This window comes from Salmo trutta, chromosome 14, assembly GCF_901001165.1.
Source record: "Salmo trutta chromosome 14, fSalTru1.1, whole genome shotgun sequence".
NCBI classification, from domain to species: domain Eukaryota; kingdom Metazoa; phylum Chordata; class Actinopteri; order Salmoniformes; family Salmonidae; genus Salmo; species Salmo trutta.
Window position 1 is genome coordinate 7,498,200 of NC_042970.1, and position 135,000 is coordinate 7,633,199.

Consider the following 135,000-nt stretch of genomic DNA (forward strand, 5'->3'; position numbering starts at 1 on the left):
GAGAGAGAGAGAGAGAGAGAGAGAGAGAGAGAGAGAGAGAGAGAGAGAGGTGTTGAATCAGCAGGTAGATCTGGAGAAGAGGAGAGAGAGACTTCTCATGCTTTGTTGATTTCAAAAAAGCTTTTTGACTCAATTTGGCATGAGATGAGGGTCTGCTATATAAAGTGATGAAATGCAGTGTTGGGGAAAAAACACATACAACATAAAATCCATGTACACATACACCAAGTGTGCGGTTAAAAACATACTGATTTATTTCCACATGGCCGTGGGTTGAGACAGGGATGCAGCTTGAGCCCCACCCTTTCAAAATATACTGTATATCAATGAATTAGCGAAGGCATTAGAACAATCTGCAGCACCTGGTCTCACCCTACTAGAATCTGAAGTCAAATGTCTACTGTTTGCTGATGATCTGGTGCTTCTGTCACCAACCATGGAGGGCCTACAGCAGCACCTAGATCTTCTGCACAGATTCTGTCAGACCTGGGCCCTGACAGTAAATCTCAGTAAGACAAAAATAATGGTGTTCCAAAAAAAGGTCCAGTTGTCAGGACCACAAATACAAATTCCATCTAGACACCATTGCCCTAGAACATACAAAAATATATACCTACCTCGGCAACACAGATAGGGAAAGGGGATAACTGGTAGGTAAGTTGCATGACTGAATAATATTCAACCGAAATATGTCTTTCGCATTTAATCCAACCCCTTTAAATCGGCGGGGGGGGCCACGTCATCAGAGCCCGGGGAGCAGTTGAGGTTGTTATTTCCACCTTGCCGCCTCAGGGATTCGAACCAGAGAACTTCCTGTTACAGTCCGAATGTTCTTAACCTCTAGGTTACCTGCCATCCCCCAGGTAACATCCACAAAGCTGTGAACGATCTGAGAGACAAGGCAAGAAGGGACTTCTATGTTATCAAAAGAAACATAAAATTCAACATCCCAATTAGGATCTGGCTAATAATACTTGAATCAGTTATAGAACCCATTGCCCTTTATGGTTGTGAGGTCTGCTCATCAACCAAGAATTCACAAAATGTGACAAACACCAAATTGAGACTGTCCATGGAGAATTCTGCAAAAACATCCTCCTTCGTGTACAATGTAAAACACCAAATAATTCATGCAAAGTAGAATTAGGAACGATACCCACTAATTATCAAAATCCAGAAAAGAAAAAAAAGAGCTGTTAAATTCTACAACCACCTAAAAGGAAGTGATTCCCAAACCTTAAATAACAAAGCCATCACCTACAGAGAGATGAACCTGGAGAAGAGTCCCCTAAGCAAGCTGATCCTGGGACTCTGTTCACAAACAGACCACACTTAGCCCCAGGACAGCAACTCAATTCATCAACAAAAATATAACTACTTGATACATAGGAAAGAATTAACAAAAAAAACCCAGAGCAAACAGGAATGCTATTTGGCCCTTAAACGGAGAGTACACAGCAGCAAATTACAGTACCTGACCAAAACTTAAGGAAAGCTTTGACTATGTACAGACTCAATGAGCATAGCCTTGCTATTGAGAAAGGTCGCCATAGGCAGACCTGCCTCTCAAGAGTAGACAGGCTATATGCAAACTGCCCACAAAATGAGATGGAAACTGAGCTGCACTTCCTAACCTCCTGCCAAATGTATGACCATATTAGAGACACATACAGTGACTTGCGAAAGTATTCACCCCTCTTGGAATTTTTCCTATTTTGTTGCCTTACAACCTGGAATTAAAATGGATTTTTGGGGGGTTTGTATTATTTGATTTACACAACATGCGTACCACTTTGAAGATGCGAAATATCTTTTATTGTAAAACAAGCAAGAAATAAGACAAAAAAACTGAAAACTTGAGTGTGTATAACTATTCACCCCCCAAAGTCAATACTTTGTAGAGCCACCTTTTGCAGCGCTGCAAGTCTCTTGGGGTATGTCTCTATAAGCTTGGCACATCTAGCCACTGGGATTTTTGCCCATTCTTCAAGAAAAAACTGCTCCAGCTACTTCAAGTTGGATGGGTTCTGCTGGTGTACAGCAATCTTTAAGTCATACGACAGATTCTCAATTGAATTGAGGTCTGGGCTTTGACTAGGCCATTCCAAGACATTTAAATATTTTCCCTTAAACCACTCGAGTGTTGCTTTAGCAGTATGCTTCGGGTCATTGTCCTGCTGGAAGGTGAACCTCCGTCCCAGTCTCAAATCTCTGGAAGACAAACAGGTTTCCCTCAATAATTTCCCTGTATTTAGCGTCATCCATCATTCCTTCAATTCTGACCAGTTTCCCAGTCCCTGCCGATGAAAAACATCCCCACAGCATGATGCTGCCACCACCATGCTTCACTGTGGGGATGGTTTTCTCGGGGTGATGAGAGGTGTTGGGTTTGTAACAGACATAGCGTTTTCTTGATGGCCAAAAAGCTCCAGTTTAGTTTCATCTGACCAGAGTACCTTCTTCCATATGTTTGGGGAGTCTCCCACATGCCTTTTGGCGAACACCAAACGTGTTTGCTTATTTTTTTCTTTAAGCAATTGCTTTTTTCTGGCAACTCTTCTGTAAAGCCCAGCTCTGTGGAGTGTACGGCTTAAAGTGGTCCTATGGACAGATACTCCAATCTCAGCTGTGGAGATTTGCAGTTCCTTCAGGGATACCGTTGGTCTCTTTGTATCCTCTCTGATTAATGCCCTCCTTGCCTGGTCCATGGGTTTTGGTGGGCGACCCTCTCTTGGCATGTTTGTTGTGGTGTCATATTCTTTACATTTTTTAATAATGGATTTAATGGTGCTCCGTGGGATGTTCAAAGTTTCAGATATTTTTTTAGAACCCAACCCTGGTCTGTACTTCTCCACAACTTTGTCCCTGACCTGTTTGGAGAGCTCCTTGGTCTTCATGGTGCCACTTGCTTAGTGGTGTTGCAGACTCTGGGGTCTTTCAGAACAGGTGTATATATACTGAGATCATGTGACAGATCATGTGACACTTATATTGCACACAGGTGGACTTTATGTAACTAATTATGTGACTTCTGAAGGTAATTGGTTGCACCAGATCTTATTTAGGGGCTTCATAGGAAAGGGGGTAAATACATATGCACGCACCATTTTTCCGTTTTTTTATTTATTGAAACAAGTAATTTTTTTCATTTCACTTCACCAATTTGGACTATTTTCTGTATGTCCATTACATGAAATCCAAATAAAATCCATTCAAATTACAGGTTGTAATGCAACTAACAAAGAAAACGCCAAGGGGTTCTCTGAATACAATAATTAGAAACATCCAATTGTGATTAACTCCCATATCTATATCTAGGTGAAATACCACACAATTCATTTGGAACTTGTGTGAGTGTAATGTTTACTGTTCATTTCTGATTGTTTATTTCAATTGTGTTTATTATCTATTTCACTTGCTTTGGCAATGTTAACATATGTTTCCCATGCCTATAAAGACCTTTGAATTGAATTGACTGACTGTACAGCTGAACCTGCAGGTACATCTGGAGGAGAGGAGAGAGAGAGAGGCAGACAGAGAGACAAAGAGAGGAAGGGGAGAAAGAGAGAGAGACAGAGAGATATAGAGACAGAGAAAGCAATATAGAAGGATAGAAAGAGAGAGATTAACAGGTTTTACTCTTATTTTACTGACACAGTTCATGCTGCAGTACTTTATGGGTGGTGTGTTTGTGTATGCGTGTGTGTTTATGTTATAGAGTGTGTGTGTTTATGTCAGAGTGTGTGTGTTTGTGTTTAACAGATGCTGCTGGTTGTTATTGATGTACCTGGAACATAGGACAGGATCACATCCTCCAAGCCAGGCATGAATAAATGATGATGTCAGCTCTGACTTTTAAAATGTTTATAGGGGTTTTCTGTGCAAAGAGGAAGTTCTCTTATACGGCTCTTCAGCAGCAGCACTGATATCGAATTAAGCAATTTTCTAGATTGAGAAATGCTTAATTACTTGGAATTGGTGTTGAGTATTGTAGAAAAGGCTTTCATTTTTCTTAGCCTTTTTAGTTAACTGACCATTTAATTGCAGGCACCTCAGAGCCGTAGAGATGTATATAGATTGCAAAGTAGCAGTCAAATCAAAGTTTATATGTCACGTGCGCTGAATACAGGTGTAGGTGTAGACCTTACAGTGAAAAGCTTACTTATAGGCTCTAACCAACAGTGCAAAAAAAGGTATTAGGTGAACAATAGGTAAGTAAAGAAATAAAAACAACTGTAAAAAGACAGTGAAAAATAACAGTAGCGAGGCTATATACAGTCCTTAATGGTGCTACCCATGTTATATAGCCTTTTGGGCACTAGAGACCTCTATAAATATCTATGCTCTGAGCACACCTGCAAGCAATTTCATTTGTTAAATACCCGAGTTCCTTTGTCTTTTAGTTGCTGTGCCAAACGATCCAGGCAGTGGTACAAACTCTCCAGCATTTATCAGTATATTTCAATAATCTATGTGTCTAATACTCAAACCACACAAGTCGATGTAAATTAAGAAGGACTATGTTTGATTGGAGGAAATAAACGGGAGTGCAGACTCTCTAAAACAGAACCTCAAGTCTCTCTCCTCCTTGTCCTCTAACCTGGACACCTGTGCCGGTAGCCCATCCTACCTAGCCCAGTGCATTTCAAAATAAGCAACCTGCCGTAACAAGTGTAGTTGTTGGGTCCCGTGTGGCTCAGTTGGTAGAGACATGGTGTTTGCAATGCCAGGGTTGTGGGTTCGATTCCCACGGGTGACCAGTACAGGGAGGGGGGAAAAAAAGAAATGTATGAAATGTATGCATTCACTACTGTAAGTCACTCTGGATAAGAGTGTCTGCTAAATGACTAAAATGTAAATGTAGTTACTCATGTTATATCTCCAGTAGGCTATTCTGCTGTTAGGCAAGAGCTGTTCAAGCCATATTACTGGAGAATATCCTGCAAACTTGTTTGAGTGGCCATTTTACCCCAGTGGTTTCTTTGCTCATCAGTAGAGTTGGTTCTAAGCCAGCGGTGTTAAACGCATTTGCCCTGGAGGCTGCATTCGGTCTTCATTCGGTCTGAAAATGTGTTATATTTTATTGTGGTTAAAATATGCAAAAAAAAAATTGTCCTTTATCAATAGTTTGGAGAGGTTTTGATGCTCCCTGACTGTCTAGCATTTAATTTCAATGATTATTAGAGAGTTGGACACAGTGAAGAAACTGTATGAATGCATTTCTACAAAGTTAATATTTGGTTTAAACAGTAGGTAGTATAAACCACACGTAAGATCTGAATCTGCTTCAAAAGTCCCAATACAACATCACACCTCACTACTCTATTTTTCCAGTTATCAGAATTCTAGAAAATGCTGAAGTCATGTCGGGAAAATGTAATATGGAGGACCCGGCAAGCCAGCCTTGTACCTATAAATGTCAAACTCCAACAGAAATATTTTCAAATGTATAACTTTGAATTAAACAAAATTGTTTGTGCGCATGACTACTGGTTTCAGTAAAATGTTCAGCCAACTAACAAGCAAATACTTTATGAGTTTATTGTTACAAATCAACTTGCAAGGTTGCTAGCCAACTAGCCTGCTAACGTTAGCCCTACTAGCCTGCTAACGTTAGCCCTACTAGCCTGCTAATGTTAGCCCTACTAGCCTGCTAAGGGAGAGTCAGCTAATCCAATTCGATATAGTGTGGTAAATCCACATTGAATTTACCCGGTTCATCTCCATCACTGCTGACATCAGCGATGTATCGGTAGGTCGGTAGGGAACAGAGGTTGCATCCTTCACATTCATGTTCGGCACAGCATCTGGTTTCAGTCGGAGTTTCATTCTGAATCCTTTCTTTCATTGGTTATACTAAGCCATCGAAGTCCTCCGTGTTGAAATGAGCACTGCATACAGTAAATGGGCTTGTGGTTCCTTCACACCAATCCACTCACTTCAACCGCACAAACCAGTCCCACTTCAAAGCAAGCCCATCCTTGTGGGTAACACTGCACTAGCTACGGACGACGGAAAACTACTACAACGCTCGCTCGCTCGACTACCACTACCAAACGTGCAGGAAAAGAGGAGATGCAGTTTTTCACATTAATTTCTATGGTTTCTTCTTCGTGGGTGTACATAAAAGCTCACTAATGCCAACACTTGTTCTTGAATGTAATTACATGCTAGCATGGCTAGTAGCTAACGTTAGCCAACTGGAGATACTCAGGTAGCACCAGTTCTCCTTATGACGTTGACAATAGTGCATTGTGGGTAGTTCCAAAGATATCCAAAAATGAGTTAATAAATATTTCAACCCCCCCCAAAAAAACATATATTATAGGTAACCATGACTACAACTAAGTTACTAAAGTCTTTTACCACACTACGTTGTTCATTTTATGATTAAAATCTCATGCTTCCTAACCTTTAACCTTTAAATCATTGGAAAGTATATTGAGCATCCCTTCACCTTTTTATCCCTCACTTCATGGAGGGCTGATATGCTCTGCGACTTCCTGAAATATTATGAGCTAGCACTTCTGGTGCCAGTAACTAAGATTATGAAGCACTCCAGGTGCCAGTAACTGTGGCATCAAAATCAGCAATATGCCCACGTTACGCTTGTTTTGACTCACTGATAAGTCTCTGTTTGAGGCATTTGATTCAGCACCTGAATCATACTTTTATGTAAACCTTATTTGAATATAGGTGCACATGTTAAGATCTTTTACAGTACTTTGATTGTAACCAGAACATTAGACTTGAAAGAAGTGTCCTTTGTATCAAACCTTTCATTAGAAGTGTTTTACTTGCTATATTGTATTTACTTTGCCACCATGGCCTTTTTATTGCATTTACCTCCCTTATCTCACCTCATTTGCTCACATTGTATATAGACTTATTTTTCTACTATATTATTGACTGTATGTTTGTTTTACTCCATGTGTAACTCTGTGTTGTTGTATGTTGTCGAACTGCTTTGCTTTTTCTTGGCCAGGTCGCAATTGTAAATGAGAACTTGTTCTCAACTTGCCTACCTGGTTAAATAAAGGTGAAATAAAAAAATAAAAAAATAAATAAATAGAAGAGGAGCCAAACATTTAAGTTTCTGTGGCCAGTGGGTAATATTGTATTGTCTTCTCACTGAGGCTCCAGTTTAATTCTGTCCTGATCCACCTGACTCTTCTGATACTCACCAGGTCCTAAACTGTATACATTATAGTCGCTGTGTCACCGTTCATTGCCAACACTGTCGAATGATTTCATACAACTCATGACGCTTCTATTATAGATCCAGTGACTCATAACCCCCCCCCCCCCCTGACTCCCCGAAGTCTATAGGACATTATCAATCAGTAGAAAGCATAGCAGAAAAGGTCAATTCTAGCCTGGCCCCTGGCCTCCCCTCCCCTCCCCTCCATCTCATGTAACACAGAGCAATATTGACTGACAAGAGGAAAGCTGATCCTAGCTTTTTGCATGGAAAGGAAGGAAGTGAAGGAAATACAAGGTATGCCTCAGTCTCACTCGGGGCCAAGAGCCTGGAGGATTGAGGTGGACCTCCAAGATTTATATAGGAGCAGCTTTCTACTGATTGGTAATGTCTTATATAGACTACAGAGAGACATTAGCCAAGATAAACTGAAGGAGCACCTTGTAATGCTAGTCAAGTGGAGGAGATGGTGTGTGTGTGTGTGTGTGTGTGTGTGTGTGTGTGTGTGTGTGTGTGTGTGTGTGTGTGTGTGTGTGTGTGTGTGTGTGTGTGTGTGTGTGTGTGTGTGTGTGTGTGTGTGTGTGTGTGTGTGGATGGTCTCGGCTTGGGGGATGGGGCTGCTGCTGGTGTTATGTGTGTGTGTGTTGTCTATTTATACTGGTATGAGATGGGGATCCTGTAATGGCAGCTCTTTGCTTGATGAAGAAAGACCCCTCCACTGTCCAATTTGCCTGAGTAGTATGTCGACCATTTAGCTTCTTTGTATAGGTACAAATGTCATCAACCATTGTCAGAGGTATCTACTGTATGTGTATGTAGTTTTGCCTGAGATGCTTTACAATACATATTGATTGCATTTACAATAGGGCTATGCAGCATGTAGGAGCTTGGCCTTTAGCTTGGTCTTCATAGTGACATCATCCAGTGTTCTATATTGGTCACATGGTCTTATATGAGAGCTCTGCTGCCTTGCAATATTTTCGTTTGCCTTCTCTCCATGTTAATTTGTAAACAAATTAAGCCTAGTACTGTACCAATTATTTAGTCGAGAACTATAGGCTTAATTTGTTCCTGGGATAACAGCCCTAAATCTCTCTGTCACGGTTGTCTAGGACCAGTGGAGATGTGGAATCAGGAGCAGGAGACAGAGGGCCGGAGCAACAGTGTTTTAATAATAATTGCAAACGCAATAGCCGTAGGGCACAGGGCGCGTGACGAAGTCCGCCAGGGGAAACACGCGTTCCCAAAATAAACACACTGGAAAAAAGCGCACGGGGCCCAGCCGGGCAATATAATGGACAATAACAGCGAAAAAACAGCTTACACTCGCAACTGTCCTGAGTGGACAATAAACAATCCCGCACGAGAACCCCAACTGAAAATACACACTAAATAACCCCCCACTAATGACAGACACAAAACAGGTGCTGGATAGACAGACAAAACCAAAAGACACAGAAACAACGATCGGTGGCAGCTAATAGGCCGGCGATGACGACCGCCGAGCGCCGCCCGACTGAGGAGGGGCGCCACCTTCGTTAGATACTGTGACACTCTCACTACCTTGGCAGCTTCTGTATGTGTCCCTAGTCATTTAAGTGTCCTCCCATATGGTAATCTGTCCCTGGTCATTTTTAAAGTGTCCTACACTCTTAGAAAAAATGGTTCCAAAAGGGTTCTTTGCGGAATGATAGGGTTCTACCAAGAACCATTTTGATCCGAAGAACTGTTTTTGGAAGACGAGGGTTCTTTGTAAGGCAAACGGTTCTATCTAGAACCTTTAAACATCCTAAGAACCGTTTTGAAAAGAAAGGTTTCTTTGATGTTTCTTTGGAAGGCAAGAAGAATTCTACATAGCCGAGGGGCAGACTGGGAAATAAAACTGTATATCACCGTGCCGAGGGGCAGACTGGGAAATAAAACTGTATATCACCGTGCCGAGGGGCAGACTGGGAAATAAAACTGTATATCACCGTGCCGAGGGGCAGACTGGGAAATAAAACTGTATATCACCGTGCCGAGGGGCAGACTGGGAAATAAAACTGTATATCACCGTGCCGAGGGGCAGACTGGGAAATAAAACTGTATATCACCGTGCCGAGGGGCAGACTGGGAAATAAAACTGTATATCACCGTGCCTCGAGTTGGATTTATTTTGTGATGAATATTATTCAAAAGCAGCTCTGAAGCTGAACAAATCCTACATGGGAATGAAGACAGGATTAACGTTATGCACTGTCCAAAGCTAATTATGCTAAATATGCAAAAGAATTGCACTAAAAGACACAAAAACAGCAGTTTTCTGCTTTCTATAACCAGTTAATTTTTTTGAGAAACAGAGAGTATTTACAGTAGGCTACAGCTGTCTCTCTCCCCGTCTCTACATCACATTTATGAATGTTTGAAAGGGCGCAGTACAAAACTCCTTCACACATTCCAAACAGATTGAACCATTTCTGAGAGCTAATTTGCATGAAAATGGTCAAATAAACCGCCTGCTTTAGAAGAGCAGCTGAAGAGTCGAAAATGAACCTGCCCCCTTTTCCTCCCTAAATCCATTCTTCTTCTTTTTTTCAAGCTCTCTCCTCTTCTACTTGTTAGACTTTCACATAGTAATTATTGTCCTTGGATCTAGCCAGGACCATTCAAGTACATGGCTGGTAAATGTCAGAGCTTTCCTATTGTAAGGTTTTGTTGTTTAGCTATTTGTGACGGATCAGAGAGGGAGGGAGTGGGGTATGTGTACTAGTGTTGTAAAGTTACAGACATGCACACTCATGCACGATGCATGAACGCACAGACACGCACACACACACACACACACGCACACACACACACACACACGCACGCACACACACACACACACACACACACACACACACACACACACACACACACACACACACACACACACACACACACACACACACACACACACACACACACACACACAATAAGCCAACACAAACTAATCAGCACACTAGTGTTTTTTTTTTCTTCCTCCCACACCATCCCCTCCTTGTCTTATTAACATCCTCCCACAGTCGAGCCAGTGCCCTGCCTAGTCTTGAATAAAGACTCAGTAGCGGGGTGAGAGCTTTCAGCGATATTACTCTGCAGCCCTCGCAGGCAGCCAGGGGGACAGACAGGCAGGTAGGGACAATCTGCAGAGTCAGGAAGAAATGAAACACCACTAGCTGCCATCTGATGGATGGGCAAAATTAATCAGCTGCTCTGTTTTTCTGTCTTTGAGTGAGTGAGTGAGTGTGTGTGTGAGAGAGAGAGTTTTGCTTATTCGGCAGTGAACAACACACACACATGCACACACTGAGTTCTTACCAGTTAGCAAACACTTCATATACAGTCGTATTGATTGAGGCTTAGATGTAAGAGCATGAGATGAATCCAGTCTCTCTCTCTCTCTCTCTCTCTCTCTCTCTCTCTCTCTCTCTCTCTCTCTCTGTCTCTCTGTCTCTCTGTCTCTCTCTGTCTCTCTCTTTCTCTCTGTCTCTCTGTCTCTCTCTCTCTCTAGGACTATTGACTAACGCATGATTCATGTCAAGACAGTAAGAGTTGTTTTCTCTCTGTTGTTTGAGTGATGAACAGCTCAGCTGGTGCTTCTCATCTCTTCTCCTCTCATCTACTCTCTCCCTATATTCCACTCTCCTCCACACCTTCCCCTGAAGCTGCAGATATTAATAAACCATGACAAGGCCCCCTACTCTGATAAAGACAATTTATTCAGGTCCTGTATGAGATTGGGATCTGAAAATGAGCTGAGATTGGAGAGGTGCCATTAAAGTAAAGGGAAGGGGAAATTACAATCTGGGGGGGGGGGGCATGTGTGTGTGTGTGTGTGTGTGTGTGTGTGTGTGTGTGTGTGTGTGTGTGTGTGTGTGTGTGTGTGTGTGTGTGTGTGTGTGTGTGTGTGTGTGTGTGTGTGTGTGTGTGTGTGTGAAGGGGAAATGTCAGGGATCCAGTGGTTGATGGAAGCAGCTTTCTGCCTGCTGTGTCTGTGGTATAAACACCTTGATTTATTATTGATGGTAAAGAAATAGTTGTCTAATATTATTATAAAATACAGCCTGAGATCTACATCTAACATCTGCTGTGTTTGTTGTGATGAGATGGCTGAAGGACAAACAGAACTGTTGTCCCAGGCTAAACCACATTAATGTAAACAAAACCATAGAGAATCTCTGCATGTAAAATACACACAAACACAGAGCATCCCATGTTTAGACTTGGGTATCTTGCCTTCCCTTGGATCTCAGGTGGAATGTATACAGGAGTAGTTGGTCAATGGTGAAGGTAGGCTCAGAGACATAAATAGTAGACCTAGATACTGTAGCTGGTGGCACTCCCAACCAATATAGCCAGGTTTCAAATCAAATTTTATTTGTCACATGCGCCGAGTACAACAGGTGTAAACAATTAAAAAATTTTTTTTTATCACAGGCCCCTGCCCCCGCAGGAGGTCTTTTGCTTTTTGGTAGGCGGTCATTGTAAATAAGAATTTGTTCTTAACTGACTTGCCTAGTTAAATAAAGGTTTAAATAAAAAGACCTTACAGTGAAATGCTGACTTACAAGCCCTTAACCAACAATGCAGTTCAAATAAATAGAGTTAAGAAAGAAAATATTTACTAAATAAACTAAAGTAAAAAAAAATCAAATCAATAAAAAAATGTTTTTACGTAACAATAAAGAGGCTATATACAGGGTGTTACGGTATAGAGTCAATATGGAGGCTATATACAGGGTGTTATGGTACAGAGTCAATGTGGAGACTATATACAGGGTGTTACGGTACAGAGTCAATGTGGAGGCTATATACAGGGTGTTACGGTACAGAGTCAATGTGGAGGCTATATACAGGGGGTACCGGTACAGAGTCAATGTGGAGGCTATATACAGGGTGGTACCGGTACCGAGTCAATGTCGAGGCTATATACAGGGTGTTACGGTACAGAGTCAATGTGGAGGCTATATACAGGGGGTACCGGTACAGAGTCAATGTGGAGGCTATATACAGGGGGTACCGGTACAGAGTCAATATGGAGGCTATATACAGGGTGTTATGGTACAGAGTCAATGTGGAGGCTATATACAGGGTGTTATGGTACAGAGTCAATGTGGAGACTATATACAGGGTGTTACAGTACAGAGTCAATGTGGAGGCTATATACAGGGGGTACCAGTACAGAGGCAATGTTTTTTATTTATTTATTTTACCGTTATTTTACCAGGTAAGTTGACTGAGAACACATTCTCATTTACAGCAACGACCTGGGGAATAGTTTCAGGGGAGAGGAGGGGGATGAATGAGCCAATTGTAAGCTGGGGATGATTAGACAGCCGTGATGGTATGAGTACCAGATTGGGAATTTAGCCAGGACACCGGGGTTAACACCCCTACTCTTACAATAAGTGCAATGGGATCTTTAATGACCTCAGAGAGTCAGGACACCCGTTTAACGTCCCATCCGAAAGACGGCACCCTACACAGGGCAGTGTCCCCAATCACTGCCCTGGGGCATTGGGATATTTTTTAGACCAGAGGAAAGAGTGCCTCCTACTGGCCCTCCAATACCACTTCCAGCAGCATCTGGTCCCCCATCCAGGGACTGACCAGGACCAACCCTGCTTAGCATCAGAAGCAAGCCAGCAGTTGGATGTGTGGAGGCTATATACAGGGGGTACCAGTACAGAGTCAATGTGGAGGCTATATACAGGGTGTTACGGTACAGAGTCAATGTGGAGGCTATATACAGGGGGGTACCGGTACAGAGTCAATGTGGAGGCTATATACAGGGGGTACCGGTACAGAGTCAATGTGGAGGCTATATACAGGGGGTACCGGTACAGAGTCAATGTGGAGGCTATATACAGGGGGTACCGGTACAGAGTCAATGTGGAGGCTATATACAGTGGGGGTACCGGTACAGAGTCAATGTGGAGGCTATATACAGGGGGTACCGGTACAGAGTCAATGTGGAGGCTATATACAGGGGTACCGGTACAGAGTCAATGTGGAGGCTATATACAGGGGTACCGGTACAGAGTCAATGTGCGGTGGTACAGGTTAGTCGAGGTAATTTGTAAAGTGACATAAATAGTAGACCTACATACAGATAATAAACAGCGAGTAGCAGCAGTGTAAAAACAAAGGGGGGGGGGGTTGATTAGTTGTTCAGCAGTCTTATGGCTTGGGGGTAGAAGCAAGGAGCCTTTTGGTCCTAGACTTGGCGCTCCGGTACCGCTTGCCGTGCGGTAGCAGAGAGAACAGCCTACCTCAAAGACTGGAGTCTTTGAGGTAGGGGGCAGATGTCTATGTAAACTGATGGCTTAAGCATGAAACACATTGAGACTCTCATTGCCGATAGACGGCCGATAGGTACTTATCACAGTGGGACGCCGTTCCTTCTCTTGCTAGAAAAAATGCGGTGCCTACTGTTTGCCGACCCGGTAGTGACGATCCTGCCGTTTCTACTTGTAGAATCACAATTCTTGTCAGTGGCCAACTACTTAACTTTGAGCCAATCAGAGAGCACGAAATCCCATGTGGTGGAGCCAACAGGATTGACAACAGAAAGGAAAAAAATTGCCAAATCTCATGAGCCAGTCACACTTCATATACAATGTAGGCTATCGGATGGTAGCTAGCTAAGTGTGCATACTCAATGCACACAACACTAAATTCTTCCTCCAAGCTAGCTAACCACTGTAGCTAGTACTGACATCATAATTGATGACATTATAATTAAATCACAATTCATTTCCATGAAACAGCTGCCTGTGTTAGCTGCCTAGTTAGTGCAAGCTAGCTAGCTAGCTAGCTATGTTGTGCTAGCTAGCGAATATGCTAACATTAACTAGCTAGCTAAACATTTAATTTGAGTGAATTAAATTGTTTCTTCGTCATCTTGCTAGGTAGTTATTTAGCTGTGGCCATATTCGCTAGTATCAACAGGTTTTTACTGTGTGAACACAAAATAGATTGACTGCCGACACCTCTGTTCAGAGGTGCTAACTACTGTCGGCAGGCAAACGTTTAACAGTCCTTCTCGCTGTGTCTGACCTACTACTTCTGTGGCCTTGAGGCTAGACAGCATCCGAAGGATATGAAGGCCTCCCAGGACTATTCTGCTTACTGAAGCGGAACAGAACAGGCAGACCAGATGGGACCAGGCTGTGTGATTAGAATGCTAGAACACCAGTCAGTCGCTTGGCAACATTTTTTTTTTATTCAGCATTTAAGTGTGAGAAATATACTGTGTGGACTGGGTGTAGATTAAGAAGCAGTTCGGCAGTCCCTTAGACCAGCTGTGTGTATGTATGACTGCATCATACTGTCTGTTGGATTGTTCCATTTCAGTTGTCTTATTCACGTTCTTTTATGCTTAGTTGTCAGTTTCACATGATTTTCTATTAGATCTAACACATCCATGTATCTTTATGCTTGGTATCATTTAAAAATATGAGCATGGTGTTTGCAACGCCAGGGTTGTGGGTTCGATTCCCACAGGGGGACCAGTACGGAGAAAAAATGTATGAAATGTACGCATTCACTACTGTAAGTCGCTCTGGATAAGAGCGTCTGCTAAATGACTAAAATGTAAATGTACATGTCTAACACATGTACACCTCGTGGATTCTGGAGGTAAGCTAGACATAGGGGCTCCTATTGGTGGAGAGAGGGTTGCAATGGTGGTTGTTGGATCTTTAGACGTGAGACCTTAGGGCCCCTACCCCCATGCCATAAGACATCTTAGTTGGAAATTGCCATTCAAATATTGATTTGCTGGGGGGGAGGACGACAGATGGTGAGCTGGGGACAATATGCTAGAGATGCCCTATGGTGGGGTTAGCTTGGAGAAGTTACCATTGTCCTCTGGAACATTTACAAGAGTTCAACAACACATTATGGGGAAAATATAGTTCTGCATTAGTTTCCACCTCAGCTATATTCTATTCTATTCTACAGTATTCTATTCTATTCTGCTATAAGGATCATAAATATTGTTGGAATCTGTTTGCTTTTCCACACTTTTGTTAATTTTAACCTTCAGCCATTTTTTCTGGCTACGTAATGTATTATATTATGTGATAATATAGAGGGCTGGTGAATTTACATACTGTCGTCCAGGGTTGCAGACGTTGTAATGATGGGATACTAAACGCAGATACCTTGGGTCTAGATAAGTCACTCTACTGTCATCTCAGCTGTTGTTCTCTCATCAGTAAAACTCTAGATACGTTGGGTCTAGGTGAATCATCCCAAGCATGAAAAAGTCCATTATAACTCAAGTTTACTCACTGGATAGTCATTCAATTTGAATTGTATTGCAGCTGTCTCTCTCTCTCTCTCTCTCTCTCTCTCTCTCTCTCTCTCTCTGTCTCTGTCTCTCTCTCTCTCTCTGTCTCTGTCTCTGTCTCTCTCTCTCTCTCTGTCTCTCTGTCTCTGTCTCTCTCTCTCTCTCTCTGTCTCTGTCTCTCTCTCTCTGTCTCTCTCTCTCTGTCTCTCTCTCTCTCTCTCTCTCTCTTTCTCTCTCTCTCTGTCTCTGTCTCTCTCTCTCTCTCTGTCTCTCTCTCTCTCTCTCTCTCTCTCTGTCTCTCTCTCTCTCTGTCTCTGTCTCTCTCTGTCTCTGTCTCTCTCTCTCTGTCTCTCTCTCTCTCTTTCTCTCTCTCTCTCTTTCTCTCTCTGTCTCTCTCTCTCTCTCTCTCTCTCTCTCTCTCTCTTTCTTCTTTCTCTCTGTTTCTTTCTCTCTCTCTGTTTCCCTCTCTGGTTCTCTCCCTCCATCCTTATTTTCTCCCCACCCCCACACTCTCTCTCTCTTCATGTCCTGTTCAGGGTGGGACTGAACAGTCCCTCTATAGTCATCTCAGCTGTTGTTCTCTCATCAGGAAAACAGAAAATAATCAGCTGGGAAAACACCTTTTTGTTGAAATCTGTTAGCAGAACCTCTTTGACACCCTGGACTGGTCTGTTGACACCCTGATAGGCTGGACTGGTCTGTTGGCTCTCTGATAGGCTGGACTGGTCTGTTGACTCACTGATAGGCTGGACTGGTCTGTTGGCTCTCTGATAGGCTGGACTGGTCTGTTGACTCCCTGATAGGCTGGACTGGTCTGTCGACTCCCTGATTGGCTGGACTGGTCTGTTGACTCACTGATAGGCTGGACTGGTCTGTTGACACCCTGATAGGCTGGACTGTTCTGTTGGCTCTCTGATAGGCTGGACTGGTCTGTTGACTCACTGACTGGTCTGTTGACTCCCTGATTGGCTGGACTGGTCTGTTGGCTCTCAGATTGTATGGACCGGTTTGTTGACTCCCTGATTGGCTGGACACACACACACACACACACACACACACACACACACACACACACACACACACACACACACAGTCTGTTCAAATTAGTTCCCCCTAGCCTTAATACTGATCCAAGGTCAGCTTTGCATTTTCCTCGTAATGGCTGAGGTTTGGATTTGGGGAGGGTTAGCTTATCCTAGATTCCTGCCAAAGGGAAACTTATACCCAGGGACAGTGTTTAGGTCTCAGTGTTGGGCAGCAGAGCGTCCAGTCAGGGTATCAGCAGGTCTGTAGACCATGCCTGGGTCTCAGACGGGGTCTTCATTTAATTAATGATTTATCTGTGCATCAAGTTGCGAACTCCATTCCTTATGGGATTTATTGTTAGATATATATTTTTTGTTCCTTTATTTAACTAGGCAAGTCAGTCAGGAACACATTTTTATTTACAATGACGACCTACACCGGCCAAGCCCGAACGACGCTGTGCCAATTGTGCGCCGCCCTATGGGACTCCCAATCACGGCCGGTTGTGATACAGCCTGTAATCGAACCACGGTGTCTGTAGTGACGCCTCTAGCACTGCGATGCAGCGCCTTAGACGTCTGCGCCACTCGGGAGCCCCTGACACATGTTGATGTACAGTAATACAATTCATCAGAATATTACTCCCACACTCGTTTTCTTCCCCCTCTGAACTTTTTCCTCACAAGTTTCTTTGTGAATAAGCTGATAAGCTGTCTTTCTGGTTTGATTACACGCTGTCTGCAGCCTGTGCACCCCTTGTATGTCTAAACAATAGGAACAGAAGATGTGTGTGTCTCTCTCTCGTATCCTATCTCTTAGTCCCATAGGTGTTCAGTGTGACAATGACAATAGGAGTTGGCATGACACCCCAAACAGATCTGGGGCCAGGCTAGAGGCAATATGTGTCATATAGCAGCAGCCACTAAAATAGACATATGAGAAGCCCTCTGTCTGAGTCACACAAGGATTGGCAGTGACAGAGGAGCTAAGGCCAGAGAGGGGAAAAGAGAGAGGGGAAAAGAGAGAGGGGAAAAGAGAGAGAGAGAGAAGAGAGAGAGAAGAGAGAGAGAGAGAGAGAGAGAGAGAGAGAGAGAGAGAGAATGAGGGGAATTGGGGTGACAGAAGGGTGTTGTTTTGTCTCAATAATAGGACATTTATCTTTAGTAGTCATATCAGTCAATAATAGGACATGTATCTTTAATAGTCCTATCAATCTATAATAGGACATGTATCTTTAATAGTCCTATCAGTCAATAATAGGACATGTATCTTTAATAGTCCTATCAGTCAATAATAGGACATGTAACTTTAATAGTCCTATCAGTCAATAATGGGACATGTATCTTTAATAGTCCTATCAGTCAATAATAGGACATGTATCTTTAATAGTCCTATCAGTCAATAATAGGACATGTATCTTTAATAGTCCTATCAGTCAATAATAGGACATGTATCTTTAATAGTCCTATCAGTCAATAATAGGACATGTATCTTTAATAGTCCTATCAGTCAATAATAGGACATGTATCTTTAATAGTCCTATCAGTCAATAATGGGACATGTATCTTTAATAGTCCTATCAGTCAATAATAGGACATGTATCTTTAATAGTCCTATCAGTCAATAATAGGACATGTATCTTTAATAGTCCTATCAGTCAATAATAGGACATGTATCTTTAATAGTCCTATCAGTCAATAATGGGACATGTATCTTAATAGTCCTATCAGTCAATAATAGGACATGTAGCTTTAATAGTCCTATCAGTCAATAATAGGACATGGATCTTTAATAGTCCTATCAGTCAATAATGGGACATGTATCTTTAATAGTCCTATCAGTCAATAATAGGACATGTATCTTTAATAGTCCTATCAGTCAATAATAGGACATGTATCTTTAATAGTCCTATCAGTCAATAATAGGACATGTATCTTTAATAGTCCTATCAGTCAATAATAGGACATGTATCTTTAATAGTCCTATCAGTCAATAATAGGACATGTATCTTTAATAGTCCTATCAGTCAATAATAGGACATGTATCTTTAATAGTCCTATCAGTCAATAATGGGACATGTAGCTTTAATAGTCCTATCAGTCAATAATAGGACATGTATCTTTAATAGTCCTATCAGTCAATAATAGGACATGTATCTTTAATAGTCCTATCAGTCAATAATAGGACATGGATCTTTAATAGTCCTATCAGTCAATAATAGGACATGTATCTTTAATAGTCCTATCAGTCAATAATAGGACATGTATCTTTAATAATCCTATCAGTCAATAATAGGACATGGATCTTTAATAGTCCTATCAGTAAATCAGTAACTGGAAACGCAGATGGATGAAGATAAACTGCTTGTTGTTACGGTAACAATAACCTCCGTTTTGATGTGGATTTTCCTCTTTTCTATATCTCAGAATTGAATCGAAATGATCTTTAGGTCGCAGAATAATATTTCTTGTTTATTAAGGAATATCCTAGTGGATTATTTGCAGATCTCTATAAGATGCATGAACTAACTGGTTATAGTGAGTTCCTTCATTACACAGTGACAGAAGTTCACAGATAGTTCAAATAGGTCATAGACGTCAGGGCCCTTATTCATAAAGCAGCTCTTAGAACGAGTGCTGCTCTGGGATCAGTTTCGCCTTTTAGATAATAAGGAAGTAGATTACATGGATGGGGGGGGAGGGGGGGGCTATCTGATCCTAGATCTGCACTCCTACTAACAGCTACTGTATCTCTCTGGAGACAATAGGCTATCATCCTCTTGTCGTCAGAAAGTATCCCGGCATCATTACGCATTTTCAATGTGATTAATGCCTTATTTTGGGGGGGAGGGGGTATTGTAGCCAATAGCAGTCTTGGAGGGAATGTTAGCCTCACATTGTGGTAACGTTTGTAGCTCTCCGAATGAGACTGTGAATGAACTGTCATACTACATGTCTAATACAGGCCACAGTGATGACTGTTTGGCTCGTTTTGGCAGGCCACGGATTCAGCGGTATGTGTGTAGTATTCTGTGGTGCTGGCGGCTCCGTGGGGGCATTCCAACAGACTCTGTCACGTTCACACTCAACACACAGATATTCCATCTAGCCAGGAGGGGGGAGGAGTGGGGGAGGAGCGGGGGAGGGGGGGGGAGGAAGGTTGAGGTGGTGTGGGCATCTCCCCTCCGTGTCAGATCATGTATTACCTTTTTACACCGCCTGATATAGAGGTACTACCTTTTTACACCGCCTGATATAGAGGTACTACCTTTTTACACCGCCTGATATAGAGGTACTACCTTTTTACACCGCCTGATATAGAGGTACTACCTTTTTACACCACCTGATATAGAGGTACTACCTTTTTACACCGCCTGATATAGAGGTACTACCTTTTTACACCGCCTGATATAGAGGTACTACCTTTTTACACCGCCTGATATAGAGGTATTACCTTTTTACACCGCCTGATATAGAGGTACTACCTTTTTACACCGCCTGATATAGAGGTACTACCTTTTTACACCGCCTGATATAGAGGTACTACCTTTTTACACCGCCTGATATAGAGGTATTACCTTTTTACACCGCCTGATATAGAGGTACTACCTTTTTACACCGCCTGATATAGAGGTATTACCTTTTTACACCGCCTGATATAGAGGTACTACCTTTTTACACCGCCTGATATAGAGGTATTACCTTTTTACACCGCCTGATATAGAGGTACTACCTTTTTACACCGCCTGATATTGAGGTCCTGGAAGGCAGGAAGACCCAGTTAATACTACAGCCACGCAGGCTAAGCGGTACCAGTGCATCAAGTCTGACACCAACAGGCTCCTCCTAAACAGATACTATCCCCAAGCCATAAGACTGCTAAATAGCAAACTAAATAGGAAAACAAAATGGCTACACGGACTATCTGAGTTGACCGTTGTATTTTTATTTGTTTTGTTGTACTGACTTTAAGCACAGGACTCTACACACTCACGCACACACACACACACACACACACACACACACACACACACACACACACACACACACACACACACACACACACAAACACACATAGCTACTGACCCTGGAACTGACCCTGTATATAGCTACTGACCCTGGAACTGACCCTGTGTATAGCTACTGACCCTGGAACTGTCCCTGGAACTGACCCTGAAACTGTCCCTGTATATAGCTACTGACCCTGGAACTGACCCTGTATATAGCTACTGACCCTGGAACTGACCTTGTATATAGCTACTGTCCCTGGAACTGACCCTGTATATAGCTACTGACCCTGGAACTGACCCTGTATATAGCTACTGACCCTGGAACTGACTCTGTATATAGCTACTGACCCTGGAACTGTCCCTGTATATAGCTACTGACCCTGTATATAGCTACTGACCCTGGAACTGTCCCTGTATATAGCTACTGACCCTGGAACTGTCTCTGTATATAGCTACTGACCCTGGAACTGACCCTGTATATAGCTACTGATCCTGGAACTGTCCCTGGAACTGACCCTGAAACTAACCCTGTATATAGCTACTGACCCTGGAACTGTCCCTGTATATAGCTACTAACCCTGTATATAGCTACTGACCCTGGAACTGTCCCTGTATATAGCTACTGACCCTGGAACAGACCCTGTATATAACTACTGACCCTGGAACTGACTCTGTATATAACTACTGACCCTGGAACTGACCCTGTATATAGCTACTGACCCTGGAACTGACCCTGTATATAGCTACTGACCCTGTATATAGCTACTGACCCTGTAAATAACTACTGACCCTGGAACTGTCCCTGTGTATAGCTACTGACCCTGGAACTGTCCCTGTATATAGCTACTGACCCTGGAACTGACCCTGTATATAACTACTGACCCTGGAACTGTCCCTGTATATAGCTACTGATCCTGTATATAGCTACTGTCCCTGGAACTGTCCCTGTATATAACTACTGACCCTGTATATAGCTACTGACCCTGGAACTGTCCCTGTATATAGCTACTGACCCTGGAACTGTCCCTGTATATAGCTACTGACCCTGGAACTGTCCCTGTATATAGCTACTGACGCTGGAACTGTCTCTGTATATAGCTACTGACCCTGGAACTGTCTCTGTATATAGCTACTGACCCTGGAACTGACCCTGTATATAGCTACTGTCCCTGGAACTGACCCTGTATATAGCTACTGACCCTGGAACTGTCCCTGTATATAGCTACTGACCCTGTATATAGCTGGACCCTGTGTATAGCTACTGACCCTGGAACTGTCTCTGTATATAGCTACTGACCCTGGAACTGTCCCTGTATATAGCTACTGACCCTGTATATAGCTACTGACCCTGGAACTGTCCCTGTATATAGCTACTGACCCTGGAACTGTCTCTGTATATAGCTACTGACCCTGGAACTGTCTCTGTATATAGCTACTGACCCTGGAACTGTCTCTGTGTATAGCTACTGACCCTGGAACTGACCCTGTATATAGCTACTGACCCTGGAACTGTCTCTGTATATAGCTACTGACCCTGGAACTGTCTCTGTGTATAGCTACTGACCCTGGAACTGACCCTGTATATAGCTACTGACCCTGGAACTGTCTCTGTATATAGCTACTGACTTTCTTAGGTTTTTCTTACTTCTTTTTTCAATTTCTTGTGTTTTTGTTCTACCTTATGTTATTTTATAGTACTATATTGATATTGATTACTGCATTGTTTGGATAAGAGCTTGCTAGAAATGGATTTCACTGTACTTGTGCACGTGACATTAAAACTTGAAAAATATAATAAAATCAAGTCAAATCAAATGACATTTTATTGTTCACATACACATATTTAGCAGATGTTATTGCGGGTTAGGCGAAATGCTTGTGTTCCTAGCTCCAACAGTGCAGTAGTATCTAACAATTCACAACAATACACACAAGTCTAAAAGTAAAAGAATGGAATGAAGAAATATATAAATATTAGGACAAGCAATGTCAGAGTGGCATTGACTAAAATACAGTGGAATAGAATATAGTATATATGAGATGAGTAAAGCAGTATGTAAACATTATTAAAGTGACCAGTGATTCCATGTCTATGTATATGGGGCAGCAGCCGCTAATGTGCAGGGTTGAGTAACCGAGTGGTAGCTAGTGATGGCTATTTAACACTCTGATGGCCTTGAGATAGAAACAGCTTTTCAGTCTCCCTGTCCCAATTTTGATGCACCTGTACAGACCTCGCCTTCTGGACGATAGCGGGGGTGAACAGGCAGCGGCTCGGGTGGTTGATGTCATTGATGATCTTTTTGGCCTTCCTGTGACATTGGGTGCTGTAGGTGTCCTGGAGGGAAAGCAGTGTGCCCTGGTGATGCGTTGGGCAGACCGTACCACCCTCTGGAGAGCCTGCGGTTGTGGGCGGTGCAGTTGCTGTACCAGGTGGTGATACAGCCCGGCAGGATGCTCTCAATTGTGCATCTGTAAAGGTTTGTGAGGGTCTTAGGGGCCAAGCTGAATTTCTTCAAGCCTCCTGAGGTTGAAGAGGCTCTCTTGCGCCGCCTTCATCACACTGTCTGTGTGGGTGGACCATTTCAGATCGTCAGTGATGTGTACGCTGAGGAACTTGAAGCTTTCCACCTTCTCCACTGCGGTCCCGTCAATGCGGATAGGGGTATGCTCCCTCTGCCTTCTCCTGAAGTCCACGATCAGCTCCTTTGATTTGCTGATGTTGAGTGAGAGGTTATTTTCCTAGCACAACCCCGTCAGGGCCCTCACCTCCTCCCTGTAGGCTGTCTCGTTATTGTTGGTAATCTAGCCGACTATGGTTGTGTCGTCTGCAAACTTGATGATTGAGTTGGAGTTGTGTGTCATGGTTGAACAGGGAGAACAGGAGGGGGCTGAGCACACACCCTTGTGGGGCCCCTGTGTTGAGGATCAAATAAAAGAAAATGTTATTAGTCACATGCGCCGAATACAACAGGTGTAGACCTTACGGTGAAATGCTTACTTACAAGCCCTTAACCACCAATGCAGTTAAAAAAATATGAATAAGAATAAGAAATAAAAGTAACAAGTAGTTAAAGAGCAGCAGTAAAATAACAATAGCGAGACTATATACAGGGGGTACTGGTGCAGAGTCAATGTGGAGGTTATATACAGGGGGGTACCGGTACAGAGTAAATGTGGAGGCTATATACAGGGGGTACCGGTACAGAGTCAATGTGGAGGCTATATACAGGGGGTACCGGTACAGGGTCAATGTGGAGGCTATATACAGGGGGTACCGGTACAGAGTCAATGTGGAGGCTATATACAGGGGGGTACGGTACAGAGTAAATGTGGAGGCTATATACAGGGGGTACCGGTACAGAGTCAATGTGGAGGCTATATACAGGGGGTACCGGTACAGGGTCAATGTGGAGGCTATATACAGGGGGGTACCGGTACAGAGTCAATGTGGAGGCTATATACAGGGGGGGTACCGGTACAGAGTCAATGTGGAGGCTATATACAGGGGGGTACCGGTACAGAGTCAATGTGGAGGCTATATACAGGGGGGTACCGGTACAGAGTCAATGTGGAGGCTATATACAGGGGGTACCGGTACAGAGTCAGTGTGGAGACTATATACAGGGGGGTACCGGTACAGAGTCAATGTGCGGGGGCACCGGTTAGTTAGGGTAATTGAGGTAATATGTACATGTATGTGGATTTATTAAAGTGAATATGCATAGACAATAACAGAGAGTAGCAGCGGCGTAAAAGAGAGGGGGGGGCAATGCAAATAGTCTGGGTAGTCATTTGATTAGATGTTCAGGAGTCTTATGGCTTGGGGGTAGAAGCTGTTTAGAAGCCTCTTGGACCTAGACTTGGCGCTCCGGTACCGCTTGCCGTGCGGTAGCAGAGAGAACAGTCTATGACTAGGGTGGCTGGAGTCTTTGACAATTTTTAGGGCCTTCCTTTGACACCGCCTGGAATAGAGGTCCTGGATGGCAGGAAGCTTGGCCCCAGTGATGTACTGGGCCGTACGCACTACCCTCTGTAATGCCTTGCGGTCGGAGGCCGAGCAGTTGCCATACCAGGCAGTGATGCAACCAGTCAGGATGCTCTTGATGGTGCAGCTGTAGAACCTTTTGAGGATCTAAGGACCCATGCAAAATCTTTTCAGTCTCCTGAGGTGGAATAGGTCTTGGCGTGCCCTCTTCACGACTGTCTTAGTGTGCTTGGAACATGTTAGTTTGTTGGTGATGTGGACACCAAGGAACTTGAAGCTCTCAACCTGCTCCACTATAGCCCCGTCGATGAGAATGGGTGCGTGCTCGGTCCTCCTTTTCCTGTAGTCCACAATCATCTCCTTTGTCTTGATCACGTTGAGAGAGAGGTTGTTGTCCTGGCACCACATGGCCAGGTCTCTGACCTCCTCCCTATAGGCTGTCTCGTTGTTGTCTGTGATCAGGCCTACCAATGTTGTGTTACCGGCAAACTTAATGATGGTGCAGTCATGAGGGAACAGGGAGTACAGGAGGGGACTGAGCACTCACCCCTGAAGGGCCCCTGTGTTGAGGATCAACGTGGCGGATGTGTTGTTACCTACCCTTACCACCTGGGGGCGGCCCGTCAGGAAGTCCAGGACCCAGTTGCACAGGGCGGGGCTCAGACCCAGGGCCCGAGCTTGATGATGAGCTTGGAGGGTGCTATGGTGTTGAAGGCTGAGCTATAGTCAATGAACAGCATTCTTACATTGGTATTCCTCTTGTCCAGATGGGAAAGGGCAATGTTTAGTGCAACGGCGATTGCATCGTCTGTGGATCTATTGGGGGGTAAGCAAATGGAACTGAGTCTAGGGTGTCAGGTAAGGTAGATGTGATATGATCCTTAACTAGCCTCTCAAAGCACTTCATGATGACAGAAGTGAGTGGTAGGGGTCAATAGTCATTTAGTTCAGTTACCTTTGCTTTCTTGAGTACAGGAACAGTGGTGGACATCTTGAAGCAAGTGGGGACAACAGACTGTGATAGGGAGAGATTGAATATGTCCGTAAACACTCCAGCCAGCTGCTGGAGTGTTGCTCTGAGGACGCGGCTAGGGATGGCATCTGGGCCGGCAGCCTTGCGAGGGTTAACACTCTTAAATGTCTTACTCACGTCGGCCATGGAGAACGAGAGCCCACAGTCCTTGGGAGCTGGCCGCGTCGATGGCATTGTGTTATTGTCATGTCCCGACCAGCAGATGGAGCTGTTGTAGTAGTTTTGGGGTCAGGACGTGGCAGTCTTGTGTGTGTGAATGTTCTGTGTTGGTTTTGTGACTCCTGATCAGGAACAGCTGGGGATCGTTGTTCCTGATTGGGAGTCATATATGTAGGAGTATGTTTGTCACCTGGTTTTGTGGGTAGTTGTTTTTGCACTGCGTTTGTGAGCCTGCAAAACTGTTCGTGTCGTGAGTACTGTCTATTATTTTGTTTTTCCTGTGGATGCCCTTTCGTTTTACCATTAAAAGCATGAGTATCCACAAACCTGCTGCGCCTTGGTCCTATTCTCTCCCATACGACATTTTCTGTGAGGAGTACGACATTTTCTGTGACAGTTATCCTCAAAGCGGGCGAAGAAGGTATTTAGCTTGTCCGGGAGCAAGACGTTGGTGTCTGCGACGTAGATGGTTTTCCCTTTGTAATATATGCCATTTAACAAACGCTTTAATCCAAAGTCAAGCGTGCATACATTTTACATTTATTATTTCTGTACGCCCCCAGAATCGTGGCTGAACAAGGACATGGTAAACATAAATCTAACTGTTTTTCCTATACATCGGCAGGACAGAACTGCAACATCGGGGAAGCTCAGGGGAGGGGATGTGTGTCTATTTCTTAACAACAGCTGGTGCACAATCTCTAATATTAAGGAAGTCTCGAGGTTCTGCTCGCCTGAGTTAAAATACCTCATAATAAGCTGTAGACCTATAACCTAGGCTATCAAGAGAGTTGTTTTAGTTTATATTTTTAGCTGTTTTAGCTATTTACCACCACAAACGGATGCTGGCGCTAAGACCGCACTTAACGAGCTGTATAGGGCCATAAGCAAACAAGAAAATGCTCACCCAGAGGTGGCGCTCCTAGTGGCCAGTGACTTTAATGCAGGGAAACTGAACTCCGTTTTACTTCATTTCTACCAGCAAGTCACCTATGCAGCTAGAGGTGAAAAACACTCAAGATCAACTTTACACACATGAGTCACATACACAAAGCTCTACCTCACCCTCCTTTTGGCAAATCGGATCAGAACTCTATGATTCCTGCTTACAAGGAAAAACTCAAACAGGATGTACCAGTGACGCGCTCAATACGGAAATGGTCCTATGAAACGAATGCTAAGCTACAGGATTGTTTTGCTAGCACAGACTGGAATATGTTCCGGGATTCATCCGATGGCATTAAGGAGTTTACGACATCAGTCACCGGCTTCATTAATGAGTGCAACGACAACATCGTTCCCGCAGTGACTGTACGTACATATCCCAACCAGAAGCCATGGATTACAGGAAATATCCGCACTGAGCTAAAGGCTAGAGCTGCCGCTTTCAAGGAGTGGGACACTAATCCGGAAGCCTATAAGAAATTTTGCTACACCCTCCGACGAACCATCGAACAGGGAAGGAGTCAATACAGGACAGAGATTGAATCCGACTACACAAGTTCTGACGCTCATCGGAAGTGGCAGGGCTTGCAAACTATCACGGATTACAAATGGAAACCCAGGAGCGAACTGTCCAGTGACGCGAGCCTACCAGATGAGCTAAATACCTTCTATTCTCACATTGAGTCTAACAACACTGAACCATACATGAGAGCACCAGCTGCTCTGGACGACTGTGTGATCACGCTCTCCGTTGCCGATGTGGGTAAGACCTTTAAACAGGTTAACATTTTAATATTTTTATTTATTTAACCTTTATTTAACTAGGCAAGTCAGTTAAGAACAAATTCTTATTTACTACGACAGCCTACCAAAAGGCCTCCTGCGGGGCTGGGATTAAAAATAAAAAATAAAATATAGGATTAAATACACATCACGACAAGAGAGACACCACAACACTATATAAAGAGAGACCTAAGACAACAACATAGCAAGGCAGCAACACATGACATCACAGCACGATAGCAACACAACATGACAATAACATGGTAGCAACACAACATGGCAGCAGCACAAACGTGGTACAAACATTGTTGGGCACAGACAACAGCACAACAATACATTACGTGAAGCAGCCACAATTGTCAGTAAGAGTGTCCATGATTGAGTATTTGAATGAAGAGTTGGCGATAAAACAGTCCAGTTTGAGTGTTTCTTGCAGCTCGTTACAGTCTTCAGCTGCAGTGAACTGAAAAGAATGTGCTTTGGGGATCTATAACAGAATGTGACAGGCAGAACGGTTGTTGTATGTGGAGGATGAGGACTGCAGTAGGTATCTGTAATACCTACATGTTTCAAGCAGACCTTCATAGTTCCTGTGCCCAAGAATGCCAAGGTAACCTATCTAAATTACTATTGCCCCGTAGCACTCATCTGTAGCCATGAAATGCTTTGAAAGGCTGATCATGGCTCACATCAACACCATCATCCCACTGCAATTCACATTTCACCCCAACAGATCCACAGATGAGGCAATCTCTATTGCACTTCACACTGCCCTTTCTCACCTGGACAAAAGGAACACCTATGTGAGAATGCTTTTCATTGATTACAGCTCAGTGATCAACACCATAGTACCCGCTGAACTTATCACTAGGCTAAGGATTCTGGGATTAAACACCTCCCTCTGCAACTAGATCCTGGACTTCCTGACGACCTCCCCCAAATGGTGAGGGTAGGCAACAACACATCCGCCATGCTGACCCTCAACACGGTGGACCCTCAGGGGTGCGTGCTTAGTCCCCTCCTGTACTCCCCGTTCACCCATAATTTCGTGGCCGCGCTCGACTCCTACACCATCATTAAGTTTGCAGACGACTGGCTGCGTCACCGCTTGGTATGGCAACTGCTTGGCATCCGACCACAAGGTGCTAAGTACGGCTCAGTACAGTACATGGGGCCGAGCTCCCTGCCATCCAGGACCTGTATACCAGGCGGTGTCAGAGGAAGGTCATAAACATTTTCAAAGACTCCAGCGACCCAAGTCATAGACTGTTGTCTCTGCTACTGCACAACAAGCATTATTGATGCACCAAGTCTGGAACCAACAGGACCCTGAACAGCTTCTAACCCCAAGCCATAAGGCGCTAAATAGATAGTTTGGGTAGCTATTGGTTAGCTATTTAACTAGCTGCATTGACCCTTTTTGCATGAACTCTTTTGACTCATCACATGTGCTGTTGTTACTGTTTATTGTCTATCCTGTTGCCTAGTCACTTTATCCCTACCTATTCTGTAAGTACATATCTACCTCAATTACCTCGTACCCCTGCACATGGACTCGGTACTGGTACCCAGTGTATATAGCCAAGTTATCATCGACTTGGTACTGGTACCCCGTGTATATAGCCAAGTTATCGTTACTCACTGCGTATTTAGTATATATAAGGTTCAGAGTCCTTATTTTTCTATTTTTCAACTATTTCTCTTTTTCTCTCTGCGCTGTTGGGAAGGGCCCATAAGTAAGCATTTCACTGTTAGTCTACACCTGAAGCGTATGACAAATACAATTTTGATTTGATCTGATCTATGGGAGTTCCACAAGGATCTATTTTCGGACCAACCCTATTCTCTGTGTATATTAACAATGTCGCGCATGCTACTGGTGACTCCCCCATCCACCTTTATGTCAACGACACAACTGGCCCCTCTCTGACCACCCTACAACATAGCCTTCACCGATTCCTCAATACCCCCGGGCCCCCAAAAAAGAGAAAGCTCTTTAACTGGAACCTACGTTAACTTGTCTACTCTCCTAACATTCTCACCCTCACCGGGTCGGAGCTAGAGCATGTCGACATGTACCTTGGTACATGGCTGGACTGATCTCATTCCATACCCACCTTCAGTCTAAAGTTAAATCCAGAATTGGTTTACTGTACCTCAACAAAAGTATCCCTCACCCACTCTGCCAAGCACACCCTTGCAAAAATGACCATCCTGTCAATCCTGGACTATGGCGATGTAGTTTACAGGCTTGCCCACCTAAACCTCCCTCAATAACTAAATGTAATTTATTACACATTCACTTTTTTTTACCAGTGCCACCTTTTAACACTCATCACTGTGACCTTCACACTCCTTCAAAAACATACTAACTGAACTGCTATCTGATCCATCTAACTACTGTTTATTAAGTCTGCTTTGTTGACTTGGACTTTTACACTATAACCCTCTGGTAATATTTCTTATTGTTGTATATTTGATGAACTTTTCCTCCATATAGCGTGTTTTAAACATTTTTAGTGGTATTGTGTGTTGTCCGGTTTTCTGTTGCAATATTATGCCTCTTGGCAAGGTCATCATTGTAAATGAGAATTGGTTCTCAATTGTCTTATCTGGTTAAATAAAGGTTAAAATAACACTAAGATGTTGAAAAGCAACAGCTGTTACTGTCTGACTGACTGGGGACCTGGTTGGGTGGTAGTCTGTCTGTCTGTCTGTCTGTCTGTCTGTCTGTCTGTCTGTCTGTCTGTCTGTCTGTCTGTCTGTCTGTCTGTCTGTCTGTCTGTCTGTCTGTCTGTCTGTCTGTCTGTCTGTCTGTCTGTCTGTCTGCCTGCCTGCCTGCCTGCCTGCCTGCCTGCCTGCCTGCCTGCCTGCCTGCCTGCCTGCCTGCCTGCCTGCCTGCCTGTAGAGGCCACAGGGTGAAGAGAGAGGGTGAGGAGGGGTGAGAAAAGAGGAGAGAGGTGTACAGCTGTCTTATCTACCCCTCCTCCTTCTTGACCTCCTCCATCCTTCCATTCCTCCACCCTCCTCCCCTCCACCCCTCCACCCTTCCATCCCTCCATAAACCAACTGTTACCCTGTAATCAGGTTGGATAAACCAACTGTTACCCTGTAGTCAGGTTGGATAAACCAACTGTTACCCTGTAATCAGGTTGGATAAACCAACTGTTACCCTGTAGTCAGGTTGGATAAACCAACTGTTACTCTGTAGTCAGGTTGGACAAACCAACTGTTACCCTGTAGTCAGGTTGGATAAATCAACTGTTACCCTGTAGCTGTAGTCAGGTTGGATAAACCAACTGTTACTCTGTAGTCAGGTTGGATAAATCAACTGTTACCCTGTAGTCAGGTTGGATAAACCAACTGTTACCCTGTAATCAGGTTGGATAAACCAACTGTTACCCTGTAGTCAGGTTGGATATACCAACTGTTACCCTGTAATCAGGTTGGATATACCAACTGTTAACCTGTAGTCAGGTTGGATAAACCAACTGTTACCCTGTAGTCAGGTTGGATAAACCAACTGTTACTCTGTAATGAGGTTGGATAAACCAACTGTTACCCTGCATAGAGTTCTGTACAGATTTCTGTACTGGACCATCTAACACATGACTGCAATGGTGTGACTTTGCTCCGAGACATGACTGTAGCCCTCTATAAACACCATAGGAGTCTATACAGCCATGTCTCAGGGGAAGGAGTGACTGGTCACCAAGTGGGTCTGTTAGTCATTGCATTAATTAACCAACCCCTCATTTGCTGTCATAGGTACCAGAGAAGTTTTCTCAAGCACAAACAGACCTGTGTTAGTCTTGGTTCACACAGAGAGACTGATTGTGATATCTCAGTTGTAGATTAGTATCCCAGTACCGTATTCCATACCTACTGTCCCCCAGTTGTAGTGTGGTGCAGATGACTTACAGAGCCCTACTGCCCGCCCTGCTCACCCTCACGCCTCAACCCTCAGGCCTCACCCCTCAGGCCTCACCCCTCAGGCCTCACCGCTCAGGCCTCACCCCTTAGGCCTCACCCCTCAGGCCTCACCCCTCAGGCCTCTGTCTGTTGGTCTGGTTTCTTTAGTGCTATCAGCTAACCCATATTTATAGCCAGGAGGTTCAGCAGACAGTTGGGAAAGCTGTAATATACGCATGCTGCTTGCACATATCAATATCAGACAGACAGTGCTTGAGGTTATTCGTGTGCTTTCCATCCCAAACTAACACATTGGTCCAGTAGGCATGAAACAGGAGACAGTGTTTTGAAACTTCCAATAAAAACTGTCATTTTTTTACTTAAAGAATGTTTCTCTTGTGTGCTAATTTTCTTTGCTCCATCTCTCGCTCTCTCTCTCGCTCCCTCTCTCTTTACACTTTCTCTTTCTCTCCCCATCCATCGGTCTCTATCTCTCCCTCTCTGTCTCCACCTCTTTCACTGCGTTTCTCTATGCCTTGCTTCCGTGCCTGTGTCATGTCATGGCTGAGAGACTAGAGGAAAAGGGTTGTTTGGGTGGAATGTGGTTCAACGGTGAGTTTTTAAATAGCCCCCTTGCCTGGACCAGCCAGTCCCTATAAGGCCAGAGCCATGACCCCAAATTATCAGCACCCACCATGGTACTGAAAATAAAGACCTTTTTCTGGGTCCGCAACAGTTACAAAAATAGGAGAGGGAGAGATAGAGAGAGTCATGACATTACGCAGTAGTGTCAGTGTTAGGATCTACCTCATAGTAATACACTGATAGGCTGCTGTACAGTAGCTCTGCATGTTGGTGAATAGTGACCTCACCCCGAAATAAACTGAGGTTGTTGTTGGAAACAACATGTCAAACACAGAACATCTAAAATATCTCAGTAGGGTGTTTCCTGTTTCCTGACCATGTGACCTGACCATGCAGGAACAACTCCAGGGGCCGTATTTATAAAGTGTCTCAGAGTATGAGTGCAGTTCTCCTCTCTGTCCATACAATCTTATTCGGTATAATCTAAGTGGCAAAACTGATCATAGATCAACTACTCTGTGATGCTTTGTGAATAGGGGCCCAGGTCCCAATAAAAGCCCATAACTACGTTATTGTGCCCTGAGTGTTTCCTGGTCAGGTGATATGGCCAGGAAACACTCCTGGGCCTATAGCCATGTTCCCAGTCAAATCTAAATCCCAGATTGTGTCACATATACTAAATTGCACTCACTGTTGGAAGTTCCTTTGTGTGAAAGTGTTTACAAAACAATGGCATGAACCAAGAACCAAATCTTGCATGGGCTGGCCAGCTACTAGATAGTTTGTGTCTGGGTCAGTCATGAGACTATGCTCCCAGTAAAGATCTGTCTTCCAGTAAGGATCTGATATGTTGTGTCTTCCAGTAAAGATCTGTTGTGTTGTGTCTCCTAGTAAAGATCTGATATGTTGTTATCTTCCAGTAAAGATCTGTCTTCCAGTAAAGATCTGATATGTTGTAATCTTCCAGTAAAGATCTGTCTTCCAGTAAGGATCTGATATGTTGTGTCTCCAGGTAAAGATCTGATGTGTTGTGTCTCCCAGTAAAGATCTGATATGTTGTTATCTTCCAGTAAAGATCTGTCTTCCAGTAAGGATCTGATATGTTGTTATCTTCCAGTAAAGATCTGATATGTTGTTATATTCCAGTAAAGATCTGTCTTCCAGTAAGGATCTGTTGTGTTGTGTCTTCCAGTAAAGATCTGTTGTGTTGTGTCTCCTAGTAAAGATCTGTCTTCCAGTAAAGATCTGATATGTTGTTAACTTCCAGTAAAGATCTGTCTTCCAGTAAGGATCTGATGTGTTCTGTCTCCTAGTAAAGATCTGTCTTCCAGTAAAGATCTGATATGTTGTGTCTTCCAGTAAAGATCTGATATGTTGTATCTTCCAGTAAAGATCTGTCTTCCAGTAAAGATCTGTTGTGTTGTGTCTTCCAGTAATGATCTGTCTTCCAGTAAAGATCTGATATGTTGTGTCTTCCAGTAATGATCTGTTGTGTTGTGTCTTCCAGTAAAGATCTGTTGTGTTGTGTCTCCTAGTAAAGATCTGTCTTCCAGTAAAGATCTGATATGTTGTTAACTTCCAGTAAAGATCTGTCTTCCAGTAAAGATCTGTTGTGTTGTGTCTTCCAGTAAAGATCTGATATGTTGTGTCTTCCAGTAATAATCTGTTGTGTTGTTATCTTCCAGTAAAGATCTGTTGTGTTGTATCTTCCAGTAAAGATCTGTCTTCCAGTAAAGATCTGATATGTTGTTATCTTCCAGTAAAGATCTGTCTCCAGTAAAGATCTGATATGTTGTGTCTTCCAGTAATAATCTGTTGTGTTGTTATCTTCCAGTAAAGATCTGATATGTTGTAATCTTCCAGTAAAGATCTGTCTTCCAGTAAAGATCTGATGTGTTGTGTCTTCCAGTAATGATCCCTTGTGTTGTGTCTTCCAGGATACTGGTGGGAGCTCCCCGGGACAGAGGACTGGGCTTCATGCGGAGACAGCGTACTGGCGCCCTGTACCGCTGTCCAATCACAGGCGAGGAGTTTGACTGCGAGCGAGTGGACATCGATGGAGATGTAAACCTTGACAGGGAGAGCAAGGACAACCAGTGGCTAGGAGTGACAGTCAAGAGCCAGGGGATTGGAGGAAAGGTGGTGGTAAGGAAAGGAAAAACTCCTGGTACTAAGCATGCCTGTAGTGGCCTGGGGCCTGGTCCCAGATCAGTTTGTGTTCCTAGGGTTATTGCCATGGCACCATAGGAGTTGGCAAGACCACACAACCATATCTGGAACCAGGCTATGTCTGTATGGTAGTTAGTAGACCAGGCTATGTCTGTATGGTAGTTAGTAGACCAGACTATGTCTGTATGGTAGTTAGTAGACCAGACTATGTCTGTATGGTAGTTAGTAGACCAGACTATGTCTGTATGGTAGTTAGTAGACCAGACTATGTCTGTATGGTAGTTAGTAGACCAGACTATGTCTGTACTGTAGTTAGTAGACCAGACTATGTCTGTATGGTAGTTAGTAGACCAGACTATGTCTGTATGGTAGTTAGTAGACCAGACTATGTCTGTATGGTAGTTAGTAGACCAGACTATGTCTGTATGGTAGTTAGTAGACCAGACTATGTCTGTATGGTAGTTAGTAGACCAGACTATGTCTGTATGGTAGTTAGTAGACCAGGGCCCAATGCTGAGAATGTACAGCTACTGATCCTGTCCCTCTCCAGACCAGGGCCCACCTGTACTGTAGTGTAGTAGACTGTCTCTACCAGTTACTTACAGTAGCCAGACTCTCCAGACGTGCCCACAAACAGATCTGAGACCAGGCTATGTCTGTAGTAGACTGTCTCTACCAGTTACTTACAGTAACCAGACTCTCCAGACGTGCCCACAAACAGATCTGAGACCAGGCTATGTCTGTAGTAGACTGTCTCTACCAGTTACTTACAGTAGCCAGACTCTCCAGACGTGCCCACAAACAGATCTGAGACCAGGCTATGTCTGTAGTAGACTGTCTCTACCAGTTACTTACAGTAGCCAGACTCTCCAGACGTGCCCACAAACAGATCTGAGACCAGGCTATGTCTGTAGTAGACTGTCTCTACCAGTTACTTACAGTAACCAGACTCTCCAGACGTGCCCACAAACAGATCTGAGATCAGGCGATGTCTGTAGTAGACTGTCTCTACCAGTTACTTACAGTAGCCAGACTCTCCAGACGTGCCCACAAACAGATCTGAGACCAGGCTATGTCTGTAGTAGACTGTCTCTACCAGTTACTTACAGTAGCCAGACTCTCCAGACGTGCCCACAAACAGATCTGAGATCAGGCGATGTCTGTAGTAGACTGTCTCTACCAGTTACTTACAGTAACCAGATTCTCCAGACGTGCCCACAAACAGATCTGAGATCAGGCGATGTCTGTAGTAGACTGTCTCTACCAGTTACTTACAGTAGCCAGACTCTCCAGACGTGCCCACAAACAGATCTGAGACCAGGCGATGTCTGTAGTAGACTGTCTCTACCAGTTACTTACAGTAGCCAGACTCTCCAGACGTGCCCACAAACAGATCTGAGACCAGGCTATGTCTGTAGTAGACTGTCTCTACCAGTTACTTACAGTAACCAGACTCTCCAGACGTGCCCACAAACAGATCTGAGACCAGGCGATGTCTGTAGTAGACTGTCTCTACCAGTTACTTACAGTAGCCAGACTCTCCAGACGTGCCCACAAACAGATCTGAGACCAGGCTATGTCTGTAGTAGACTGTCTCTACCAGTTACTTACAGTAACCAGACTCTCCAGACGTGCCCACAAACAGATCTGAGATCAGGCTATGTCTGTAGTAGACTGTCTCTACCAGTTACTTACAGTAGCCAGACTCTCCAGACGTGCCCACAAACAGATCTGAGACCAGGCTATGTCTGTAGTAGACTGTCTCTACCAGTTACTTACAGTAGCCAGACTCTCCAGACGTGCCCACAAACAGATCTGAGACCAGACTATGTCTGTACTTTGCTACCAAGCAAAAAGGCAGTAACTGCTCATAGCGTGGAACTGAGAAAAATGGCTTTTATTTACCTTGGTTTCAATGTAACTTTATGCAGTTACTGCTAACATGACCCCCATTTTCTCCAAAACACAATACAATAGAGGCAGGATACTTGTCCACGTGATTAAGCATGTATTTAATGTAGTAAAAATTATATTAACTCATCTTAGACCAAATTAGCAGTTAATGTCTTTTTTTTGCTTGTTAGGGCAATGTAGTAGACTGTCTCTTCCAGTGACTGATATGGTACTACCCCTAACCCTCTACAGACCTGTGCCCACCTGTATGAGCTGCGTCAGCGCGTGGGCCTGCCGTCTGAGACTCGGGACCCTATCGGTCGTTGCTATGTCCTGAGTGAGGACCTGACAGAGAGGGATGATTTGGATGGAGGGGAGTGGAAGTTCTGTGAGGGACGACCTCAGGGACACGAGCAGTTTGGTTTCTGTCAGCAGGGCCTGTCTGCCGCCTTCACACCAGACAATAACTTCATCATGTTCGGCGCTCCAGGATCGTATAACTGGAAAGGTACGGTGACGTTACAAACCTGTATAAAGGTTAAATAGTGGGGACTGACACCTGTGCCTTGCAAAATGATAGTTCACACCAAAAAAAATCGAAGCTTGTTGTCAGAGGTGTTTTCGACCTGAACTGTGGTGTAATAAAAGAGAGAATATAGTTAGGAAGAGAAAACCAACCTCACCAATAGACCCCTGATCACTAAATGGATCAGTCAGTATAACATACGATACAGTGATTCATAACTCATATTGATCACTGATGTCTCATAATGACAGTTCCATCAATCAGTATAACATACGATACAGTGATTCATAATTCATATTGATCACTGATGTCTCATAATGACAGTTCCATCAATCAGTATAACATACGATACAGTGATCCATAATTCATATTGATCACTGACGTCTCATAATGACAGTTCCATCAATCAGCCCAATAACTAACTGCTGGGAATCAATTACTTTGATCTGTCAGTATAACTACTAAGGCCAATCAGTATATTGGTGGCATTATCTAGCTGGGCTCACGCTCAGAGAAACAGGTCAAACAGCAGATCATTAGAAATAACCATATTTTAAAAAATACCCAAAAGTCATAATTCAGTTTTTCATAAAATGGTATTTCTATCCTTGGACAAATCATTGATTTATAAAGCTAACCAATATACTGATTGGCCTTAGTAGTCATACTGATGGATCAAAATAATTGATTCCCAGCAGTTAGTTATTGGGCTGATCATTATGAGACATCAGTGATCAATATGAATTATGGATCACTGTATCATATGTTATACAGGCCTTAGGTGGAGTAACGATTACATGATATGGTACTTGACATTAGCATTGTGTAACCCCAGAGATGACTGTATCCAGTGGATATCTGTGTGTTTATGTGAGGGAGTTGTCTCTCTCTTTGTGTGTGTGGTGGGTGCTTGACTGTGTGTGTGTGTGTGTGTGTGTGTGTGTGTGTGTGTGTGTGTGTGTGTGTGTGTGTGTATGGGGGAGGGGGGGTGCTTGTCTGTGCATGTGTGTTGTGTGTGTACGCATGTCTGTCTGTCTGTCTGTCTGTCTGTCTGTCTGTCTGTCTGTCTGTCTGTCTGTCTGTCTGTCTGTCTGTCTGTCTGTCTGTCTGTCTGTCTGTCTGTCTGTCTGTGTTTCTGTCTGTCTCTGTGTTTCTGTCTGTCTGTCTGTCTGTCTGTCTGTCTGTCTGTCTGTCTGTCTGTCTGTCTGTCTGTCTGTCTGTCTGTCTGTCTGTGTCCTATAACTCTGTTCTTTCCAGGAGAGATGCGTGTCCAGCTGCTCAACCAGACACTGTTGGATCTTGGTTTCTATGACGACGGGCCTTATGAGGTGGCGGATGAGAAACAGCTGAACGCTCAGCTGATCCCAGTTCCCTACCATAGTTACCTGGGTAGGATCGTCCCTGCCCTCTGCTGCTCCTCTCACATTGCTGCTAGCCTGCTGTCCTGTCTCACTGGAGATCACTGGGCACAGAACAGGAAAGGAGAGAGGGCCAGGGAAGACTGACGGCACACTGTACCCAAAATAAATACCTGTCCGTAGGGGCCCTCCCTGACCTGTCCGTAGGGCCCCTGCCTGACCTGTCCGTAGGGGCCCTCCCTGACCTGTCCGTAAGGCCCCTCCCTGACCTGTCCGTAGAGGCCCTCCCTGACCTGTCTGTAGGGCCCCTTCCTGACCTGTCTGTAGGGGCCATCCCTGACCTGTCCGTAGGACCCCTGCCTGATCTGTCCGTAGGGCCCATCCCTGACCTGTCCTTAGGGGCCCTCCCTGACCTGTCCGTAGAGCCCCTTCCTGACCTGTCCGTAGGGGCCATCCCTGACCTGTCCGTAGGGGCACTCCCAGACCTGTCCGTAGGGCCCCTCCCTGACCTGTCCGTAGGGGCCATCCCTGACCTGTCCGTAGGGCCCATCCCTGACCTGTCCGTAGGGCCCATCCCTGACCTGTCCTTAGGGCCCATCCCTGACCTGTCTGTAGGGGCCATCCCTGACCTGTCCGTAGGGCCCATCCCGGACCTGTCCTTAGGGGCTATCCATGACCTGTCCTTAGGGGCCCTCCCTGACCTGTCCGTAAAGCCCCTCCCTGTCCTGTCCGTAGAGCACCTTCCTGACCTGTCCTTAGGGGCCCTCCCTGACCTGTCTGTAGGGCCCCTTCCTGACCTGTCTGTAGAGCACCTTCCTGACCTGTCCTTAGGGGCTCTCCCTGACCTGTTCATAGGGGCTCTCCCTGACCTGTCCTTAGGGGCCATCCCTGACCTGTCCTTAGGGGCCATCCCTGACCTGTCCTTAGGGCCCATCCCTGACCTGTCTGTAGGGGCCATCCCTGACCTGTCCTTAGGGGCTCTCCCTGACCTGTCCGTAGGGGCCATCCCTGACCTGTCCGTAGGGGCCATCCCTGACCTGTCCTTAGGGGCCATCCTTGATCTGTCCGTAGGGGCCATCCCTGACGTGTCCGTAGGGACCATCCCTGACCTGTCCTTAGGGCCCATCCCTGACCTGTCCATAGGGGCCCTTCCTGACCTGTCTGTAGGGGCTCTCCCTGACCTGTCCTTAGGGCCCATCCCTGACCTGTCCTTAGGGCCCATCCCTGACCTGTCCATAGGGGCCCTTCCTGACCTGTCTGTAGGGGCTCTCCCTGACCTGTCCTTAGGGCCCATCCCTGACCTGTCCGTAGGGGCCATCCCTGACCTGTCCTTAGGCAGCTCCACTACACCTCAATATTCTGAATGCTTTACCACATGAAGTAGCTACGCATGAATGGGCCAATCATGGGTGAGAAATACGACAATAGAATAACACTCAAGACAATTGGAATATTATTATCTCACAGTCATCAGGGCCTGTTATAGACTGGTCCCATATCAGCTTATCCTTTAGCGAACTACTCTGCTGTCATGCCAATGCCATACAGTACGTGAGAAGTTGGCTAAAAGCACAAACAGATCTAATTCTGGGTCCAGTGTGAGTCAGTCTTGTCGTCCTTCTGTTGCGTACCAGTGGTTTACCCACATACCACTGCAATACCAGGAAGAAGAACACACACACACACAATCACAGCACAGTTCTTTCTCACCTGCACTCTCTCTCTCCATCTCCCTCTCTCTCTTTGTCACCCTGTTCCACCTCACCACCTCTCCTCCACTCCTCCACTCCCCCCCTCTCCTTCCTCTTCCTCTCTCCCGGGCCTCAGGGCTCTTGTTCATGGCTAGTCCTGATGAAGATGCGCTGGTGTACAAAACTCTGGAGCCACACTCCAACTGGCCCATGTTTGAGGACGTAGCTCAAAATAGCTACTTAGGTTTGTAGCTGGGAGTGAAACACACTGTAGATTTACCCTGACTCTCCCGTCTACCCTTAACACACTGTAGATTTACCCTGACTCTCCCATCTACCCTTAACACACTGTAGATTTACCCTGACTCTCCTGTCTACCCTTAACACACTGTAGATTTACCCTGACTCTCCCATCTACCCTTAACACACTGTAGATTTACCCTGACTCTCCCATCTACCCTTAACCCCTGTGTTGGATTACCCTGACTCTCCCATCTACCCTCAACCCCCTGTGTTGGATTACCCTGACTCTCCCATCTACCCTTACCCCCTGTGTTGGTTTACCCTGACTCTCCCATCTACCCTTAACCCCTGTGTTGGATTACCCTGACTCTCCCATCTACCCTTAACCCCTGTGTTGGTTTGCCCTGACTCTCCCATCTACCCTTACCCCCTGTGTTGGTTTGCCTTGACTCTCCCATCTACCCTTAACCCCTGTGTTGGATTACCCTGACTCTCCCTTACCCCCTGTGTTGGTTTACCCTGACTCTCCCTTATCCCCTGTGTTGGTTTACCCTGACTCTCCCATCTACCCTTACCCCCTGTGTTGGTTTGCCTTGACTCTCCCATCTACCCTTAACCCCTGTGTTGAATTACCCTGACTCTCCCATCTACCCTTAACCCCTGTGTTGGTTTACCCTGACTCTCCCTTATCCCCTGTGTTGGTTTACCCTGACTCTCCCATCTACCCTTACCCCCTGTGTTGGTTTGCCCTGACTCTCCCATCTACCCTTACCCCCTGTGTTGGTTTGCCTTGACTCTCCCATCTACCCTTAACCCCTGTGTTGAATTAATCTGACTCTCCCATCTACCCTCAACCCCTGTGTTGGTTTACCCTGACTCTCCCATCTACCCTTAACCCCCTGTGTTGGTTTACCCTGACTCTCCCATCTACCCTTAACCCCTGTGTTGAATTACCCTGACTCTCCCATCTACCCTTACCCCCTGTGTTGGTTTACCCTGACTCTCCCATCTACCCTTAACCCCTGTGTTGTTTGTGTGCTCGCTGCTAGCCCTTCTCTACTGTAAAACCTGGGTATAATCTATGTATATTTGACCCCTTTCTGGTCTGCATTTCTCTCTGTGTTACAGTCTGTCAGTCTGTATGGTGTAGTGGTCTGTAAAGCCTGTCAGTTTGTCAGTCTGTATGGTGTAGTGGTCTGTAAAGCCTGTCAGTCTGTCAGTCTGTATAGTGTAGTGGACTGGAGCTGTCCAGGGTTCCTTGGTGGTGGTTCTATGCAGTGGCGGTTCTATGCAGTGGTGGTTCTATGCAGTGGTGGTTCTATGCAGTGGTGGTTCTATGCAGTGGTGGTTCTATGCAGTGGTGGTTCTAGCTTGTATGGCTCCGTGGGCAAAACCCCACTCTTCGGCGGGGGGTTCGCACCATTCTCCACTAACTGTAATTTCTATTCAGACATTTGGAACAACACAAATAAATAATCATAACATTTAAAACAATATAAATATATACAAAAATAAGACTCATAAATATTTTTAAAAAAGTAACAAAGTCAAATAGAAACAAATTTGTGTTTATTTGGCACTCAAGCATCAATTCATTACCCATCCCCCAACACTGTCAACCAAGAGTCAAGACACCTTGGTGGTGTGCAGACTGGTTTTATAATATTCTTAATGATTTCACACAAACCAGAAGAAAATGCAACAATATGTCTGTGAAACTATATATTCACAGTATTATGAATGAATTGTGGTTTATTTGGTAGCATTTCATAGTGTGACTGATTTTACCAATTGCATTAGTACTTTACAAAGTTAGAGGTGCGTTATTTGATAGATTCCCCTGCTCTCCAGACCTCGGGCTTCCAGTGGGGAGACCTGAGGTCAACCTACCCCGCCCATCCCGTACTTCTGAGTGGGAGACCTTCCCAGGCCTGCCTACCACACAAACTAGAATCAGGGCGCCCACTCCAACAAGGTTAATTGACCCACAGTCCCACACGGTGACATGATATCATTGACGTGAAGCGCAAATGAGCGATAGAAAACCGATCGTGCAAATGTCACCATTCCAATTTTTTTTTTGTGCGGGCGCCCCGTGCCACCCTGGGCGGCTGCCCATGTCGCCTAAACATAAATCCACCACTGGTTCTATGGCTACATTATTACCTACATTTAGTAGATACAAGTAACTTTTCTAAGTAAATAAAGGTTTTTCGATATGAAAGAAGTAAGCAAAGCAGAGTTTAGAAAGACAAATCTCCCAGTGAACAAAGTGTTCTGAGATCACCATGTTAATGTATCACCATGTAATACAGTTCCTATAGTAACGGTGTTCCAGTGAAGGTCATAGGAACAGAGCCTTCAGAGGGTCTTCATTTGAAGGTGTAGTTTAAACTCAGCAGTCCTTGTATACGTAGATACTGGCTCATTCCCTTTTTAGATGGCTAATGGACTCTAACCAATAACGTTCTGTCCGGCGGATCGATTGTTCCCATAGGATCGATTGTTCCCATCAAACCTGTAAATCTCTTTATTCACATCCTCCTCCTCTATACAAACCAACGAGACTATGTCCCATATGGAATCCTATTGCCTATATATAGCAGTACTTTTTACCAGAGTGTTATGGACCCTTGTCAAACGTATTGCACTATATAAGGACTAGGGTTCCATTAGAGAAGCCTTATCCCTTCTCCATAATGATCACTCCTCCTCCACTTCCTTAATGCCCATTATAACCTTTGACCCCTCACATCTAACTGGCCGCATGCCTCCATCGATCCTGATCCTCTAACCAAATGACATAATGACTGGACATACATATGGAGCTATGCACGCTTACTAAGAGACAGTAGTGTTATTACTGGTTATTTATAGACAGACAGTAGTGTTATTACTGGTTCTTTATAGACAGACAGTAGTGTTATTACTGGTTATTTATAGACAGACAGACAGTAGTGTTATTACTGGTTATTTATAGACAGACAGTAGTGTTATTACTGGTTATTTATAGACATACAGACAGTAGTGTTATTACTGGTTATTTATAGACAGACACTAGTGTTATTACTGGTTATTTATAGACAGACACTAGTGTTATTACTGGTTATTTATAGACAGACAGTAGTGATATTACTGGTTATTTATAGACAGACAGTAGTGTTATTACTGGTTATTTATAGACGGACAGCAGTGTTATTACTGGTTATTTATAGACGGACAGTAGTGTTATTACTGGTTATTTATAGACAGACAGTAGTGTTATTACTGGTTATTTATAGACAGACAGTAGTGTTATTACTGGCTATTTATAGACAGACAGTAGTGTTATTACTGGTTATTTATAGACAGACAGTAGTGTTATTACTGGTTATTTATAGACAGACAGTAGTGTTATTACTGGTTATTTATAGACAGACACTAGTGTTATTACTGGTTATTTATAGACAGACAGTAGTGTTATTACTGGTTATTTATAGACAGACAGTAGTGTTATTACTGGTTATTTATAGACGGACAGTAGTGTTATTACTGGTTATTTATAGACAGACAGTAGTGTTATTACTGGTTATTTATAGACGGACAGTAGTGTTATTACTGGTTATTTATAGACAGACAGTAGTGTTATTACTGGTTATTTATAGACAGACAGTAGTGTTATTACTGGTTATTTATAGACAGACAGTAGTGTTATTACTGGTTATTTATAGACAGACAGTAGTGTTATTACTGGTTATTTATAGACAGACACTAGTGTTATTACTGGTTATTTATAGACAGACAGTAGTGTTATTACTGGTTATTTATAGACAGACAGTAGTGTTATTACTGGTTATTTATAGACAGACAGTAGTGTTATTACTGGTTATTTATAGACGGACAGTAGTGTTATTACTGGTTATTTATAGACAGACAGTAGTGTTATTACTGGTTATTTATAGACGGACAGTAGTGTTATTACTGGTTATTTATAGACAGTAGTGTTATTACTGGTTATTTATAGACAGTAGTGTTATTACTGGTTATTTATAGACAGTAGTGTTATTACTGGTTATTTATAGACAGTAGTGATATTACTGGTTATTTATAGACAGACAGACAGTAGTGTTATTACTGGTTATTTATAGACAGACAGACAGTAGTGTTATTACTGGTTATTTATAGACAGATAGTAGTGTTATTACTGGTTATTTATAGACAGACAGTAGTGTTATTACTGGTTATTTATAGACAGTAGTGTTATTACTGGTTATTTATAGACAGTAGTGTTATTACTGGTTATTTATAGACAGTAGTGATATTACTAGTTCTGGACTTAGAAGCATATGCTTAACGGAGAGTCTCTTGAAAATACTTCTTAGTCCTGGACTGGCCTTCATAATATGTGTTTGGGAAACTGGCCCCTAGTCTCTCGACTGAGTGATTGATATTATTCAGTGAGTAGCCAGCAGCAGCAGTTTTGCACTGTGTTTCTCCTAAGATCGTAGCCACTAAATCAGATTATCGTTGGATAGGGAGCCCAGCCCAGTCAACTGCTCAGTCAGGCCCAGTTTTTCCACAGTTCCTGCCAATATAAATACAGCCAATGAAAAGTGAAATGTCAGTTTTCGAGATTTAAAAAAATATATCTGACACACATGATGTTCCTTTAAAAGAAAACCCCACATTGAAAACTACTGATAAAATATGCAATCAGATAATGTAAGTAAAGCAGCAACAATATATAGTTAGATCCATTCAGATTTCAGCTTTCAGTTGATTCTAGGGCTATGTAGCTTTTTTTTTATTGTATTTTTAACACATAGTCTCTAACCTAACATAAGCTTTAAAACCGTGAGGCTTGACACTTTTTTTCACAGCTGCACAACACAACTGTGTTTGATGTCTTTCCTCAGGGGCCACATTCCCCAACCCGTTGGACCCCAGTTTTTTCGCTTTTAAAAACATAACAGGACAAAGCCTCGGTTCCCTTTTATAGCTTTTACATAGAAGATTGGACTTCAGAGTCAAAGAAAGAGCGAATCAGACTGCTGCGTGAAAGGGAAACTGTGTGGTAAATCCTTCACTAAAAGCCTGATTAAAAAGCCTTACTGGAGTTGTGATATGACTTCTGTGGTATTTATGCCTTTTTTTACTGGTTCACAATTCAAACCGTATTATTCCACACACCTGTCTCCCTGGAGCTGCTCAGTATTTGTCTGTTTGTCTACGAGATGCTTTAGTCTGTCTTTGTGTCTGTTTTGAAAATGTCACTAGCTGTCACATCGTTTTATTTCTCTGTCGTTGTTTCCAAGGATTTGATGGCTAGTAATGTTTTCAGACACAGCCGCTGTCTCTGTGTTTGTTTTTGAGCGTCTCCCTGCATGTTGAACCTGGACTAACGCAGGTCACTGCCAAACCTTTCCTCTCTTCTCCCTCTCACACCACCGCATGTTGAACTGGAACATAGTAAATAAATAAACATGTTTAGTGTGTTTGCCTGTTTTACTTTTTTTTTTTTATTATTTGATTTATATCTGATATTTTTTCACACAGCTTGTTGAAACAAAGTTACATTTTCACACCACATGCACGTTCAATTCCCTCTTCTTTCTCTATTTCAGTATTTCAGTATTTCATTATTTCACTGTACCTGATTTGTATGCAGACACACCCCTCACATTCCTGAGGGAGTAAATCCCGCTGAAGTAGAAGCAAGATGAACGCTAGACTGCTCTGTTTACTTGCTTCCTGAGCAGCAACATCTGCTGCATCATAGTAACACAAGAGATCTGCAAAGACCTCATGTTTCTCTTCCTACCACACACATGGGCCTAGTCTTCCTACCACACACATGGGCCTAGTCTTCCTACCACACACATGGGCCTAGTCTTCCTACCACACACATGGGCCTAGTCGTCCTACCACACACATGGGCCTAGTCTTTATCTCTGTATGTAGGAGAAGATAAACACAGACAGACAGACACACACACACCGCTCTCACTGACAGGGAGGAGGGCAGCTCGTCCCTCCCTTCACTACAAACTGAGGGACATTACACTCATCATGTGTTTTCCATTAAATCAATAGCCACTTAGGCTACATTTTATTGCAACAAGGATGAGAGAACACTAAAGGAGATGAGCTTAGAGAGAGTCTATGGTCTATATACAGTACACACGCACACACACACACACACACACATACACATACACATACACACACATACACACACACACACACACACACACACACACACACACACACACACACACACACACACACACACACACAGTCTACTTCTAATAACTGTTATCCCATGATGCCTTGCTCCAGGTTTCTCGGTGGACTCTGCTAACGACATAATGAGCCATGGGAGCTGACCTTCGTGGCAGGGGCGCCGCGAGCCAATCACACGGGAGCGGTGGTGCTACTGCGTAAAGACAACGTGTACCGCCTGGTGCCACAGCACATTCTGTGGGGAGAGGAGCTGGGTTCTTCCTTTGGGTACTCTGTGGCCACGGCTGATCTCAACAGTGATGGGTGAGAGTCACATCTGCTGCATGTCTACTGCTACTATTGATAGCAGTGTACAGGAACTGCATACACATGGCCTTCCCTGTAGCTCAGTTGGTAGAGCATGGTGTTTGCAACACCAGGGTTGTGGGTTCGATTCCCACGGGGGGCCAGCACAGAAAAAAATGTATGAAATTGTATGAAATGTATGCATTCACTACTGTAAGTCGCTCTGGATAAGAGTGTCTGCTAAATGACTAAAATGTAAAAAATGTAAATGTACACAGATAGTCTGTAGGCACGGTAACCATGGCTCAACAGTGATGGGTAAGTAAAGGTTGCAAAACCCAGGATAAAAAAATACGGTATATTCACATTTATTGTAGCTTAGACCCTATTTTATATTATCTAAGGCTTTTGTGTTGTGCCGGCCATCTTGAATACAGGGTGGGTGTCATGTTTTGGCTGATAAATGTACCAAATGGTACCAGAAATCAGATCATCTTTACTTGAATGGGAATACCTACTGGTCACACACACTGATCGAATCAACGTTGTTCTTTCCCCTAACCCTACCACCCGTCCCCTATTTGGAGTAAACTAATGGACAATAACACTTAGGCGCTTACTTCCAGCTTATACATACTATATACATTTTACGGACACAGTATATTTTACATTAGTTATCTTCTAGCATTCAGCTTCCCTCAACCTCAACCCCTCCCATCTATGTCTGATCACCATCCAATTTAAACACCATCCTGAACACCATCCAGTTTAAACACCATCCAATTTAAACACCATCCTGAACACCATCCAGTTTAAACACCATCCAGTTTAAACACCATCCAGTTTAAACACCATCCAGAACACCATCCAGTTTAAACACCATCCAATTTAAACACCATCCAGTTGAAACACCATCCAATTTAAACACCATCCTGAACACCATCTAGTTTAAACACCATCCAGTTTAAACACCATCCTGAACACCATAGAGTTTAAACACCATCCTGAACACCATCTAGTTTAAACACCATCCAGTTTAAACACCATCCAGAACACCATCCAGAACACCATCCATTTTAAAACCCATCCAGGACACCATCCAGTTTAAACACCATCCAGATAAAACACCATCCAGAACACCATCCAAAACACCATCCATTTTAAACACCATCCAGAAAACCATCCAGTTTAAACACCATCCAGTTTAAACACCATCCAGAACACCATCCAATTTAAACACCATCCAGTTTAAACACCATCCAGAACACCATCCAATTTAAACACCATCCAGTTTAAACACCATCTGGAACACCATCCAGTTTAAACACCATCCAGTTTAAACACCATCCATAACACCATCCAGTTTAAACACCATCCAGAACACCATCCAGTTTAAACACCATCCAGAACACCATCCAATTTAAACACCATCCAGAAAACCATCCAGTTTAAACACCATCCAGAACACCATCCAGTTTAAACACCATTCGGAACACCATCCAGTTTAAACACCATCCGGAACACCATCCAGTTTACATTTTTCTATTAGACATATCTTTTTTCAACTGTGCTGTGATGTTTCACAAAATGTTATTTCAGTTCAATTTACATTTAAATGGTGTACCAGCTAAATTGCAGTGTTCTGACTATAGGTCCATTCTATCCATTCTATATCTATGATTGAAATGACACCCACCTTGCATTAAAGAACATGTTGTGTCCCTCTCAACCGATGGTGGAACCACAAAACAAAAAACCTTAGATGATGTGAAATAGGTTATAAGCAACAACATCAGCGAATATGAAAATATAGGAGTTTAGACGTTTTTAGATAATTTATGTTAAAGGTTTAAAAATAACATAATTTCTTTATTTTAAGAAATAATACAATAGTTTGACAACCCTGTTCGTAAGCTTTTAAATGATATCAAACTCAACCTTTCATCTTTTCAAGTGATGAACATGTCTCATGGTATGTTGGGGTATGCAAAATGACTAAATGTTTTAGCATTCAGGTCTAAAAAGTAACTTTCTGACCAAACATGTTTGGAAAGTTTTGTTAAAATGGAAAGGAATGCTGTCAAGAAAGTGATTGAATTCAAATAATTTGTAAAACTTCAAACTCCCTGTCCTCTCTCTCAGCTGGACAGACCTGATAGTGGGAGCGCCCAACTATTTTGACAGGAAGACAGAGATCGGAGGTGCTGTGTACATCTTCCTCAACCGATTCGGTAACTGGGAGTACGCTCAGCCAATCAGGCTCAACGGAACTCATGACTCCATGTTTGGACTGACCGTCAACAACGTGGGAGACCTGGACCGGGACGGATATGATGGTGAGGACTGACTCGGTCAAGTTCAACTTTATTTAAAGTGCATTCATTTACAATCGACAGAGGGGACTGAGAAACTGTTCAAACATACAGTACCAGTCAAAAGTTTGGACACACCTGCTCATTCAAGGGGTTTTCTTTATATTTACAATTTTCTACATTATAGAATAATGTGTGCGAAGCTGTCATCATGGCAAAGGGTGGCTACTTTGAAGAATCTCAAAAATAAAACATATTTCGATGTCACGGTTGTCGTAAGGAGAAGCGGACCAAAGTGCAGCATGTGTGTCGTTGCACATTTTATGTACACTGTGAAACTACGCCATACACAAATAAACTGAATGACAAAAAAAAAAAAAAAAAACCTGACACAGAGGTGAACCATACACTGACTCAAAGATAATCTCCCACAAACCAAGGTGGACAAAACCCCTACTTAAGTATGATCTCCAATTAGAGACAACGAGGACCAGCTGCCTCTAATTGGAGATCATCCTAAACAAAACCAACATAGAAATACAAAACTAGAACATGAACATAGAAATAGAAAACATAGAAAAACACCCCCTGTCACGCCCTGACCTACTCTACCATAGAAAATAACATCTTACTATGGTCAGGACGTGACATTTGATTTGTTTAACACTTTGTTTTGCTTACTACATGATTCCATATGTGTTATTTCATAGTTTTGATGTCTTCACTATTATTCTACAATGTGGAAAATAGTCAAAAAATAAAGAAAAACCCTTGAATGGGAAGGTGTGCGCAATCTTTTGACCGGTACTGTATTATCTGTGTCCCAAAAGGCACCCTATTCCCTATGTAGTGCACTAATTTTGACCAGAGCCCTATGGTCCCTGGAGCCCTATGGACCCTGGAGCCCTATAATACCTGGAGTCCTATGGTCCCTGGAGCCCTATGGTCCCTGGAGCACTATGGACCCTGGAGCCCTATAATACCTGGAGTCCTATGGTACCTGGAGTCCTTTGGTACCTGGAGTCCTATGTGGAGCCCTATGTGGAGCCCTATGTGGAGCCCTATGTGGAGCCCTATGTGGAGCCCTATGGTCCCTGGAGCCCTATGGTCCCTGGAGCCCTATGGTCCCTGGAGCCTTATGGTCTCTGGAGCCCTATGGACCCTGGAGCCCTATGGACCCTGGAGCCCTATGGTCCCTGGAGCCCTATGGACCCTGGAGCCCTATGGACCCTGGAGCCCTATGGTCCCTGGAGCCCTATGGACCCTGGAGCCCTATGGACCCTGGAGCCCTATGGACCCTGGAGCCCTATGGTCCCTGGAGCCCTATGGTCTCTGGAGCCCTATGGTCCCTGGAGCCCTATGGTCCCTGGAGTCCTATGGTCCCTGGTCAAAAGTCATGCGCTATATAGAAAATAGTGTATAATTTCAGACATCTTTTAAAATGCATTTATTTATTTAACCTTTATTTAACTATATAGCGATTGTTGAAACATCAACTCTCCTTATAGAAATCATAAATCCTGCATACTGCCGTTGCCAGTAAAGGAAGCCAGAACGGCCCACAGGGGCTGGATTCAGGAGTTTATATCTAATGTATGTCAATCTGTGTATCTGTCCAGACATCGCTGTGGGGGCTCCGTTTGATGGAGATGGCAAAGTGTTCATCTACCGAGGCTCGTCTTCAGGCATCGACACCAAGCCTGCACAGGTGAGAATTTTAATTCATACGAAAAGCTATATTGTCCACCCCATTTACCCTCTCCGATAATTTACATTAGTTTATACTCTACCCTCTCAGATTCTGGACGGAGTGAACGAGGGGGTGAAACGGTTTGGCTACTCCATCTCAGGCGGCCTGGACATCGATGGGAACTTGTACCCTGACCTGGCAGTAGGTTCTCTCGGTGATAAGATGGTTCTGTACAGGTCTCACCCGGTCATTCATGTGATCCGGGACGTGTTCATTGAACCTCAGCAGTATATTGACTTGGAGCAACACAACTGCAAGGGGAGAGACGGAGTGTGGTAGGTTGCATTCACTTTTCTTCTTGTGTGTTCATATAGCCTGGTTGCCAGTCTTCTTTTCACCTTCTGCTAACCGTGAAGGAGTTAGTGAAAGCAGAAAAAGACTGGCAACCAGGCTATATTGTTTCTGCTGTTGAGAATTGAAACAGGCCTCTGTCAACTCTGTTGTTTTCTGTCATTAGTGTGGAGGTCAAAGTGTGCTTCAGCTATACTGCATATCCAGAATCATACTCACCAGACATCAGTAAGTTACACCTCTGTTTAGAAACACTTCTTTTTTTCTTTGTTGAATGATATTTGTTACTCCAGTCACTCTGTGCTTCAAATGAACTGAGCTGTTTCCTGGTGTGCTGACATTTCCCCTCCCTCTGTCCCTCCCGTGTAGCTCTGGTCCTAGTCTTCGAGGCTGACACCGAGCGCAGGAAGCTGGGCCTGCCCCACCGTGTTCGCTTCCTGGGTCGGAGTGCACAGGAGGCAGAGTACACACACACTGATGAGGTGGAGCTGAAGGGCCAACGCCATCTCGCCTGCCGGAGTGCCACCTTCCAACTACACGTAAGGGCTGACAGTCGAGAACTGATGCTTGTTGTTATTGTGTTTGTTGTTGTGTTGTTGTTGTGTTGTTGTTGTGTTTGGTGTGTTTTTGTGGTGTTGTGGTTGATGTTGTTGTTGTTTTGTGTTGTTGGTGTTGTTGTGTTGTTTTGTGTTGTTGTTGTTGTTTTGTGTTGTTGGTGTTGTTGTGTTGTTGTTGTTGTTGTTGTTTTGTGTTGTTGGTGTTGTTGTGTTGTTGGTGTTGTTGTGTTGTTGTTTTGTGTTGGCGTTGTTGTTGGTGTTGTTGTTGTGTTTGGTGTGTTGTTGTTGGTGTTGGTGTTGTTGTTGTTTTGTGTTGGTGTTGTTGTTGGTGTTGTTGGTGTTGTTGTTGTGTTTGGTGTGTTGTTGTTGGTGTTGGTGTTGTTGTTGTTTTGTGTTGGTGTTGTTGTTGGTGTTGTTGTGTTGTTGTTGTTGTTGTTTTGTGTTGGCGTTGTTGTTTTGTGTTGGCGTTGTTGTTGTTGTTTTGTGTTGGCGTTGTGTTGTTGTTGTTGGTGTTGTTGTTGGTGTTGTTGTGTTGTTGTTGTTGTTGTTTTGTGTTGTCGTTGTGTTGTTGTTGTTGGTGTTGTTGTTGGTGTTGTTGTGTTGTTGTTGTTGTTGTTTTGTGTTGGCGTTGTGTTGTTGTTGTTGGTGTTGTTGTTGGTGTTGTTGTGTTGTTGGCGTTGTTGTTTTGTGTTGGCGTTGTTGTTGGTGTTGGTGTTGGTGTTGGTGTTGTTGTTGTTTTGTGTTGTTGTTGGAGTTGGTGGTGTTGTTGTTTTGTGTTGTTGTTGGTGTTGGTGTTGGTGTTGTTGTTGTTGATGTTGTTGTTGTTGGTGTTGTTGGTGTTGGTGTTGGTGTTATTGTTTTGTGTTGTTGTTGTTGTCAAAGCTCTGTTGTTTTAGATGTTGTATAGTGTTCCAACCCTGGGAAGAAATAGAGTTTCAGATGTGCTTTATTTTGCTTATCTGTCAGAACTGATGAAAAGAATAGCACACTGAAAAGTTCAATAAATCCTGAATGAAAATAAACATTATTTAAACCCAGGTCCGCTATAGTCATAAACTCCAAATATAATTTGTAGATAGATGCCAATTGACTTCCATATAATGTAATCTCATTGAAAAAAAATGGTTGAATCATTCTTTCCGGTGCAGGAGAATATCCGTGACAAGCTGCGTCCCATCACCCTGACCATCACCCACACTATCAAACCCCCCATGTTCTCCTCAGACACTAACCCAGAGGAACAACACACACTGCCTCCCGTACTGGGTGTTACCCCCTCCAACACCCTGCACTCTGAGGTCAGTTCCACACCAACAAGATCAACTTTCATCAGTCCTATAGTGACTATTTAAAAAAAATAAAAAATAAAATAATGTCTTTGCCTTTATCTCAAGTCTGTCTGATATGTTGCAGGTGAATTTCCTGAGGGAAGGCTGTGGTGATGATAATATCTGTCAGAGCAACCTGAAGTTGACGTACCAGTTTGGAACCCGATTTATAACCTCTGACCTCTTCACCCCTCTGCCAAAGTTAGTAGGAATACGCATTTATATATTCCCTAATCCCCCTCTCATATCCAGGCACGCACCATGTCTATTTCTATGGGTACAAACACTGTCCAGACTGTTCACACCCTTCTTGTTGGTGGAGAGAATTTTGTTGATGTAAAGTTTATTTCCTGCAATTCTACACATTGTGCCATGTCTAATGTGTATTCATGTAAAAAATGACAACAATATCTATCGACTAGTTAATCTGAACATGACTGACCAGTTATCCATAGTTCTCTATAGAGGAACTGATGATGTACTACCCAATGACTGACATGACAAGAGGAACTGATGATGTACTACACAATGACTGACATGACTGATGATGTACTACACAATGACTGACATGACAAGAGGAACTGATGATGTACTACCCAATGACTGACATGACAAGAGGAACTGATGATGTCCCCTAAATGTCATCTACTAAAAGTCACCTTGTTCTTTCTACTATTACAACTTTCAAGAGTTAATTTAAAGCCGTACTGAGTTGCTTTAAAAAGTTTATTTTTGGGGGAGAACCGCTGTTCTCTTCTTCTCTTCCTCTGTGTATTTAATAATGAACGAGGGGTTTGTGGTATATGGCCAATAAACCACAGCTAAGGGCTGTTCTAACGTACGACGCAACACGTAGTGCCTGGATACAGCCCTTAGCCGTGGTATATTGGCCATATACCACAAACCCCTGAGGTGCCTTATTGCTATTATAAACTGTTTACCAATGTAATTAGAGCAGTAAAAATAAGTGTTTGTTATACCCAGGATTCAGGGCTTGAACCACCCGGTTTATAAATGTGTTTATCCTCCTCCTTCCTGAGATCTGGCACTGTGTCATTCCACCATTTTGTTTCATTCTTCTGTTCCTTCATATCTATTTCCTCATTCTCTTCTCATATCCAGAGATGATGAGGAGGTGTCAGTTTTCTCTCTGTCTGACCAGAGGTCCGTGGTGTTGGAGGTGACCGTCACCAACATGCCCTCTGACTCTCTGTACCCTGAGAAGGACGGTGACGATGCCCATGCTGCCCAGCTAGTGGTCACCCTGCCAGACACCCTGTCCTACTCTGGCTTCAGGGGACAACAGGTACACTACATTGTTCTGTAGTCTGTATAAAACTGAACTCCTTGTTAAGGGGTGTTGAGCTGAAGACAACTTGTAGAAGTAGAGCCCACACACACATACGGTACCTTTTAAAAAGCCAGTTAGTACAACACAACGATCCAAGAGTGTCACGTCCTGGCCAGTATAAGGATTAATTGTAATTGTAGTTTGGTCAGGACGTGGCAGAGGGTATTTGGTTTATGTGGTTCGGGGTGGTGGTTTTTCTAAAAAGGGCATTTGATTTATGTATTCCTGGGTTTTTGGGCACTGTTCCTTGTTTATGTAATTCTATGTTTAGTCTAGGTAATCTGTTTCTATGTTGAGTAAATTGGGGTGGACTTCCAATTGAAGGCAGCTGTGTGGTGTTGTCTTTGATTGGAAGTCCTATATTAGTTGGGTGTGTTTGTCTGTGTATTTGTGGGAGATTGTTTCTTGTTTTGCCGAGTGAGCCTTTCAAGACTGTTTCGTTGTTCGTAAGTTCGTTTCGTTTTGTTGTTTTGGTGTGTTCATTCTGAGTTAATAAATGTCAAGATGAGCGTACACATACCTGCTGCGTTTTGGTCCTCCATTTCCAACGACAACCGTGACAAAGTGTGGATCTAACCCTGTGACCCGGCCAGGAATAACCCTGACTAACTTTGGTCACGTAATACTCAGGGCCCTATGTATGGTCACATCAGTAGAGGAGTTAACTGGCTACTGTCTACCATCCATCCTGGGTTTACTGGCTACGGTCTCCCATCCATCCTGAGTTTACTGGCTACGGTCTCCCATCCATCCTGAGTTAACTGGCTACGGTCTCTCATCCATCCTGAGTTAACTGGCTACGGTCTCTCATCCATCCTGAGTTAACTGGCTACGGTCTCCCATCCATCCATCTTGAGTTAACTGGCTACGGTCTCCCATCCATCCATCTTGAGTTAACTGGCTACGGTCTCCCATCCATCCATCTTGAGTTAACTGGCTACGGTCTCCCATCCATCCTGAGTTAACTGGCTGCTGTCTCCCATCCATCCTGAGTTAACTGGCTGCTGTCTCCCATCCATCCTGAGTTAACTGGCTACTGTCTCCCATCCATCCTGAGGTAATGGAACTCTGTTGTTTCCTGTGTGTAGGTGGTGTGTCAGGCCAATCAGAATGGCTCTCAGGCAGAGTGTGAGCTGGGAAACCCCCTGAAGAGAGATTCTATCCTGACGTTCTACATCATCCTCAGCACCACTGCTATCACCATAGAGACCACGGAACTCACTGTCAACCTCCTGCTGGCTACGTAAGTCTTCGCTGGGCAACTACTTGAAGTTTAGGTCCTGAATGAGCCAGTATCACAGGACCCAAATGAACCTAGACCTGGCCTTAAATAATGCTCAATTGATAATCTGAAAGTGCTTCTTGGTCCTGAGCTTAAACCTAAGTGTCTACATGTGTCTCTCCTCAGCAGTTGGTCCATTTAACTCAGTGTTAGTTTCCTCCTGGTGTCTGTGATGTAATGTGTCCTCACTGTGTGTGTGGGGTTGTCTCCTCCTCAGTATCAGTGAACAGCCAGACCTGGCCCAAGTCACAGCCATGGCTAAAGTCGTCATAGAGCTCCCTCTGGCTGTCAGCGGGTAAGTACTGAATTCTAGGTTATCACTAAGGATTTGTCCCTGTGCTTCTCTAGTGCATCACTTCTCTCTCTCTCTCTCTCTCTCGCTTTTCCTCCCTCCCTTCCTCCCTCATTTCCTTGAAATCATCACTAATCCAACATGACTGGATAAGGGAAAGCAGAAGGGGAAAAAAACGTGGAAAAAAATAAATGTCCCAGGAAAAAAGGATAGGAAAGATGGAAAACTTTCCAGAGGTATTTGAACAGGGCCAAGTTCTATGATTCAGTACTCTATGTCAATCTGCCACAGTAAACAATGGTACTATTAACCCACTAACCCTCTGTCCATTAACCCACAAACCCTCTGTCCATTAACCCGCAAGCCCTCTGTCCACTAACCCACTAACCCTCTGTCCATTAACCCACAAACCCTCTGTCCACTAACCCACTAACCCTCTGTCCATTAACCCACTAACCCTCTGTCCATTAACCCACTAACCCTCTGTCAATTAACCCACAAACCATCTGTCCATTAACCCACAAACCCTCTGTCCACTAACCCACTAACCCTCTGTCCATTAACCCACAAACCCTCTGTCCATTAACCCACTAACCCTCTGTCCATTAACTAACTAACCCTCTGTCCATTAACCCACTAACCCTCTGTCCATTAACCCATTAACCCTCTGTCCATTAGCCCACTAACCCTCTGTCCATTAACCCACAAACCCTCTGTCCACTAACCCACTAACCCTCTGTCCATTAACCCACTAACCCTCTGTCCATTAACCCACTAACCCTCTGTCCATTAACCCACTAACCCTCTGTCCATTAACCCACAAACCCTCTGTCCACTAACCCACTAACCCTCTGTCCATTAACCCACTAACCCTCTGTCCATTAACCCACTAACCCTCTGTCCATTAACCCACAAACCCTCTGTCCATTAACCCACTAACCCTCTGTCCATTAACCCACTAACCCTCTGTCCATTAACCCACTAACCCTCTGTCCATTAACCCACTAACCCTCTGTCCATTAACCCACTAAACCCTCTGTCCATTAACCCACAAACCCTCTGTCCATTAACCCATAACCCTCTGTCCATTAACCCATTAACCCTCTGTCCATTAACCCACAAACCCTCTGTCCATTAACCAACTAACCCTCTGTCCATTAACCCACTAACCCTCTGTCCATTAACCCATTAACCCTCTGTCCACTAACCCACTAACCCTCTGTCCATTAACCCATTAACCCACTAACCCTAACCCTCTGTCCATTAACCCATTAACCCACTAACCCTCTGTCCATTAACCCACTAACCCTCTGTCCATTAACCCACTAACCCTCTGTCCATTAACCCACTAACCCTCTGCCCATTAACCAACTAACCCTCTGTCCATTAACCCACTAACCCTCTGTCCATTAACCCATTAACCCTCTGTCCACTAACCCACTAACCCTCTGTCCATTAACCCATTAACCCACTAACCCTAACCCTCTGTCCATTAACCCATTAACCCACTAACCCTCTGTCCATTAACCCACTAACCCTCTGTCCATTAACCCACTAACCCTCTGTCCACTAACCCACTAACCCTCTGTCCATTAACCCACAAACCCTCTGTCCATTAACCCACTAACCCTCTGTCCATTAACTCACTAACCCTCTGTCCATTAACCCACTAACCCTCTGTCAATTAACCCATTAACCCTCTGTCCATTAGCCCACTAACCCTCTGTCCATTAACCCACAAACCCTCTGTCCACTAACCCACTAACCCTCTGTCCATTAACCCACTAACCCTCTGTCCATTAACCCACTAACCCTCTGTCCATTAACCCACTAACCCTCTGTCCATTAACCCACAAACCCTCTTTCCACTAACCCACTAACCCTCTGTCCATTAACCCACTAACCCTCTGTCCATTAACCCACTAACCCTCTGTCCATTAACCCACAAACCCTCTGTCCATTAACCCACTAACCCTCTGTCCATTAACCCACAAACCCTCTGTCCATTAACCCACTAACCCTCTGTCCATTAACCAACTAACCCTCTGTCCATTAACCCACAAACCCTCTGTCCATTAACCCACAAACCCTCTGTCCATTAACCCATTAACCCTCTGTCCATTAACCCACAAACCCTCTGTCCATTAACCAACTAACCCTCTGTCCATTAACCCACTAACCCACTAACCCTCTGTCCATTAACCCACTAACCCTCTGTCCATTAACCCACAAACCCTCTGTCCATTAACCCATTAACCCTCTGTCCATTAACCCACTAACCCTCTGTCCATTAACCTACTAACCCTCTGTCCATTAACCCACTAACCCTCTGTCCATTAACCCTAACCCTCTGTCCATTAACCCACTAACCCTCTGTCCATTAACCCACTAACCCTCTGTCCATTAACCCTAACCCTCTGTCCATTAACCCACTAACCCTCTGTCGATTAACCCACTAACCCTCTGTCCATTAACCCATTAACCCTAACCCTCTGTCCATTAACCCACTAACCCTCTGTCCATTAACCCACTAACCCTCTGTCCATTAACCCACTAACCCTCTGTGCATTAACCCACTAACCCTCTGTCCATTAACCCTAACCCTCTGTCCATTAACCCACTAACCCTCTGTCCATTAACCCATTAACCCTAACCCTCTGTCCATTAAGCCACTAACCCTCTGTCCATTAACCCACTAACCCTCTGTCCATTAACCCACTAACCCTCTGTCCATTAACCCACTAACCCTCTGTCCATTAACCCATTAACCCTCTGTCCATTAACCCATTAACCCTCTGTCCATTAACCCACTAACCCTCTGTCCATTAACCCACTAACCCTCTGTCCATTAACCCACTAACCCTCTGTCCATTAACCCACTAACCCTCTGTCCATTAACCCACTAACCCTCTGTCCATTAACCCATTAACCCTCTGTCCATTAACCCACAAACCCTCTGTCCATTAACCCACAAACCCTCTGTCCATTAACCCATTAACCCTCTGTCCATTAACCCACTAACCCTCTGTCCATTAAGCCACTAACCCTCTGTCCATTAACCCACGAAACCTCTGTCCATTAACCCACTAACCCTCTGTCCATTAACCCACTAACCCTCTGTCCATTAACGCATTTACCCTGTGTCCATTAACCCACAAACCCTCTGTCCATTAACCCACAAACCCTCTGTCCACTAACCCACTAACCGTCTGTCCACTAACCCACTAACCCTCTGTCCACTAACCCACTTACCCTCTGTCCATTAACCCACTAACCCTAACCCTCTGTCCATTAACCCACTAACCCGCTGTCCATTAACCCACTAATCCTCTGTCCATTAACCCACTAACCCTAACCCTCTGTCCATTAACCCACTAACCCGCTGTTCATTAACCCACTAACCCTCTGTCCATTAACCCACTAACCCTCTGTCCATTAACCCACTAACCCTCTGTCCATTAACCCACTAACCCTCTGTCCATTAACCCACTAACCCTCTGTCCACTAACCCACTTACCCTCTGTCCACTAACCCACTAACCCTAACCCTCTGTCCATTAACCCACTAACCCTCTGTCCATTAACCCACAAACCCTCTGTCCATTGACCCACTAACCCTCTGTCCATTAACCCACTAACCCTCTGTCCATTAACCCACTAACCCTCTGTCCATTAACCCACTAAACCTCTGTCTATTAACCCACTAACCCTCTGTCCATTAACCCACTAACCCTCTGTCCATTAACCCACTAACCCTCTGTCCATTAACCCACTAACCCTCTGTCCATTAACCCACTAACCCTCTGTCCATTAACCCACTAACCCTCTGTCCATTAACCCACTAACCCTCTGTCCACTAACCCACTAACCCTCTGTCCACTAACCCACTAACCCTAACCCTCTGTCCATTAACCCACTAACCCTCTGTCCATTAACCCACAAACCCTCTGTCCATTAACCCACTAACCCTCTGTCCATTAACCCACTAACCCTCTGTCCATTGACCCACTAACCCTCTGTCCATTAACCCACTAAACCTCTGTCTATTAACCCACTAACCCTCTGTCCATTAACCCACTAACCCTCTGTCCATTAACCCACTAACCCTCTGTCCACTAACCCACTAACCCTCTGTCCATTAACCCACTAACCCTCTGTCCATTAACCCACTAACCCTCTGTCCATTAACCCACTAACCCTCTGTCCATTAACCCTCTGTCCATTAACCCTCTGTCCATTAACCCACTAACCCTCTGTCCATTAACCCACTAACCCTAACCCTCTGTCCATTAACCCACTAACCCTCTGTCCATTAACCCACTAACCCTCTGTCCATTAACCCACTAACCTTTTCTGCTTTTTTCCATATTATGTCTATCTGTGATATTCTACCCAGGAAAGGGCTGAAAATAGCCCATATTAATATATGTAGCCTTAGAAATAAGGTTCATGAAATCAATAACTTGCTAACATCAGATAAAATCCATATATTAGCCATTTCGGAGACTCACTTAGATAATTCATTTGATGATACATCAGTAGCAGTACAAGTATAAAACACTTGTAGAAGAGACAGAAATGCTTATGGCGGAGGTGTTGCTGTATATATTCAGAGCCACATCCCTGTAATGCTTAGAGAAGATCTTATGTCAAGTGTTATTGAAGTGTTGTGGTTGCAGTTTCACTTGGCACATATAATGCCTTTTCTCTTGAGGTGTTGCTATAGGCCACCAAGTGCTGACAGTCAGTATCTAAATAATATGTGTGAAATGCTTGATAGTGTATGTGATGTAAACGGAGAGGTTTACTTTCTTGGGGACCTGAATATTGACTGGTTTTCATCAAGCTGTCCGCTCAAGAGGAAGCTTCTCACTGTAACCAATGCCTGTAATCTGGTTCAGGGTTATTAATCAACCTACCAGGGTGTTTACAAACACTACAGGAACAAGATCATCCACATGTATCGATCACATTTCTACTAATACTGTAGAACTTTGTTCTAAAGCTGTATCCGTACCCATTGGATACAGTGATCACAATATAGTGGCTATATGCAGGAAAGCCAAAGTTCTAACAGCTGGGCCTAAAATAGTGTATAAGAGATCATACAAAATATTTTGCTGTGACTCATATGTAGATGATGTTAAAAATATTTGTTGATCTGATGTGATTAATAAGGAGCATCCAGACGCTGCACTTGATGAATTTATGAAATTGATTCTTCCAATTATTGATAAACATGATCTTATTAAGAATCTGACTGTTAGAACTGTTAAGGCTCCAGGGATTGATGAGGAATTGAAAAACTGTATGGTTGAAAGAGATGGGGCAAAAGGAGTGGCTAATAAGTCTGGCTGCTCATCTGACTGGCTGACTTACTGCAAATTGAGAAATTATGTGACTACACTCAACAAAAAGAAGAAACTTCATAATGAATCCAAAATTAAATCTAGAATCGGCTTCCTATTATCACAGCAAAGCCTCCTTCACTCATGCTGCCAAACATACCCTCGTAAAACTGACTACCCTGCCGATCCTTGACTTTGGCGATGTCATTTACAAAATAGCCTCCAACACTCTACTCAGCAAATTGGATGCAGTCTATCACAGAGCCATCCGTTTTGTCACCAAAGCCCCATATACTACCCACCATTGCGACCTGTATGCTCTCGTTGGCTTTTCCTCGATACATATTCGTCTCCAAACCCACTGGCGACGAATCCTCCAGGTCATCTATAAGTCTTTGCTAGGTAAAGCTCTGCTTTATCTCAGCTCACTGGTCACCATAGCAGCACCCACCCGTAGCACGCGCTCCAGCAGGTATATTTAGGTGAAATAAAATAAATAAAAAATAAAAATGAAGCCAAGATCAATGATGTATAGAATGATGTAAAAAAAACTTGAGTACTTAAAATAAATTATGGGCAGAAAGATAAATTCAACTCAATCTTTCATCGAATCCGATGGCTTATTCATCACAAACCCATTTGATGTTGCCAATTATTTGAATGGTTATTTTATTGGCAGGAAATGCCCAGAACAAACAGTGAGAAATTATATTCATGCATAAAAAACAAATAATGAAAGAAAAGCAGTGCAAGTTTGAATTTTGTAAAGTTAGTGTGGGAGAGGTGGGAAAATGATTGTTAACGATCAGTAATGACAAACCGCTGGCATTGACAACTTAGATGGAAAGCTACTGAGGATGGTAGCTGACTCTATAGCCACTCATATCTGTCATATATTTAATCTGAGCCTAGAGGAAAGTCTTTGTCCTCAGGCCTGGAGGGAAGCCAAAGTAATTCCGTTACCCAAGCGTGGTAAAATGGCCTTTACTGGTTCGAACAGCAGATCTATAAACTTGCTGTCAGCTCTTAACAAACTGTTGGAAAAAATGGTGTTTGAACAAATACAATGCTATTTCTCTGTAAACAAATAAACAACAGACTTTCAGCATGCTTATAGAGAAGGGCACTCAACATGTACTGCACTGACACAAATGACTGATGATTGGTTGAAAGAAATTGATAATAATAAGATTGTGGGAGCAGTACTGTTAGATTTCAGTGCAGCCTTTGATATTATTGACCATCCTGTTGTTGAAAAAACGTAAGTTTCACATTGCCTGACTTTTCAACCTCTGCTATATCGTGGATTCAGAGCTATCTATCTAATAGAACTATAAGGGTTTTCTTTAATGGAAGCGTCTCTAATGTCAAACATGAAAAGTGTGGTGTACCACAGGGCAGCTCTCTAAGCCCTCTACTCTTTTCTATTTTTATCAATGACCTGCCACTGGCATTAATACATCTTCTTCGGGATTGGTGTCCCTTCCACGGGACGGTTGAGCTAATGTAGGCTAATGCGATTAGCTTGAGGTTGTAAGTAACAAGAACATTTCCCAGGACATAGACATATCTGATATTGGCAGAAGGTTTACATTCTTGTAAATATAACAGCACTGTCCAATTTACAGTAGCTATTACAGTGAAAAAATACCATGCTATTGTTTGAGGAGAGTGCACAATTTTGAACATGAAAAGTTATTGATAAACAAATGAAGCACATTTGGGCAGTCTTGGTACCAAATTTTGAACAGAAATGCAATGGTTTATTGGATCAGTCTAAAACTTTGCACATACACTGATGCCATCTAGTGGCCAAAATCTAAATTGCACCTGGGCTGAAATAATACATTTTGGCCTTTCTCTTGCATTTGAAAGATGATGGTACAAAAAAAGACTAAAGAACGGTCGTTTTTTTCTTTGTATTATCTTTTACCAGATCTATTGTGTTATATTCCACTACATTTCTTTCACATTTCCATAAATTGCAAAGTGTTGCCTTTCAAATAGTACCAAGAAAATGCATATCATTGCTTCAGGGCCAGTGCTACAGGCAGTTAGATTTGGGTATGTCCTTTTCGTCAAAAATTGAAAAAAAGAGGCTAATCCTTAAAACGAAACAAAGCATGTGTGTCCATGTATGCTGATGATTCAACCATATACGCATCAGCAACCACAGCTAATGAAGTCACTGAAACCCTTAACAAAGAGTTTGAGTCTGTTTTGGAATGGGTGGCCAGTAATAAACTGGTCCTGAACATCTCTAAAACTAAGAGCGTTTTGTATTTGGTACAAATGGTTCCTTAAGTGCTAGACCTCAGCTGAATCTGGTAATGAATGGTGTGGCTGTTGAACAAGTTGAGGAGACTAAATTACTTGGTGTCACCTGTCGTGTCTTTGGCATCATTAAACTGAAGAATTATTTGTAGTTTATCAAATCAATTCTCTGTAATTATTATTACGTGATTAACTAATCAGGTAGATGTAATTAACTAGGAAGTCGGGGCACCAAGGAAAATATTCAGATTATAAAGTTATAATTTTCCTAATATATCTTTCAGATATTTTAATATCTGATCAATTAGTCTTCTCATTAATGAATTATTCTTTACCTCACGTTAGTCTCATTCCAAACGTCGTAAATTGTTGGTTATCTGCACGAACCCAGTCTTCACTATGAGTCATCCATACGTCAATTGTCTTAAATCATTTATTTACTAACTAAATAATCACAGAAATGCACAAACAAACAGTAGATATAGTTACAAGGAAATGATAGCGGAGTTTCTCTAGTGGGTTAAACCGGTATCGCGGCTTGGTGGACAAAAGGGAAGTGGGGGTCGACTAAGATAAAAGACACTACATAGTTGATAATTATAACCATTGAAATGCTAATCCTTTGCACATGAACGCTCACTCATTCGGGAATAATTGCAATCAATATATATATTTACGCTCATTGTGTCTTCTTGATCTCTGTTGGAAAGTTCGTTGGTTAGAATGGATAGTTCAGAGTAACATTCAGCAATGTCGTTATAGAATAGATGTTTTGGCGGTTGTCGGTCTTCGCGTTCAATGATACCGAATTCCTAGCTGCAGACTAGTAATTAGTATCAAAGATTTGTTCTTATTCTGTCGGTTCGATAGTCTGAGTTAACCACGTGGTATGGTTAAGAATTCAGCAATGGGCTCAAACCTTAGCCCTCTCGTAATTGAGGTAAGCTTGGTCTCTACTCAAACCTTAGCCCTCTCGTAATTGAGGTAAGCTTGGTCTCGACTCAAACCTTAGCCCTCTCATAATTGAGGTAAGCTTGGTCTCTACTCAAACCTTAGCCCTCTCGTAATTGAGGTAAGCTTGGTCTCTACTCAAACCTTAGCCCTCTCGTAATTGAGGTAAGCTTGGTCTCTACTCAAACCTTAGCCCTCTCGTAATTGAGAGAAGCATGGTCTGAAGTGGGAAAAACCAGGTGGGGGTTTTATTCGGAACATAGAAAAGGGCTGTCCCATGATGCCAGGTCATGTCTGCAACTTCATGACATACCTTAGATTGTAAACTGTCGTGGTGAATTCATATAGATTCAATGGTTGTAAAGATGGGGAGAGGTCTGGCCGTAATAAAGAGAGGCTCTGCTTTTTTGACACCACAGTCCAAAAAGAAAGTTCTGTAGGCTCCAGTTTTGTCTAATCTTGATTATTGTCCAGTCGTGTGGTCCAGTGCATCAAGGAAAGACCTAGTTAAGCTGCAGCTGGCCCAGAACCGAGTGGCACGTTTTGCTCTTAATTGTAATCAGAGGCCTGATATAAATACTATGCATGCCATTCTCTCTTGGTTAAGAGTTGAGGAGTGACTGACTGCATCACTTCTTCTTTTTATAAGAAACATTCATGTGTTGAAAATCCCAAATTGTTTGCATAGTCAACTTACACACAGCTCTGACACACACACTTATCCCACCAGACATGCCACCAGGGGTCTTTTCACAGTCCCCAAATCCAGAACAAATTCAAGAAAACGTACAGTATTATATAGAGCCCTTGTTATATGGAACTTCCTTCCATCTCATATTGCTCAAATAAACAGTAAACCTGGTTTCAAAAAACAGATAAAGCAACACCTCGTGGCACAATGCCTCACCCCTATTTGACCTAGATAGTTTGTGTGTATGCATTGATATGTAGGCTATGTGTGCCTTTAAAAAAAATGGATGTAGTTCTGTTTTTTGTATAATGATGTATTCTGTATTATGTCATTCTGTTTAATGTTTCATGTTTTGTGTGGAACCCCAGGAAGAGTAGATGTTGCTTTCGCAACAGCTAATGGGGATCCTAATAAAATACCAAATACCAAACCCACTAACCCTCTGTCCATTAACCCACTAACCCTAACCCACTAACTCTAACCCTCTGTCCATTAACCCCAACCCTCTGTCCGGTAACCCACTAACCCTCTGTCCATTAACCCACTAACCCTAACCCTGTGTCTGTTTCTGTGTTGATTAAGGGTGGCCCGGCCACACCAGCTGTTCTTCAGTGGGGCTGTGAAGGGAGAGAGCGCTATGGAGACTCTGGACGACGTGGGCAGCGCTCTGGAGTTTGAGTTTACGGTGATATTGATTGATTGATCGTTTACTTTTATTTGACAATTAAAACTAGTCAACAGAAAATATTACATGAATCGTTCCACCAATTCGGTGCCTTTTGAGAAGTGTAACTTGGTAAAAACAACATTTGATTTGACCTAATTTTAACATTATGTTGTAAAGGGGACGTTCAACTGAATAAAAAACATGTTTTCCCATTTCAAGATGTTAAAATAAAAAATTACTATAGTTTCTAGCCTGTCTATCTATGGGTAACATGGTTGACATGTTATACTCAACCAGCTCAGATTTCTACCACAAAACACCAGAAAATGACCAAAAAGAGTAGAACCATCTCACCTGCTTTTACACTATGATTTAACTATTAGATGTTCAATGTCATGTCAAAATGCTCAATATTTGAACTTTAGTAAGCCTTTATTCTGATTTTTTAATAGTCTATGTGGTCTATTTTAATGCCAAGGGCACTTCAATAACATGCTTTTAAAATGAAACATTGGTTCACAATTTATACTTAAAATATCAAAGAGAAGCTAAAGGCACTCTTTTTGTGGAACAACCCAGATACATTGATGGCCACTTTTAGAAATAAGTGTTGTAATTCATGCTTTCAAATGTTATCATATGGGATAAAATCCACAACATGCTTGATGTACAATATGTGTTATTTTTATCCAAAATAAAATTACATTCAATATTGAAGACAATAAAGCCAGAGGGCTCATTTCCATTGAGTTCCTCTATTTCCTATTTTTGAGAACAAGAGACGGCATAGCATGACACTGTAGCATAGCATCTTTGTATTGCTGTGAACAAGAGAAAAAACTTGGGCCCTAACTGACCCTTTGCTAAGCCCCGTCCCATCATTTTTTTGCAACCAATTGCAGCGCTCCAATGGATAGTAACTATCGTCAAGTCTAGAAGGGTGTAATTGCGGCCAGCAATTCGGGGCGTTCCTGCATGTGGGCATTCCTGCATCTGCAGGAACCCCTCTTTCTATTGGTCCATTTTTAAGCTAGGACTCCGGTACAAAGGCAGGAGGCGGGGGCGCTCCAGTACAGTAGGTGGCGCTAATGCACCATAACGTTAGATGCCAACCACCGATAAACCCCACAGAGAAAAAGAAGAGGCTAAAACAGTTTCTTTCGTCTCTGCCTGTCAGGCACCGGTTTCCTGCAGTTCTGTTTACCATGACGAGTGCAGGAATTTGGCAGGTGGGAGCGAAGGACACTGCGTGCTAGCTGGGACCCTGGTAGACAGGCGGGAGGCGACACGGTAGCTAACTAGCTAGGACACCCGTAGACAGGCGGGAAGTGGGGGCGCGACACGGTAGCTAACTACAGTGAGGGAAAAAAGTATTTGATCCCCTGCTGATTTTGTACGTTTGCCCACTGACAAAGAAATGATCAGTCTATAATTTTAATGCTAGGTTTATTTGAACAGTGAGAGACAGAATAACAACAACAAAAATCCAGAAAAACGCACATCAAAAAAGTTATACATTGATTTGCATTTTAATGAGGGAAATAAGTATTTGACCCCCTCTCAATCAGAAAGATTTCTGGCTCCCAAGTGTCTTTTATACAGGTAACGAGCTGAGATTAGGAGCACACTCTTAAAGGGAGTGCTCCTAATCTCAGTTTGTTACCTGTATAAAAGACACCTGTCCACAGAAGCAATCAATGAATCAGATTCCAAACTCTCCACCATGGCCAAGACCAAATAGCTCTCCAAGGATGTCAGGGACAAGATTGTAGACCTACACAAGGCTGGAATGGGCTACAAGACCATCGCCAAGCAGCTTGGTGAGAAGGTGACAACAGTTGGTGCGATTATTCGCAAATGGAAGAAACACAAAAGATCTGTCAATCTCCCTCAGCCTAGGGCTCCATGCAAGATCTCACCTCGTGGAGTTGCAATGATCATGAGAACGGTGAGGAATCAGCCAAGAACTACACGGGAGGATCTTGTCAATGATCTCAAGGCAGCTGGGACCTTAGTCACCAAGAAAACAATTGGTAACTATGCCGTGAAGGACTGAAATCCTGCAGTGCCCGCAAGGTCCCCCTGCTCAAGAAAGCACATATACATGCCCGTCTGAAGTTTGCCAATGAACATCTGAATGATTCAGGGGACAACTGGGTGAAAGTGTTGTGGTCAGATGAGACCAAAATGGAGCTCTTTGGCATCAACTCAACTCACTGTGTTTGGAGGAGGAGGAATGCTGCCTATGACCCCAAGAACACCATCCCCACAGTCAAACATGGAGGTGGAAACATTATGCTTTGGGGGTGTTTTTCTGCTAAGGGGACAGGACGGGGCCATGTACCGTCAAATCTTGGGTGATAACCTCCTTTCCTCAGCCAGGGCATTGAAAATGGGTCGTGATTGGGTATTCCAGCATGACAATGACCCAAAACACACGGCCAAGGCAACAAAGGAGTGGCTCAAGAAGAAGCACATTAAGGTCCTGGAGTGGCCTAGCCAGTCTCCGGACCTTAATCCCATAGAAAATCTGTGGAGGGAGCTGAAGGTTCGAGGGAGCTGAACATCTGCCTCGAATCCTTAATGACTTGGAGAAGATCTGCAAAGGAGTGGGACAAAATCCCTCCTGAGATGTGTGCAAACCTGGTGGCCATCTATAAGAAATGTCTGAACGTCTGTGATTGCCAACAAGGGTTTTGCCACCAAGTACTAAGTCATGTTTTGCAGAGAGGTCAAATACTTATTTCCCTCATTAAAATGCAAATCAATTTATAACATTTTTGACATGCGTTTTTCTGGATTTTTTTGTTGTTATTCTGTCTCTCACTGTTCAAATAAACCTACCATTAAAATGATAGACTGATAATTTCTTTGTCAGTGGGCAAACGTACAAAATCAGCAGGGGATCAAATACTTTTTTCCCTCACTGTAGCTAGGAGACCGGTAGACAGGCGGGAGGCGGGAGGCGGAGGGCGACACGGTAACTAACTAGCTAGGACACCGGTTGATCGGCTGGAGGCAGGGGATGACACAGTAGTTAACTAGCTAGGACACCGGTAGACAGGCGGGAGGTGACACTGCAGCTAATTGGCTAGGACACTGGTAGACAGGTGGGAGGTGACACTGCAGCTAATTGGCTAGGACACTGGTAGACAGGCGGGAGGCGGGAGGCGGGGGGGAGGGGGACACGGTAGCTAACTAGCTAGGACAACAGTAGATAGGTAGGAGGTGGGGGGCAGGAAAGCCCAGAATTGCGGGCCGCATCTCACACTTGGATGAGTCCGACACGTTGGACAAGCTCACAAATAAATCACATGAAAGCCAGTGAGGGCTATGGGAAAAACAGAAAGTATGTATTGTATTGTTTAAATGGTAAAATGATTTAACAACGCACCAGGAATATTTGCTACTGTGATTCCTGAAATGCAGAGCATGTAGATGGAGTACTTCTCAAATCCGAAAATAGACTTTTGTTAGATTGCTTGCTAGCTCAGCTGGTTAGTTAGCTCTCAGTCTCATTGACCACCACACGTTACAAGTGTTAGCTAGCTAGCCACTTAATACTTATTTTCTTGGTGACAGTTAATTATCAAATCAAATGTATTTATATAGCCCTTCTTACATCAGCTGATATCTCAAAGTGCTGTACAGAAACCCAGCCTAAAACCCCAAACAGCAAGCAATGCAGGTGTAGAAGCACGGTGGCTAGGAAAAGCTCCCTAGAAAGGCCAGAACCTAGGAAGAAACCTAGAGAGGAACCAGGCTATGAGGGATGGCCAGTCATCTTCTGGCTGTGCCGGGTGGAGATTATAACAGCACATGGCCAAGATGTTCAAATGTTCATAAATGACCAGCATGGTCAGATAATAATATTCACAGTTGTTGAGGGTGCAACAAGTCAGCACCTCAGGAGTAAATGTCAGTTGGCTTTTCATAGCCAATCATTCAGAGTATCTCTACTGCTCCTGCTGTCTCTGGAGAGTTGAAAAAAGCAGGTCTGGGACAATTATACATTACAAACATAATTTTATCAGCTTCCCGTGAAGCGATTGTAATGACAGTTCACCACAACATACCCAATAGTTTTCCGATTAGTAAAGGGGTAGTTTTGAAACGCAGTTTGAGATCAATTTGAGGGTATTTTGCCAATGGTTGAATGGGGAATTGGGCTTCCTGTCACGTCGGCATAAAGGGTCGGGAGACAGACGCAGGAATGCGTAATAAGGGTTTTTAATTTACCCAAATTACAGTGTGCCGTATAAAGGCACGGGGACGAAGACCAAACAAACACTATACAAAACACGGTAGAAACCCAAACAAAAGATCGAGGAGTACCTTGAATAAATAACACAAACGCACAATGATTAACACACGGGACGAGACCCGTAATCACCTGCGCGATCCACAAGGGCACGAAAGCCAAAACAGCACAATTACTATCACACACCAACGGACATTGTAACAATAATCAACAGCCCAATGGAAACCAAAGGGCACACTTCTACAAGTACTAATCAGTGGGAATAGGGGACAGTTGTGCGTAATGAAAGTTACGGAGGGATCCGTGACACTTCCCAGGAAAATGTTGTCTGATGTTGCAAAACAGTTACCAAGGCGGCGAGGATTAGCAAAGGCTCAATTGTTAGCATATTTCAAATGATAATTTGTTTCGATCATAAACATTTTATATTGACTGTGTTTCATTCAACTAATAAATTAATCCTCCATGTTTTGATTAGGTGACCAACACTGGGCCGTCCCTGCAGACTCTAGGCTCTGCCTTCCTCAACATAATGTGGCCTCATGAGCTGTCCAATGGGAAGTGGCTCCTGTACCCCACCGCTTTTCACTTCCAGGGCCATCCAGAAACCCACTGTAGACCCCACACCTCCCTCAACCCACGGAAGTTCTCCCACAGCTCTCCTTCTGAAGACCAGCCACAGGCTACAGTACGTGTACTAGTACAGGAAAATACCTTTCTTTCTCTTTGCCAACAATGAATTAGTCAATATCAATAGTAAAATAGTAATCTATAAAGTAAAGTAGAACAAAAACATAGAAATAAGAAGAACACGAGAAAGTAAATAACAGACTGACCAGGTGAATCCAGGTGATGATGATCCTTTATTGATGTCACCTTTTAAATCCACTTCAATCAGTGTAGATGAAGTGGAGGAGACAGGTTAAAGAAACGTTTTTAAGTCTTGAAACAATTGAGACATGGATTGCGTGTGTGTGTATTTAAGTGGCTGCTGCATTCATATAGATGATGTCACCATATTCTAGGACCAATAGAAACCTCGACTGAATAATATGCTTTCTACTATCAGGCGAGAGGCAGGACCGATTTCTATAGAAGAAGACCATTTTTATTAGGCCATAAGTAGCAAATAGAAGTTCAAAACTTGTAATGTCCGCAAGAACTTAAGTTGATAAAAAGATCTAACACAACATTAGGTGATAATATATGGATTATTATGGATTTATAAACTACAGTTGAAGTCGGAAGTTTACATACGCTTAGATTGGAGTCATTAAAACTCGTTTTTCAACCACTCCACAAATGTCTTGTTAACAAACTATAGTTTTGGCAAGTCGGTTAGGACATCTACTTTGTGCGTGACACAAGTCATTTTTCCAACAATTGTTTACAGACAGATAATTTCACTTCTAATTCACTTTATCACAATTCCAGTGGGTCAAAAGTTTACATACACTAAGTTGACTGGCCATTCCCTGTGGCTCAGTTGGTAGAGCATGGTGTTTGCCACGCCAGCTTGGTGTGTGCAACGCCAGGGTTGTGGGTTTGATTCCCACGGGGGGCCAGTACAAAAAAAAAAAAAGTGGTATGAAAATGTATGCATTCACTACTGTAAGTCGCTCTGGATAAGAGTGTCTGCTAAATGACTAAAATGTAAATGTTGACTGTGCCTTTAAACACCTTGGAAAATTCAAAAAAATGATGTCATGGCTTTAGAAGCTTCTGATAGGCTAATTGACATCATTTGAGTCAATTAGAGGTTTACCTGTGGATGTATTTCAAGGCCTACTTTCAAACTCAGTACATCTTTGCTTGACATCATGGGAAAATCTAAAGAAATCAGCTGACATCAAAAAAACAATTGTAGACCTCCACAAGTCTGGTTCATCCTTGGGAGCAATTTCCAAACGCCTGAAGGTACCATGTTCATCTGTACAAACAATAGTATGCAAGTATAAACACCATGGGACCACGCAGCCCTCAGGAAGGAGATGCGTTCTGCCTCCTAGAGATGAATGTACTTTGGTATGAAAAGTGCAAATCAATCCCAGCTGCTGGAGGAAACAGGTACAAAAGTATCTATATCCACAGTAAAACGAGTCCTATACCGCTCAGCAAGGAAGAAGACACTGCTCCAAAACCGGCATAAAAAACAGACTACAGTTTGCAAATGCACATGGGGACAAAGATTGTACTTTTTGGAGAAATGTCCTCTGGTCTGATGAAACAAAAATATAACTGTTTGGCCATAATGACCATCGTTATGTTTGGAGGAAAAAGGAGAAGCCTTGCAAGCTGAAGAACACCATCCCAACCGTGAAGCATGGGGGTGGCAGCATCAAGTTGTGGGGGTGCTTTGCTGCAGGAGGGACTGGCGCACTTCACAAAATAGATGGCATCATGAGGGAGGGAAGTTATGTGGATATGTTGAATCAACATCTAAAGACATCAGTCAGGAAGTTAAAGCTTGGTCACAAATGTGTCTTCCAAATGGACAATGACCCCAAGCATACTTCCAAAGTATGCTACCAAACACTAATTGAGTGTATGTAAACTTCTGACCCACTGGGAATGTGATGAAAGAAATAAAAGCTGAAATAAATCATTCTCTCTACTATTACTCTGACATTTCACATTCTTAAAATAAAATATCCTAACTGACCTAAAACAGGGAATTTTTACTAGGATTAAATGTCAGGATTTGTGAAAAACTGAGTTTAAATATTATTTGGCGAAGGTTTTATGTAAACTTCCTACTGCAACTGTATAATGGGGTGGTCATTTTGGACCTGGAACACAGAATGAATTAACATGAAACGAAAACAACAGGAGAGTTGAATTTTTTTTTTTAAAGCTGCAATATGTAACTTTTTTGGTGACCTGACCAAATTCACGTAGATTTGTGAGTTATAGATCTGTCATTCTCATTGAAAGCTAGTCTAAGAAGCAGTAGATCTGTTCTATGTGCAATATTTCTATGCTTCCTGTGCTTAAGTTTAGTTTTTGCTTCTTTTACTTTCAGTTTTGTACTCCAGCTTCAAACCGCTGAAAATACAATATTTTTGGTTATTGAAATTATATTTCACAGTGGTTTAGATGGTACAATGATTCTCTATGCTATTCTTGCTTGTTTTGCCACATAAACTGAAATTAGGTGAAGTACTAGAATTTTAGCAACTAGGAAATGGCGGAGCGATTTCATCATATTGCATCTTTAAGTGCCTTTGAAATGGGGATGGTAGTAGTTGCCAGGCACACGGGTTTGAAGGTGTCAAGAACTGCAACGCTGCTGGGTTTTTCCCATGTGTATCAAGAATGGTCCACCACCCAAAGGACATCCAGCCAACTTGACACAACTGTAGGAAACATTGGAGTCAACATGGGCCAGCATCCCTGTGGAATGCTTTCGACACCTTCTAGAGTCCATGCCCGGACGAATTAAGTCTATTATGAGGGAAAAAGGGGGTGCAACACAATATTAGGAAGGTGTTTGACTCTAACTCGATGTTCCTAATGTTTTGTACACTCAGCGTACGATAAACAGAGCAGCAGCAGCAGCATATATGCCGATTGTATGTGAGTGTGTGATTGTATGTGAGTGTGTTTGCCTTCCCTGTAGCTCAGTTGGTAGAGCATGGTGTTTGCAACACCAGGGTTGTGGTTTCGCTTCCCATGGGGGGCCAGCACAAAAAAAAAAAAAAAATGTATGATATGTATGAAATGTATGCATTCACTACTGTAAGTCGCTCTGGATAAGAGCGTCTGCTAAATGACTAAAATGTAAGTGTGTGTGTGTGTGTGTAGAGTCCTGTGAGTGTGTGTATGAAACCTAACCTGTTGAGTTAGAGTCAAAATAAAAGAGTCTATGCAGATGGTCCATGTAGCCATTTTGTTAGCTATTTCGCAGTCTTGTAGCTTCAGGATAGAAACTGTAGCCATTTTGTTAGCTATTTCGCAGTCTTGTAGCTTCAGGAAACTGTAGCCATTTTGTTAGCCTGTTGATATTTTAATTGTTTAATTGAAGCAAATGTATTCCACACACCCCGTGATTGAATAATTTTTTAAAAGGTGCAATCTATAGCTTTTATTTCCTGCAGGGTAGCATTTTTCGTCATGAATCTTGCTCTGGAGGCAGCTCAGCAGTGTTCACTACATGGCACAGCCACAAAGTCATAGCATCAGATTTGAAACCTAACCTTAACCTTAAACACACTGCTAACCTTAATGCCTAACCCTAACCCTAACCTTAACCACACTGCTAACCCTAATGCCTAACCTTAACCCTAAACACACTGCTAACCGTAATGCCTAACCTTAACCTTAAACACACTGCTAACCCTAATGCCTAACCCTAACCTTAACCACACTGCTAACCCTAATGCCTAACCTTAACCCTAAACACACTGCTAACCCTAATGCCTAACCCTAACCTTAAATGAAAACCAAAAACCCTATTTTTGTTTTCATGAATTTTTACAATATAGTGCAAAAAAACGGAGTAAAAACGCAAACGGACAACTAGAAAAAAGCTCAAACCAAGTTTATTCACCCACTGGGTCATACAGCTGCAACGACAGGGCATGATTACACAAGCGTATATATTTATAACCTTCTAGTGGGCGTGGTCAACGCTGTACACATCTAGACAACCAATACGTCTCTGTTGCTAGGCAGGAATTGAATTGTTTCCTCTCACTGGTGTAGTCACAGCCCTGTCTGTATACTAAAACCTTTAGTGGGCGTGGGAGTGTATGTGTGAGATAGTGCTGCAGTAGGAGAGACGTTGTGGTGGGCCTCTCTGGCCCCTTTCCCAGACGTTTCTGCTCACTTCATCTGTTGATTTGACCTGGAGACGCATTCCTCACTCCTCCATAGTTCCGCAGACGGCCTGCCTTGTCAGAGACAAAAAAAAATGCATTTTACCTCTCTCTTCAGAAATATGAAATAGAATTTGAAGTTTCTACTCTCAGTAATTTTCCATATTTCTAGTCCCATCTAACCTTCATTGACCCCAACACATGCATTCCTTATACATGTAATGTAATTCATGAGTTTTAGTGTGGTAACTTGAATCAGTACATTTCAAGCTAGAGTCTAACAATAGCAAGTGTTTTCTTTGCAGCTGGCTTATCTAAGGAGAAATCTCTCAGTTCTGACCCCAGGACAAGACTCGTGATAATAAACGTCTTCTGTTTCCTGTCCCCGTGAACAGCTCAGGAGGAAGGGACGATCCCACCCGGAAGAGGAGGGGCATGTGATGACCAAGGGCAGTCTGGGTAGGACCACGCCCGCTGTGGCTGCCTCCGAGAGACGGAAATCACTCAAACTGGTGAGAGAGGGAGGGATGGAGAGGAGGGAGGGAGAGGGGGGAGAGAGAGAAGGAGGGGAGAGAGAGAGAGGGGTAGAAGGTGGGGTATAGGGGGGAGAGAGGGAGAGGGGGAGGGAGGGAGGGGAGAGTGGGTGAGAGGGGAGAGTGAGGGTGGGATAGGGAGAGCGGGATAGGGGGAGAGAGGGGGGAGGGGAGAGTGAGAGGGGAGAGTGAGAGGGGAGAGAGAGAGGAGAAGAAGAGAGAGAGAGAGAGAGAGAGAGGAGAGAGAGAGAGAGAGAGAGAAGAAGAGAGAAGAGAGAGAGAGAGAGAGATGAAGAGGAGAGAGAGAGAGAGAGAGAGAGAGAGAGAGAGAGAGAGGAGAGAGAGAGAGAGAGAGAGAGAGGGGGATATGGGGAGGGAGGGGAGAGTGAGAGGGGAGAGAGAGAGAGAGAGAGGGGGGGGGATAGGGGAGAGCGGGAGAATGGGAGGGAGGGAGAGAGAGAGAGAGAGAGAGAGAGAGAGAGAGAGAGAGAGAGAGAGGTTGTAAACCAAACGTCAGATTCAGTTGAACCTGCACTGTAGAAATAAGCTCCAAACCCTAAGAGACCTGCAAGCAATGCACAGCATCCTTACTGCTAGTTTGATTGGGAAGGGAAGGGAAAGGGATACCTAGTCAGTTGTACAACTGAATGCATTCAACTGAAATGTGTCTTCTGAATTTAACCCAACCCCATCTGAATCAGAGATTGAATACCGACCCCTGCTATTCTCATCACTTGTCCCACCCCCCGTCCCCCGTCTGTCTGTAGGACTGTCTTCTGGGTTCAGCGCGTTGCATCCTGTTCCAGTGTCCTCTCCACAGCTTCTCTGGCTCTGCTGTCCTCAACATCCAGGGACGTTTGTGGAACAGCACCTTCCTGGAGGTAAAACACCACATCACCTATCACATTGTGTTAATAAAGACTACGGTTCCCATAATGCAATGCATTACACGCCGGCATGTTGATACAATTGTATGGCCTTTTATGGCCACACACCTATGTACTTTTCTAGCTGAATCATCTGGTTATTAAAAGAAAAGACATGTTTTGTCATACCCGTGGCATATGGTTTGATGTACCACGGCTGTCAGCCAATCAGCTTTCAGGGCTCAAACCACCCACTCAATATCTCAACTCCCATACTGGAATCCCCTCAACATCTCAATGCTCCCTTACTGGAAACCCCTCAACATCTCAATGCTCCCATACTGGAAAAGCCTCAACATCTCAATGCTCCCATACTGGAAACCCCTCAACATCTCAATGCTCCCATACTGGAAAAGCCTCAACATCTCAATGCTCCCATACTGGAAAAGCCTCAACATCTCAATTCTCCCATACTGGAAACCCCTCAACATCTCAATGCTCCCATACTGGAATCCCCTGAACATCTCAATGCTCCCATACTGGAAACCCCTGAACATCTCAATGCTCCCATACTGGAAACCCCTGAACATCTCAATGCTCCCATACTGGAAACCCCTCAACATCTCAATGCTCCCATACTGGAAATCCCTCAACATCTCAATGCTCCCATACTGGAAACCCTTGAACATCTCAATGCTCCCATACTGGAAAAGCCTCAACATCTCAATGCTCCCATACTGGAAAAGCCTCAACATCTCAATGCTCCCTTACTGGAAAAGCCTCAACATCTCAATGCTCCCTTACTGGAAAAGCCTCAACATCTCAATGCTCCCATACTGGAAAAGCCTCAACATCTCAATGCTCCCATACTGGAAAAGCCTCAACATCTCAATGCTCCCTTACTGGAAAAGCCTCAACATCTCAATGCTCCCTTACTGGAAAAGCCTCAACATCTCAATGCTCCCATACTGGAAAAGCCTCAACATCTCAATGCTCCCATACTGGAAAAGCCTCAACATCTCAATGCTCCCTTACTGGAAAAGCCTCAACATCTCAATGCTCCCTTACTGGAAAAGCCTCAACATCTCAATGCTCCCATACTGGAAAAGCCTCACCATCTCAATTCTCCCATATTAGAATCCCCTCAACATCTCAACGCTCCCCTGAACTTAATGCAAGTCTATTATAATAGTAGCATTTGTATTGATTAAACAGTTATTGTGAAAGGGCATTATGAAGAATTGAGAGCGATCACGGACTGTAACTACAAAGGCAACACGAGGGCTGCAGCAGAACGGGGGGGGGGGAACACTTTGCATTGTACTTTACCTATGTATAAATCAACATTAGCCATCATTGTCCAACTTCTTTGTCATGTATTAGTAAGGAAACAATGAGCATGATTCATAGTAATTGACTAAAGCACAGTGTCTCAAAGTGGGGATCCAGTGAGTTTACATGGTGTAATACAATACAATATTATTAATGTACATATTATGTTCTTAATTGTGGGCAACATGGGCCTAATTCTTGTATCTTGTGTTGTTCTTGCCTAGTTGTAGTCCACTTTTTACATAAATGCACTGTATAAATGCATTGTAATTTAAATCTAGAATCCTTCGTTGCTACATCAAGTTTTGGTATGGAATACCATGATATATACCCGTTGATTGTTGAAGAATTTAACTTAGAAATGCTTCATGACCTTAGTTCAACTATCACACTCCATGAGATCACAAAATATAAACTTGTTTTACTCCAATGTTTGTAAACAATGTGAATGTAAACAAACACTGTATAGCCTCAACACGTGGTACATCTATACTATATCATGGATGGTCAGTCCTTGCATCCATAACGCTGGCTGTGAATCTGAGAGTAGTTACATTTCTCCAGGCCCATCTCTCAGCTTTTTATCAAAACAGAGGCAGGGTGTCCACTTTGTTATTGACTCTAGCTTTAAGCTTTTTTTTTTACCCCTGACAAAATGTGTAGAATTGCAGAAAATGTTCTCTCTGACGCCAAGAAGTGGGCCTTTAAAATGTTCCTTCCCAGGGCCCGAGACTTGGTTTATCTAGCCATGCACTGCCAGTCTGTGTGAACCTTCTTATATGCTATTTTTTTTATATATAAGATAATATTTATCCCCATCGAGTTATGAGGGGGTCGCTGAGGAATTTACTCTTCCCTTGTCTCGTACTTCTCATCTCTTTCTCTCTCTTCTCTCTTCTCTCTCTCTTCTTCTCTCTTCTCTCTCTCTTCTCTCTTCTTCTCTCTTCTTCTCTCTTCTTCTCTCTTCTTCTCTGTCTCTCTTCGTCAGGAGTTCCCATCAGTCAGTGCTTTGGAGCTGCTGGTTAGAGCCAACATCACAGTCAAGTCTAGCATCAAACACCTGGTGCTGAGGGATGCTGCCGCACAGGTAACACACACACACACACACACACACACACACACACACACACACACACACACACACACACACACACACACACAGACACACACAGACACACACACACACTTAACTATTCACATGCATAACTAGGGCCAGACTTTTCCTGACCAAGACGCTGGGCTTTAACTACTAGTGATACATACACGGTAAAGACAAGACACTTCACAATAAAACACTCATTGCTTTATATTACTGTGTTTTCCCTGTAGATCCCAGTGATGATTTACCCAGAGGTTGGTCTGACTGCCCAGTACTGGATCCCCTGGTGGTGGATTCTCATAGCCATCCTGGTTGGTATCCTGGTGTTGTCCCTGATGGTCTGCATCCTCTGGAAGGTACCAGCAACTTTAATAGTATAACCTAGACTAAACAGCTCTATTACTGTGCCTTACATATCTATATAATCACAGGTGGAAAAAGTACTCAATTATCATACTTGAGTAAAAGTAAAGATACCTTAATAGCAAACGACTCAACTTTAATAGTATAACCTAGACTAAACACATTTTAGTCATTTAGCAGACGCTCTTATCCAGAGCGACTTACAGTAGTGAGTGCATACACTTCATAAAAAAAATTCTCCATACTGGTCCCCCGTGGGAATCGAACCCACAACCCTGGCGTTGCAAACACCATGCTCTACCAACTGAGCCACACGGGACACCTCTATTACTGTGCCTTACATGTCTATATAATCACAGGTGGAAAAAGTAATGAATTATCATACTTGAGTAAAAGTAAAGATACCTTAATAGAAAATGACTCAAGTAAAAGTGAAAGTCAGCCAAGTAAAATACTACTTGAGTAAAAGTCTAAAAGTATCTGGTTTTAAATGTACTGAAGTACAGTGGTGGACAAATTTCTACATTTTCATACTTGAGTGAAAGTACAAAGTAAAAGTATGCTTACTATACATCAAATTCCTGATATTAAGCAAACAAGACAATACGATTTCCTTATTATTGTTATTTTTTGACGGCCAGAGGTATACTCCACCACTCAGACATCATTTACAAACTAAGCATTTGTGTTTAGTGATTCTGCCAGATCAGAGGCAGTAGGGATGACCAGGGATGTTCTCTTGATAAGTGTGTGAATTGGAACCTTTTCCTGTACCTGCTAAGCATTCAAATTGTAACGAGTACTTTTGGGTGTCAAGGAAAATGTACATTATTTTCTTTAGGAATGTAGTGAAGTAAAATTAAAAGTTGTCAAAAATATAAATAGTAAAGTAAAGTACAGATACCCCAAAAAATGATTTAAGTAGTACTTTAATAAAGTATTTTTACTTAAGTACTTTACACAACTGTATATAATCCTGGTTGGTATCCTGGTGCTGGTTCTGCTGGTCTGCCCACTCTGAAATGTACCAACACACATCATATATGACTATACCTACTGTAGTTACTGTACCTATATTATCCTGGATGCCCCAGGGCAGTGATTGGGGACATTGCCCTGTGTAGGGTGCAGTCTTTCGGATGGAACGTTAAACAAGTGTCATGACTCTCTGTGGTCACTAAAGAACCCATGGCACTAATCATAAGAGTAGGGGTGTTAACGCCGATGTCTTGGCTAAATGCCAAAACTGGCCTTCATACCATCATGGACACCTAATCATCCCCAGCTTACAATTGGCTCATTTATTCCCTCCTCCTCTCCCTTGAAACTATTCCCCAGGTCAATGCTGTAAATCAGAATGAGTTCTCAGCAGGTGTTGGAAGCGTTTCAGGGAACAGAACCAGAAACTGAAAAAAAACATTTTCAGAGGAATGGAAACCGAACAGGGAACAGAAGTTATCTCTCCTGCTCTGGAACAGAACCGTTATTTTCACATCTTTAAAACCGGTTAATAACAGTATTTTTTATTCCCAAAAAAGCTGTGATCTTCAGATCTTTGTTCTATTCTCCTCACCTCTCTGAGATAAGTCAGTTATTTACCTATTCCATCTCTCCTCTCTCCATCTCTAGTCCATCTCTCCTCTCCCCATCTCTTTTACTCTGTACTTCTTTTCACCTCCCTCCCTCCACTACATCTCTGTTGTAACTTCTACTCCTCCCCCTCCTCCTCCTCCTCCTTCTTCTCCTCCCCCCTCTCCTCCTTCTCCTTCTCATCCCCCCTCTCCTCCTTCTCCTCCTCCTCCTCCTCTTCCACCCTCTCCTCAGTGTGGGTTCTTCAAGCGTACGGAGCGTCACCCCCAGTACGAGACAGAATACTACCACGCCCACATGCACATTCAGCCCTCTGAGGTGGAGAAGCAGGCATCAGACCAATAGGTTCCTGCTTTCCCCTCCCCTCTCCCCCAAGCGGTAAAAACCACGCACCCTGGCCTGTCTCATACTGGCATGCCCTGGTCTCTCACGCCCTGCAGTTCCTTTTAGACACTGATCCAGGTTCAGTTTTGCGTTGCCTCCTCTAATTGTTAAGGTTAGGTGTTTAGGGGATGGGTAGCTGATCCTAGATCTGTGCCTGACGGACAGAGACCTGTTGTGCTGCGTGCTGTGGCTCTGCCTGCCGTGTGATCTTTGACCTTAAATTCTGTACCTGAAACAAGTTCATTCTGGCAAAAGAAAAATTGTGTTCATGTTGCTAATAATTCTGGTTCTATTCATTAACATTATCATTCCATCTGGTCCCACACTTGATAACAATGTTAGAATGCCAGAATGAATATGTGTTCTCTGTTGTTCGTTTGTGTTTCTGATAAAATGGGGGACGCTGCAAGAGTGTGGTGGCTGTGGGTGAAATGACAACGTGCGGCAGCACAATTGTAATGTTTTGTAAGGCACTGTTGTGTTTTCTTTGCTTGTGTGTGTCACCTGTTTTACTGATGTTTCACAAGTCATTTGGACATTTTGGTTTGTGTGTCACCTGTTTTACTGACGTTTCTCAAGTCATTTGGACATTTTGGTTTGTGTGTCACCTGTTTTACTGACATTTCTCAAGTCATTTGGACATTTTGGTTTGTGTGGCACATGCACAATCAAAAGCAAAAAATCTCCTTCAGGTTACTCAGCGGCATCAGCAATGTGCATTTTTTCAAACGCTCTCTCCCCCCCCCCCCCCCCTCTCTCTCTCCCACAGTGTGGTTTCTTCCGTCGGGTCCAGTATGAAGACAAAGTGCCTCAGTACCATGCGGTGAAGATTCCCCATCAGGACCTGCCCCAGTTCCACGAGAGCCAGCAGAAGGCAGAGATCCTCCAGAAGAAAGAGTGGGCCACACACTGGAGCGATGGAACCTCCTGATCGACAGCTACAACAACAACAACAAGGAATTGAATAAATAACAAACCTCCAGTTCAACCCATATGGCACTCACTAACTCTGCGGAGTAATACGTGTGTGCACACAGACTGACCGTGTCACAACAGTGTGAGGCTACGTCCTGCTTCTTCACCCTTCTTCTGAAGTGGACTTATTAATGCTGACTACTCTCTCTCCTACGTATTTATATGGACATTGATGCTAACTTTCTACATTGTCTCTACAGTCCAGCATTTTGGATTTGAGATCAAATGTTCCATATGAGGTGACGTTACATAATGTAATCTTTGACTTGAGGGTATTATTCATACATATCTGATTTACCATTTAGAAATGAAAGCACTTTATAGATCTAGTCCCCCCATTTATAGCGTCAAATTTAGTATTTGGTCCCATATTCCTGGCACACAATAACTACATCAAGCTTGTGACTCTACAAATGTGTTGGCTGCATTAGATGGTTCTAAATACTTCTACATGAATGTGGATAACCATGAATCATGAAAGACGATGAGTGAGAAAGTTACAGAGGGTCAAAGATCTTGCCCCCAAGACATGCTAACCTCCCTTGTTATTGGTCATGTTGAGAGGTTAGCATGCTTTGCTGTAGCTTCTATAACTTTCTCACTCATTATTATTCATAATTCATTTATGATTTTTCTTAATCATGGTATTATCAGAATTGATTTAGAACTGTTCACTAACATCTTATCTACTCACTTAGATGGAAGATCACTCCAATCATCATTCACCATTCAGTTCCTATTGGGCAAAACCCAAAACCCAAGCAAAACAAACTAAGACTGATTCCAAGAAGTTTATAGAGTCACAAGCTTGACGTAGTCATTGCATTCTAGAAATATGGGAGCAAATACTCAACTTTTGACTACTTTAGGACACTATAAGTAAAAATGTGTCCAAATACTTAAATCAGATATGAAAATACCCTATAAAAAAAAAGGTGGCATTCTGTACTGTCACCTCATATGAACAATTGATCTCAAATCCGAAATGATGAAGTATAGAGCCAAATGTAAAAATGTTGCATCACTGTCCACATACATACACTACATAGTGTACATCAATATGGCATGAAAGTCCCGCCTACTTCCTGGATCATGTCCCACACGGTTTTTGAAGTGCCGTCAAATATCATCAAATTCATGAGAACATGTAATTTAAAGATGCACAATGCAGAAATTGCTCTGCCATTTCCTGGTTGCTAAAATTCTAATACTTTGCCAGCTTTTCACACTCTTGGCATTCTCTCAACCAGTTTCACCTGGAATGGTTTTCCAACAGTCTTGAAGGAGTTCCCACATATGCTGAGCACTTGTTTGCTGCTTTTCCTTCATTCTGCGGTCCGACTCTTCCCAAACCAACTAAATTGGGTTGAGGTTGGGTGATTGTGGAGGCCAGGTCATCTGATGCAGCACTACATCACTCTCATTTTTGGTCAAATAGCCCTTACACAGCCTGGAGGTGTGTTGGGTCATTGTCCTGTTGAAAAACAAATTATAGTTTCACTAAGCGCAAACCAGATGGGATGGCATATCGCTGCAGAATGCTGTGGTAGCCATGCTGGTTAAGAGAGCCTTGAATTCTAAATAAATCACTGACAGAGTCACCAGCAAGCACACCTACACCATCACACCTCCTCCATGCTTCACGGTGGGAACCCCACATGCGGAGATCATCCGTTCACCTACTCTTTGTCTCACAAAGACACGGTGGTTGGAACCAAAAATTTAACAGTTGGACTCATCCAACCAAAGGGCAGATTTCCACCAGTCTAATGTCCATTGCTCTTCTTATTGATGTCCTTTAGTAGTGGTTTCTTTGCAGCAATTTGACCATAAAGACCTGATTCCTGCAGTCTCCTCTGAACAGTTGATGTTGAAATGTGTCTGTTACTTGAACTCAGTGAAGCATTTATTTGGGCTGCAATTTCTGAGGCTGGTAACTCGAATTAAGTTATTCTCTGCAGCAGAGGTAACTCTGGGTCTTCCTTTCCTGTGGCGATCCTCATGAGAGCCAGTTTCATCATAATGCTTGATGGTTTTTGCGACTGCACTGAAGAAACTTGAAAGGTTCTTGAACTTTTCCGAATTGACTGACCTTCATATCTTAAAATAATGATGGACTGTCATTTATCTTTGCTTATTTGAGCTGTTGTTGCCATAACCTCTCTAGGGAAGGTGGGACGAAATCGTCCCACACTATTCAACAGCCAGTGAAAAATCAGAGTGCCAAATTTAAAACCACAAAATGTCATAATTCAAAGTTCTCAAACATAGGACTATTTTACACCATTTTATTGATACACTTCTCCTGAATCGAACCACGTTGTCTGATTTCCAAAAGGCTTTACAGCAAAAGCAAAACATTAGATTATGTTAGGAGAGTACAGAGACACAAAAAAACACACAGCCATTTCCAAGCAACTAACATGCATCACAAATACCCAAAACACAGCTAAATGCAGCACTAACCTTTGACGATCTTCATCAGATGACACTCCTAGGACATCATGTTACACAATACATGCATTTTTTGTTCAATCAACTTCATATTTATATCTAAAAACAGCATTTTACATCGGCGCGTGACGTTCAGAAAATATTTTGCCTCCAATACGTCCGGTGAATCAGCGCTACAATTTACAGAAATACTCGTCATAAACGTTGATAAAATATTAAACTGTCATTCAAAGAGTTATAGATGAACATCTCCTTTATGCTAACGCTGTGAAAGATTTCAAAATAACTTTACTGGGAAAGCACACTTTGCAATAATCTGAGTACTGCGCTCAGAAAAATACACTAGGCAATACAGATAGCCGCCATTTTGGAGTCATCTAAAATCATAAATTGCATTAGAAATATTCCCTTACCTTTGATGATCTTCATCAGAAGGCACTTCCAGGAATCCCAGGTCCACAATAAATGTTGTTCTGTTCCATAATTTATATCCAAATAGCTCCTTGTTGTTCGCGTATTCAGTTCAGCTACTCCAAATGTAGGAAGCGCGCCGAAAAGAAAAGTAAAAAATAAAATCTATTTAAGTTCGTTCAAACATGTCAAACGTTGTAAAGCATCAATCTTTAGGGCCTTTTGAACATGAAACTTCAGTAATATTCCAACCGAATGGTTCCTGTGTCTTGAAAAACGTTTTGGAACACAGGTCCTTTCTCACATGAACGCACGCCAATGAACTGATGGGTCTACAACTTCCCAGCCTTCTTGTTTGGTCTCTGTTCATCATAGACGCCTCAAACAACTTTCTAAAGACTGTTGACATCTAGTGGAAGCCTTAGGAACTGCGAAATTAACCCTAACTCACTGTGTGTTCCATTGGCAATGAGTTGAAAGGACTACAAGCACCAGAATTCTCACTTCCTGGTTAGATTCTTCTCAGATTTTTGCCTGCTATATGAGTTCTGTTATACTCACAGACATCATTCAAACAGTTTTAGAAACTTCAGAGTGTTTTCTATCCAAATATACTAATAATATGCATATTCAAGTTCCTGGGCCCGAGTAGTAGGCCGTTTAATTTGGGTACGTTTTTCATCCGGCCGTGAAAATACTGCCCCCTACCCTAGAGAGGATAATATGGACTTGGTCTTTTACCAAATAAGGATATCTTCTGTATACCCCCCCCCCCCCCCCCCCCCCCACACACACACACCTTGTCACAGCACAACTGATTGGCTCAGTTGGAAAGACATTTCACTAATGAACTTTTAAGGCACACCTGTTAATTTAAATACATTCCGGGTGACTACCTCATGAAGCTGGTTGAGAAAATGCCAAGAGTGTGCAAAGCTGTCATCAAGGCAAAGAGTGGCTACTTTGAAGAATTTCAAATATAAAATATATTTTGATTTGTTTAACACTTTTTTTGTTACTACATGATTCCATATGTGTTATTTCATCGTTTTGATGTCTTCACTATTATTCTACAATGTAGAAAATAGTAAAAATAAAGAAAAACCCTTGAATGAGTAGGTGTGTCCAAACTTTTGACTGCATTTTCCATATCCAAAAATATTGTTTTCAGCTGTTTAAAGCTGGTGTGCAAAAATGAAACATAAGAACAGGATGCATAGAAATCACACACATAGAAAATGCTAGACATGCTTTCAATGAGAATGACAGATCTATAACTCACAATTCTATGTGAATTTGTTCAGGTCACCCAAAAAGTTACATATTGCAGCTTTTGGATATATGTACCATTATATTCGTATTTGTGGATTCATCTACCTGATGCCTTTCAAGAAGGTTTTCGATTACGTTTTATTTTTCCTAATCGAAAACGATAGAAGGCATTGGGAAGCGTGTGCAGATCCCCTTACTACACTCTTAGATGCTGTCTAGAATCTAAAAGGGTTCTTTGGCTGTCCTCATAGGACAGGGCTCTCCAACCGTTCCTAGAGAGCTACCCACCTGTAGGTTCACGCCAACCCCTACTGTAACTAACCTGATTCAGCTTATCAACCAGCTAATTATTAGAATCAGGTGAGCAAAAACCTACAGGACGGTAGCTCTCCAGGAACAGGGTTGGAGAGCCATGTGAGAAACATTTGAATAACCCTTTTTGGTTCCAGGAAGAACCCTTTTATTTTCCCTTTAGGGCACTTTCTACAGAGGGTTCAACATGGAACCCGAAAGACTTCCACCTGGAACCAAAAAGGGTTCTATCTGGAACCGAAAAGGGTTCTCCTTTTGGGACAGCCGAAAAACCCTTTATGAATGATTTTTTCCAAGTGTTTGACTTGGAGTGCTTCTTGCCCTAAATACTGAACTGTTAGAATACTCAGGTATTCAAACCAGCTACCTTTCAGTTACTGGCCTGATGCATTAACCGCTAGGCTACCTGCTGCCCTTAGACTTACCTGAGAGTTTAAGCTTATGCGTTGAGAAATTCACATTAATACTACATCACTTAAATAAACATGAAGAAACTACCAAAATATAGGACAATCTAGATATCAAGTCAATACCTTACCCAGCTCAGAGTTCATGGTACAGAGATGCAAACTCAAATGTTTAGAGGTCAAACATTTAACCTTTTCAATCTCTCTTTCTTATCGTCTGAGATCCCCGAAGATTGGAAAGCTGCCACGGTCATCCCCCTCTTCAAAGGGGGAGACACTCTAGACCCAAACTGTTACAGACCTATATCTATCCTACCCTGCCTTTCTAAGGTCTTCGAAAGCCAAGTTAACAAACAGATCACCGACCATTTCGAATCCCACCGTACCTTCAGCCACGCTCAAGGTCCTAAACGATATCATAACCACCATCAATAAAAGACAATACTGTGCAGCTGTATTCATCGACCTGGCCAAGGCTTTTGACTCTGTCAATCACCACATTCTTATTGGCAGACTCGACAGCCTTGGTTTCTCAAATGATTGCCTCGCCTGGTTTACCAACTACTTCTCTGATAGAGTTCAGTGTGTCAAATCCGAGGGCCTGTTGTCCGGACCTCTGGCAGTCTCTATGGGGGTGCCACAGGGTTCAATTCTCGGGCCGACTCTTTTCTCTGTATACATCAATGATGTCGCTCTTGCTGCTGGTGATTCTCTGATCCACCTCTAAGCAGAATACACCATTCTGTATACTTCTGGCCCTTCTTTGGACATGGTGTTAACTAACCTCCAGACAAGCTTCAATGCCATACAACACTCCATCCGTGGCCTCCAACTGCTCTTAAATACAAGTAAAACAAAATGCCTGCTCTTCAACCGATCGCTGCCCGCACCTGCCCGCCCATCCAGCATCACTACTCTGGGCGGTTCTGACTTAGAACATTTGGACAATTGCAAATACCTAGGCGTCTGGTTAGACCTAGGTGTCTCTTCCTCTTGCCAGTAACTGGGATGTTGGCCTTGTCGGGTGTTCGGAGAATGTCCTGTGCGTCCTGCTTGTTGTAGTAAAAATCTTTGTCTAATCTGAGGTGAGTGATCGCTGTCCTGATATCCAGAAGCTCTTTTTTTGCCTTAAGATACGGTTGCAGAAACATTATGTACAAAATAAGTTGCAAATGACGCGAAAAAAAGCCACATAACAGCACAATTGGTTGGGCGCCCGTAAACCTGCTGCCATTTCTTCCGCCGCCATTTTAAGTTGCCTGGTATGGCAACTGCTCGTCCTCCGACCGCAAGGCACTACAGAGGGTAGTGCGTACGGTCCAGTACATCACCGGAGCCAAGCTTCCTGCCATCCAGAACCTCTATACCAGGCAGTGTCAGAGGAAGGCCCAAAAAATTGTCAAAGACTCTAGCCACGCTGGTCATTGACTGTTCTCTCTGCTACCACACGGCAAGCGATACCAGAGCACAAAGTCTAGGTCCAAGGGGCTTCTAAACAGCTTTTACCCCCAAGCCGTAAGACTCCTGAACAGCTAATCAAATGGAAACCCAGGCTATTTGCATTGCGCCCCCCCCCCCCACTTCCCTTCTACGCTCCTGCTACTCTCTGTTATTATGTATGCATATTCACTTCAATAACTCCACCTACATGTAAATATTACCTCAATTACCTCGACACCGCACATTGACTCTGTACCAGTACCCCCTGTATATAGCCTCCACATTGACTCTGTACCAGTACCCCCTGTATATAGCCTCCACATTGACTCTGTACCAGTACCCCCTGTATATAGCCTCCACATTGACTCTGTACCAGTACCCCCTGCATATAGCCTGGTTACTGTTATTTACTGCTGCTCTTTAATTATTTTTTATTCTTATCTCTTTTTTTTTGTATTTTCTTAAAACTGCATTGTTGGTTAAGGGCTTGTAAGCAAGCATTTCACTGTAAGGTGCATGTGACAAATAAAATTTGATTTGACGGCACGCTCTTTAAGATAATATAATCACGAACTAGCTCTCTGAAATGTTCTTTGTCACCCAATCAAAGACCTGTGTGTGCGTGTGCGTGCCTTTATGTGTGTGTGTGTGTGTGTGTGTGTGTCATCCTGGTTGTCATGGTGAGTAATGGTGGAACAGTCAGAGGCACTGGGGGGTTATTCTGATAACAATAAGAGCATAGAGAGCACATTAGTCTTAATAAGACAGTCTTTTGGTGGTAAGTTGGTTGCTCTGTAGGGACCACACAGGCTGCGTTAACACAGGCTCTCCTATTCTGAGATATATATATATATATATATTTTAACCAATCAGATCAGCTTTGAAAACGAATTGGGCTGCCTGTGTAAACTCAGCTAGACAGACAGGGATCTTATTTGCCATCACACACATACACACACACACACACACATGCAAGTATGCACACACACAAGCACAGGCAAAGTAACAGTGTTGCTTCTGTCCCTCTCCTTGCTCTAACCAGGGACCCTCTGAACACGTAAACAACTGGCTTCCCACGAAGCATCGTTACCTATCACTCCACCAAATCCGCGGCCCTTGCAGAGCTAGGGAAACAACTACTTCGAGGTCTCAGAGTGAGTTACGTCACCCGATTGAAACGTTACTACTGCGAACTACTGACTAGCTATCCCATTTCACACTGGTTACATCAGCACTGTCAGTCACCAGGTGAGAAGAACATGACAAACAAAACCAGACGGGTCACAATCTGAACCTTGTTCATCAAACAGGAAACAAGGTAGCCTATACAACCTATGATATGTGTTAACTTAGTTCATATAGAACAAACATGAATCTGCATACAGGTATGTGCTGCTAAGTGCTTAGTTGATAGGACGTTTCGACTGGGTTTTCGTCATAGATGGAATAATGCTGCGTTCACTTGCTAGTCGGAAACTAAGAAACTCTGGTATTTCCGAATTGCTAGCTGGTTGTATTTATACAGTCGTGGCCAAAAGTTTTGAGAATGATACAAATATTAATTTTCACAAAGTCTGCTGCTTCAGTGTCTTTAGATATTTTTGTCAGATGTTACTATGGAATATTGAAGTATAATTACAAGCATTTCATAAGTGTCAAAGGCTTTTATTGACAATTACATGACGTTGATGCAGAGAGTCAATATTTGCAGTCTTGACCCTTCTTTTTCAAGACCTCTGCATTCCGCCCTGGCATGCTGTCAATTAACTTCTGGGCCACATCCTGACTGAAGGCAGCCCATTCTTGCATAATCAATGCTTGGAGTTTGTCAGAATTTGTGGGGTTTTGTTTGTCCACCCGCCTCATGAGGATTGACCACAAGTTCTCAATAGGATTAAGGTCTGGGGAGTTTCCTGGCCATGGACCCAAAATATCGATGTTTTGTTCCCCGATCCACTAAGTTAGCACTTTTGCCTTATGGCAAGGTGCTCCATCATGCTGGAAAAGTCATTGTTCGTTACCAAACTGTTCCTGGATGGTTGGGAGAAGTTGCTCTCGGAGGATGTGTTGGTACCATTCTTTATTCATGTTCTTAGGCAAAATTGTGAGTGAGCCCACTCCCTTGGCTGAGAAGCAACCCCACACATGAATGGTCTCAGGATGCTTTACTGTTGGCATGACACAGGACTGATGGTAGTGCTCACCATGTCTTCTCCGGACAAGCTTTTTTCCAGATGCCTCAAACAATCGGAAAAGGAGATTCATCAAAGAAAATTACTCTACCCCAGTCCTCAACAGTCCAATCACTGTACCTTTTGCAGAATATCAGTATGTCCCTGAGATTCCAAGCACCACCCTCCTTTTGAAGCTTCCAGTCTGTTATTCGAACTCAATCAGCATGACAGTGTGATCTCCAGCCTTGTCCTCGTCAACACTCACACCTGTGTTAACGAGAGAATCACTGACATGATGTCAGCTGGTCCTTTTGTGGCAGGGCTGAAATGCAGTGGAAATGTTTTTGGGGGATTCAGTTCATTTGCATGGCAAAGAGGGACTTTGCAATTATTTGCAATTCATGTGATCACTCTTCATAACACTCTATATGCAAATTGCCATCATATAAACTGAAGCAGCAGACTTTGTGAAAATTTATATTTGTGTCATTCTCAAAACTTTTTGCCAAGACTGAACACGTGCCGTGTTTAACCAGTTAGCAAGTCGGAAATGTTCAGAGTTTCCTAGTTCAGACCAGCACGAGGACACGGCATATATACACATTTTATCAAGATTGTTACATCAAGTTTTCACTGTGTTAGAACAAAACACATGCTTCCTGAGTGGCGCAGCGGTCTAAGGCACTGCATCTCAGTGCACTGCATCTCAGATCCCAAGCTGTATCACATCTGGCTGTGATTGGGTGAGTCCCACAGAGTGGTACACAATTGGCCCAGCGTCGTCTAGGTTTGGCCGGTGTAGGCCGTCATTGTAAATAACAATTTGTTCTTAACTGACTTGCCTAGTTAAATAAATAAAAAATGTAAGACATGCCAAATTAGTAGTTGCTATTTTTTTTTGCCTATCTTTTACATGGTGAAACCTACAGACAACTCCTTGCTTCTGTATTTGCTGGGTACTCTACAGAGTATTGTCAATGTTGGTGTCTTAGCGAGGGGGAGAGGTGACTTGTTGTCATGGTTTCCTTCCATCTTTTCTCATGGTTCTATACCTACAACTGAAATGTTGCTGTGGAGATAAACCAACGATATAAAGTGCATACAACTCCATCACCTTTCACTGTGATGCCTTTAGGCAGCTGAATGTTCCTGAAGACAACTGGCTGATATTGTAAAAGTAAGTTTGTAAATGGATCGTAATCCATAAGAAAGGATTTATCTGTTTAATAACACTGTTTAGTCACGGGGGCCCTTCGAGGCCCTATAATGCACAGTTACTTTCTGTGTGTGTGTGTGTGTGTGTTGTCACTTCAGGGACCCTTAATGCACATCTGCCTCCCCTTATCCCACCAAATGGACGTGGGCTACCAGCATATTAAGAGCCGTTCTTCCTCCTGTGGTGGCCTAATAACGCCACTGTCACTCTCCCTGGTCCCAACAGTGCTTACCAGTCCCCTGACCCACTGACCATTCATCTGCCCCATCTCCTGAGGCTCCCGAGGCTCAGGAAGCGGTGGGCGTGTGTCGGCATATAAGGCCAGCTATATGCACCCATCATCCCATGTCAGGGCAGCTGGGCTCCAGAAGAACGAGACAGAGACAGACCAAGAGCATCTCGCCTAAAGACTCGCGCCAGCATCCCGAAGATAAGAGCAGAAAAGAACAGTGGTACGATCAGATGAGATTTTGTCCCTCGTCCATCCATCATACGGTTTATTTTTAAAATGTTTAACTTGCTTACCAGGTACAGCATTCTAATATAGTCTTTCTTTATCTATTGGTTTCATTCCAACGACAGGTGTGAGCTCCATCTTCCGTCCGTCTTCCATCCATCCAACGTCCTCACCCACCCACCCAGAGAACAGAAGCATGAACGTGGACACAGCGCTGTGGGTGGTCCTGGTAGGTCTGATCCTAGCCATGGCTGGGGTGGGTCAGTGTTTGCAGGAGGAGAGGGGTGTGGAGAACAACAATCTGCCGGGGGAATCAGGAGAGGTGCTGTCACTGGTAAGACTGACCACTACAAAACAAGTCTGGGGTGCATTCAGCAGGGTGCAATGTTTTGGAACATTCAGATATATATGTTTGTTCTACATATCATATTTCTATTTTTTTATTCATAGAATAAGGAATCATGTCGGCTCTATTTGTAGCATTTCTATCTGTTTAACAACGTTTTGGTTGTTTGACAGGAGGGTGAGCACGTGGAAGGGTTTAACGAGTTGGACAATCGTCTTCTAGCCGCTGTGTTTCACTCTCTGCTCCAGAGAAACATCCGGAACCCTTCAGTTCTCCACCAGCCTCAGAGGTGAGGATCTGTGTTTGTGTGTCACCTATTTTCCCCTCGTCAACCTCAGATGTACCAGTTCACTGTGTAATATATATATATATATATACTGCATATAAACATAACGTCACCTCTCAGAGTCGAGCAGCCTATCTGTCACCGCACCGCACAATCACAAAATTACACAATTGAGTCGTTCCATGAAAAGAGTGCCTTTTGGCCCTTTGATATTTAAGGTAGAAAGTGTGCACCAATATTGCATTTTAAAAGTTATATTAAATGAAGTTGCATGAATGTAGATCACATGAAGAATTCAATACATCTGATTCTTAAAAAAAAAGAAATAATTTGTATGAATAAAGGCATGTCAAAATGCAGCATTTTAACATGAGCCTCTGTCAACCCTCTGTCACGTCTAGGAAGATTTCAACCCTCTGTCAACCCTCTGTCAACCCTCTGTCAACCCTCTGTCACGTCTAGGAAGATTTCAACCCTCTGTCAACCCTCTGTCAACCCTCTGTCACGTCTAGGAAGATTTCAACCCTCTGTCAACCCTCTGTCAACCCTCTGTCAACTCTCTGTCAACCCTCTGTCACGTCTAGGAAGATTTCAACCCTCTGTCAACCCTCTGTCAACCCTCTGTCACGTCTAAGAAGATTTCAACCCTCTGTCAACCCTCTGTCACGTCTAGGAAGATTTCAACCCACTGTCAACCCTCTGTCAACCCTCTGTCACGTCTAGGAAGATTTCAACCCTCTGTCAACCCTCTGTCAACCCTCTGTGACGTCTAGGAAGATTTCAACCCTCTGTCAACCCTCTGTCAACCCTCTGTGACGTCTAGGAAGATTTCAACCCTCTGTCAACCCTCTGTCACGTCTAGGAAGATTTCAACCCTCTGTCAACCCTCTGTCAACCCTCTGTCAACCCTCTGTCAACCCTCTGTCACGTCTAGGAAGATTTCAACCCTCTGTCAACCCTCTGTCAACCCTCTGTGACGTCTAGGAAGATTTCAACCCTCTGTCAACCCTCTGTCAACCCTCTGTCACGTCTAGGAAGATTTCAACCCTCTGTCAACCCTCTGTCACGTCTAGGAAGATTTCAACCCTCTGTCAACCCTCTGTCAACCCTCTGTCAACCCTCTGTGACGTCTAGGAAGATTTCAACCCTCTGTCAACCCTCTGTCAACCCTCTGTGACGTCTAGGAAGATTTCAACCCACTGTCAACCCTCTGTCAACCCTCTGTCACGTCTAGGAAGATTTCAACCCTCTGTCAAACCTCTGTCACGTCTAGGAAGATTTCAACCCTCTGTCAACCCTCTGTGACGTCTAGGAAGATTTCAACCCTCTGTCAACCCTCTGTGACGTCTAGGAAGATTTCAACCCTCTGTCAACCCTCTGTCAACCCTCTGTCACGTCTAGGAAGATTTCAACCCTCTGTCAACCCTCTGTCAACCCTCTGTCACGTCTAGGAAGATTTCAACCCTCTGTCAACCCTCTGTCAACCCTCTGTCACGTCTAGGAAGATGTCAACCCTCTGTCAACCCTCTGTCAACCCTCTGTCACGTCTAGGAAGATTTCAACCCTCTGTCAACCCTCTGTCAACCCTCTGTCAACCCTCTGTCACGTCTAGGAAGATTTCAACTCTCTGTCAACCCTCTGTCAACCCTCTGTCAACCCTCTGTCAACCCTCTGTCACGTCTAGGAAGATGTCAACCCTCTGTCAACCCTCTGTCAACCCTCTGTCAACCCTCTGTCAACTCTTAATTCCATCAATTCTCCCAAGTTTTACCACCGTTGTAAAGCTTTAGTTATTTTGCTGCTTCATTTTCTGAAGATGATTATTTATTAAATGTGATTCATTAACGTCTATCCCTCATTTTAATGTCAACCCTGTTACGTGAACTGAACTCTCATTTTAATATGGTGAAACTATTCCTTTTTAAATGTTGTTGTTTTTAATAGAAAACACTGAACATCTAATAGTCAAATCATAGTGTAAAAAGCAGGTGAGATGGTTCTACTCTTTTTGGTCATTTTCTGGTGTTTTGTGGTAGAAATCTGAGCTGGTTGAGCATAACATGTCAACCATGTTACCCATAGATAGACAGGATACAAATGTTTTTAAACAATTATAGTTTTTTTTTTGTGTGTAGCTTGCATTGAATTGTCACTCCCTGTTGCACACACAACACGTTTCCGTTCCCCCTGTCCCAAGGGGATTTATGGCTGATTTAAGATGAAATCCTCAACCCTGTTACAGTCAACTCTGTTACTATATTTGGCACTTAATAGGCACTTACCATCTTCATTTTTTAATGTAACATCTTGAAATGGAAAAACATGTTTTTTATGGTGAACTTTATGACAGAATTGTAAAAAAAAAAAAAAAAAAAAAATTTTTTTTATTTTTTTTACACTTCTCAAAATCAGTGGAGCGGCCCAGAATGTAGTGGATAATGTGCATTTGGAAAATGTTTTCTTCTTTTCAGCTCCTTTCAATAGACTTCATTGCTGATTCTCTATTCAGAGTTCTCCTACTTTATTCAAGCAATGAAAACAACACTATGCTGATCACATAGTGAGCCAGTGTGAATAGTAAAGTATGAATAATAATTCACACTCAGTTACACCAACTGCATTAGCAGTTCAGCTTCTCAGGGTCACTTATTTTAATTTTATTTTACCGTTATTTAACTAGGCAAGTCAGTAAAGAACAAATACTTACAATGAGGGCCTACCACGGCCAAACCCAGACGATGCTGGGCCAATTGTGCACCGCCCTATGGGACTCTCAATCACAGCTGGTTGTGATACAGCCTGGAATTGAACCAGGGTCTGTAGTGACGCCTTTAGCACTGAGATGCAGTGCCTTAGACCGCTGCGCCACTCGGGAGCCCCCTATTCCCTATGAGGGACATTACTTATGACCAGGGCCGTTTAGGGTAGTGCACTACATAGGGAATAGGGTGACATTGGTGTGCTACCTGATACTGTAACATTACTGCTATCTCCCCTGCAGGTTTGGTCGTGACAGCAGAGGAGACTTGATGATGGGGGACAGGATACAGTCCAGAGACTGGGAGCAGGCTCCAGGACATATCTGGGGCATGGCTGTGCCGCAGAGATTTGGCAAGAAATAGGCTTTGGTTGAGACTCAACATCTCACTCACATCTCTGCTGGAAATAAAGAATTTGGTTCAACACCCAGCAAATATAGGCTGAAAGTAAAATATGGACTCATACATTATCCAGTACATAAATGTTCTCTCTCCCTAACCTGCTGAGTCCCATTCCATTAAGCTGTATAGAACTAAGAGATCTTGGAACCTAGTAAATATCCACCACTTCTCTCAGATTTTAGCAGTGCTGATTGGTGCATATTGGAAATCTGGGAGAAAGTTGAAAACCAGAGTAGGTGCGCTTGATTCATAACGCCACACATTCGGGCGAACTGAATCAAGTGCACCTAAAGTTAGAGCTGCTGTAAATTGGCAGCGTACTTTTGATTGTTGCTCTGCCATTCTCTGTTTAACCAATAAAGGCTTCTGACTTGAAAGTGTCTGTTATGAGTGTTATGGGTGATTAGAGAGGATAAATATTGACTCAATATGAGCTAGAACAACCCTCTGATCCACCTCTGTCGAGCAACAAGCTAGCTTTCCATCCAACTGGCAACAGATTTTGATGCGAATATTATAAAATCTGCATAAAAACAATATGCGCATTTTCCCACCAGAAAAGTGTTTCCATCTAATTGACTTGTTGCGGATTTAAAGGCTGTGGGTGACGACATTGTGCACATACAAATACATTTTGCAGGTTAAATTCCCATACACTGAATAAAAAATACAAGTTAAATGGGTTTCTACTGATGGTTTTGTCAGAAGAAAAACGTGTTAAATAACGACTGTGGCCACTCTGGTGTTGACACATGAGCTCTAGCCATCAGCTCACAGATACAGTGTATGTATAGCAGCATACCACCCTGCATCCCACTGCTGGCTTACTTCTGAAGCTAAGCAGGGTTGGTCCTGGATGGGAGACCAGATGCTGCTGGAAGTGGTGTTGGAGGGCCAGTATGAGGGACTCTTTCCTCTGGTACAAATATCCAAATGCCCCAGGGCAGTGATTGGGGACACTGCCCTGTGTAGGGTGCCGTCTTTCAGATGGGACGTTAAACGGGTGTCCTGACTCTCTGAGGTCATTAAAATATCCCATTGTAAGAGTAGGGGTGTTAACCCCGGTGTCCTGGCTAAATTCCCAATCTGGCCCTCATACCATCACGGCCACCTAATCATCCCCAGTTTACAACTGGCTCATTCATCCCCCTCCTCTCTCCTGTAACTATTCCCCAGGTCGTTGCTGGAAATGAGAATGTGTTCTCAGTTAATTTACCTGGTAAAAAAAAAATACAGCCTATATGATGACATTATTATGGACAAAAGAGCGAGATTATTTTTATTTCTCAAAAGGCAGCCAAGCATCGGTCACCAGAATAAAACCCCAAATATTTATTGTAAAGGAGCATCAATCTCATCACCTTGTACTTTCACCACCCTGTGAAGTTCATCATAATTTATTTCATCTGTAGTCAAATAAACTTCATGCTTTCCTGAGTGGTAGTGGGAGGACAGTGGGGTAAAGTACTTAAGTAAAAATACTTTAAAGTACTACTTAAGAAGTATCTGTACTTTACTATTTATATTTTTGACAACTTTCACTTTACTACATTCCTAAATAAAAATATATACTTTTTACTCCATACATTTTCCATGACACCCAAAAGTACTCGTTACATTTTGAATGCTTAGCAGGACAGGAAAATGGTCTAATTCACATACTTATCAAGAGAACATCCCTGGTCAACCCTACTGCCTCTGATCTGGCGGACTCACTAAACACAAATGATTTGTAAATTATAACAGAGTGTTGGAGTGTGCCCCTGGATTTTCGTGAATAAAAACAACAAGAAAATCATGCCGTGGGTTGCTTAATATAAGGAATTTTAAATTATTTATATTTTAGTGATTACTTACTGTATTTCTGTTATCCTATTTATCAATCTGAACAACGTTGTAGTTAGTAGTTACTGTATTTCTGTTATCCTGTTTATCAATCTGAACAACGTAGTAGTTAGTAATTACTGTATTTCTGTTATCCTGTTTATCAATCTGAACAACGTAGTAGTTAGTAGTTACTGTATTTCTGTTATCCTGTTTATCTCTCTGTGCAAAGTAGTAGTTAGTAGTTACTGTATTTTTGACTGTACAATTCTTTCTTTTTGCAACATCACTATCAGTTAGCATGTGGAACAGTCAGGGCCTAAGCTCATCAACCTTTACACTGAAGAGTTGATGAGTAAATGTTTTGTTGTTGAAAGATGTTGATGTCGTCATTCTGCAGGAGACATGGTATAAGGCAGACATTGTCACTGTCCCACAGGTTACAGAGAGGTAATCATGCTGTCACTGTCCCACAGGTTACAGAGAGGTAATCATGCTGCCACTGTCCCACAGGTTACAGAGAGGTAATCATGCTGTCACTGTCCCACAGGCTACAGAGAGGTAATCATGCTGTCACTGTCCCACAGGTTACAGAGAGGTAATCATGCTGTCACTGTCCCACAGGTTACAGAGAGGTAATCATGCTGTCACTGTCCCACAGGCTACAGAGCGGTAATCATGCTGTCACTGTTCCACAGGCTACAGAGAGGTAATCATGCTGTCACTGTTCCACAGACTACAGAGAGGTAATCATTGTCACTGTCCCACAGACTACAGAGAGGTAATCATGCTGTCACTGTCCCACAGGTTACAGAGAGGTAATCATTGTCACTGTCCCACAGGTTACAGAGAGGTAATCATGCTGTCACTGTCCCACAGGTTACAGAGAGGTAATCATGCTGTCACTGTCCCACAGGCTACAGAGTGATCATGCTGTCACTGTCCCACAGGCAACAGAGAGGTAATCATGCTGTCACTGTTCCACAGACTACAGAGAGGTAATCATTGTCACTGTCCCACAGACTACAGAGAGGTAATCATGCTGTCACTGTTCCACAGACTACAGAGAGGTAATCATTGTCACTGTCCCACAGACTACAGAGAGGTAATCATGCTGTCACTGTTCCACAGGCTACAGAGAGGTAATCATGCTGTCACTGTTCCACAGACTACAGAGAGGTAATCATGCTGTCACTGTCCCACAGGTTACAGAGAGGTAATCATGCTGTCACTGTCCCACAGACTACAGAGAGGTAATTGTTCTGTCACTGTCCCACAGGCTACAGAGAGGTAATCATGCTGTCACTGTCCCACAGACTATATGATTACAGACATTGACCCTTTCTCTCTCAGCTCATTCACCGTCAAGCCACTAACACCTTCGTCTGATCTCAGCCAAATTACCTTGTTAAATCAAAAGAACAGACATGGAAACAACCACACATTCACAGCCCAGTAAGCTGTACAACATCAGAAATTCATACAGATGAGCCCAAAACAGCACAGAAGAATACTGGTACGGCAACTGCACCGCCCACAACCGCAAGGTTCTCCAGAGGGTGGTGCGGTCAGCACAACGCATCACCAGGGGGCAAACTACCTGCCCTCCAGGACACCTACAGCACCAGATGCCACAGGAAGGCCACAAAGATAATCAAGGACAACAACCACTGCCTGTTCACCCCGCTACCATCCAGAAGGCGAGGTCAGTACAGGTGCATCAAAGCAGGGACCGAGAGACTGAAAAACAGCTTCTATCTCAAGGCCATCAGGACTGTTAAACAGCCATCACTAACATAGAGAGGCTGCTGCCAACATACAGACTCAAATCATTGGCCACTTTAATAAATTGACTTAATAAAGGTATCACTAGTCACTTTTATAACGCCACCTTAATAATGTTTACATATCTCGCATTACTCATCTCATATATAAACTCAGCAAAAAAAGAAACGTCCTTTCACCGTCAACTGCGTTTATTTTCAGCAAACTTAACATGTGTAAATATTTGTATGAACATAACAAGATTCAACAACTGAGACATAAACTGAACAAGTTCCACAGACATGCGACTCACAGAAATTGAATAATGTGTCCCTGAACAAAAGGGGGGTCAAAATCAAAAGTAACAGTCAGTATCTGGTGTGGCCACCAGCTGCATTAAGTACTGCAGTGCATCTCCTCATGGACTGCACCAGATTTGCCAGATCTTGCTGTGAGATGTTACCCCACTCTTCCACCAAGGCACCCGCAAGTTCCCGGACATTTCTGGGGGGAATGGCCCTAGCCCTCACCCTTTGATCCAACAGGTCCCAGATGTGCTCAATGGGATTGAGATCTGGGCTCTTCACTGGCCATGGCAGAACGCTGACATTCCTGTCTTGCAGGAAATCACACACAGAACGAGCAGTATGGCTGGTGGCATTGTCATGCTGGAGGGTCATGTCAGGATGAGCCTGCAGGAAGGGTAGCACATGAGGGAGGAGGATGTCTTCCCTGTAACACACAGCGTTGAGATTGCCTGCAATGACAACAAGCTCAGTCCAATGATGCTGTGACACACCTCCCCAGACTATGACAGACCCTCCACCTCCAAATCGATCCCATTCCAGAGTACAGGCCTCGGTGTAACGCTCATTCCTTCGACGATAAACGCGAATCTGACCATCACCCCTGGTGAGACAAAACCGCGACTCGTCAGTGAAGAGCACTTTTTGTCCTGTCTGGTCCAGCGATGGTGGGTTTGTGCCCATAGGCAACGTTGTCGCTGGTGAGGACCTGCCTTACAACAGGCCTACAAGTCCTCAGTCGGCCTGTTGCGGACAGTCTGAACTGTGCGTTCCTGGTGTAACTCGGGCAGTTGTTGTTGCCATCCTGTAACTGTCCTGCAGGTGTGATGTTCAGATGTACTGATCCTGTGCAGGTGTTGTTACACGTGGTCTGCCACTGCGAGGACGATCAGCTGTCCGTCCTGTCTCCCTGTAGCGCTGTCTTAGGCGTCTCACAGTACGGACATTGTAATTTATTGCTCTGGCCACATCTGCAGTCCTCATGCCTCCCTGCAGCATGCCTAAGGCACGTTCACACAGATGAGCAGGGACCCTGGGCATCTTTCTTTTGGTGTTTTTCAGAGTCAGTAGAAAGGCCTCTTTAGTGTCCTACGTTTTCATAACTGTGACCTTAATTGCCTACCGTCTGTAAGCTGTTAGTGTCTTAACGACCGTTCCTCAGGTGCATGTTCATTAATTGTTTATGGTTCATTGAACAAGCATGGGAAACTGTGAAGATCTGTGAAGTTATTTGGATTTTTATGGATTGTCTTTGAAAGGCAGGGTCTTGAAAATGGGACGTTTCTTTATTTGCTGAGTTTATATACTGCAATCTATACTATCTATTCTATACCATCTATTGCATCTTAGCCTATGCCGCTCTGACATTGCTCATCTATATATTCATATTTTTAAATTCTTATTCCACCCATTTACTTAGATTTGTGTGTATCAGGTATTTGCTGTGAAATTGTTAGATATTACTTGTTAGATATTGCTGCACTGTCGGAACTAGAAGCACAAGCATTTCGCTACACTCGCAATAACATCTGCTAACCACGTGTATGTGACCAATACAATTTGATTTGATTTGATTTGAAAGCAACCAGTAACCAAAAAAATACAAACACTCTTAGTTAACTTTCTGGTTACCACATCCACTCACAGCAAAGAAGGCCTCAATCTAGCAGTAAAAAACATCAACTATATATTCAGGCAAACGACAAAAGAAGCACAACTGAATTATATATTTTTTTAAATAACTAAAAAAGACCACAGATGACAACTGGTTTGATATAAATTGTAAAATTATCAGGAAAAAATGTACACTCATGACGCTTGGCATTCAGGCCAAATAGTTCAATCTTGGTTTCATCAGACCAGAGAATCTTGTTTCTCATGGTTTGAGGGTCCTTTAGCTGCCTTTTGGCAAACTCCAAGTGGGTTGTCAAACTCCAAGCGGGGCTGCACTGTAACATAACAAAATGTGGAAAAAGGGGTCTGAATACTTTCCGAATACACTGTACTTCCATTTTTTTTCTATTTCCTCCAGTGACTATCTGATCGGAATATATCCCTTGCGATTTTTGCTCAGCCAAGAGGACTGATTCTGGTCGAATTGAATGGACTGGCCGTGGATTTTGATCTCCTTTCCCCCCTGTGCCTTCAGAATGTTGACTTCGGTCTGATCGTTCCACAGCTTGAAGATTACCACGCGAGGATATTTACCGTTCTTCTGTTTCTCGCCGATCCTATGGCATCGTTTCAGATCCTCCGGTGACGTACCCACGTCAAGTTCCTCTGATATTGGTTTGACCATGTAGCTGGAAAGGTCTCCTTTTTCCTCGTCTTCCGGTAAGGACAATATTTTCATGTTGTTTCGTTTCATTCATTGTTTTCTTGCTGGTCCAATTATTCTTCTAAAGATTGGCAACTTTGTTTCCGGGAGGCTAATTTTGCTGTTTTTTTTGTTCATGCACACCTTTTGTATGTGCATGTCTGGCATGTCGAGCTAATCTATTTGTGTAGCCCTTTCCTGCAGTCAAATGACCAATGCGCCCTCTAGTGGCCTCATGGGTGGAATGTTATTAATATTTTTTATAATTTCGTAATTAATAAACATTATTTCTAAAAAACGAATAGTTTCTATGTCAAACGGTTTTATTATATTTCAGTCTTCTGTGATATATATAAAGTGTAATATTAGGATACAAACTCAAAACGTAATACATTTCAACTCTATATCTGACATGGTACAGGTGTCTTCTTTTTATAAGTGTGTGAGGTGTATACTTTTCTTTCTAAGTAGATTTATTTAAAGACGACCAAGAACCACTCTGTATGACCCTGATTCAGCCCTCCGCCGTTAAATATTGACAACAGATTGTAGCAGTTTGTTTCTTTGGTGTGCATTGAGAGCATTTTAGCTATGTTTTAATGGATATCCTTTAGCTGTTCATTTACTTTCGAATGCATCTCCTTGTCTTTTCCTCTGGGGGAAGCCATGGCTTGTTGGATTCGTGTCACCGCGCCACTCTTTCCAAAGGATTGGTTGACTGTTGTACACAAGGGACCGCTCACTCTCTCCCAGTTGATTGGTTGACTGTTGTACACACTGGACCGCTGATATATGGATGTATCCAGTTTAGAGGCTTCATTTGAACTTTGACATATAACCACAGTTTTGTCGGTACAAAACAGAGCTACTCACACCCCATGCATCCTATCGCTACGCGCATGCGCCTTGACAGAGAGCTTTTATACGTGAACGTTTTTCACATAAGAAAATGCAAATTCAACAAGTGCTGTGAAAACATGTCCTTTTCCTCACATGTGAAAAGGTGGTGTTAACATGTGAAGTCTATATTTAATACCTGTGAACATATGGTTTCACATGTGAACAGCTGACCTAACATGTCTATTTTGTTTTCACATGTGAACATTTCACCTCAACATGTGAAAACAGTTATTTCACATTTGAAAATGCAATTTTACATGTTTTTGTAAGGGAAGAAATGGTATGGGGATTTTAAAGTACCGCTGTTCAGCTCAAATAGTGTGAAATCTTTGATCGTTGACAATACGATTACACTTGACATGATCACTTAGTACTGACTTCTCAATATGACCTCACTGGATTTGAACTCACAACCTCTGGATTTTAAGTACATTGATCTTTCAGCTGCGCCACAAAGTCTGAAACCTAGGTGAAAAACCTGTCGATCTGCACTTGAGCACGGCACATTGCCCATTTAAGTCAATAAGAGCGTGTGCTAAATGACTAAAATGTAAAAAAATATATAAATATTATCTTTGCACTGCTATTTTAGTTATTAGTTCATCTGACTATTCTCTCATCATTTATTTAATTTACTTATTTCAGCAATTTTCTGTATAGTTGTCTAATGTTTGTGGGAAATATTATTCTGTTTTAATATTACTCCTGAATCACAATGATACATATAATATTTTTTCTTGAATGTATTATACAAAGCTGAGATTTACTTTGAAGTGCTGAATGTAGGAACAGGCATAAAGGTGAAATGAGTCATAGACTTTGTTGAGTAGTAGTATGATGCCACGAACCTAGAGGTTGTGAGTTCTAATCCCAGGTGAGCACTTGTTGAATAATAATTACTGTAAAAAATAAACATACACTATATAGCTGTATCAGATATGCAAGTTGTTTAATGGCTGTCGGGAGAGAGAGAGAGTAGACCAAGGCGCAGCGGAGTTAAGTGTTCATCATTGAATTTAATAACAGAAAGAACACTATACAAAACAAGACAAGAAAACCGACAGCCAAACAGTCCTGTCAGGTGCAAAACACTAAACAGAAACAATTACCCACAAAACCCAACGGAAAACAGGCACTTATGTGTGACTCCCAATCAGCAACAACCAACAACAGCTGTGCCTGATTGGAAGCCACACGGCCAAAATCAATGAAACAAACATAGAAAAATGAACATAGAACGCCCACCCAATGTAACACCCTGGCCTAACCAAAATAAAGAACAAAAAAACCCTCTCTATGGCCAGGGTGTTACAAGTTGACAGCCCTGCAGCTATTTTGTTATGTTCCAGGGACATCCTAATGCCTCATTTTTGGTTTGCAGGGCATCATGTGAAAATTTGAAATTCACATGTGAAAGGTGATGTAATATCATCACATGCGAAGTGTTCCAAAAACACGTGATTTTCCACATGTGAAATCATGTGGTTTTTCCATAAGGGTTTGACATCAGTGAACATGTGATGGTTTGCTTGCAAGTGACATGTGTTATGGAAAAAAATTGGTCGGAGCAGGGTGGGAGTTTTGGGCCCACTCAAAGTTCAACTTTGAGTGGGGTCTCTAAATAATGCTAATTTAACCATTCTCTTATCTATTTAAAATGTAGTGGTAAATATGTTTTACAGTGGTAAATATGAAAATAAAACTTTCCAAATGAAACAAACACCCCCACCTCTCTGTCATGGCTTAAACCATTTATTTATATGTAGTGCTGTCCACTCAGTTGTATTTGGGACAAACCATTCCACCATATTTGGGACAAACCATTCCACCATATTTGGGACAAACCATTCCACCATATTTGGGACAAACCATTCCACCATATTTGGGACAAACCTTTCCACCATATTTGGGACAAACCTTTCCACCATATTTGGGACAAACCATTCACTCAACAAAATCTAAACCTCAACAAAATCTTGTAATAAATAATGTGGAAATTGAGCAAGTTGAGGAGACTAAACTGCTAGAGTAACCCAGGATTGGTCCAAACATACTGATGCAATGGTACAGTAGCTAAGGTTGGGATTAGTCTGTCTGTAATAAAGGGCTGATTTCTTGATATTGCTGTCAACAAAAGAATCCCTACAAGCCCTAATTTTGTCGCACCTGGACTATTGCCCAGTCATATGGTCAAGTGCCATAAAGAGGGATATAGGCAAATTACAGCTGGCCCAGAACAGAGCAGTATGGCTGGCCCTTAAATGTACACGGAAAGCTAACATCAATGACATGCATGTCAATCTCTCCTGGCTCAAAGTGGAGGAGAGATTGACTGCATCACTACTTGTCTTTGTGAGAGATATTGACATGTTGAATGCACCGAGTTGTCTGTTTAAACTACTAGCACACAGCTTGGACACCCATGCATACCCCACAAGACATGCCATCAGAGGTCTCTTCACAGTCCCCAAGTCCAGAACAGACTATGGGAGGCACACAGTACTACATAGAGCCATGACTACATGGAACTCTATTCCACATCAGGTAACTGATGCAAGCAGTAGAATCAGATTTAAAAAACAGATAAAAATGCACCTTATATAACAGTGGGGACTGTGAAGAGACACACACACAGGTACAGACACACACATACACACACAAACGCTAGCACACACACTCTACACACGTACATTGTAATATAGTTGTATGGTGGTATTTTACATTTTGTACTGTAGATATGTAGTGGTGTAATAATGTTATATGATGTACTGTTTTATATTTTGTTTTATATGTAATATAAGTGCCTTAATGTGTTTGGACCCCAGTCAGAGTAGCTGCTGCCTTGGCAGGAACTAATGGGGATCTATAATAAATCCCAGGAAGAGTAGCTGCTGCCTTGGCAGGAACTGATGGGGATCCTTAATAAACCCCAGGAAGAGTAGCTGCTGCCTTGGCAGGAACTGATGGGGATCCTTAATAAACCCCAGGAAGAGTAGCTGCTGCCTTGACAGGAACTAATGGGGATCCATAATAAACCCCAGGAAGAGTAGCTGCTGCCTTGGCAGGAACTGATGGGGATCCTGTAACGACGGTTGAAAGGAGAGGACCAAGGTGCAGCGTGGTGAGTGTACATATTCTCTTTATTGGAAAGACGCCGAACAAAACAATAAACTCTACCCAACAAACCGTAAAGCTAAAGGTAATGTGCCTTAAACAAAGTCAACTTCCCACAACCCAAGGAGGGAAAAAGGGCTACCTAAGTATGGTTCCCAATCAGAGACAACGATAGACAGCTGTCCCTGATTGAGAACCATACCCGCCCAAAACATAGAAAATAAAGAACATAGAAAAAGGACATAGAATGCTAGTCACACCCTGGCCTAACAAAAATAGAGAACAAAAACCTCTCTATGGCCAGGGCGTGACAGATCCCCAATAAATACAAATATAAAAATACAATTACAATCTGTACAGATGCAGGTAAATAAAAGTCACGTATCTTCTAATGAATATAAAAAACTATCTTAATTCTGAAATGCCATATGACACTTAGAATACCATCAAACTTGATTTGCCCTAACAAAAAATGTGTATCAGACCTTACAGAAATATCCATTAATTATAATCCACAAAATAATTCACATTTCCTGTTGCTGCAGGATTATTTTCCTGCTTTGATAAACTGGTCAAATTAAGATCTAACATCTGTATAGACTGTTTACACATAGTAGCTTCCACACAAAGAGGAGGAGGAGGAGGAGGAAGAGGAGGAGAGGGAGGTATGATACAAATTTCCCCTCTACCAGACAGGTTGTATAAACAGGGATTTTGAAATTAATTGGCCACACTGAGTTATTCTGCTAGTCTTTTCACCGATATTATTACAATTCCCATCAGGGAGCACAGGTTGCATATTAAAACAGTCTTTGGGACATCATTTTATGTTATTTTCCCCTTCATTTAATCCAACATCACTCAGTGTAGTAGATAAATACTTTCAACTATGTCTTGTAATACAGTTAAATTGCATTAGCATGAGGTGAAATGTAATTATAAAACTCATAAAACAATACAAAACAACGAGACAAGAGGTAATTAGCTTCATGAGTTTCACACCGGTTGCTACATTATATATTCAGTCCCTGAAAGGAACTAATATGCAATATCCCGCTGTGGAACACCCTCTTTCTCATTATGGCCACCGCATGTATATTTATCATGAATGTTTTTGAATGTCATAAATATTTAGTTAAGGCTGGTTTACTATACAACTTACAAAAGCTTAAAGCAGTTTAAAGTACCCATTGATCCTGTATGAAGACTGATCCTTAGAAAACCTGAGACAGACATTGTCCTGCAGACCCATTCAACTGTGTTTTTCTTTCTGTGATGAAGGAGAGAGAGAGAAAAGGTGAAGGATGAGAGAGAGAAAACGGCTGCTAACGAAATAAAATGGGTTACCAAGGTAGAGAAAGTAAGAGAGAGAGAGACAGAGCGAGAGAGAGAGAGACAGCGAGAGAGAGAGAGAGACAGAGAAAGAGTGAAAGAGAGAGAGTGAGAGGGAGAGAGGGAGAGAGAGAGAACGAGCGAGAGAGGAGAGACAGAGACACAGAGATACAGAGCGAGAGAGAGATAGAGAGAGAGAGAAAATCTCTCTTAGTAAGACAAAATAATGGTGCTCCAAAAAAGGTCCAGTTGCCAGTACCATAAATTCAAATTCCATCTAGACACCATTACCCTAAAACATACAAAAAACTATACATACCTCGGTCTAAACATCAGCACCACAGGGAACATCCACAAGGCTATGAACGATCTGAGAGACAAGGCAAGAAGGGCCTTCTATGCCATCAAAAGGAACATAAAAATCGACATATCAATTAGGATCTGGAAAAAAATACTTGAATCAGTTATAGAACCCATTGCCCTTTATGGGTGTCAGGTCTGGGGTCCGCTCACCAACCAAAAATTCACAACATAGTACAAACCCCAAATTGAGACTCTGAATTGCACAATTCTGCAAAAATATCCCCTGTGTACAACGTAAAACACCAAATAATGCATGCAGAGCAGAATTAGGCTGATACCTGCTAATGATCAAAAGCCAGGAAAGAGCCATTGAATTCTTCAACCACCTAAAAGGAAGCGATTCCCAAACCTTAACAAAGTCATCACCTACAGAGAGATGAACCTGGAGAAGAGTCCACTAAGCAATCTGATCCTAGGGCTCAGTTCACAAACACAAACAGAGCCACCGAACAGCAACACAATTAGACACAACCAAATTATGAGAAAACAAAAAGAGAATTACTTTGGAAAGAATTAACAAAAAAACAGAGCAAACTAGAATGCTATTTGGCCCTAAACAGAGAGTACACAGTGGCAGAATACCTGACCACTGTGACTGACCCCAAATTAAGGAAAGGCCGCTGTAGAAACTGAGATTCACTTCCTAACCTCTTCCCAATTGTATGACCATATTAAAGACACATATTCCCTCAGATAACACAGAATTTGAAAACAAATCCAATTTTGATCAATTCCAATATATACTGCTCAAAAAAATAAAGGGAACACTAAAATAACACATCCTAGATCTGAATGAATGAAATAATCTTATTAAATACTTTTTTCTTTACATAGTTGAATGTGCTGACAACAAAATCACACAAAAATAATCAATGGAAATCCAATTTATCAACCCATGGAGGTCTGGATTTGGAGTCACACTCAACATTAAAGTGGAAAACCACACTACAGGCTGATCCAACTTTGATGTAATGTCCTTAAAACAAGTCAAATGAGGCTCAGTAGTGTGTGTGGCCTCCACGTGCCTGTATGACCTCCCTACAACACCTGGGCATGCTCCTGATGCGGTGGCGGATGGTCTCCTGAGGGATCTCCTCCCAGACCTGGACTAAAGCATCCGCCAACTCCTGGACAGTCTGTGGTGCAACGTGGCGTTGGTGGATGGAGCGAGACATGATGTCCCAGATGTGCTCAATTGGATTCAGGTCTGGGGAACGGGCGGGCCAGTCCATAGCATCAATGCCTTCCTCTTGCAGGAACTGCTGACACACTCCAGCCACATGAGGTCTAGCATTGTCTTGCATTAGGAGGAACCCAGGGCCAACCGCACCAGCATATGGTCTCACAAGGGGTCTGAGGATCTCATCTCGGTACCTAATGGCAGTCAGGCTACCTCTGGCTGTGCGGCCCCCCAAAGAAATGCCACCGCACACATTGACTGACCCACCGCCAAACCGGTCATGCTGGAGGATGTTGCAGGCAGCAGAACGTTCTCCATGGCGTCTCCAGACTGTCACGTCTGTCACGTGCTCAGTGTGAACCTGCTTTCATCTGTGAAGAGCACAGGGCGCCAGTGGCAAATTTGCCAATCTTGGTGTTCTCTGGCAAATGCCAAACATCCTGCACGGTGTTGGGCTGTAAGCACAACCCCCACCTGTGGACGTCGGGCCCTCATACCACCCTCATGGAGTCTGTTTCTGACCGTTTGAGCAGACACATGCACATTTGTGGCCTGCTGGAGGTCATTTTGCAGGGCTCTGGCAGTGCTCCTCCTGCTCCTCCTTGCACAAAGGCGGAGGTAGCGGTCCTGCTGCTGGGTTGTTGCCCTCCTACGGCCTCCTCCACGTCTCTTGATGTACTGGCCTGTCTCCTGGTAGCGCCTCCATGCTCTGGACACTACGCTGACAGACACAGCAAACCTTCTTGCCACAGCTCGCATTGATGTGCCATCCTGGATGAGCTGCACTACCTGAGCCACTTGTGTGGGTTGTAGACTCCGTCTCATGCTACCACTAGAGTGAAAGCACCGCCAGCATTCAAAAGTGACCAAAACATCAGCCAGGAAGCATAGGAACTGAGAAGTGGTCTGTGGTCACCACCTGTAGAACCACTCCTTTATTGGGGGTGTCTTGCTAATTGCCTATAATTTCCACCTGTTGTCTATTCCATTTGCACAACAGCATGTGAAATTTATTGTCAATCAGTGTTGCTTCCTAAGTGGACAGTTTGATTTCACAGAAGTGTGATTGACTTGGAGTTACATTGTGTTGTTTAAGTGTTCCCTTTATTTTTTTGAGCAGCGTATATTGGGTGAAATACCCCAGTGCGCAATCACAGCAGCAAGATTTGTGACCTGTTGCCACAATAAAAGGGAAACCAGTGAAGAACAAACACCATTGTAATTACAACCCATATTTATTTATTTTCCTATTTGCACATTGTTATAATACCATATATAGACATAATATGACATTTAAAATGAATCTATACCTTTGAAACTTTTGTGAGTGTAATGTTTACTGTTAATTTAATTTATTATCTATTTCACTTGCTTTGGCAATGTAAACATATGTTTCCCATGCCAATAAAGCCCTTTGAATTTAATTGAATTGAGAAAGAGGAGAGAGAGAGAAACCTTTGTGAATGCAATGTTCACTGTTCATTTCTAATTGTTTTTATGTTGTTTTGTGTCTCCTCACATTTGTTTATTGTTAATTTCACTTGCTTTGGCAATGTAAACATGTTTCCTAAGCCAATAAAGCCCCTTCAAATTGAATTAAGGGAGAGAGAGAGAGAGAGAGAGAGAGAGAGAGACAGAGAGAGAGAGAGAGAGAGAGAGACAGAGAGAGAGAGAGGGACAGTGTCTGACAGACCAATAAACCTGCACATGTCCTCTACTGTATGATTATTGTTATTGTTGAATGTATGGTTATTTTGACCCTTGGTTATTGTTGTTACTGTTGTCCCGTTGACAATTTTTGATTCTCATTTTTTATTTATTTTTATATTGTAAATATCCAAAATAAGCTTTGGCAATATGTATATTGTTACGTCATGCCAATAAAGCGAATTGAATTGAATTGAGAGAGAGAGAGAGAGAGACAGAGAGACAGAGAGACAGAGAGACAGAGAGACAGACAGAGACAGAGACAGAGACAGAGACAGAGACAGAGACAGAGACAGAGACAGAGAGAGAGAGAGAGAGACAGAGACAGAGAGAGAGAGAGCTGTGGCTACATAATAAAATACAAACACCTCTGGATGTAGTTTTTAATGCAGCAAAACATGTTTTTGTTATCAGCAACCACTCTCTACTCTCTGTTGTTGTGTTAGCCACAGGGCGCAGCGCAAATGGCATCCTATTCCCTAAGGGCCCTCGTCAAAAGTAGTGTACTATATAGGGAGTAGAGTGCCACATGGGACTCAGGTTCACTCTGAGCAGCTGTCACTGCTTTGATGACAGTCTTACTCCTCAGGAGGAATCCTGACCTGTTGTCACAGTGATAGCTCTTAATTCATTAGTTCTCTGAACCACCGCCAGGTACGACAAGAACAACAGTGTTCAAAATCGACATAAAAGGTTACTTGTTATGCTTTATTCCTGAACCAACATGCTCCAGTACCTCTGGAGAAACCTACACATTCACACAGACATTCTACCAAAGATACATTTCATAGACAGAGGGGTCATATTAGTGTGTAGCCCAAACTGTTTGGGCGATACAGACAGAAGTTAGAGGATGGGCTGTACTGACTTCAGCTGTGTCCCAAGACGCTTGTGGGGGTTGTAGGGTTGTAGAACAAAATGGAGAACACCATCATGAGAGTCTCATCTTTCTCATCATAGGGGGGGTCATAATAGTTTGTAGGCCAAACCGTTTGGACACTACAGACACTTCCTCCTCCATGCTTCACGGTGGGGACCACACACGTGGAGATCATCCGTTCACCTACTCTTCATCTCACAAAGACACGACGTTTGCAACCAAAAATCTCAAATTTGGACTCATCAGACCAAGGGACAGATTTCCACCAGTCTAATGTCCATTGCTCGTGTTTCTTGGCCAAAGCAAGTCTCTTCTTCTGATTGGTGTCCTTTAGTAGTGGTTTCTTTGCAGCAATTCATAACCATGAAGGCCTGATTCTGGACTCTATCCGCACTGGACTCTAAACCCACACTGGACTCTAAACCCACACTGGACTCAATCCACACACTGGACTCTACACCCACACTGGACTCTACACCCACACTGGACTCTACACCCACACTGGACTCTACACCCACACTGGACTCTAAACCCACACTGGACTCTAAACCCACACACTAGACTCTACACCAACACACTAGACTCTACACCCACACACTGGACTCTACCCACACACTGGACTCTACCCACACACTGGACTCTACACCCAGACATTGGACTCTACACCCACACTGGACTCTACACCCACACTGGACTCTAAACCCACACTGGACTCTACCCACACATTAGACTCTACACCCAGACACTGGACTCTATATCCACACTGGACTCTACAACCACACTGGACTCTACCCACACACTGGACTCTACCCACACTGGACTCTAAACCCACACTAGAATCTACACCCCCACACTGGACTCTACACCCACATTGGACTCTAAACCCACACTGGACTCTAAACCCACACTGGACTCTAAGCCCACACTGGACTCTACGCCCACACTGGACTCTATCCACACTGGACTCTACGCCCACACTGGACTCTATCCACACTGGACTCTAAACCCACACTGGACTCTAAACCCACACTGGACTCTACATCCACACTGGACTCTACGCCCACACTGGACTCTATCCACACTGGACTCTATCCACACTGGACTCTATCCACACTGGACTCTACACCCACACTGGACTCTACCCAGACACTGGACTCTACGCCCACACTGGACTCTACGCCCACACTGGACTCAACAACCACACTGGACTCTAAACCCACACTGGACTCTACCCACACATTAGACTCTACACCCAGACATTGGACTCTACACCCACACTGGACTCTACATTCACACTGGACTCTATACCCACACTGGACTCTACACCCACACTGGACTCTACCCCCACACTGGACTCTACCCCCACACTGGAGTCTACACACACACTGGACTCCACCCGCACACTCACACATAATTACACTGACATCCCAACACACACACACACACTACATACAACCACACACAAACAACATGAACACACATGCATACTGATGTCACACCCACACTTTCACACTCACGACATGTGCTGCTGTTACTGTCTATTATCTATCCTTTACCCCTACCTACAGTATACTGCTGTTACTGTCTATTATCTATCCTTTATCCCTACCTACAGTATACTGCTGTTACTGTCTATTATCTATCCTTTACCCCTACCTACAGTATACTGCTGTTACTGTCTATTATCTATCCTTTATCCCTACCTACAGTATACTGCTGTTACTGTCTATTATCTATCCTTTATCCCTACCAACAGTATACTGCTGTTACTGTCTACTATCTATCCTTTACCCCTACCTACAGTATACTGCTGTTACTGTCTATTATCTATCCTTTACCCCTACCTACAGTATACTGCTGTTACTGTCTACTATCTATCCTTTACCCCTATCTACAGTATACTGCTGTTACTGTCTATTATCTATCCTGTTGTCTAGTCCCTTTACCCCTACCTACAGTATACTGCTGTTACTGTCTATTATATATCCTTTACCCCTACCTACAGTATACTGCTGTTACTGTCTATTACCCCTACCTACAGTATACTGCTGTTACTGTCTATTTTCTATCCTGCACATGGGCTCGGTACCTGTACTGCCTGCGTAGAGCCATGTTATATTTTTACTCCTTATTGTTATTTATTCCTGATTCGATTTTTCATGTTACAACGAGAAACATGTCTCCGCGTTATTAGGTATTAGACCTTATGACTTTAGGGAATATCCGGCTGCTGACAGATCAATAATACTATGTTGTGCTGTGAGGGATGGAGGCTATGCTGCAGGACGTGACTGATCAGAGTGGAGGCTATGCTGCAGGAGGTGACTGATCAGAGTGGAGGCTATGCTGCAGGACGTGACTGATCAGAGTGGAGGCTATGCTGCAGGACGTGACTGATCAGAGTGGAGGCTAGGCTGCAGGACGTGACTGATCAGAGTGGAGGCTATGCTGCAGGACGTGATTGATCAGAGTGGAGGCTATGCTGCAGGAGGTGACTGATCAGAGTGGAGGCTATGCTGCAGGACGTGACTGATCAGAGTGGAGGCTATGCTGCAGGACGTGACTGATCAGAGTGGAGGCTAGGCTGCAGGACGTGACTGATCAGAGTGAATACAGCAGAGACTATCTGTCACAGCTTAATTTTATCATGACTTACGATGATCTAGATATGATATCTAATCTGACATGATTTATCACGGTCTCATCACGACTGAAAACATCTCTGTCTAATGTCTTGGCTATAAATGTAAAAAAAAAAATACATCATGTATAACATTATATGTCTATGTTGAGAGTGACATTTAGTGTTTTATATGTTATGCAGTTAAGTGGAAGTATGTAGTGTTTGAGTGTAATGTGTAGGTGTGTGACTTTAAAAATATCCCACCTTTTAAAATATGTTTACTAAGCCTGGTGGTGTGATGTATTTGGCTGCTTCTAGGAGTTAGGAGAGCCTCAGCCTCCGGCATGGTTGGATTCTGCAGATAAGCCCCAGTGCACGACCAGCCAATAGAAAGAGAGAGAGCGGAGAGGGGGCGGGGGCGTGTAGAGGGAGCCAGACTCAGCAAATGAGAGAGAGAGAGAGAGAGAGAGAGAGAGAGAGAGAGAGAGAGAGAGAGAGAGAGAGAGAGAGAGAGAGAGACAGAGCACAGTATGCCCTTGCCTCCCTCTTTCCTCTCTATTATAAAACTGAAAGGAGACTGAATAGAGAGGAACAGTAGAGCTGGATAACAAAGAAAGACACTGAAAAGAGTACGGCATAGAAAGGACAGGGAGAGAGAGAGAGTGGGTAAAATAACGGGACGTGTGTGAAGAGAGAAAAAGAGAGACGGACAGAGCTCAGTGTAGCAACATCACCACCTCTCTTCCATAGCTACCTTTACCCCCTCCCTCCCTCCTCCTTTCTGTACTCCATCTCCCTTGGTTCTCCCTCCTCCTTTCTGTACTCTGTCTCCCCTGGTTCTCTTCTTCTCTGTCTACTACTATTACCGCCAGCAGGACCATGGATACAGGAAGCCCCAGGAAAATCCAGTTCACCATGCCTCTCCTGGACTCACACCTGGACCCAGAGGCTGCTGAACAGGTGAGAGAGAAGGCTGGGGAAGGTAGGGGAGGCAGGGAGGGCTGAGGAGGGGAGGGGGGAGGGCAGAGGGGGCTGGGGAGGGAAGGACAGGGCAGGGGGGGCAGGGAGGGCTGGGGAGGGTGGTATAGGAGGCTTGGGGGGGGGGGGGGGTCAGCGGGGACAGTCACACAGAGTGATGGTACAGGACCTTACACAAGCTGTTAGCTTTTCTAGGTGATACTTACTGGATCAAAGAGTTACAGTTTTACCAGTGCTATTCCACTCAGTCTCCAATCTGAAAAGGCATAGGGGCAGGTTCGGCATGGTGAGGGGTCACAGGGTTATGGAACAGGACTTCACAGCCTCTCAATAGTGTCCGTTCTGAGCGCTGTAGAGACATTCAGTGTGTTGGGATCAATTAGTTATGACACGGGACGTTGTAGCCCCTATAGAGCAGAGTCTCCATTCTGTACAGGGCAAGGGACCTTTCGAAAGCTTTTACTGTGTTTCTGGATCAAATAGTTGCAGTGATTTTCGTGCTATTGCAGTTGCAGACTCCACGGTATTAGGAATTGTTGTGTTACTGTTATGTGTGAAATTATCTGTTGAATGTTCAAAGAACAGCTAACTTTAAAAAAAATTTTTCAAGTTTTGCTCTTTATTCAAATCAGATGTTATTGGTCACATACACATGGTTAGCAGATGTTATTGGTCACATACACATGGTTAGCAGATGTTATTGGTCACATACACATGGTTAGCAGATGTTATTGGTCACATACACATGGTTAGCAGATGTTATTGGTCACATACACATGGTTAGCAGATGTTATTGGTCACATACACATGGTTAGCAGATGTTATTGGTCACATACACATGGTTAGCAGATGTTATTGCGAAATGCTTCTAGATCCGACAGTGCAGCAGTATCTAACAGGTAATATCTAACAACTCCACAACAAAACCTAATACACACAATCTAGTAAAGGAATGGGATGAGAATATATAAGTGTAAAATATATGGATGAGCAGTGACAGAGTGGCTAAGATGCAATACATATTAGGAGGATACATTGAAGGATACAGTATACAGTATATACATGTGAGATGAGTAATGTGAGATTGGTAAAAAAATAAAAGTAAAGTGGCAGTGTTCCATTTATTAAAGTGACCAATGATATAACGTCTGTTGGTAGGCAACCACCTCTCTGTGCCAGTGGTGGTTGTTTACCAATCTAATGTCCTTTTCAATCTCTCTGTCCCAGCTTTAATGCACATGCACTGACCTCGCCTTCTGGATGGTAGCGGGGTAAACAGGTAGTGGCTCGGGTGGTTATTGTCCTTGATGATCTTTTTTTTTGCCTTCTTGTGACATCGGGTGTTGTCGGGTGTTGTAGGTGTCCTGGAGGGTAGGTGGTTTGCCCCCTGGTGATGTGTTGTGTAGACCGCACCATCCTCTGGAGAGCACACACCACTGGTACCAAGAGAGAACGGTTGGTTAACTGTCTCCCTGGACTATGTTGTCATCAGCTACAATACCGGTCAAAAGTTTTATACATTGTAGAATAATAGTGAAGACAATCAAAACTATGAAATAACACATATGAAATTATGTAGTAACCAAAATGTTAATCAAGTGTTAAACAAAATCAAAATATACTTGATATTTGAGATTCTTCAAATTAGCCACCATTTGCCTTGATGACAGATTTGCACACTCTTGGCATTCTCTCTTGGCAACATCCAGACAGAGTCATCTGACTAGTTAAGTATTGAGCGAGTCAATGGTACTTCCTGCTTTAGTTTTTGCTTGTATGCGGGAATCAGGAGAATAGAGTTATGGTCAGATTTGTCATGTGGAGGGCGAAGGAGAACTTTGTACACGTCTCTGTGTGTGGATTAAATTCCTCTGCTTGCACATGTAACATGCTGGTAGAAATGAGGTAAAACGGATTTAAGTTTCCCTGCATTAAAGTCCCCCGGCCACTAAGAGCGCCGCCTCCGGATGAGCATTTTAAATGAATAGAATAGAAAATATTAGAATAGAATAGAAAATACTAGAATAGAACAGAAAATACTAGAATAGAAAATATTAGAATAGAATAGAAAATACTAGAATAGAACAGAAAATACTAGAATAGAAAATAATACAACAGGAAATAATAGAATAGAACAGAAAATAATAGAATAGAAAATACTAGAATATAATAGAAAATAATAGAACAGAAAATATTAGAACAGGAAATAATAGAATAGAATAGAAAATACTAGAATAGAAAATACTAGAATAGGAAATACTAGAATAGAAAATAATAGAATAGAAAATAATAGAATAGGAAATACTAGAATAGAAAATAATAGAATAGAAAATAATAGAATAGGAAATACTAGAATAGAAAATAATAGAATAGAAATAATAGAATAGAAAATAATAGAATAGAATTTAAAATAATAGAATTTAAAATAATAGAATATAAAATAAAATAATATAAAATACTAGAATAGAATATAAAATACTAGAATATAAAATAATAGAATAGAAAATAGAATAGAACAGCAAATAATAGAATAGAATAGAACAGAAAATAATAGAATGTAATAGAATGTAATAACTAGATGGTCATTAGGGACACGGAAGTTAATACTGCATATTGGGGCTTTGGGTGCCTCACTGTCTGGAGAGGTTGTACTGTAGTGAAGAAGACATCCCATTTCTTCCATGTGATAAATATAACATGAATAACACAGAGAGAGTGTATTCATTATGAATGAGAGAGAGGGATAACGAGAATAGAGTCAGAGCTACTCGACCTCATGCTGTCACAGAGAGTCAGATGGGGCTGCTGGGGCTTTACAGGGTGACAGCTATACAATAGTAGTAGTAATGTTAGGCAGTGGCGACCCGTCATTCAGGGCAGTATATCTATTATCTGTGGGGGTTGCCTGTTTTGCATGCTATTTTGGCGTTAATATTTGTCACATATCAGTTTGCAAACAATGTAAAAAAAATAATCTACAAATCTTTGAGTTAATAAAGCCTCCATACAAACATGGTCTCTTTTTTGTTTTCTTGAGTAAAGCAACTCCAAAATGCAGGTGTTTCAGCCTAGCTCAGTGCTTTCTGTGGTGGTGGGGCAGCCAGCGGAAAATAAGGGTTGCTAATGTTGTGCTGTGATTGGCTTAGTGTTCTGTCACTCATTGTGACACTACGTCACTGATAAATCTAAGGGTAGAGCTCGAAAATTCAAGGTTATTGGCCACAGATAAAATGATGTCAAATCACCTCATATCTACAGTAGCTTTGATTAGACTTTCAAAATCTTAGCTAGCTGTCATCATCATGAATCAAGTCGACAATCTACTGGCAAATCCCTTTTAATCCTTGTCATATGAAGAGAAATGAAGAGACATTATAGATATAACGTATTGGTTCTCATCGGCCATTGGACATAAACATTACACAACAACAATACTTGGTTTGGAATGAATCAGTGGCTAACTGCAAGCATTGCAAGGCAATCATTAGCCTGCTATTCAGTGGAGTGGGTGTGCGGTCCCAATTTTCAGTTTAAAGGTCTCCTTTCCAAGCTTAAAATGATAAACATTCAACATTGGCCATGTTGCCAATCCAGCATGATTTCTTCCGCGCTCAAAACAACTGTTAACTCAGAACTGGAAAATCTGACTTCAATGAGTTCAAGACAACTGGGAACTCAGGAAAAAAACAAGCTCTGACTGGGAAAATACATTTTGAACGGTCATCCAACTCGGAATTGTAAGTCGGGAACTCTGGCCTCTTTCTAGAGCTCCGGCCTGAAGATCACTGATGTCATCATGATTCGACCTTGTCTTTTTCCCAGTTGTCTTGAAAGCAACATAAATCCAGAGAACGCCAGATTTTTATGACAAAGTTTGATGACAAAATGTACCCACAAAGGACTGCCGGTCCACCTTCCTGTTCAAGTGAGCACAGCACAACAAGGTGAGTCCAAAACTGTATTGCATGCTGCTGTATAAATGATGTAATATGCCAGGGAGATACAGCGCATTCGGAAAGTTTTCAGACCACTTGACTTTTTCCACATTTTGTTTCGTTACAGCCTTAGTCTAAAATGGATCAAATCAAATAAATTCCTCATCAACCTACACACAATATCCCATTATGACAATGCGAAAACAGGTTTAATAAATTTTTTTTGCAAATGTATTAAATATAAAATACATAAATACCTTATTTACGTAAGTATTCAGAACCTTTGCTATGAGACTCGAAATTGAGCTTACCACAGGTGCACCCTGTTAATCATCCTTGAGATGTTTCTACAACTTGATTGGAGTCCACCTGTGGTAAATTAAATGGATATGATTAGGAAAGGCACACACCTGTCTATATAAGGTCCCACAGTTGACAGTGCATGTCAGAGCAAAAACCAAGCCATGAGGTCAAAGGAATTGTCCTTAGAGCTCCGAGACAGGATTGTGTCAAGGCACCGATCTGGGGAAAGGTACCAAAAAATGTGTGCAGCATTGAAGGTCCCCAAGAACACAGTGGCCTCCATCATTCTTAAATGGAAGAAGTTTCGAACCACCAAGACTCTTCCTAGAGCTGGCCGCCCGGCCAAACTGATCAATCAAGGGGGAAGGGCCTTGGCCAGGGAGGTGACCGAGAACGTGATGGTCACTCTGACATAGCTCTCGAGTTTTTCTGTGGTGATGGGAGAACCTTCCAGAAGGACAACCATCTCTGCAGAACTCCACCAATCAAGCCTTTATGGTAGAGTGGCCAGACACTCCTCTGTAAAAGGCACATGACAGCCCGCTTGGAGTTTGCCAAAAGGCACCTAAAGACTCTCAGACCATGAGAAACAAGACTCTCTGGTCTGATGAAACCAAGATTGAACTCTTTGGCCTGAATGCCAAGCGTCACGTCTGGAGGAAACCTGGCACCATCCCTACGATGAAGCATGGTGGTGGCAGGATGCTGTGGGGATGTTTTTCAGCAGTAGGGACTGGGAGACTGGTCAGGATCGAGGAAAAGATGAACGGAGCAAAGTGCAGAGAGATCCTTGATGAAAACCTGCACCAGTGCACTCAGGACCTTAGACTAGGATGAAGGTTACCCTTCCAAGAGGACAATAACCCTAAGCACACAGCCAAGACAATGCAGGAGAGGTTTCGGGACAAGTCTCTGAATGTCCTTGAGTGGCCCAGGCAGAGCCCGGACATGAACCCGATTGTAGCGTCATACTCAAGAAGACTCGAGGCTGTGATTACTGCCTAAGGTAATTCAACAAATTACTGAGTGAAGGGTCTGAATACTTATGTAAATGTGATTTTTCAGTTTAGTATTCTTTTTTATGAATTTGCAAACATTTCTAAAAAACAGTTTTTGCTTTGTCATTATGGGGTATTGGGCGTAGATTGATGAGGTAAAAAACGATTTAATCAATTTTAGAATAAGGCTGTAACGAAACAAAATGCAGAAAAAGTCAAGGGGTCTGAATACTTTCTGAATGCACTGTATGTATACTTTAGCTAAGAAAGTAATACTAAATATATGTTGTGTAGTAAGCTGTTAGTGGCCCATGTGCCTCACTCTAATCATTTGGTCTATTTTCTCATCTTAATTTCACCTACTGTTCTGACTTGTCAGTGCACATGTAGCCTGTAACCTGTTTTAGAGAAATGTAATAACCAAATTTTGTAAGATCTTTCAATGTCTGTTTTTATGCCCCCTTCATTTATCCTATGGTTCTGACTTGGTGTACAGGGAGAACACTGTAAGAACGGCCCATGTTCTGAATTCTGTCGCTGTACATTTCAAAAGTGCTGAACAAATAGTTATATTGACTACGTCCATCCTAGCTCGCTCATTAATGTTTTCATTGAAATTACAGATTGCCTCTTATCCTCTTGTCGTCCCCTTATGCCATAGTTTGTAAATCTCAATTGTCAGAGGAAAACACATTTGTTTAAGAAAGTCAGCCATATCAGCTACGTTTTTTTTTAAGGCTGTAAATGAGGCTGAATGAACTGTTTCGCTGCCTGACAAGGCTGCACTGCTAGGTGTAGCAGTGGTAAGGTGTTGGGACTAACGCCCTAACAGTTTGTGGGCACCGTTATAGTGCAATTAATGTATTGTTTAGTGTTATGTTGTGTAGTGGCTTTGCAGGCATGCATACCCCCAAATGTTGTTTTGTTTGCCCCATCAAGATTTACATGCTAAATTCGCCACTGGTGTTAGGATAGATTGGAAGTAGTGTTAGGATAGATTAGTAGTAGTATTAGGATAGATTAACAGTAGTGGTGTTAGGATAGATTAACAGTAGTATTAGGATAGATTAGTAGTGGTGTTAGGATAGATTAGCAGTAGTGGTAGGATAGATTAACAGTAGTGTTAGGATAGATTAGTAGTAGTGGTAGGATAGATTAACAGTAGTGTTAGGATAGATTAACAGTAGTGGTAGGATAGATTAACAGTGGTGTTAGGATAGATTAACAGTAGTGGTAGGATAGATTAACAGTAGTGTTAGGATAGATTAGTAGTAGTGGTAGGATAGATTAACAGTAGTGTTAGGATAGATTAACAGTAGTGGTAGGATAGATTAACAGTAGTGTTAGGATAGATTAACAGTAGTGGTAGGATAGATTAACAGTAGTGGTAGGATAGATTAGTAGTTGACAAACCTCCTGGCATTGACAATTTAGATGGAAAGCTACTGAGGATGGTAGCTGACTATTGCTACTCCTGTCTGTCATATTTTTAATCTGAGCCTAGAGGAAAGTCTTTGTCCTCAGTCTTTGTCCTCAGGCCTGGAGGGAAGCCAAAGTCATTCCACTACCCAAGAGTGGTAAAGCAGCCTTTACTGGTTCGAACAGCAGATCTATAAACTTGCTGCCAGCTCTTAGCAAACTGCTGGAAAAAGTTGTGTTTGACTAAATACAATGCTATTTCTCTGTAAACAAATTAACAACAGACTTTCAGCATGCTTATATAGAATGGCGCTCAACATGTACTGCACTGACACAAATGACTGATGATTGGTTGAAAGAAATTGATAATAAGAAGAATTGTACTGTTAGACTTCAGTGCAGCCTTTGATATTATTAACGATAACATGTTGTTGAAAAAACTTAAGTGCTATGGCTTTCAACCTCTGGCATATCGTGGATTGAGAGCTATCTATCTAATGGAACTCAAAGGGTTTTCTTTAGCGGAAGCGTCTCTAATATCAAACATGTAAAGTGTGGTGTACCGCAGGGCAGCTCTCTAGGCCCTCTACTCTTTTCTATTTTTACTAATGACCTGCCACTGGCATTAAACAAAGCATGTATGTCCATGTATGCTGATGATTCAACCATATACGCATCAGCAACCACAGCTAATGAAGTCACTGAAACCCTTTTTTCACCTTTATTTAACTAGGCAAGTCAGTTAAGAACAAATTCTTATTTTCAATGACGACCTAGGAACAGTGGGTTAACTGCCTTGTTCAGGGGTAGAACGACAGATTTTTACCTTGTCAGCTCGGGGATTCGATCTTGCACTAGGCTCTGCCTGGCACCAGTCTGTTTTGGAATGGGTGGCCAGTAATAAACTGGTCCTGAACATCTCTAAAACTAAGAGCATTGTATTTGGTACAAATAATTCTTTAAGTGCTAGACCTCAGCTGAATCTGGTAATGAATGGTGTGGCTGTTGAACAAGTCGAGGAGACTAAATTACTTGGCGTTACCTTAGATTGTAAACTGTCATGGTCAAAACATATAGATTCAATGGTTGTAAAGATGGGGAGAGGTCTAGCCATAATAAAGAGATGCTCTGCTTTTTTGACACCACACTCCAAAAAGCAAGTTCTGCAGGCTATGGTTTTGTCTAATCTTGATTATTGTCCAGTCGTGTGGTCCAGTGATGCAAGGAAAGACCTAGTTAAGCTGCAGCTGGCCCAGAACAGAGCGGCACATTTTGCTCTTAATTGTAATCAGAGGGCTGATTTAAAAATACTATGTATGTCAGTCTCTCTTGGCTAAGAGTTGAGGAGAGACTGATTGCATCACTTCTTCTTGTTATAAGGAACATTAATGTGTTGAAAATCCCAAATTGTTTGCATAGTCAACTTACACACAACTCTGACACACACACTTATCCCACCAGACATGCCACCAGGAGTCTTTTCATAGTCCCCAAATCCAGAACAAATTCAAGAAAATGTACAGTAATATATAGAGCCCTTATTGCATGGAACTTCCTTTCATGCTCAAATAAACAGCGAACCTGGTTTCAAAAAACAGATAAATCAACACCTCGCAGCACAACACCTCTCCCCTATTTGACCTGGATAGTTTGTGTATGTATTGATATGTAGGCTATGTGTGCCTTTCTAATAATATATGTTGTTCTGTCCTTGAGCTGTTCTTGTCTAATGATGTTCTGTATTATGTCATTCTGTATTATGTTTCATGTTTTGTGTGGACCCCAGGAAGAGTAGCTGCTGCTTTTACAATAGCAAATGGGGATCCTAATAAAAAATACCAAAAATACCAAACTTTACCTCAGAGGCTAGCACAGAGCCAAGCAGAGCCTGGCCTGACTGGTGTGGGCATCACAGTATTTCAGTGTGGCCAAAGAGTGCTTGGGTGTTTAAGTAATTGAGTATTTCAGGGTTTCAGTGTTTGGGTATAAACCAGGCATCACAGCCTAATAAGGATTTTAAAAAAAATCTTAATCATTTCACAATCAGCTTTTACCAGTTGATGTAGACACAAATAAAATCCTTTTTTTCATTACAATTTTTCTGAAATACGTGCATATGTTTGTCTCACTTTAGGACCAGACTTTTCCAGAGCAGATTGTGGATAAATACTTTTAAAATCGTTATATCTGTATAATACTAAAGACATGCATTTTTGGCAAATTCATTCAAATAAAATATTATGTAGAATAGAAAAAAATGACAGAATATCAACAAATCCCCTATTGGAAAGTCTGGAGAATATATCTAAGGATAAGCACAGATCATTTGGTGAATGCAGGAACAATTAGTTGGCGTGAGGGAAGAGTCTGACTTTCAGGAAATGTCGGTTAAAGACAAGTACACTGAATTAAGACTACCAAGTGCCAAAAGCCTATTTCGAAGCAATCCATCTCTTCAAAAATAAGTTTACTAAATGTAGTCCAGTATGTAACATTGTCTATGAAATGGGCTTTGAAATTCTGTATAATTCAATGTATTGAGCTTTGAAAGATTTATGTATGTCTATTTTAAAGTTGTTAAAAATCATAAAATGATATATGATGGTAGTATGATAATCTAAAGAAACATGTTCATTGTTTTTATGTGTACTTTTTGAAAATACTAATATTAATGGACCAAAATACCCAAAAATCTCAAAATTGATAAAAATGTAATTTCAGCCAGTGGTGCTGAAAAGTATTTCTGCATTTCATTGTGGGGTGTCTCAGTGTGGAGCAGCAGCGGAATTGCAGTGTTTCAGTGTTTCAGTGTCCGTTTCTGTTTTTCTGTGAGCCCTGTTGTACCTTGACAGTTTGATACTGTAGGTCAGGCTCTGGAGAGAAGCAGCATTCACTGTCCATCAAACTATCTTTCTAGGGGTGGAGTCCTGGAGATGGAGTCCTGGGGATGGAGTCCTGGGGGTTGGAGTCCTGGGGGATGGAGTCCTGGGGGTTGGAGTCCTGGGGGTTGGAGTCCTGGGGGGTTGGAGATCTTTTGGTTGGAGCCCTGGGGGTTGGAGTCCTGGGGATGGAGTCCTGGGGGGTTGGAGTCCTGTGGGTTGGAACCCTGGGGGATTGAAGTTCTTGGGGTTGGAGTCCTGTAGGTTAGAGCCCTGTGGGTTGGAGTCCTGTGGGTTAGAGCCCTGTGGGTTGGAGTCCTGTGGGTTGGAGCCATGGGGGTTGGAGTCCTGGGGGATGGAGTCCTGGGGGATGGAGTCCTGGGGGTTGGAGTCCTGGGGGTTGGAGTCCTGGGGGATGGAGTCCTGGGGATGGAGTCCTGGGGGATGGAGTCCTGGGGATGGAGTCCTGGGGCATGGAGTCCTGGGGGATGGAGTCCTGGGGGGATGGAGTCCTGGGGGGATGAAGTCCTGGGGGGTGGAGTCCTGGGGGTTGGAGTCCTGGGGGATGGAGTCCTGGGGAATGGAGTCCTGGGGGATGGAGTCCTGGGGGATGAAGTCCTGGGGGATGGAGTCCTGGGGGGATGGAGTCCTGGGGGGATGAAGTCCTGGGGGGGTGGAGTTAAAATGATGAATTGTGGCATTTCTAGGTAATGTAACTCCATTAAGGACTTTGGTAGGCTTGAGTAAACGTCATCCACATTATTCTGCATTCTATAAGCTGATGTCTAGACATATCTTTGTCCCTAGCTGGGAGCATTGCTGTTAATTTCTAGTGCTTCTGGGAGGCAGTTTTGGACATTTCAGGTCAGAGATACTGTGTTGGCTAAAACAGCATTTGTCTGTCCTACATTTAAAAAGATTCTGGAAGCAAATCTGTTTTAATAAGTTTGTATGGTCTTATTACTGTAACTGAAATGCATGCAAATCCTCATGATCTATTCTTAGCTACTGCAATACTGAGAGAAGCCAGTACTTTACACAATAACCATATTACTAATATGTACAACAGATATCTATGTTTCCTTTGACTGGAATTATATTTCAACTGCATTTCCTGGTGCCCAGTAAAATATGGTTCTTGTTAATTGTAGGATACAGAAATATAGCCTGTGCAAATGTTATATAATCTAATGTTATTTTGATATCTATACAGATAGGAATGAAGGTAAACAACAGTAGTGATAGTGGTGGATGTGTCTGTAGACTAGCTGCAGACTGCAGACTAGCCTTCTCCTCTGACGAACCTCCCTGTTGATTCACCTTGAATTTCAGAGTTTCAGAATTTCAAATGAAATCAAACTTTATTTGTCACATGTGGTAGACTTTACTGTGAAATGCTTACTTACAAGCCCTTAACCAACAGTGCAGTTCAATTAGAGTTAAGAAAATATTTACCAAATGAACTGAAGTTAAAAAATAATAAAAAGCACTGTCCCCAGTGTCACAACTTCCCGCCGAAGTCGGCTCCTCTCCTTTTTCGGGCGGCGTTCGGCGGTCGACGTCACCGGCTTTCTAGCCATCGCCGCTCCATTTTTCATTGTTCCATTTGTTTTGTCTCGTTCCCTGCACACCTGGTTTACATTCCCAATCACACTGCATGTATTTATTCCTCTGTCCCCCCCATGTCTTTGTGTGAATTTGTTTCGTGTTACGTGTTTGAGGTTACGCGCCAGACTGGTGTTTATGATCCATGTTATTGCACGTGGTATGTTTGTTTGATATCATTAGCTTTTGTGACTGTGTTTTGTGCGCTCTGCACTTTTTCTATTGTGGCTGGAGGTTTTGACGCAGTTGCGTCCGTCTGCTGTTTTCTCCTGCCTAAATAAAGTGTGCGCCTGTTCACAACTCTCTGCTCTCCTGCACCTGACTTCGCTACCAGTACGCACCCAACACCTTGACACCCAGTGATGTACTGGGCCTTACGCACTACCCTCTGTAGCACCTTACGGTCAGATGCCAAGCAGTTGCCATACCAGGCGGTGATGCAACCGGTCAGGATGCTCTCGATGGTGCAGCAGTAGAACCTTTTGAGGATCTGAGGACCCATGCCAAATCTTTTCAGTCTCCTGAGGGGAAAATGTTTTATCGTGCCATCTTCATGACGGCCTTGGTGTGCTTGGAACATGATAGTTCGTTGGTGATGTGGACACCAAGGAACTTGAAACACTCAACCTGCTCCACTACAGTCCTGTCAATGTTAATGGCGGCTTGTTTGGCCCGCCTTTTCCTGTAGTCCACAATCAACTCCTTTGTCTTGCTCAGATTGAGGGAGAGGTTGTTGTCCTGGCACCACACTGCCAGTTCTCTGACCTACTCCCTATAGGCTGTCTCATCGTTGTCAGTGATCAGGCCTACCACTGTTGTGTCGTCAGCAAACTTAATGATGGTGTTGGAGTCATGTTTGGCAATGCAGGCGTGGGTGAACAGGGAGTACAGGAGGGGACTAAGTATACACCCCTGAGGGGCCCCAGTGTTGAAGATCAGCGTGGCAGACCCTTACCACCTGGAGGCGGCCCGTTAGGAAGTCCAGGATCCAGTTGCAGAGGGAGGTGTTCAGTCCCAGGGTCCTTATCTTAATGATGAGCTTCGTGGGCACTATGGTGTTGAACGCTGAGCTGTAGTCAATAAACAGCATTCTCACATAGGTGTTCCTTTTGTCCAGGTGAGAAAGGGCAGTGTGGAGTGCGATTGAGATTGCCCCATCTGTGGATCTGTTGGGGCGGTATGTGAATTGGAGTGGGTCTAGGGGGTCTGGGAGTATGCTGTTGATGTGAGTCATGACCAGCCTTTCAAAGCACTTCATGGCTACCGACGTGAGTGCCAGCTCTATGATACTAAACCAACGCTGTGCTACTAAACCAGCTGGGTGCTACTGAACCAGCTGTGTGCTACTGAACCAGCTCTATGGTACTGAACCAGCTCTATGATACTAAACCAACGCTGTGCTACTGAACCAGCTGCGTGCTACTGAACCAGCTCTATGTACTGAACCAGCTCTATGATACTAAACTAACGCTGTGCTACTGAACCAGCTCTATGATACTGAACCAGCTCTATGATACTAAACCAGCTCTATGATACTGAACCAGCTCTGTGCTACTGAACCAGCTCTATGATACTGAACCAGCTCTATGATACTAAACCAGCTGTGTGCTACTGAACCAGCTGTGTGCTACTAAACCAGCTGTGTGCTACTGAACCAGCTCTATGGTACTGAACCAGCTGTGTGCTACTAAACCAGCTGTGTGCTACTGAACCAGCTCTATGGTACTGAACCAGCTGTGTGCTACTGAACCAGCTGTGTGCTACTGAACCAGCTGTGTGCTACTGAACCAGCTGTGTGCTACTAAACCAGCTGTGTGCTACTGAACCAGCTGTGTGCTACTGAACCAGCTCTATGACACTGAACCAGCTGTGTGCTACTGAACCAGCTCTGTGCTACTGAACCAGCTCTATGCTACTGAACTAGCTCTATGGTACTGAACCAGCTCTATAATTCTAAACCAACTCTGTGCTACAGAACCAGCTCTATGATTCTAAACCAACTCTGTGCTACAGAACCAGCTCTATGATACTAAATCAATGCTTTGCTACTAAACCAACGCTGTGCTACTAAACCAGCTGTGTGCTACAGAACCAGCTGTGTGCTACTGAACCAGCTCTGTGCTACTGTTCTGTTGCGCACCCCTGATCCTGAGCTTCATAGAGAAGAAGGATTTCTGTCAGGGCAGAAAAAGAGACGGAGGCAGGAGAGTCCCAAAAACCTCCCTATCCCCTTTACACTGCATGGGCCCTGGTCTGAAGTAGCGCACTACTAGCCTATGGGCTCTGGTCTAAAGTAGTGCACTACTACCCTATGGGCCCTGGTCTGAAGTAGCGCGCAACTGGCCGATGGGTCCTGGTCAAAAGTAGTGCCCTATATCGGGACTAGGGTGCCATTTGGGATGAGAACTGCTGGCCCTCAAAAGCCCATGAATAATTTGGATGATTCAAAGTTGAACAAGACCGCTGTTACAAGGACAGGTCTATGAATAGTTCTATGTGATGGTAGTAGAAAGATGTTAGTCCAGTCCTTGTTTCATACAATATAGAGCAATAGATGAAACATCCCAAGGCAGGCTGTAGATGGATGGTATTTTGTTATTTGGTGAAATTCAGACCAGACTGTATGAATCAGAGAGAGAAGCATTGACTGACATGAACTGGTTATACAGAAATGAAGGGGTGTATTATATTATTTCTATTATTACTATGATCCATCAGAACAACTGAAGAACTGTATTTTTCCAGCGCATTGGAATTCTTCACATAAGCAACAGTAACATAATCTATGACTCTCCGTGCCCTTTCTCTCTGTAAGACAGGGCTCTTTTTGTTCTCCTTGTGGGAGTTATGATGAATGTGAAGGAGAGGGAGTTGGCAGCGAAGTGTGATGGACAGAGGCTCTGCATGGGTGTAACGGCCGTCGTCTGTAGAAGAAGGGGACCAAAGCGCAGCGTGTTGAGTGCTCATATTTAATTGTAAACGAGACACTTGACAGCCAAACAGTTCTATCAGGTATAACTAAACACTAAACAGAAATTAACTACCCACAAACCCCAAAGGAAAACAGGCTGCCTAAGTATGACTCCCAATCAGCGACAACGATGTACAGCTGTCCCTGATTGAGAGCCATACCAGGCCAAAACAAAGAAATACAAAGCATAGAAAAAAGGACATAGAATGCCCACCCAAATCACACCCTGACCAAACCTAAATAGAGACATAAAAAAGGCTCTCTCAGGTCAGGGCGTGACAATGGGGAAGTGATGTGTGTGTGTATGTGTGTGTGTGTGTCTTCAAGGAGATAATATTGACTAGTGAACAGAGTGTCATCAAGCAGAGAAAATTTACTAGTGAACAGTGTGTCGTCAAGGAGATAATATTGACGAGTTAACAGTGTGTCATCAAGGATATAATATTGACGAGTTAAAACTGTGTGTCATCAAGGAGATAACATTGACTAGTCAGCCCCTATTAAAAGAACCTGTATCCTTCACTGGGAAGGCAGAGCGAGACTTAGAATTAGGGAAGCTTTCTTTCACTGGATAATCTGTCTTTCACGGATCACGGAGGCTGTGTTTACACAGGAAGCGCAATATTTATGTTTCTAACTGTAGGCTTTATTTAGCTCTGAGAAAAAGAGAAAAAGAAACAGGCATAAACTTTATATCTATATTTATATCTGGCCTTTAAAATAACCATCATATTGCTGTTCGATATCACTCCAGAACACTGCAGTACACTCCTCAATAACACTGTGTGGGCTACAGGCTGTGAACACAAAGTAGACTAGGCTGTTATGGCAGAATGCAGCTTCTAGAAACGACAATAGGATTGGACTTCACATGATGCTCAGCCTTAGTCAGCAAGGCTGCCAGCTAGGCTACAGCTCAGAACTGCTGCCATGCGTGTGTGTCCAGTAACAATACACATCCCTGCAATACTGTTGTTGGAGTCTATTGAAAACACACAAACACATAACATATTCCCATTGGGGTTTCCTGGTATCTTACTGAATAATGATGGACGTTCTGTCTCCTCTCTCCAGATCAGAAGACGTCGGCCCACACCTGCTACTCTGGTAGCATCCAGTGACCAGTCTTCTCCAGGTAATTAAACTAGTCTTCTCCAGGTAATTAAACTAGTCTTCTCCAGGTAATTAAACTAGTCTTCTCCAGGCAATTAAACTGGTCTTCTCCAGGTAATTAAACCGGTATTCTCCAGGTAATTAAACCAGTCTTCTCCAGGTAATTAAACCAGTCTTCTCCAGGTAATTAAACCAGTCTTCTCCAGGTAATTAAACCAGTCTTCTCCAGGTAATTAAACCAGTCTTCTCCAGGTAATTAAACTAGTCTTCTCCAGGTAATTAAACCAGTCTTCTCCAGGTAATTAAACCAGTCGTTCCAGCTACTTGTCTGCCTCTCTAACCTTTAGGTTACCTGCCCGATTACACAACTATCTCATTGATAATGTATTATAATGCAGTTGTATTATACATTCCATGCCCTCCTACCTCATGCCCACTAAGTAACATGAGATGTCCAGGTTGCCATGGTTAGATCTGCGTCATACATACATATGTACACCATGTAATTTCCATATTAATAATCAACTGAAGCTTCCTGTTCTTTCTAACTATAGAAACTACAATTTAACTCCCCTGCCCAATCCAGCGGTAGTCTCTCTGTTATTTCTAGCTATAGGAACTATCTCTCCAGCCCCATTCTCCCAGGTCTCTGTCTGTCCTCTAATTCTAGGATCTAAACTCCCCAGCCCCATTCTCCCAGGTCTCTGTCTGTCCTCTAATTCTAGGATCTAAACTCCCCAGCCCCATTCTCCCAGGTCTCTGTCTGTCCTCTAATTCTAGGATCTAAACTCCCCAGCCCCATTCTCCCAGGTCTCTGTCTGTCCTTCTCTAATTCTAGGATCTAAACTCCCCAGCCCCATTCTCCCGGGCCTCTGTCTGTCCAGCCCCATTCTCTCCAGCTTTCCTGGGGATGTGTGATGGGACTCCATACTTTGTATGACAGTGTTTTGGCACTGCTCCTCTTCCCACTTTGTCTCCTCTCCTCTCTGCTCTCAAATCAAATCAAACTTTATTTGTTACATGCGCCGAATACAACAAGGGTAGACTTTACCGTGGAACGCTTACTTACAAGCCCTTAACCAACAGTGCAGTTCAAGGAGAAGAAAATATTTAGCAAGAAGGCTAAAATAAAAAGTAACAGAATAAGAATAACAATAACGAGGCTATATACAGGGGGCACCGGTACTGGGACAGTGTGCAGGGGTACAGGCTAGTTGAGGTAATCTGTACATTTTTATGAATTGTTCAGCAGTCTAACGGCTTGGGTGTAGAAGCTGTTGAGGAGCCTTTTGGTCCTAGACTTGGCGCTCCGGTACCACTTGTCGTGTGGTAGCAGAGAAAACAGTCTATAACTTGGGTGACTGGAGTCTCTGACAATTTTCTGGGCTTTCCTCTGACACTGCCTATTATATAGGTCCTGGATGGCATGAAGCTTGGCCCCAGTGATGTACTGGGCCGTTCGCACTACCCTCTGTAGCGGCTTACGGTCAGATGCCGAGCAGTTTCCATACCAGGCGGTACCTTTTGGGGATCTGGGGACCCATGCCAAATCTTTTTGGTCTCCTGTGCCCTCTTCACAACAGTGTTGGTGTGTTTGGACCATGATAGTTCGTTGGTGATGTGGACACAAAGGAACTTGAAGCTCTCGACCTGCTCTACTACAGCCCCGTTGATGTTAATGGGGGCCTGTTTGGCCCGCCTTTTCCTGTAGCCCCGATTAGCTCCTTTGTCTTGCTCACATTGAGGGAGAGGTTGTTGTCCTGGCACCACACTGCCAGTTATCTGACCTCCTCCCTATAGGCCGTCTCATCGTTGTTGGTAATCAGGCCTACCACTGTTCTGTCGTCAGCGAACTTAATGAAGGTGTTGGAGTCATGTTTTGCCCGCAGACGTAGGTGAACAGGGAGTACAGGAGGGGACTAAGTACACACCCTTGAGGGGTGCCAGTGTTAAGGATCAGCGTGGCAGATGTGTTGTTGCCTACTCTTACCACCTGGGGACGGCCTGTCAGGAAGTCCAGGATCCAGTTGCAGAGGGAGGTGTTTAGTCCCAGAGTCCTTAGCTTAGGGATGAGCTTCGTGGGCACTATGTTGTTGAACGCTGAGCTGTAGTCAATGAACAGCATTCTCACATTGGTGTTCCTTTTGTCCAGGTGAGAAAGGGCAGTGTGGAGTGCGATTGAGATTGCCTCATCTGTGGATCTGTTGGGGCGGTATGTGAATTGGAGTGGGTCTAGGGGGTCTGGGAGTATGCTGTTGATGTGAGCCATGACCAGCCTTTCAAAGCACTTCATGGCTACCGACGTGAGTGCTATGGGGCGGTAGTCATTTAAGCAGGTTACCTTCGCTTCCTTGGGAACAGGGACTATGGTGGTCTGCTTGAAACATGCAGGAATGAAAGACTCGGTCAGGGAGAGGTTGAAAAATGTCAGTGAAGACACTTGACAGTTGGTTTGCACATGCTTTGAGTACACGTCCTGGTAATCCGTCTGGCCCAGCGTCTTTGTGAATGTTGACCTGTTTAAAGGTTTTGTTCACATCGGATACCGAGAGCGTAATCTGGTAAGCTTGCGTCACTGGGCAGCTCACGGCTGGGTTTACCTTTGTAGTCCGTAATAGTTTTCAAGCCCTGCCACATCCGGTGTAGTAGGATTCAATTTTAATCATGTATTGACGCTTTGCTTGTTTGATGGTTCGTCTGTGGGCATAGCGGGATTTCTTAAAAACGTCCGGATTAGTCTATTGCTCCTTGAAAGCGGCAGCTCTAGCCTTTAGCTCAATGCGGATGTTGCCTGTAATCCATGGCTTCTGGTAGGGATATGTACGTACAGTCACTGTTGGGATGACGTCATCGATGCACTTATTGATGAAGCCGATGACTGAGGTGATGTATTCCTCAATGCCATTGGATGAATCCCAGAACATATTCCAGTCTGTGCAGCAAAACAGTCCTGTAGCGTAGCATCCGCGTCATCTGACCACTTCCGTATTGAGCGAGTCACTGGTACTTCCTGCTTTGGTTTTTGCTTGTAAGTAGGAATCAGGAGGATAGAATTATGGTCAGATTTGCCAAATGGAGGGCAGGGGAGAGCTTTGTGTGTGCAGTAAAGGTGGTCTAGGATTTTTTTCCCCCTGGTTGCACATGTGACATGCTGGTAAAACTTTGTGAAACTGATTTAGTTTGCCTGCATTAAAGTCCCCGGCCACTAGGAGCGCCGCTTCTGGGTGAGCATTTTCTTCTTTGCTTATGGCCTTATAGAGTTGGTTGAGAGCGGTCTTAGTGCCAGCTTCATTCTGTGGTGGTAAATAGACGGCTACGAATAATACAGATGAGAACTCTCTTGGTTGATAGTGTGGTCTACAGCTTATCATGAGGGACTCTACCTCAGGTGAGCAATACCTCGAGACTTCTTCAATATTAGACATCACGCACCAGCTGTTATTGACAACTAGACAAACACCCATACCCCTCATCTTACCAGACGTAGCATCTGTGTTCTGCCGGTGCATGGAAAATCCCGCCAGCTCTATATTGTCAGTTTCTTCGTTCAGCCACGACTCGGTGAAACATAAGATGTTACAGTTTTTAATGTCCCGTTGGTAGGATAATCTTAATATTATGTCATCAATTTTATTTTCTAACGATTGCACGTTAGCAAGAAGAATGGAAGGCATTGGGAGTTTACTCGCTCGCCTCCGGATTCTCAGATGGATCCCCGATCTGCGTCCCCTTTTCCGGCGTCTTCTCTTCACGGAAAAGGCATGGATCTGGGCCTGTTCCAGGGAAAGCAGAATATCCTTCTCGTCAGAATCGTTAAAGGATACATTTTATTCTAGTCCGCGGTGAGAAATCGCTTTTCTGATGTCCAGAAGTTTTTTTTCGGTGATAAGAGACGGTAGCAGCAACATTATGTACACAATAAGTAAAAAAATAAGTTACACAAAAGGTTAAAAAAGTAATCCAAAAAAATTGCACAATTGTTTGCGGGAATATAAAACGTCAGGCACATTCTTCAGAGCCATCTCCCATCGTCTCTCTCTTTTTCTCTCTCTTTTTCTCTCTCTCTCTTGGTCTCTCTGTGTGTCTCTCTTTCTCTCAATTCAATGGGCTTCATTGGCATGGGAAAAATATGTTTACATTGCCAAAGGAAGTGAAATAGATAATAAACAGTAAACATTACACTCACAAAAATTTGAAAGGAATAGAGACATTTCAAATGTCATATTATGGATATTTACAGTGTTATAAAGATGTGCAAATAGTTAAAGTGAAAATAAGCTAACATAAATATGGTTTGTATTACAATGGTGTTTGTTTTCATGGTTGCCCTTTTCTTGTGGCAACAGGTCACAATTATTGCTGCTGTGATGTCAAACTGTGGTATTTCACCCAGTTGGAGTTAATCAAAATTGGATTGGTTTTCAAATTCTATGTGGGTCTATCTATCTTTCTCTCTCCTCCCTGTGGGATACCTCCCTCTCTCTCTCTTTTTCTCTCCTCTCATCTCTCTCTCTTTTTCCTGTGGGATACCTCTCTCTCTCTCTCTCTCCTTCCTGTGGGATACCTCACTCTCTCCTCTTATCTCTCTCTCTCCTCTCATCTCTCTCTCCTCCCTGTGGGATACCTCCCTCTCTCCTCTCATCTCTCTCTCCTCCCTGTGGGATACCTCCCTCTCTCCTCTCATCTCTCTCTCTTTCAGCCTGTGGGAAACCTCCCTCCCCCCTCTTTCTCTATCTCTCTATCCCCATCTCTCACTCTCTCACTCTCTCTCTTTCCTCTCTGTATGATACCTCCTCTCTCCCTCGCTCACTCTCTCTTGCTCTCTCTCACTCTCAATTCAAAGGGCTTCATTGGCATGGGAAACACATGTTTACATTGCCAAAGCAAATGGAATAGG

At 43.2% G+C, this 135,000-nt stretch overlaps 3 protein-coding genes across 3 annotated transcripts in view; all 3 read left to right on the forward strand.

The window, feature by feature from the left end:
- The first annotated feature begins 33,860 nt into the window (after nucleotides 1-33,860).
- Nucleotides 33,861-81,629, forward strand: itga7 (integrin, alpha 7). The gene is given in 22 exon segments (XM_029774302.1): nucleotides 33,861-34,103; nucleotides 36,273-36,528; nucleotides 37,804-37,935; nucleotides 46,156-46,191; nucleotides 46,194-46,362; nucleotides 48,487-48,680; nucleotides 50,276-50,364; nucleotides 50,455-50,681; nucleotides 50,864-50,925; nucleotides 51,067-51,236; nucleotides 52,403-52,552; nucleotides 52,668-52,783; nucleotides 53,705-53,888; nucleotides 55,022-55,176; nucleotides 55,433-55,510; nucleotides 65,353-65,455; nucleotides 70,177-70,386; nucleotides 74,911-75,027; nucleotides 75,816-75,929; nucleotides 78,235-78,333; nucleotides 78,576-78,701; nucleotides 81,452-81,629. Coding segments are annotated over 22 exon segments (3,183 nt in total). The 5' UTR covers nucleotides 33,861-33,869; the 3' UTR covers nucleotides 81,614-81,629.
- A 10,418-nt stretch (nucleotides 81,630-92,047) lies between these two features.
- Nucleotides 92,048-95,857, forward strand: npffl (neuropeptide FF-amide peptide precursor like). The gene is made up of 3 exons (XM_029774161.1): nucleotides 92,048-92,134; nucleotides 92,320-92,435; nucleotides 95,434-95,857. Exons 1-3 carry the CDS (start codon nucleotides 92,048-92,050, stop codon nucleotides 95,552-95,554), a joined length of 324 nt encoding a protein of 107 aa, XP_029630021.1. The 3' UTR covers nucleotides 95,555-95,857.
- Nucleotides 95,858-114,431: 18,574 nt separating this feature from the next.
- The window catches only part of LOC115207314 (protein phosphatase 1 regulatory subunit 1A), a 32,080-nt gene continuing 11,511 nt past the window's right edge, over nucleotides 114,432-135,000 (forward strand). The window contains exons 1-2 of the mRNA XM_029774305.1: nucleotides 114,432-114,862; nucleotides 130,065-130,125. Of these exons, the coding sequence (XP_029630165.1) occupies nucleotides 114,782-114,862; nucleotides 130,065-130,125 (142 nt within the window). The 5' untranslated portion in view covers nucleotides 114,432-114,781. The remainder of the gene's footprint in view (nucleotides 114,863-130,064; nucleotides 130,126-135,000) is intronic.

Bases quoted from the DNA above. Each gene is read 5' to 3' on its own strand.
- npffl (XM_029774161.1), top strand. From the start codon at position 92,048: ATGGCTGGGGTGGGTCAGTGTTTGCAGGAGGAGAGGGGTGTGGAGAAC. The intron at 92,135-92,319 runs GTAAGACTGACC...GTTGTTTGACAG, and splicing joins CAGGAGAGGTGCTGTCACTG to GAGGGTGAGCACGTGGAAGG. The intron at 92,436-95,433 runs GTGAGGATCTGT...TCTCCCCTGCAG, and splicing joins GTTCTCCACCAGCCTCAGAG to GTTTGGTCGTGACAGCAGAG.